General features: G+C 41.3%; 1 protein-coding gene across 7 annotated transcripts; it reads right to left on the reverse strand.

Annotated features, from left to right (window-relative positions):
* Positions 1-1,552: 1,552 nt before the first annotated feature.
* Positions 1,553-106,691, reverse strand: ZNF608 (zinc finger protein 608). Of its 7 annotated transcripts, none has more exons than XM_067031503.1 (11): positions 106,396-106,691; positions 101,912-103,007; positions 61,116-61,371; positions 11,911-11,998; positions 8,937-11,391; positions 6,839-7,256; positions 6,068-6,240; positions 4,535-4,688; positions 2,581-2,662; positions 2,244-2,279; positions 1,553-2,016 (listed from the first exon to the last, which is right to left on the reverse strand). In XM_067031503.1, the coding sequence occupies exons 2-10, from the start codon at positions 102,812-102,814 to the stop codon at positions 2,252-2,254; spliced, it is 4,557 nt and encodes a 1,518-aa protein (XP_066887604.1). In that variant the 5' UTR covers positions 102,815-103,007; positions 106,396-106,691; the 3' UTR covers positions 1,553-2,016; positions 2,244-2,251. The 7 variants fall into 7 exon arrangements, with proteins under 7 accessions (XP_066887604.1, XP_066887606.1, XP_066887603.1 ...); XM_067031505.1 differs by lacking the exon at positions 106,396-106,691 and adding an exon at positions 104,026-104,790 and having other exon boundaries at positions 6,953-7,256; XM_067031502.1 differs by lacking the exon at positions 106,396-106,691 and adding an exon at positions 104,026-104,790.
* Between the last annotated feature and the right edge of the window lie 37,488 nt (positions 106,692-144,179).

Consider the following 144,179-nt stretch of genomic DNA (forward strand, 5'->3'; position numbering starts at 1 on the left):
ACACGTTCGATCAGTCACGGCACCTTCTCCACGAATCGTTTTTTGTGATTCAGTTGCGTTTTTTACCTTTCTTGAAATAATAAAGCATAATATGTCGAAAATGTTGTTTTTCTTCCATCTTCAATATTAAAATGGCTACACAAAAATTCACCAGTTTTGATAAGTTTTTTTTAATGCACACTAATATGACAGCTGTCACAATACAATCTAACAAAACTGTTTAGAATGAAGTTAAAGACAACTAAGTGCTACTTACTAGAGCCATCTTACAGGAAAAAACCGAATGAACCTTTTGGCCAACCCAATAGTTACAAACACCCACACATCCCTCACGTCCACTCCCAGACTTTATTTTTCTCCAGGGCATTTATCAACCATTTAACATACTCCACATAGTACTTACATATTTTATTATGCTTACCCCACCTACTAGAAAATGCAAACTCTATGAGGACAGGAATTTTTGTCTGCTTTGTTCATGGCTATATCCCAGCACATGTACAGTGCCTGGGATAAAGTAGGTACTCAGAAAGTACTTGCTGGGAAGGAGGGAGAAAGGCAGGGGAAAAAGGGAAGCAAGGAAAAGGAAAAAAAGTGAGAAAGCAGTTAATTCTGTACGTTCAGCATAACATATGCTAGTAAAACAATTTAATGACAAGTCAAGTTTTCACACATTTTACCTACTGTCCACGTGTCACAAGCCTGACATCTTTGGAATATCATTCCACACCACAGAAACCTGTATCTATCAATTTGTAGTGATATTATACTCTGTATTTGAGTAAATACCCAATAAAGATACATATATCTGCTGGATTAAATCTACTTATTTGGTTTTAAACCTGGGTGTCATATAAGAAAAGCCCGTATTTCTGTACTGTATCTTATGCAATGGACATTCATAATATTAAGGAACCTTTCTTTGGAAATTAGAAATACTATCAGCCATCTAGAAATAACATGAGACAGACAAGAAGTCATTATATATTAAAAAAAAAAACCTTTTTAATTCTGATTGCCAAATTATTTAAGGCAGGTATAAAAAAGGAAAGCATTCAATATACATTTTACATAAAATAAACTAGATTACAGCATAAAACAAGTAACCAGGCAATGGCGTTAAAGTCTCTCTCTTCTAAAACTGGATAATTGTAAACATTAAAAAAAAAAAAAAAAAAAAAAAAAAAGGACTGCAGGACTATTCAAGTAATAGAACAATCACAGATGTCTCTGGTATGCAGGCTATTGGGTTATTTGCCATTCAAGATTATCAAAAATGACACCGCATTATTCACAGATGCTCATTATTTCCCCGTTTTAATCTTTACATTATATACAACACAGTTTTTGTGGTACTGGCAACCCCATGCCTTCCAAAAGTATTTTTTCCACAATACACAAGTACAAACAGTGACTACAGGAACATTTTACACTGATGCATCTTAACAGGAGCCACCAAACAGACATCTAAATTGTACCCAAGTGTCATCATCACAGCCTTTCTGAAGGGCTTACGGGAAATATATGAAGGATATGCAAGGTTCAGGCACACTGATACATAACGTTATTTATTTACAATTGAAAAGCAAAAGGAAAAGAAAGTAAGCAGCCTTCCGTGGCTAACACTTCTCAATTTGACAAGCACATCTTTTATCTCCTTTACTGAGCAGTTTGCGACCCGGCAGCAGACCCTGTGTGTGCGAGCCTGGTTACTGATACAAAAAGTAAAGAATATATATATACATATATATATATATATATGTATATATATATGTGTGTGTGTGTGTGTATATACATATATGTATACGTATTATATATATATATATAAAACAGAAGTTTAATTACAGCAACATTTGTTACTCTCTGATAAAATCTGTAATTTACAAAAATGAAATGACTGGTTTTTGCCTGCCATTAAGGCATTTCAAATTAACACCATGGAACTGATGTCTGTATAAAGCGCTTCCCCATGTGATCCAGTCACATGACAACGTACATTTCCAATCTTGTTATTCTCTGCAAGAGAAAAGAAAACCTTAGCAGAGGGGTTCCATCCACATTTGACACTGAAAATATGAAAACTGTAAGACCAACAGACATTTTAATTCTATTCAATTCATGGAACTCAATTCCATAGAAAGTGAATGAACACAAGGGTAATGACAGACAACGTGAAAAATAAATTATTTTCCTTTTTAAAACAACTTGAGGGGTAATTGAAAATATCAAAGAACAAACATTACCTTTAGCACTATGGAAATACATTCCTCCATTTGCAACTTCATTTTTAAACATAATAAAACAAAGGGAGTCATGGTGAATTATTTTAACAAAGCAGTGAAGACAACCTAAGAAAGTTTCAACCATTTAAGACACAGGTCAGTTAATTACTAACGTGCATTACAGCTATAAGAATGGAATAGAAGTTGCATGTGAAGCATAGTGGTAAAATAAGCACATTCATTCCAACATCAAACCCTTAGGAGCTAAGTGTTTGGTCTAAAAAGCCTACACTTGCTTCCTCCCACCATTAAGATGTCTCTATCTAGAAAACTGATTCAAAACATAGAGGCTATTTACCTTCTTTGTGCAGGAAACATTCCTGATGCAGATGCCTGGGCAGCCACCTGCTGAGAGGCAACGAGGGCAGCAGAGGTCAAGCCTAATGGGGAAAAAATGCAGGGTTTCTGTGACTTTCAGAAGCGTAAAAGTAGATGCAGGCCCAATGGTGAAAGGCTGCAGACCCCGTGAGTGCCATCTGTCCTTTCTACACACACACACATGAAATGTTTCATGCATCAAGGACAGACTACAAACTGTTCAGTCTAACCAGTACCCATCCCTTCATTGAATACTCTGCGGTTTTCTTAATAGCTATTCAAAGTGAATACAGCATTCCATCTCTCTGGCTCTGCATGGTGCTAAATGGTTTGCACACATTCCTGAATAGGAAGCTCAGGAGAAATGACAGGTACCAGGTAACAACAGGAATCAAAAGTCACAGTGAATTATAGAAGCTATATGCTATTTGCTTAGAATACAATACTTTCATAATAACTTTTATCACTTTAACGTTTTCCCCAGTGATTGAACACCAATGTATCCCATCAGGTACACGGAATCACTGAATTGAACTTAGAAATAATCTTAACTTTTACCCTGTAAGAGAAAGGGAGCAGTAAAAGAATATAATAGCTCCAAATGGCAAGAAGTTGCCTAATAGGAAATTCTTTAAAATTTTTTAAGAAAACCATACTGGAAAAAAATAGAGGAAACAAATGTAAACTTCGGGAAGATGACTCTCTCCTTCTATGTCCTCTATGGTCTCTTTTAACACCACTATTGGACACCAAGTAACATGAGATGAATAAATTAAAATGACCTCTTCACGTGTGGATAGCGCTTCCTACTTTTGGAAGTACCTTCAAACATATTATTGTTTGTTATTATTGTTTTCAGACAGCAGAGTAAGAGGCAACTTGGCAAGCACTACAGAGCCAACTTCCAAAATTCCTATGTGGAAGCCTTAACCCCCCCAATGTGACTGTGTTTGGAGACAGGACCTATAAGGAGGTAATTAAGGTTAAATGAGGTCCTAAAGGTAGGGCCCTGAACCAACACGATTAGCGTCCCTATGAGAAGAGACACGGGAGAGTAACTCTCTTCCCCCCTGCCCACCAGCTCCCCCCATGCACAAAGAGGTCACAGGAGCACACAGCAAGACGGCGTCCGTCCACAGCCGGGAGGAGAGCTCTCACCAGAAACCAACCATGCTGGCATCCTGATCTCAGACTATAAGCCTCCAGAACTATGAACAGAAATACATTTCTGTTGTTTAAAGCCATAAAAACTGTGGTATTTTGTTATGACAGCCAAAGCTAAGACAGCAAGATCCTAGCAAGTGATCTGCTGGTAAAGACGGTGCCACTCCCCCGCCCCTGCCATGAGGTGACAGAGCTAGGACAAATGCTCAACGAAAACATCACAAACTGAAGGTTCCTCACGTCAGTTGCTGTGACTCTTTAAAAATGTTTCTCCTCTTTACTGAAAGAGTCCCAGGAGTGAAGGGCTGGAAGAGTCCCTGGATTAGGTTATAAAAAATGTTGAGCCTGATTACATGACTCCCATTACTTCCATGGGAAAAAGAGCAATTTCAAGGCCTGCAGAGATCAGGGCAAGTCATTTCACCAAAGCCTCCAACCAAAGGCTCCCAACTGTCTTCCACAATTTCCCCGCAGCAGCTATCTGATTTTCTGATTGTTATATTCAGTGCCCCAGACACTGGCCACCACCGATAACATCAACAAGTGACAATTATTAAGTGGTAGCCATTTCACTTCTCAACAGAACACAGAGATGTGGGAATAGCCTTAGTTGTGTCCCAAAGAAATACCAGGAAAGAAGTGTTAAAAACCCTCCCCAGAGTTAATTAACTCAAAGGTCAACCTTTTCATTTGAATACAAGAAAGGCAGTTTGGGCAACTGTTTTCCAAAGCAGGATGAACAGAGGCACAAGTAAAACAGAGCTGCTGACCTTGGAAAGGGTCGTATTGCCCAGGGATGAGTGGGTACCCCATGCCCACGTGGGTGTGGTGGTGTGTATGCAGGTGCCTCTGGCCGAAGGGGGAGTGGCGGTCCCTCTCCCTCTCCGCTTCCCGTTCCCGCTCAGCTGAAGCCTTTTCCACAGGCTGCAACAGAAAAGAGAGAGATTCCCCCCTTAATCCTCTGAACAGCAATTCGGAGGAGCACAGGAAACCACCTTGCTCCCTTTGGCAATAGGTGCTAACGATTAAAAAGTAAATACACAGACACTTAAAGATTCTTTATTAATGGAAGATCATTTCAAAAGACATGCATTAGTTTCAACTGGAATTGAGCCAACACTAAAGTACTACTGCTCCACGCCAAAGCAGCATCAATGTTTTCCTCAAATGACTGAAATAAGAGGACCTCTCTCATCTCACTCATAATTGAAGGTTTAGAATCGACCCAATTTCTTCCTCGAAACAACTTGCACACGGGGATCAGGAGACGAAGGAGTTGTAGAGATTTCTTTAAGGTCAAGTTTTCTGATTACTCTTCTATATTAATTACTCTTCTAATTAATTGTGAGGGGAATATATCTCACAATTTTAAGCCTATCTTTATATTTGCCTCCATCGAGAACATACATCCTAATATTATACGTTAATATCCAGCAAAGCAAATCATTGCCGTACGCCTCCGGAAGTATTCCAAAATCTCTCAATCTTTGAACACTCAGAGAAGTTCCAGTTCTCCCAAATCATACTTTGGTTAAGGATCGTGGGTTTCCGAGACATTTTTACCCACTAGAACTTAACCACCCTTTCGCTAAAGTTCTTTTTCTTACTTGAAAAAAATCTTCACGCTAGAAGGAGTACTCTTAGGAAAAGAGTCATGAATCATCTTTCCCGGTTTCTTTACAGAGTCTCAGGTAGACACACTCAGACGCACATTACAGTGCCCATATTTTAATTTATCCCGAACTTCTCTTTTCTAGGCAAGAACTACCACATCCTTTGTATTTTCTCTCTTCCCAACTGTCTCTAGGACTAGCAATTGCACTTTTCTGGGGGAGGTGGGTGCATGGGAGTAGAGCCGTCTTTCACAAGACACACGTCTGAATCACTTCCGCAGAGTTACAGGGATGTGTGGAGGAGTCAAGGTCAAAGCAGAACAGAGACAGCCACCACTCCTTAGCCAAGTGACTCACTCTGGCACATGAGTGCAACACAAATATTTCGTGCCCAAGGTCGGTTCCTATGAATTTAGATGTCCGGCTAACAAGCATCCTCCTGGGTAAGCAAGGTATAGATTTTCCAACAGAAAAGACTGCTGCTACCTTACACGGTTTAACAATTTTCTCCCCCATGTATGAAAGCATCTTATTTTTGAACATGCCATTCTTTCCATATTAGACTAAAACAGCACCCTGAAATCACAGCTGGGTTCCAAAACCATTTATATTTCAAGACTGTTCTCTAGCTTGTCCGCTTTTCTCCCCCTGAAACATAGTACTTGTAAGTGATGACAAAAGGAGGCATACAGCGGGAGACTTGCTGCGGTACTGGCTGGCGTGCTGGTGGAGCAAATCCAGTGCTTTCGATTCAGTGGTTGTTTTTGTGGTGATGCTAGGGCTGGTATTGACTTTCTCTGCCTCTTCTCTCCCTGACATCTTCCCGTAAACAGGGTAATGAAATCCTGGCGAGAGATAGGCCCCTGCCGATACACAACAAATGCCACATCAAGTTACAGACGACATCTTAAAAAAAAAAAACAAAAAAAAAACCCACAAATACCATTTGGATGACACGAATTTGGGTCAAGAGTCGGAGATCTTAAAGTAGGGAATATTGCATTAAGAATGGGCTACGTCATCGTTAAACTGTATCTAGGTTCTCCGATTCTCTTCTCCCAGTTAATTCATCCTGATGATCAGAGGTTTCTAAAAAGAAATGAGCTTCCAGCCATTTCATATGTTTATGTGTCTGTTTAACTCCAAGGAATAGTAACTGTTATGATTATGACAGTAAGTGCTCAGAATATTTTCCTAGGCCATAAAGTATCTGTCAGTCTAATGGCTGCAGCAGAGCATCAGAGCCTATGGAAAATAGAGCTAAGGACTCTTGACATTTCGTCTAAAAAAAGAAAAATATTCCATGAAATCCGTTTCATCTTTGGGACTTCTTTAAGTAGCACTAAATACAAGCCAAACAAAGGTCACTCTTGAAGCATCTAATTTATCCTGAGTTTTAAAATAGCTAGTATTTGAACACAGCCTCTTCCCTCCAATACAGTGAGAACCCGTGACACGTACCAGGGTAACTGTGCATTAGGACGGGAGAAACAGCCCGGTATGCAGGGTGGCTGGGGTCATACATCTGCGGGTAAGGGTAAGCATGCAAGTACTGTATGTAGGACTGATGCTGACTCATGGGGGAGGAGACGGCCACTCTGGCTCCCCGAGAGTCCTTCCAGTTCACAGGAGTCTTGCGATCATCGTTTTTCAGCTTGCTCTCATCCAAGGATTGAGAATCAGGACGCTTGGCCTCTTTGGGCTCCTCTTTGATGCTCGTTAACGATACAGGAAGGCTGGGCACACCACCCTCTTTGTTGGGGGTTTTCCTGGGACTATCCTCTTTTAGTTTCTTTTCTCTATCAAGTTCTTCTGACTTTTGCGGGTCTAGGTATTTGGGTTGGTATACATAATGATGCCATGTCCTTGAATCTGGATCCTGGTTTTGGGGGAAAAAAAAAAAAAAAAAAAAAAAAGACTTGTTTCAAAATTTCAATTTTCACGAAAAACTCATGACAGCACAATTACTATTACTTCTAAGTTAACATTTATTTATATGCTCACACTGTGCAATGAGCTTTATCGCCTCCTCTTACAGAGGAACAATGTCTGAGGTAGGCATTATTAATAATCCCTTTTACAGAAGACAAAAGCTAAGTTTTTCAAGCTCAAGTAATACCAGGGTCACGCTGCTGCCCAGTTTGTGGAGCTGAGCTTCAAAACTTAGCTCCGCTGGAATTCAGAGCTGGGCTGTTAATGTCAATTCTTCACATTAAGTAACATCCTCAGACATATTTAATCTAACCTCACTTTCCTTTAACATCTCACACAAGTAAAAAGAATTCAGAAAACTCGAGCTGATAACAATGTTTTACTTACTGTTTAAGTAAGTTTTACTACAGTTTAAGTAATTATTGTATCAATTTACATCATTTAGAGGGGAAAACTCTTGGTTTCCTAATAAATTTTCTTCACCTACTGCAGCTGAGGCTTAATATAACTGCATCACGTCTCATTATGTGCTAACATCTTAATCAAAACAAAATTAAAAATTAACAGGACACATTATGGCTTTTCTACCAGGAAACAAAGGCATCCATAAATCTCCCAAAATGTATAGTTCTAATGCAGCCCTGTGAAGTCACAGCTTGATTCGAGCCTCCAGAAATGGGGAAACTGAGGGTCCTTAAATGACCTTTGTGACTCGCCCATGCCATTCATGATATAAACCCACTGGGTATCTAGGGTTAAGGCCCAACTCTGGGACGGAAATGAACATGAAGAAAGGATTCTGTCACTCTGATTCGTTCACCAGAGACCTCTAAGCCCCCCTCCCTCTCAGTGGGGGCTGGGATGCTGGGAAAAACCAGAATTAATACTCATGGGACTGCAGTTGAGTCAGGACGTCTGAACTGTGACAGAAAGTGCTGGCACATGTGTGGTTTCATGGTGACCGATTTTCAGGTGTTGGCACATTTAACCTCAGACTGGCTGACCACGGGGGCTCTGGGATGACTGACTGAGGACCATCCGCCCAGACTCCTTGCTCTCCTCACAAGCGAGAAGCACTGAGCTCTGCTCTGGGGCCCTTAATGTAGAGCGTAAAATGGAACTCTAGGTGCCTCAAGACACCCCGAGATTCATTAAAAAGAGGAGTGGGAAATGTGAATTTAAGATCCCTGCCTTAATATGTCCAGAAGATGCCAAAATGAATTTGAAAATGTAAAAGAACAAATTGTTTGAGTGGTCAGACTCAGAATATCAGAGTTAGAAGAGAACTCAGCCACTATGAGGTAGAAGTCCCTCACTCTGGACTCAGAAAGAAGTTAGGGGACCTCATCAGAGTCAGTTGGTTAATGGCAGGGAACAAGAGTCTGCAAAGCACATGGCCAAGGTTCTTTTCACTACACAGCATGACAAGGAAACGGTGAGCAATGTACATTTCAGAGGTACACAAGAACTCCCGAGAAATCATTTAAAATATTTTTCAGGAGAAGAGGCATCCAGCCTAAGGAACCCTGGGGTGGATTTCCTGTGAAGAACTCTTAACCAGATCAAGCCCAGCCATGTACGAGTCTCAGACTGCTCTCTCTGTGGGGACCACACTCCACAATCTTACTTGTTTAAATCTCGAGGTTGGGTCTACACCTGTCTGCTTCATAGAGTCCATGACAGATTTCATTTCTACAGCCTCCTTAATAAGCTGGTGGTTTTCCATCTGCTTAGCTTTGAAGCTGTCGGCCTGAAGCTGCTGCTGGTGATTGGAGAGAAGCTGTGATTTACCTGTCTCCTCAGATTTATTAGGCACTGACGGCCCTAGTTTTGAATGGTTTTTGTTAGGCTCCGGAGTAGAGGGAGCTTTTGAGATTGTGGCCGATGGCATGGTTTTCTGTTTACTGTCCTCTTTGCCCAGCTCTTTCAAGGGGAGCTCAGTTTTCCTTTCACAGTCTCCCCTCCCAGTTTGGGCCATTTTCTGCTCTGCCAGCCTCTGGTCCTCATAGTACTTCTCATACTGCTGTCTATAGGCAGGGCTGGTGGCCATCAGAGACTTCTGGTCCATATAGAGCCCGTAGGCATACTGGCCATAATACAGAGACTGAGCCAGGGCCGGGTGTCTCTGCGTGATCACTGATTGGTGCTGAGGCTGTAAGGATGCAGAATTATGGTCCACTTTCTTGGCCTCGAGCTGCTCTGCCTTGTCTTTCTTATCTGCATCTTCCTCAGACTCCTTCTTGATCTTCATTCCCTGCGCGCTCCCGCCGTTCCCAGCTACAGGGGCCCCGACCTGCCCGGGGTGCATGTAACTTGGAGAATAATAAGGATCGTAGCCATGGTAATAGGGAGAGTGGGACTCTTTCATCTGAGATGACTGTGCTGTCGTTGAAGAATGCCCTTTTACAACACCGTCCTTACTAGAAAGGATATCTGACGGGGAACTGGCCTTTGACCTCACGCCCTCCGACCTGCTGTCAGAACCGCCGTCATCGGCAGCATCAGAGATGTCCGAGTAGGCAGGGCTGCTCGTCTTGGCTGCGGAACTCTCGGCCCCATTCTGGGTCAGCACGTGCAGCGGGGCCACGGGCGCCTGCCCGTTCACCAAAGCGCTGCACTCCATCCTCGAGGCACTCCCGATGGAAGGGCTGGGAGCATTGTCGGTGAAAGTGTAAACCTTATCAGCCTCGGCTTTGATACTGGCCATCCGACTCTCCTGCGACTCGGACAGTCCGTTCGCCAGCCCTTCATTCTTGTTGAGATGGTCCTTTAAAAAATGCCCGGATGCGTCTCTGCCAGCCCCCTTGGCGTCCTCTAGTTTGCCCGGCTTCGCATCCGTTTTCGGGCTCCCTGTCTCCTTCCCTTCTTTGTCCTTCAGCTTCCGCTTCTCCTTTTTCTTTTTGTCTTTGAGCGAGACGAGAGCTGGGTTCACGGTGACGGGCTCCCCCATAATCGTGGGCTTTGGCTGAATGGGCTTTAACGGAGGACTCTTTGGTGTGGGCTGGACCGCCGTGGTTGTGAGGGAGGGCAGTCCGGGTATGGTCCCCGTGGTGGTGCCCGTAAAGGCTGCAGTGGGAATAGCGATTAGCTGTGGCGGCGTTGGGGCCGGAGCGGGGGCAATGGGCCGGGCACTTTTAAGCTTAGAGAGGTTTTTGTCCATTTTGCAATTGTTGGCTTTTTTGCCCTTTTCTTTCTCTCCCAAACTTTTCTTGTCGATTAACCCTTCTGCTTCCAGTTTGGGCATTTCGGCAGCCAAACTGCCGTCTGCTGCCGAGCAGCCGTCTACGGTGGCCGTCATGTTGGAGATGACGGGAAGGTTGTTGAGGTCACTGTTGAGGCCCTTCTTTTTGCCAGAATTCTTCCCAGGCTTCGATCCGATAATAGAGCCCGGGCCATTGCTCATCAGCTCTCTCTTCCCCTTGGGGGTTCCGGGGGGGTTCCCCGAGCCAGGGGACACCGGCGCCTTCACCTGCTCGTAAGTCGATACACTTGTGCTTGGCTCGCTGCATTCCAGCGCCACGTTGCTCAAGGCCTCCTCGCAGTCCGAGATCTTGCCCTCGCTGTCCGGTTCGAACTCCAGCTTGTTCTCTGGGTCTAAGTGGGCATGAGCCTGGTGGTACCTGAGGCCGTTGATGTGCTTGTACTTTTTGTTGCAGTTTGGGTGCGGACAATCAATCAACACTGGAGAAGAGCAGCCCTGGTCCAAAAATGTCGTCTCTGGTTTCCCTTGAGGGGTGGTGGGAGTGCTTCTCGAATTTGTGCGGACACGCTTCCCGGGTTTGTTGTCCTCGGAGCTGGAGTTCAGGTCTAGCTCCATCGGAGGCTTGTTTTTCCTTTTGTTGGTGGAGGAGGGGCTGGCTTTGATGTCCTCGGCGGCACAATTCGGTGGTGTCCTTCGCCCGCTGGCATTGAGGCTGCCCCGCCTCCCTTTCCCATTGGCCCCCCCTCTGTTCTTGTTCTGCAGCCCTCTGGACTCTGTGAAGCTGGCCTCCGAGCCCGGGGCAGCTGCGGTAGACCTTGCTCTTTTCCCCCGGCCCCGGCCCCCTCTCATCTCCAGGTCGCTGGTCGGTGACTCGCAGAACCTAGGGAAGCAAGTAACAGATGTCAAAACGAGCATCCCCAAAGGAGCCAAGTGAAATCACAAGGCACGCAATGCAGCAAAGAGCAGGCAACACCCCAGCAGCCTGAGGGCTGGGCCCAGATTTTAAAAAGTCACCCAATTCTTCCACTGACAATTTCAACACCTGCAAAAGAACAGGCTACCTAATGGCTTATGTTCTTCCTCAGAAAACCAGCTCGGGTAGCTAAATTGCCGATCCAGTTCAAATTCCCATATTGAGAAAAAGAAAACAAAGGAGAAAGAGAAGGGGCAGGAAGTAGTGATCTCCCTACAAAAAAGCAACCCAGCATCTGCATTTTACTGTATTCAATCCTGAATTGCTCATTGCTCTTTTGAACCTGGTTTCAATTACAAACTGACTTTTATGTATTATTAATCTCTCTCCATAGTCTCCTTGCAAAGAGAGGATGGGGGAAGGAGAAGGTAAGAAGAGGAAGCAGGAGAGAAAAACAGAGCCTGAAATCAAAGGCTCCATGCCTACCTGGGCGGGGCCCAGTCGTGCTTGGTGCAGTCCAATAAGGTCCCTACATAAGTTTTGTTCCTCCACGTGACATTGACCACTAGGACACCTGCAGGAGTGGGGAATGAAGACGGACCAGGGTTAGCATAAATTACTCAATTTCCAGTTCATTTATTATTACTATTCTTTTTACCAGCAAAGCTCTATTCTCATTTGCTTTCAAAAGCTGTGGTTTGCATTCTTCCTCTTTCTGGTTTCAGTGACCTCAAGCAAAAACCCACAGGAAATCGTGTGTGTGTGTTCACGAGCATACGCGCGTGGTACAAAAGGGTAAGGGCTGCGTGTGAGAGTGTAATCAAGATACTGCTGACAGAAGGAAATGGTTTTTGCCATGTCCTGCTGTAAAACAGCCACACTCACCTCTTAATTTTTCTATTATTACACATAATTGCTTTCGTTTGGCAAGCAGCCAACAAAAACTAAGCCCCAGTTACCAGTGCTTAAACCAGAAGGTTACTGAAAGGGATCAGTTTTGCTTCCAATTCAACAATATAAAATAACGGTGATTTTTATTTAGGAAAAAAATGATGTGCATGCACAAAAATAGGTCTGGGGGGGGGGAAGCGGGAGCTTGGAGTTCAGATAGCAGACAATCAGCTATGATTTCTCTTTCCTAATCCTCCCCTCTCTGGCTTTGTGAGACAAGAATCAGCCTTGGTATGGTATCTGTTTCACTGTTTGGTCTTGTTTCATATTAAGGACTCCTAAAATAGCCCTCTTAAGAAAATAAATGTGCACAATAGGTTTGCTCTTGGGGTTATCTTTAGAATCAACTTTAGTAAGCATTTGCCACAGAGGATTAGAAAAAAAAAAAAACACAACAACCTCAAAACCAACACGCTTATTTCCTGCAAGCCTTTCTGCTTTTCCCAACTGCTTTGCAGACAATTTAATTTAGCACTGCATCTGTGAATTACTAAACGTAAGTGCACTTAGTATACCAAATGTCACAGGGAAACAAAATATAACATCCTCTTTATTTCTCTAGAGGACAAGTGCCATATTTTTTAAAACTCACTCCTTTAAAGCATACAGTAAAAGGACCTAGATTTTGAGACACACATAAAATATTAGGGTAAAGAAATGAAGTATTTAAGTGTGTCTTAGTTTCTATAAAGCACCACTCCCCCTTCTTTCTTGGAAACACAATACTCGAAGTCTATTTCTAGCTGGTTTACTCGCTTGCTCACTGCCATTTTGAATTCTGCAGAAAATCTGTACTGAACTCCTTAGTGGTAAGGGACACCTCACAAGGTAAGACTCATTTCCTTGGGAATGTCTTTAACAGCAGGTAAAATATTTGCATCGTTGGGACTCAAATAGTGGGGAAGAAAGGATTTCTTTCAAAAGGCCCAAAAAGAGATTTAAAAATTGTTTCTCATATGGTCTGTGTTACTATTACTTAGGTGACAGCTGAACTTACTCACTGTATCAATGGGGGGTGGTGGGGGTGGGGGGGAGTTAGCACGAAGCAAAGCAAGCATTTCCTCAAATCACAGTTGACTCCATTCTAATTCCTTCAGGGAAAAAAAATTAAAGCCATTGAGTATAAAAATTCTTATTGAGATGAGAATCGATGGTAATTAGGCATTTGGTCAAAATGTGCACAATATGGAACAATTGGAGGAAAGGATTCTTTATGAGCACATCCCTTCAGGAAAAGGGAGGGGGTGGGAGACAAGGCGAAGGGGAAGACGAGCTGGTTTTCTCATCATCTGCTCTCTGGGGCACTGTGTGTGGTGTCAAAGACCTTTGCAGCTGCTTAAAATTCTTTAGCATGTCAGCTATATTTACAGTGCAGGAATCTATCTGTACTGCCAGAAGGGTACTGCATTTTAGCTTTAGACGCAATAGGCTGAAACACCGCGTTCCAGAGTCCCTAATGTAGCACAAATGTATAATTAAAATTGCTTGAAAGGAAACATGAAAGAAACAACAAACCCTCCATTCTTACAGTAATAAAATTAAAAACAGGAAAAGTCTGCACAGACACTTAACATTTGTCTGCAGTGAAAGGCTTTTGTTATTGCTTTTCCCCAAAGGGTTTCGCGTTTCCAGCAAATGACGGCCGCGGATTGGCCGACGCCTGCTGGGAACGCCGGCGTCTGATTGGCTGAGCCGAGGGCGGCCGCCCGGACCAGCAAGGCAGCAGCCCGGGATAAAGGAGCATCGCCAGGGGAAGAGGCGGCCGCGGTGGCTGGCTGGCCACGAGGCGAGGGCGCATTCCCTGAGCCGGGGCTCTCTTGCGGACAGAAGGCTGCCCAGCTCCGTAAATCAACGCGGGCTGATCCGTGTGTTGAAAGGCTACTGTCCGCGTGACCGTGCTGGCTTTTCCAGCACGACCCGCACTGCGCAGCTCCACGCACACACATCACACCAGCCCGCTCACAACCCTCAGCATCAAATTCCTGGTCTCAGAAGAGGACAAAGGGAAACGTGCGGGCCGGAGAGAAGGACGGGACCCCAACACACAGTTAATCATTGGTTAGGTGGGGTTATCGGGTGAAGCTGTCACATGGGAGAAACACAAGTTGCAACTTCCACGCTGCAAAACTATTCCCATCGCCTGACACTATTTCTTGAAGCCACACTCTTATATAAGTACAAGTGACAGTATTATTATCATTCTTAAAAAAACAAAGTATTTTCAACGTCAAAGGGCCTCAATAAGTCAGCCTAATTTTCCTAGAACCCCTCTATATTTTAAAAAACGTTCAAAATAAATGCTCTACTCCCTGGAAGATTTTGAACAGTTTCTTAATTAAATACGTGTGCTTGGTCTATTTTTCTTTATATGCAGAGTCCACAAGGTCATGTAATATTTATGTCTGCCTAGAATTCACGTGCGAATACACGCACGCACATGTTTACGCAGCCAAATCTGCTCTGTAATGGAATGAAGGCTTAAGGAATGCTTCTCATATAAACTACAAAGTGTACTGTTTCTTTGTCAGGAAGTCTATGTTTAGACAACATCCTATTGTGAGGGGCCAAGTACAAAGGTAATGTTTTGTTCTAAAAGATATAAACGGCTTACATTTTGAAGTCACAGCATCTAGAACACTTTGTAACCCATGGCCATATAAAGCAGACTATACTTTTTAAAGGCATAAATGCCCAACATGAACTTGAGTCCTTCGGAAGCCCAAATTTGAATTTTATAAACCTGGGCATGGTTATTTTTCTCATTTATACATAAACTAAAAACAAATGTACATTTATTCCAAAAAGAGTTAATATTTCTCTTACTACGCATTTATTCCTTCAAACATCTGGCCAATTTGCAAGGTGCTGGGGACACTCTGTACATGTCCTTTTCATCTTTATCTTCTCAGGTATCCCACCAGATTTATTATCTTCCCTTCCCACCCACAGACTGGGCATCATCTTTCTCAAAATGCTTATAATGCCTGCCCTGTAACACTTTATATTTGAAAAATATCTTCGGATTATTACCGATAAAGTAAAATTAAAGCTGAAGAGAGCAACGGATGGTTTGGGTGTGCTTCCCACACAGGGTTTTCTTCTTTGTATTAAGGGTATGTCTTAGATACTGGTACACAATCTAAGCTGCTGCCGCCACAAAGCATATTACCTACTGGACACTTAGTAAGAAGGTGGTTTGTGTTCTATAACCTGAGCCCTTTCCTTACCTCTATAAAAGCCTAAAGAGCCCTGAGATCCCATAAGGATTCCACATTCACAGTGTTCTATTATCTCCTCTTGTCAATACTTCGCAGTTAAGTGTTCCCAGAGAGATGGTCAGGCCCATTAAGCATTTATTGTGCATCTACAGGGTATACAACACTAGGAAGCTATTTGGTGCTACAGAGTCAACCATGTTTTTGCCTGTAACTCCATACGAACTCTATACTTTTAAGAGTCTGCAAACTTGTAGCTGAACATAGGGCTACCTGGTATTCCAGAAGTGGAAGTACAGTTTGCATATTACCCATACTAGAGAGTAGGCCCCCTTAATCCATCTCATTAAACTAGACCCAGGATGTGACTTTCATAGTAACCGCCCTGCCCACAGTCCCTGCTCAGAGGGTAGTCTCAGGTGACTAGGCTCCTAGACCACTTATCCTAACCCTGGCCTCCTCAGACTGTTCCAGTGATGGGCAACTGAAGCAGAGATAACTAAACAAGGATGTGCTTTGGGAATCTGAGCTAGTGGTATAGAAGGGAAAGTTGATAATAAGAGTAGAAACCTGTAGGTCACAAGCTACTGAAGGGAGAGAGGACCAGGACGGAGACAAGGATATAATTAATAGCTATGAGACAGAGGCCAATGGGTAGTGCAAGGCCCTCATATTTGTGTGTCCCTTTTCCTGCCTGCTTCACCACTGACGGGGTGGAAGTGGTGGGGGGAGGGCGGTGTCTCACCAGGACCCAGGACTGTCCTGATATATATATATATTTTTTTGGCGGTACGCGGGCCTCTCACTATGGCGGCTTCTCCCGTTGCGGAGCGCAGGCTCCGGACGCGCAGGCTCAGCGGCCATGGCTCACGGGCCCAGCCGCTCTGCGGCATGTGGGATCTTCCCGGACCGGGGCACGAACCCGTGTCCCCTGCATCGGCAGGCTGATTCTCAACCACTGTGCCACCAGGGAAGCCCTGTCCTGATATTTTTCCAGTCATCTTATTAAAAAGTTGTTCCTGGTTCTGAACTACAATCTGTCTTTGAACACCTAGGTCCTGGCTGTGCCTTCTGATCCCCTACAGACAGTCCACTTGACAGCCTTTCGCCCACACAAGGACAATGACGACGTCGATATTCCCTTTGCCTCCAGTTGCCCTCTTTTTTCCCCTCCAGCATAAACAAGTTTCTTCAACCATTCTTGATATCACACTTTTAATTGCCCTGGGGAAAAAAAAACTTTAAAGATGGACTTGACCAAATCCCCAAGGAAAGTTCAGGTTCCTAATGAATTAGAACCAAGCAGAGACCAAGTCTAACGTTCTCTCTTCTATGAATCCTCTCCAGACACACAGACCATGCATACCACCAGAAAACGGCCACTCCCTCCTGAGTCCCCGCTATGCTCCATCCAAGTCCTCTCCCCAGTGGATGCTCCCCAGAATCCATGGTTTCCCTCTGAGTCCACAGCTAGACACTTTCTCAGCCTCCTCCCTACCGGTTAGACGTGCTCCTGTCCCGCAGCTCTATGAAAGGCAAGTGAACTGGTAAGTGCCACTGCCAGGCCTGGCCCAGAAGAATCTCCTGTGCATGTGCCTCAGACCTCTTCACCTTCCTGGCTTGCTGGCATGGAGACTACAGCAACCCAGAAGGCCACAGAAGATGGCAGAGCGTCCTTCAGCTGGGACCCTATGACAAGGAGAACCCCCATCCAACAGGAAGACCGAATTCACTCCATTAGGTGAGCAGCAAATAAACTCTTACTGTTTGAACACTGCGGAGACTGTCTTAAACTACACGGTCCCTTTAAAACCTTACTCCACTCACATACACAAGAGGCCTCTTCCAATCCGACTCCACTCCTTGAAAACATGAGCACTGTCTGCACCTACCGTACCTGTGGGCACAGTGCCCAGCACATGGAGGGAGTTCTTTCGACTCCCAGGGGCTACTAGATGATGACTGAAGAAAATCGAGATGGGAATGCTACCCAGTGTCTTTTCACGATTACCATACTTTACCAATAAGCATCGTCTCCCACTAGCTTCAGGATGATAGGAATTCTCCATGGAGAGATTTTGCTTTGAAGATGTTATAAATATGGTTTATGAATGACTGTTTCTGGGATTTGTGAAGATGTTTCCTCAAGAACTGGGCAAATGCCTGATTTCCCAACGGATCAGCCTAGCTCTGTTTATATAGAGTTTACAGACTCTTTCAGAGTTTTTAAAGTGCCTCATCCCTGCGACAGAAGTCTTTTGCCAAGCACTGCAAATGCTGAATTTGGAATCCGACATCATTTTTTGGCCCTCTTATTCACACTGCCACATCTGGATGGCCTGGGTGTGCACTTGTGCAGTAAACGGAAACCTCGCTCCAATAACACCGAAGTGGAACCCATTTATGCCACAATCCTTTTTTTTTTTTTTTTAAGTGTTCACATTTCTTTCCTTCTTTCCATTTTTTTTTTCTAGTAGAAACATTCGTGACAATAGAAATGCCACAATATGCTGTTTCCTGAGGACGGGAATAAAGTTCATGTATTTAGGATATCACATTACTATTTTTATACAATGTGACTATTGTACAAGGTAGGATTTTATCACCACTCCTCTGTACTGAACTCCCTCCTTCTAAAACTCTGTTGTGTCCAACACTGGTACTTTTTAAAAAGCTGAGTCTTGTCTAGTACACTTGTTCATGTTTCTGGCTTCAGAGCTTCAAACCTTCAGATAGGTCTTTCTTCAAAGGACAAAGGTGAGTTTATAATCATTGGGGGGAATTTTTAATTCACAACTGGGTTGCCAGTGAAGTACCTGACAGCCAAAGAACAGGGGGACCTTCCTATTACCTCTGCCGAGGATGTATGGAGCACCAAGCACCAGGACCAGGAAAATAAGTGTTGTGACATGACCAGAAAATGCAGTATTTTTTTTTTTTTTTTTAAAAGAGCTCTACTGCTGGGCTGAATGTTTGAAGAGTCACTTTAACCACATCCTGTAATCAAACCATCTGGAACACAGTGCTGCGATTAGTCACCCTGAACAGTGGGCTTTATCTGAACAAATAGTGTAGGCAATGGGGTTGGGAGATAGGGCAGTATTAACAAGGGGAAGTGTAATGAACTAAGCTTTATGCCCTAGTGTGCCGCCACCCCAGTCATAAACCCCAGAGACGCACTGCTCTGGTGTTAATGTCCTGCTTTATGAAAGCACAGTGAGCTTAAAGATTAAAGGAATGAAAGGCTAAAAATTGCTGGTTTGGATAGATGTTCTCTGTCGGCGGCTGGAAAATGCTGGCACCACGCTGTCTACGTTAATTATAACCTCTCCAATGACAGTTCAGCACTCCTAGTAGGGTTCGGTGTTATTTTCGGGATATTAGGAACAAGGTCCGTTTATGGGAGGACAGTTATGATTCTTTATTTGCCAGAGGTTAATCTGAACACTGAGACATTTCTTTCTGGTTCGTCTAAAGCCTGTCCATAAATAACAAGAAAAAATGTAAGACCTTAATTCAAATAAATGTGTTAAACCAATACCAAAAAGCAATGGCATAAGGCTATTGTAATCTACACTTTAAAAGATGATGTTCTTTCTTACTTGACTGTTCTTATCTCTTTCAAAAGTACATCTGATCATCGGGATAGAATCTATGGAAATCTTAAAACAAAACAAAAAACCTGAAAGGATCCCCCCCCAATACATCGAAGAAGCCCTAGAAGAGGGGGTGGGGAAACTTGGCTAAAGAAACCTTGTTTCCCCATGGGTCTTATAGTTTAATACACAAAAGAACAGAGAGCCACTTCCATCACTGTCACCTCCCCCCGCAGCCTTTGTTCTGAGGCCTGATGAGCTGTATTGATTTGGGAAAATCATTGAGCTTCTTGGAAAACTAGACTCTCGCTTATTCACTGCCATCTATTTCTTTCCCGTGAAGACAGGTGGTCGATATCCAGTTGACTGGTCAGCGCAAAGAAGCTCTCGCTGCTTTTCTTTTCTTACTTCCCTAGAAACGTTATCCTTCCCCTCTTCTAGAAAATACAATGGCCTGTGAAGAAGTCGTGTGGGTAAAAAGGGGGAGCAGGAATAAGGCTCTTTTTGTAGGGCACCACCGGGAACACAGAAATGCTGTCCCACACACTTGCATGGGAGCCTGCGCCACATATGTGGATGGTGACAGTATTTTCACTGACCGAGAATTACACAAGTTTCAGCCCTCATGAAAACTTTCATAGCCCAAGATATAATTTTTAAAAAATCAAAACAGATCACTAGAGCTCAAATAATATTTACTAAGAGATGCTTTACTTCTTTTAAATAATCAGTACTTATTTTTAGCAAGTTTCATAGTTCACAGGTGTCATTATAGACATTTGGGGGTATAGCCAGGCTGTGTCCAAAGCCCCCCCACCCCCCCCACCCCTGTGGCTCCCAAGAAGATGCTTTTCAGATTGTGATCCATCAGGGCTCAGCCAGAACACAGCAGGTGAAAGATAAAAGATGAAGGAGGGAGAGAGAGAAGAGACAGAACAGAAAAAACACAGTCTCTGAGACAGACATTTGGAGCAATTTAAATGCATTCACTGAACAGGTACCTGTGCAGAGTATATGTACACACGTACACATTTGTACAAAGAGGTTTCATTTCTTGTCTTTGAAAGTCTCAGTAAGGTATCCTTGAGGCTTGATAAGCACAGCACCACTCTGGTTTCCAGGGCAAAGTTCTAAACTTGAATTTTCTCCTGCTCCTTTGCAGGCAGGCATTCGTTTATGTGAAATCAGATGCACTTAGATGAATGATTTCTAGTGCTGGCAGGTTTCTCGGGCCCTCTTCTTTTTGGAGGCACAACTTCCTAATTAGAGCAAGAGAATGATTTCTCATCCCCCCGCCCCCTTCTCTTTCTCCCTGGGAAGATGAGGGTTCAATGCCAACAGTAACAGAATGGACTCCCCTGCCCCAATCCAGTCTCACAAGCTTCAATTATTAGCTCCTTGGGAGATCATTTTTTCTTCCTTTAAATAAAAGCACTCCAAAGTTTGGGAAAGGTATTTGATAAGTATTTATTGAAGTAGGCCTGCAACGAGCCATGATAAGGATGCGGTTATTTTATTACCTCCTAACACATCGTTCCTTTAACAGGGTTATTTTAGGAGACAGCTAGGAGCCCTGGGCAGACAACACACAGCCAGCATGCCCCAGGAGGAGAGGGAAACAGCCTCTATCCACTCCCACTTGCAGCTTTGCAGGCCACTGAAGATAAGCAACTGGAAGAATGCAGGCCTTTCAAATCATCAGGCCCAGTCGTTTCCTGCACTTAATATTAATTACAGGATCTTTTCAGCTAACAACTTCTGCATCCAGGATCTCCACAATGCTGTTTCTGCAACTTGAAAAACAAGTAAATAGAACAGCAAAACCAGGCCACAAATCAACTATGCTGAAGGCAGAACCTTCCCCTCTACACCACTGCCCCTAAAAGAGAGTATTCTTAGGGCTAAAAGGAGGAAGAAAGGTACAGGAAGCCATGAATTTGAAAGGTCATTTAACAGATACCTGCCCTGTCCCTATTTCCTGCTGCAGGCTGCAGTCTGTTTCATGCCCAATGCTCCCCCGTGGCACGAGCAGGGGAGCAAGGAGCAAGAGGGGAGGCAAAGTAATCACTGAGATGAATGAAACTGAAAGATGCAAAGGAAATAAAATCTAAGACTGAAAACCCTCACACACTTGGGGAAGTGGGTAGGCTCGGAGAAGGGTTATGAAGGCACCAGTTCTCCCAATACCCCTTATCACCTGTCTTCCCCACAGACCTCTTGTCGATCAATCTCGGTGGGTGATGAGCAGTTTCAGATTTAAATGCTAGTGAATTGCTTGTCAGAATCTGCGTTAACACAACTAGAGATTTTAGGACTGCATTTTAAAGTAATTTCTTACCATCCCCAGTCCTTGAGACACAAGGAGACAGTGGGAACCAATTGACAATTATGCTCATATCAAAAAGCTGCTACTGATGCATGTATCTCCCTGGGACTGAAGAGCCAGGCTTCATATAAATTATGATGCTTTACTTAAAGCCAGAGCGCTTATTTGCTTTTGTGCCAGCTCTGGGCCCTTTTCATCTGCAGCTCTACTGGGCCCAGGAGAGCACACATTCCTACAGCTCTGCTGGCCACCAGCTGTGTCCCCGTAAATCATAAAACCTCTGAACAAGCCATTCTTTACAAAGGCCAACAGCATTTACTGGAAATGATCACTCTGCTATTATTCCACTTGCTGAAATTTAAAATAGCAATTTACAACAGCAGCTGAAAAACAAGGAACTGCCTCTCTCAATCGTGTGTGTGTACGTCAATGGGAAGGCTCTAATGTATCTGGCACACAAAGGGGTGTGTGTATTTTGTGTGTCCCCTAAGACTCACCATCTTTGCACATCTAAAAAGGAAATGAGGAACACGGACGTCAGAGAAGCCAGTCAGCCTCGCAATGCAAGGCAATGGGATAAGTAAGGTTTCTGTCACTGGGGACCCTCCCTGTTCTCACCTGGAGGTGGCCATGGCCAGCAGGCAGCATGGGAAGTAATTCACACCCTCTGGTAAGTGAAGCCACATAATTATGGCTCAGGTTCAGAATGTAATAGAAAAAATAATAATAAACTGAAGGATTAAGCCTAATCAAGCTCAGCCTGCAGTCAATTTTACTTCAAGGACTGGACAAGGAAAGAAGAAAGACTCAGAGTGACTGGGGATGGAACAGAACAGCCTAAACGCCTAGAGCGATGGCTCTGGAGACAGACCCAGCAGGCTCAAAGCCCACTTCGTAGCTGCTTCATCCTGAACGACACCTCTCGGAGCCTCAGTTTCCCCATCTACAGAGTAGGAATAATATGACTATCAAAGAAGGTGTAATTTGTGGAAAGCAATTAATGGGATACTGACACAAAATAGTCACTCAGCAAATGAACTCTGGCTTCCTCACACCTCTGGACTCTTCCTGTAACTGAGGTCCACCCACTGAAGTATGGAGGGAGATGCCAACTACTAAGGATCCCCCACTGGGGAATACAGCCAGCAGCAAGCAAGGCCTCCTGCGTTGCTTCCAGGGGAAGCAACCTCAGATATGGGCATCTGTACTAATTATCCTGTATTCCTGGTGACCCCGCTTATTGAACATGTGGTGTATCTATCTCTGAGAATCTTAGGGGCTGCAAATTCCAATACTAAGGACTTTTATTATTTGATAAACAACAAGATCCTACTGTATAGCACAAAGAACTATATTCAATATCCTATGATAAATCACAATGGAAAAGAATATTTTAAAAAAGAATGTATAGGGCTTCCCTGGTGGCGCAGTGGTTGAGAGTCCGCCTGCCGATGCAGGGGACGCGGGTTCGTGCCCCGGTCCGGGAAGATCCCACATGCCGCGGAGCGGCTGGGCCCGTGAGCCGTGGCCGCTGAGCCTGCGCGTCTGGAGCCTGTGCTCCGCGACAGGAGAGGCCACAACAGTGAGAGGCCCGCGTAACGCAAAAAAAAAAAAAAAAAAAAATTAAAAGAAGAATGTATACATAGATGTAAACCAAATCACTTTGCTGTACAGCAGAAATTAACACAACATTGTAAATCAACTATACTTCAATGTTTTAAAAAAGAACTTTTATTACTTCTATACCTACCACCAGTTTCAACCAGTAAAAAGTCATCCTTCCTACCACATCCACTGTTTAAAACAAACGTTTCCTCATTTCAGCACTCAATAGTAAAGCCACTGAGAAATGCAGTTCGAAATCCCTGAAGCCTCCTCTCTGAATCGGGGTAAGGAAACCTCACATCAAGATTTCAGGAACAGCGAATTGAACACTAGAGGACGTCTGTCTAAATTACCAAAAAAGCAAATTTCAAGGTCCCCAACACCTCAACAACAGAAACCAGACGGGGTGGGGGTGGGGGGGAGAAGCAGATAGAGCAAATGCAAACTCATCTTTCCGACCCCAGCTGAGCAGAACAGTTTTCATGACAATGGTCAGAGGCTGCCTTCCCACCCTCCCCCATCCCACATTCCAAAGTTCTTATCTTTCAGGGAAGAAAACAGCCCCACAGAGTTACAAGTATTTCAATAACGTGCTTAGAGACCAGCTCTTTTCTGTAAACAAGCCTAATGAAGCGTGACTAACAGTGCTCTCTCCCAGAGCAGAGCACAGGGAAAAGGGCCTTTGTTAGCACTTACTGGAGCAAGTCATCGTTTTGCTGGAGCAGAACAAAACTTAGCTGGTTATTGATTGACCAGCCGCGCTCGGTGTCACTGCTTGGCTGTCTGCTTCTGTATACCGAGTGTATAAATACATGTGTTCACGTGGACACAGAGGTGCTCTATACACACTCCCGCATACACAGTCACATGCAGCCATCTCGGCTAACTTTGGGTGACATTTCTCTGCAAACCAGATGAAGGATTCAAGGCATCTAACTGAAACCTAATTCCTCTCTGATACCTGTATCTCTTCTAGCCCTTGATATTACCTAACGTTTCTCTCCATGCTGTCAGTACCACCGACCTCAATTCCAGAGCCTGTAAACCAACACTCCCCAAGGGGACACTTCATTAGTTTCCAAAGTCATATGATTACATCCTAGGGGTGACTGGCTTTTGCTTTTTAATAAATTCCAAACTGCCAGTGTTTCCTTCCCCAATTCACCTATTGATTCTGAAATTTAGCTCCACATGATAAATGATAAATAAATATCCCATGACGCCTCGAATTCTCTTCTTCAATTAAAGTTTGCCTTAAATGGTATTAATACACTCAACAATGATGTTAGCAGGAATATTTGAAGTTGACCCGGACTTCTTTTTTGGACCAACAAGAATTCGAGTCAAAACCTGCTTTCCTTGCAACTCTGAGCACAAATTTCCGTATAAATTATTGACTGCACTTTGGCCTCATCTGAAACATTAGCCCCGCAGGCTGATAAGTTCTGACCCCAGGTGGCACATCAAGCCTCTGAGAAGAGGCTGGACCGTTGGAGCTTTGCACTGGGGACTAAGGCGTGAGAGCCAATCCATCAAACGCTCTGACAGCTTTTACAGCCTCTGAGCATTAGGCCCAAGTCAACCTCCAAGACTCCCATTGTTCACATGATTCTCTTCTTCTCAGGTCTGATAAAGTTAGGGTTAAGTCCAAGGCTTCAGAAAGAGAGAAAGGCTATTGTTAGTAACTCAGTCTTTATCGACTCTGACCTGCAGTGCAGCCAGCTTGAAGTCTTTTCCAGAAAGTAATGCACTGTTAATTGCACTACTCATCCTCAGGGTGTGTTTTATACACCTCTTTCCAGGGAAAGAAGACCTGACTCAACATTTCAGCATCCTTCCAGCTTGCCTTGTAATTTTCCCAAGAGTGAAAACACACACACACACACACACACACACACACACACACACACACACACACACACGACCAAAATCTGATCTGTACCCACCACAGACCCTGAAATCGCTAATTCTAATACCAACACAAACACGGAATGTTTGGTGGGACAATGCTACCACTCGGCAGTTGGCATATGGAACATTAAATTTTTTTTTTTTTTCATGACAAGTATCTTTGTGGATTAGTACCCAGGGCAGGAAAACGCTTGATGGAGAAATGAGGTAGAAACATATTATTTCCTTCTGATATCCTTTGCTTAAAATAACTAAAGACCTTTTTCAGCTGAAACGGGAAGTTAGATTTTGTGAGCAGCTAGCTAAAGACTGGATGGCCTCAGGGTGAGGGTACAAAATTCCACTCAGGTTTCCTTTGAGGAATGTAGCACTCGACAGGGGTTGCAGAATTAGTGGTCCGAAGGCTTTCTCATTTTCTTTGAAAGAAAAACCAGGCAGACCATGTGTTTCTTATCCAAACGGGCCTCCCAGTGGAGGGGGAGGGGGAGGGGGAGGGGGAGGGGAAGGGGAGGCGGGGGCCTGGGAAAGGGCAAGCACTTACGGGACCGGGATGGTCCCTTAAGTGCTGTGGGTACCCAGACCAAGCATGCCACACAGCAAAGTCCCCCCCAAACGTGCTGAAACTGCTGACCAACAGCCTTGGTGCCAAGGAGAAAATCACATGTTGACGTTGTAGAAATCACATTTCTTGGATACAGAAAAAACAGAAAATCCAAAGGGCTGGGTGTTTCACTTAGCTTTTTTTTTTTTGCGGTACGCGGGCCTCTCACTGTTGTGGCCTCTCCCTTTGCGGAGCACAGGCTCCGGACGCGCAGGCTCAGCGGCCATGGCTCACGGGCCCAGCTGCTCCGCGGCATGTGGGATCTTCCCGGACCGGGGCACGAACCCGCGTCCCCTGCATCGGCAGGCAGACTCTCAACCACTGCGCCACCAGGGAAGCCCTCACTCAGCTTTTGATTTAGAGATTTGGGGTCACAAAATCCTGTAACATTTAGCCACGAGATAGATTACGCTATTTTATTTAGTATATACTGGTATATTAATTAGTACACAGAAATTGTGCATGTTTTTTCAAGCGAGTGAACAGAAAACCATTTTTCATTGTGTGTCTGATAGTATACTGACTCCAAGGTATGTGAATGTTAATACTAGATTTGATAAGCTTTCCCAAGAGGTGACAGTTAAGAGAACAAAATCTCTTGGTGCCACAGGTTACATTTTCTGGTGCCATTCAGTTCAACTCAACTTTAATATTAAAGAAAATTTGAATTTTCTAACTCAACCAAGAATTCAATGGTCAAAGCACATTAAACTCAAGTATCATGGGCTACCAGGGCCCCAATTTTTTTTTTTTGGAAAGTACTCAAGACAAAACTGCACGCGTAGCCTATTCTTACATACAAGGTCTTCCTTGGGTAGTCCTATGTCTCACTACCCAGAAATAAGCTAGGAAAAGATTCAGAGAAAAATCAACTAAAATATTCAAGTAGCTGTTATATATAAAAACAGACTGTAAAGTATAAGTCTTGAGTCAATAAGACTAAAGCTGCAAGGGGGCCAAACTGATTACTGAAATGTTTAAGCCTCTAGACACAAAGAACTCGAGATTTGCTACTGAATCTTGGTATAGTTGAATTTGGAGTCTCTTCTGAAGCTTCAAAGATGGAAATCCAAAACTAATAAAAGCAGCATTATTTTACACAACAGGCAGTTAACATTTGTGTTACTGTCCCCAGGTTGTAAAGACAGAAAATAAATATAAGAACATTGATTGAGTGCTTTACTACATGTAGGTCACAAGAAGAAGTGCTTTTACACAGATTACCTCATTTATTTCTCAATGCTTACATGCCAGGTTCTTTTATTATTACTATTTTACTGGTGAGCAAATTAACAATAAGAAAGTTTAACTGACTGACTTGCCCCCAGTCAGAGATTTCAACACAGGCAGGCTGACACAGGCAGGCATGGCATCTGTACCATGCTCCTAAATGCATTGTACAAGTTTACATAAACATTAAGTTTATTAACAACACAATTTCATGAAGAAACTACGCATGCATGGATGGGAACCCACAAGGTTACAGCCATGTACGTGCTGATCAGTGGTGAGACTGGAGATCTGTGCATGCATCTCGTCCCAGCTCCACGTGAGACACCACATTGGAAGCTTGAAATGAACCATGGTGAGAATATATACTACAGAAAACAGCAAACACTACACATCAGGGTTCCCCTCCCTCCCAGCTCCCAACTTCCACCTCAGAGCCAGTGGTTAACTATCTACCAGCATACCAATGCTTAAAACCCTTAATTTGTTGAGCTACTCTTCTCTCCTATAACGTGCAGTGTCAGAGAAAACAGTGGTCTGGGAAAAGCACAGAATCTGGAAATGCTTCTATATTCAACTTATGTTTAACTGCTTAGAAGGTATTATCCATAGTATAAAACCAAGGGATGATTCTAGAACTCACTACAGACTACAGTTCTAACTTCTTAGGATTTTAGATGTTGTTTCAAAGGTGTCACAGTTCACACCTGCAGACTTCTGCTTCTGTTTAAGCGTTCACATCTCATCAGTCATCAAGACATGCCTATTTTGACTCCTAACTCACTCCCGACTCCATCCCCTCCTCTTCATCCATACCACTGTCCAGTCAAGGCCTTGGTTACCTTTCCACTCACCATTACCTCTCCCCTGCCTCACACCTCAAAGTGCCTTTAAACTTCCCTGGCACACAACAGGTAATTTCATGCTTTGCTCCTATCTTTTGCCTGGAGAACCTGGACCTGCCTTAATCTTTAGAGTCTGAGTTCAGGTGCCTGAACTAGGAGGCCCTGAGGCTGCCTGACTGCATCCATGGCTATTTCTATCACAGAACTTACCGTAACATTCAGGATGCCCGATTTTTACCTGCCAACCTCTCAGACTAAGCACCATCTCTTTCAAAGTGCCTGGCAAAGAGCAGGTACTCAATAAGTGGGTTTTTCTTTTAAGGCAAGTGAAACATTAAAATGAACAAAAGCATAAGAGAACCCTCCTACACTGTTGGTGGGAATGTAAGTTGGTGCAGCCACTATGGAGAACAGTATGGAGGTTCCTCAGAAAATTAAAAATAGAACTACCATATGACCCAGCAATCCCACGCCTGGGCATATATCCAGACAGAATTCTAATTTAAAAAGATACATGCACCCCCTACGTTGATAGCAGCACTATTCACAGTAGCCAAGACATGAAAACAACCTAAATGTCCATTGACGGATGACTGGATAAAGAAGATGTGGTATATATACAATGGAATACTAGAATACTATTTATAAAAAAGAACGAATAACGCCACTTGCAGCAACATGGATGCAACTAGAGATTATTATACTAAGTGAAGTAAGTCAGAAACAGAAAGACAAATAAATACCACATGATATCACTTATATATAGAATCTAAAATATGACACAAATGAACCTATCTACGAAACAGAAACAGACTCACAGACATAGAGAATAGATTTGTGGTTGCCAGGGGGGAGAGGGTTTGGGGAAGGATGGAGTGGGAGGTTGCAGTTAGCAGATATAAGCTATTATATACAGAATGGATAAACAACAAGGTCCTACTGTATAGCACAGGGAAGTATATTCAATATCCTATGATAAACCACAATGAAAAAGAATATTTAAAAAAGAATGTATATATATGTATAACAATCACTTTGCTGTACAGCAGGAATTAACACAACACTGAAAATCACCTATACTTCAATAAAAAAATGAATAAAGGCATAAAGGAACCCCCGTATTATAATTATATACACAAATTAAAATATAAAAGCAAAAACCATGAAGCTGAGCGTCATTCATCACCCGATTCTGATATTTCCTAAGTGAAGGAGCCCATCTCGGTTGATTCTTTTCATTTTCAAAGTAACTCGATGATAATACAGATGTAAACAATTTGGCTTTATTTATCTTCTATTTTTTATTAGAAATTCTTGTGAACTAAGTATAAGTACCCTTATAAGTTAAAGAAACCAGGAACCTTCCTCTGGGATTTCAAGAGCCATCCACTTTTACTGAACTATTACAAAAGCAACTGATGAGGTACATTTGTTGCTCACATGATGCAGACGTACACAGACCGTAACGCACCCAGCCCTGGCAGATCTGGACCACTGGCCTCTCCCCCTGCTCCTTCCAATTTAACGAACAGTCAAGATCCAACAAATCTCCTCCCAATAGCCTGCCACTGGTTCTTCTCCCAGACTCTGGGCCCCAAAGAGAGATTTGTCATTGCTTAAATAAATTTTACAGATGTAACAGACAGAGGTAATAAAGAAAACAGAGCTTTTATAAAACAAAGTTGACAGAGCAGAACACTCTCTCTCTATAATGGGACGTACACTGGTGCATCCAAGGCGGCTTGTGTGTACCAAAGGGAAATAGACAATGAAGCTTAGGAAGCATGAAATGACAGCCTTCTTTGCCTTTCAGGAAACGTAAATATTATTTGCTGCATGTAAATCTTAAAGCCATGGTTTTCAATCTGCATGTGTGATCACCAGAAATTGATTTCAAGGAGAAAATACAATTATTTAACTTACTGCTCAGCAGTGCAAATCCTGGGTTACACATTCATGATCATTACTAGCGAAAGACTCAGGTGATGTTTTGAGTGATGTTTTCCAGGTGTGATCCTTGTTGGCACATATGAGGTCACCTGCCCTTTGGTTAGGGTTATTGGAAGTGGGACAGGCACCACTTGTCCTCAACAAGTGGCCTGTGACTTCTAATACGGACTTTCTTGGTGCCAGGTGAAATGCAGAATGATGATTTTCTTTCCCGGTGTGCTTTTGGTTATCTCATGTTCTCCCAATAATACAAATAGTTTCTTTAAAAATGTCACATCTTGGGACCTCCCTCCTGGCACAATTTAAGACTCTGCACTCCCAATGCAGGGGGCCTGGGTTCGATCCCCAGTCCAGGAACTAGATCCCACATGCATGCCACAACTAAAAGTTCGCATGCCACAACTGAGGAGGCAGCGAGCCCCAACTAAGGAGGCTGCCTGCTGCAACTAAGACCTGATGCAACCGAATAAATAAATATTCAAAAATTTTTTAAAAAGTCACATCAGGGCTTCCCTGGTGGCGCAGTGGTTGAGAATCCGCCTGCCAATGCAGGAGACACGGGTTCGTGCCCTGGTCCGGGAAGATCCCACATGCCGCGGAGCAACTAAGCCCGTGAGCCATGGCCGCTGAGCCTGTGCGTCCGGAGCCTGTGCTCCGCAACGGGAGAGGCCACAACAGTGAGAGGCCCGCATACCACAAAAAAAAAAAAAAAAAAAAAAAAAAAAAAGTCACATCTTTAGGCTATTAGGAATCATGTGCCTGGCTTCTCATACAAGGAAGGAGATGGACACCAACCACTTCCATATTCTTGCCTCACAATAGAGTAAAGGCACTTCCCCCGCCCCCAGAAGATTGGTAACTCATTTTGACTAGTCTCTTCACAACTCAAATGATCAAAACACAAATTGGGTTTGCTGTGTGTGTTTTAATCTGCTCATCAAATTACAGTATTTAATGTTTAATTCTAGTTAAAGTAGTCTAATTTTATGTGAAGGCATATTTTTAAATATAAATCTGGTAAATATATGTAAATCATGGTGTGCAGGCAAATATTCTACAAAATAGAACTAAAAAAAATAAAAATTTATAAAAATTGCTATTCTAAAGTAAAATGGCCATAACAGCAACAATAGAAATGCCAGTAATCGACACATGAGTTAATACAGTCAAGGTAGATGCAGAGGGTATCCTGGGGAGAGAGGATGATAGACATGTAAACTCTCATTTACTTAATGTATTCAATTAGCAATTCAACTGAGAGTAAAAAGTGAATTGCCTGATCCCTGAGTGCATGAGTTATTTAAGATCAATCCTTCAAGATCACTTCTACTTAGGGTGCGTTCATGATCCCAGATGAAAGAAACTAAAAAAAGAAATTTACTGACGTGGGTTTGGGGGCAATAAATATTTACCCATGAAGCACTGTTCCCAATGACACTGCTTCCACACCTCTTCCTGTAGTTTACATTCCACATGACCCACAGACAAGCTGTCTCTGACAAGCAGTCAGGATGGCCTCCTGGGAACGAGTGTTCGTCCACTGCGGATCCCGAGATGCACACATTCCCTGACCACCGCATCTCCCTCCTCTCACGGTCACCCATGTTGGAAGGTCTTGCTGTCGAGACACCTGCTAGCCTGATGCGGCTGTCTGAAAGGACACATTGCCAACATTAACACTGCTCTTGGCAACTGTAAGAGAACCTACAAGTCCAAGGGTCTTCCTGTCTTCTAGGTGGAATCTCACATTTTAGAGAACATGCTGGCAGACGACTGAAGAACACTCCTGTCTTTGCCTAGAACAAATATTACAATGCTGGGGAGTAGACTTTTGTGTGTGTGTTAATTTAACAAGTGCATTTCATACTGAATATGTTTCAGGCACCATTCAAAACGTCTTATGGATATTTACTCATTTAATCCTCCTAACAACCCAATGTGTGTTGGGGGAGGGAGGGCGTAAGGCATACTATATTTATCTCCATTTTACCAATGATGGACTGGGGCATAAAGCAGGCAGTAAGTTACTACCCAAGGTCACACAGGCAGTAGGCTGTGGAACTGGGAATTGGAACCCAGGGGGTCTGGCTCCAGCCTGTGACAATCACCCAGTAACCCCATGGACACTGAGACAGAGGATGAACGTACCCTCCAGGCCCTAGATTCAAGGGGTTTGCCCTTTGCCCTAGTTCGTTTTACACAATAAGCGTCATCATATCATGTCCTGAGTTCCCATAAAATAAATCAAAAAATCATGTAATTTTCAAGCACAAAAGAATCTTGAAGATCAGTTTCCTTACAGAGAAGGAAACTGAGGCCCAGAGATGTTAAATGTCTGGTCGCAGGCCCCAGGGTGAAGGAGGACAGAGCCAAAACCATAACTGGGTCTCCGACTTCCTTCTCTTCCAGTGATCCTCTGTGTCCACACACAAGCACCCAAGGTGAGTGGCAATCAGGATACCAGTCGACGGGCTCTCAGTGCTTCTCCAATGAGCAAGGGGTCCCTTCAGAGCCCATCACACAGCTGAGGGGTCTGACCACCAGCCAGGAGCTGTTGCAGAATTTTGCTCCAGTGAGACTAACACACATCCAAAAGATTAGAAGTTGCTTTGGAGGAGAGGGGTCATCAAGAAAAGGCTTCTTTGAGATCTGGGCAAAGAAAGAGCCAGAGCAGTGAACAATAAAACCAAAGTCCCATGGTACGTTGACAGGGGAACGAAGGACTCCCCTGTTCATTTAATCAAGCCTAAACACACACACACGCACACGCACACACACACACTCGTTACTTGCTGATAGAATGATGTCAAAAATAACATTACAAAATAGAGTTTATCTAAACTTGCACGGAGAACCCTTTGTTCTACTTGCTTCATTTTATCACAAGGCTCAAAAGTAGCCAAGGATGGCTGTAAGGCCAGGGCTGCATCCCCAGGCGTTCTCCATCTTTGCTTTGGGAGATAAGGCATTCTCAGGATGGCCATCAGTCACCACTCCTTCCTGGCCTATGGAGATGGTACATGGGCAAGTCACCTAGCAAGAATGGGTGGACAACACACAATACTTAAACCAAATGGAGTGTTAGTTACAGTAAATTCCATAGGCTTTGCTGAATGTTAAAAATCAAGGTTTCCACCCCAATATTCAGAGCAGCACTACTCACAATAGCCAGGATATAGAAGCAACCCAAGTGCCCATCATTACTCAGCCATAAAAAAGAACAAAATTCTGCCATTTGCAGTAACATGGATGCACCTAGAGAATACTATGCTTAGTGAAATAAGGCAGACGGAGAAAGACAAATGCTGTATGTCACTTATACGTGGAGTCTAAAAAATAATACAAATGAATGTATATGCGAGACAGAAACAGACTCACAGATACAGAAAACTAGTGGTTACTAAAGGGGAGGGGGCAAGCAAGATAGGGGTATGGGATTAAGAGACACCAACTACTACATATAAAAATAGACATGCAACAAGGATGTATTGTATAACACAGGGAATTAGAGCCATTATCTTGTAATAACTTTTAATGGAGTATACCCTGTAAAAATACTGAATCACTATGCTATCCACCTGAAATTAATATATTATTATAAAGCGACTATACGTCAGTTTAAAAAAAAAAGGAATCAAGGTTCCAATTTTGGAGGAAACACAGGGCATGTTTCTGAGCCTGGGTTCCTGGTTGGAATACAGAGAAATATGTCAATCTCTTCACACACGCGCACGCATGCACACCCTAGAAGATGGAATATGGGTTTCAAACCGAGGCTTATCAGGCTCTAATGTTTTCCCAAACTCACAGGATTATACAGATCCACTTGAGTGCTTATTAAAAATACTGATTCTTACCTCTACTAATGCTCCAAGCATGTGAGGTGGTTCTTAGCAGAGAAACTAAGCTAACAGACTTTAAAGAAAAATGTTCATCATACAAAATAAGATATACATAAACCATGTTGAGTTTTACCAAGAAAGAAATGGGGAATAATGATTTTGATTAATTACTTTCTGACATTCTGGAGTAGGAGGTATTATTCCATTCCTTTGGGAAAAGCCACCAAGGAGCCTGGAATGAGGCTGAGAACTTTTTATCTGCCTGAGCCCTTTGACAGGAGTATTAATACAACAGCTTAACTCGATTTAAAGCAAGAATTATTTCTCCATCCACACTAATCTCTTCTGGCAAGAGGCGGAATTCTGCTATGGCCACTCACAAAAGATGATGGAGCCCAGCGATCCTTTCTTCATCTAGGGGAATTCCCTCGATGAATATTGGGGTGCTCTGAATACTGGGGTGCAATCCTTGATTTTTAATGTTTAAAATATTAATATAATCTCACTTATTAAGATAAAATGATGTGCTAAAGCACTGGAAATTCTCACACTGGAGAAGCCATCTATTTTCTTTTACTGGAAAGGATCTATAATTAAGAGTGTCCATTTTCACATCTTAGCCTCGAATATTAACATCTTGATGTGCTATGTAATTGTGTGCTCTTTTACCAGAGATCAAATAAGTAGACAGGTCACTGTGCAGATAAAGTAAATTGTAGCTTAGAGGCAACACCAATAGCACTGTTATAAGTAGGATGCCTCTGCCAGAGATACAGGCTTACCTGAGGGTAGGTGTGGCTGAGGGCAGCTTCTAACTCCACCTACTCACCGTACCTTAGAATTAGAGTTAACCAGTACCCTTTTCACTAAGTTTAGCAAAGCCCTTTTGTTTTAAAAGGATGTGAGAGAGAGAGACAAAGAGGAAGAGAGAGAGAGAGAGAGAGAGAGAGAGAATAGAGTCAAAAAGAAAGGAAGAAAAGAAGCAAACAAGCTTGCCTTTTCTACACTGCTTCACACAAAAACCTCTTGTGAGGTCTTCAAAAATAACAATTCAGCAAAAAGTGACAAGAGCAACCACTGAGGCAACCTTATAGGTCCTTTTCAAAAAGCTGCTTTCAGTGAATCAATTTGCAATGTTGTTTCAGTTGTTCTCAGAGAGAAAACTTTCTCCCCCCTCCTCTTCTCCTTTGGAAATTTGGTAACCATAGTTTCTGTATCCTGCTGAGACTTGATATGTAGAGCTGTATTCTACCTGCTATTAAGCTGCTGATAGCAGTGTTTCTGTTGCAATTTATGAGCAACGTCAGTTGAAGGCAGAGAGTATTGTACACACTATATTTTCCCAGCTGGAGACCTCCGTGAATGGAAAGCAAAAACAGGAATACACATGCACTGTGGGCTTGAGGGAATAAAAAGGCATGGAAAAAAGTCAGCAGGCTAAAATCAGGTGGGTGGTCCTGATTATAAACCAAGTAGATAATAAAATATTCAAAGGAAGCTCCAACTAAATGGTCAGGAAACAAAGATACACAATATAAAAGCAAAGCCCAGAAAAGTCTTTTTTTTTCTGCCTGTATGTCTCCGGCTCAATTCTTAGATTGGTGATGTGCCAAGACTCACCTGACCACCTGGGGTTTTCAAATAACTTGCCATAACCAAAAGGTCATGTGAAACCACAGAAACAAATCCCATTCCACATTAAATGTCTAATGAGGACTCCAGCCCACAGTGAGTACAACACATCCAATTTCCAACTTCTCTTCTATATGCCTCCACTCACACAATACCTCAAGAGTCAAATTTCTCTCTTTGCCCGTAACCAAAAGTATTTTACAAGAAAACAGAAATTGGCTTTTATTTTTGTGATTAAGCAACAGACACACATGCTATCTATCGTCCTCTGCTCCTTTATCATGGAGTGCACAGAAAAGATACCGGAACTCACAAAGGCCCGATTCTACAGAGAAAGAAAGGATCCAATAGTGATTCCAGAAATTACCCAGAAAAATGATTAAAAAACGGAAAGACAATTTCTTCCCCTAAATGCACTACTGAGAAATATGACATAAAATACCAATGATTAGCACCTCGTTAAATAAACTTGATTTAATTCTTCCTCACCTAAATAAAATGTGGAATTGGTTTGTATCAGTGGTTCCCATTAGAATTACAGGGGAAAAGTTTTTAGAATAACCATACCGTGCTCTGACCCCTAAACATCGTGATTTAGTTGATCTGGGTTCCAGGACTAGTAGCACTTTTTAAAAACATGATTCTCTAGTATCCTTTCTTCCAAGAAAGTAATCAATCTCAGAAGAATGAATCAATCTATGCCCTCAGTAACAGCAGTAGGCTAGACTGACTGGGAAAACGGGAAAACTGTTTCCAGTACTAAAGGAAAAATGCATACAAAATGAATAACTACAAAAAGCAAAAGGATCATTCACTTATTTTCACTGGAACATAGTTTAAGATTTTTCCCAAGTTAACAGTAGAGCAGATGCTCAATCTAGGTGTTCAATTGCCTTCCTGATCAGAATTTAATGTTTTTGATTCAGACACTCATCTCCCAGTACCAACAATATAAAATAAAAATACCAAGCCTGTTGAATTTATCAAGCCCAGAGCTAAACCAGGAGAAAAGTAATTACCATTTAAATAGCAACATGAAGTTCTTTGAAGAAATAGCCTTTTGATGTTAGCATCTCAAATGCTAAAAGGCAAAAATCTCAGATCTTAACATTGTTCAGAGGAAACCCAGAGAAAACAAATACGTATCCTAAAAGTTCTTTCATCAGAGAGGAGCCGGAACCCAACTCTTTTATCATAGGCTTGTATTCAGTACATGGTGACAGCAGGAAAGTTCTACTAAATTAAGGTGACTTGCTAAGAAAAAACAAGGAAGGGGAAGTACAATGGACTGGCTTCTAAAATGGCAGAAAAGAATATAACATGAGAGACTGAGCACATGCAGCTAATAAATTTCTGGAGACCCCAATATCCAATGAAGGGGATCTAACTCTAGTTTCTACATGTCGCCACACACCCAATCCCCACCATCAATGTGAGCACAGTTTGTGCATCTTTCAAATGGATTCTGCACAAAGTTGGGAATACTTGTCATTATTAAATTCTGTCTCTTAACTCACATGGGAAAGGATATCCTTCTCCTACAAATGACTGCAAATCTCTTACAGATGATTAGGAACACCAGACAGTATGATGTATTATCTACATCTCCCACTCTTAATTATCGTGCAATTGATTAACCAGTTGGTAGATTAAACAGGCTGCACATTATTCAGACACTACAAAACATTCATATTTATCTTCCAACCACAAGAGGTGGTCTTAAACTTTTCATTTCTAGTCGCTCACACAATGCTAGGCACGGAATAGATTTTGGGCAATTCTACTGAAGGTTCTTGGCTTTTCACCTTTGCTTGGTTATTTGTTTGTTTTTAATATATTGGTGTATTGATTACTTCCACAAGACCAAATTATGTAAATGAAATCGAATGAAACACAAACCAGACAACAGCCCCAAATTTTAAAAAGATTAGGGTGGGGCGGAGGAGAAGGGGGGAGAAGACGGTCACCTACAACAAGACTTTTTCCTGGGTTTTGGCTTTCATTTATCCACGATATCCCAAATCATAATCAACATTTGAGAATTTGCTATATTCATATCATCAAACATTCATCTCTGAATAGGCTTTTTATTTCAGACTTATGCAGCACCTAGTTTCCCATTATTTAACTACAAAAAGAGAGCAATTGTTCAATGAAATTACAACACTGACACCTTTTCCTGCTTATTACATCTTCCTAAATCTTAAAGACTTTTGTCTTCATTATTCATAAGACAGGGAGTGCCTACAAAGCAGGTTTCATTGCTCAGAGGCAAACCAAGTCAATTATAGGAAAATCCACCCACAACTATATCATGGTAATAGGCCATGTTTCCCAAACTTGCCTGATCATAAAACCACCTGTGGAGCTCGGGGTTCCCAACCATTCCTCTGGAGATTCTGGGTGGAGGGGCTCTGCATTTACATATGCATTCCAGGTAAATTTTATCATCAGGCAAAGTTGCACAGATCTCTTTGGGTCTCGTGCTGCATTCAAGGAGCCCACAGTTAAGCACTGAAGTTCCCAAACTGCTGCACATTAGAATCTCCTGAGTTATCTTTTAAAAACCCCGAAACCTGCCCGAATTTAAATTAAAACCTCTGAGCGTGGGCCCCAAGCACGAGCATGTTCGAATTTCCCCAGGTGACCCCAGTGGACAGGCACGTTTGTAAACTAATGATCAACTCTAGTTTACTGGTTCTCAACCCTGAGGGCCCATCAGAAAAAACTGTAAGACGTTACAAAGAAACAAACAAAAAAAACAATGCCTAGACTCCATCTTCAACCAACTGAGTCAGAATCTTTGGACATGCGACCTGAGCCATGGCATTTTCCCAAAGCTCCTAAGATGACTCTAATGTGCAGTCTGGGTTGAGAAAAATGGGTCTAGTAGATTCTAAAGTTAATAAAAAGTATTTAAACAATTTAATAAGCTTGTATCCAAACACCTTTTCTCCGCCAAGCACATGACTATGTTTGACCAGGAGAACAGAAAATTCCAAACAAAACAATGTCTCCTCTGAAAGAGGATGCAACTCAGCTGGTCAGATAAATAATACACTAAGTGAAAGAACAAGAGAATATTGGGACTTCCCTGGAGGTTCAGTGGTTAAGACTTCACGCTCCCAATGAAGGGGGTACAGATTCGATCCCTGGTCAGGGAACTAAGATCCCACATGCCCTGTGGTGAGAACATTAAAAAGAACAAGAGAATATTACAAACTATCAGTAAGGGCAAACTTTATAGAACTCTAAATACCTAACTGTTGAGAGGGAAATAAAAAAGTTCTTAGTAAGTGCCAGGTCATGTCAGCTAGGTGCCCATACCATTTAAAAGCAGACAGATTCTTGATGAAAATTACTAAAGGTGATTTGGAGTCATGGGTTTGAGATAACAAACAAGCCTTCTGGAGCCTTCCAACTTGACTGGTTCTTTTATTTTTAAAGAGTGTTTTCCTATAGAAAAACTCTAAAACATTCTCAATCCAAGTTCCCTTCAACAACCTTAAGGGCTAGTATGCCTGTGGCAGTTTACATAATGTCAACAATACATACAATAATAATACACCTTTTCCATTTTTAAAAAAGGGATTTTATATCTAATAATGTTTTTATACTTACTACATCCATAACCCCATTTTACACATGAGAAAAATAAGTCCTAAGGAGTTTGGTGACTTGCTTAAAAGTCTCTAGTCTCTACTAGTATACACTCCATGAGACTACAGCCATCCTTTACTTAGAAATATCTTTAATTTATCCGTTATTTAAGGAAAATTCATTTACTCAATCATGTTTATGCCCCCCTTCTGAGTGCTGGCTACCACTGCAGGCTTGGAAAACAGCAGTTAGCAAGACAGACTCCATACCTACATACCAAATGGGACAAGACACATAATAACCAAGCAAGGAGCTACAATTTTAGGTACTAAGATGTTGTGTTTTTTTTTTTTTTTTTTTTGCGGTATGCGGGCCTCTCACTGTCGTGGCCTCTCTCATTGCGGAGCACAGGCTCCAGACGCGCAGGTTCAGCGGCCATGGCTCATGGGCCCAGTCACTCCGCGGCATGTGGGATCTTCCCGGACCGGGGCACGAACCCGTGTCCCCTGCATCGGCAGGCGGATTCTCAACCACTGCACCACCAGGGAAGCCCGGTACTAAGTTCTTGAAGAAATAAAGCAGTATAAGGGGTTGAAAAGTAACAGGAGAGAAGTTAGTTTGGGGGTGGGAGTCAAGGAATGTTATTCTGGGGAAGTTATATCTAAGCCAAGACAGACATTGAGAGTGGGCCATGCAGAAGACCTGGGAGAAGAGGGCTTTGTGCAGAGAAAAAAGGGAAGCAAAAGCCCCTGGGCAGCAAGATGAGGCTACAGAAGACATGCAGAGTTCTTCTTAATTCAACCTGGCTACTCTTAGAAGACATACTTGAAGAGTGGTACATATTTATGGAGAACCTAGTGTGTTTCAACTTTATAGAGGTTGAAGAGATGCCATCAAAGGCTTTTAGTGAGTGCCACTAGAGAAACATAACCAGAACACCTAGTGGCAAGTGCAAACAATAAATGCTCCATGAACCCAGGAAGGAGAGGTGAAGATAGCGCCTGTAAATGAAGCAGGTATTTCTTGTTGGTTTTCTTTTCTGTTGGCTCTCGTTTGTCTTTTAGATCTTAAAATTCCATTTGACTCTTCAAGCTGCAGTTTTAACAAACATGAATGAAATGCATTTTGCAGCAACGAGGACTCTTATCTGGACCACTTTTAAGAGCAGAGAAATAAAGCTACTGTTCTTTTATACTGTCGTGTAAATACAGGCCTTTCTTTGAAGTGTGTAATAAATGGTCATTTTATAATCTATAATACCTGAAATATTTTGTGGCATACCCTCTTAGCACAACAAATCTTAAAAAAAAAAAAAACTCAGCAGAGTGTTTAAAGTAGATTGGTTTGTTTAAAAGCTGGCTTAGATACTAGGAGACATATACAAGAATGTTCACATGGAGAACGTTTGAAATAGCAAAGAACTGGTTACAATCCAAAAGTCCATGGGCACAGGAATGGATAAATAATAATGGTATAGGGACCTCCCTGGTAGCGCAGTGGTTAAGAATCCACCTGCCAATGCAAGGGACATGGGTTCAATACCTGGTCCAGAAAGATCCCACATGCCACGGAGCAACTAAGCCCGTGCGCCACAACTACTGAGCCTGCACTCTAGAGCCTGCGAGCCACAACTACTGAACCCACACGCCGCAACTACTGAAGCCTGTGCGCCTAGAGCCCGCGCTCTGCAACAACAGAAGCCACCGCGATGAGAAAGCCTGCGCACCACAACGAAGAGTAGCCACTGCTCACCGCAGCTAGAGAAAGTCCGTGTGCAGCAATGAAGACCCGATGCAGCCAAAAATAAATAAATATAATTTTTTTTTAAAAAAGGAATGATATCTATAAAATAAAAAAGAGAGAGAGAGAGAAGCAGCAGCAGCAGAGTAGGATGAAGGAAGGGCCATTGGGGGGGGGTTTCAAAGGTCCTAAAACTACAATTTTCTATTTCTGCATCTAGGTGGCAGGAAATATATGTTTGCTTTCATGTTGTTCTTTATACCCTACACATAGGTTTAAAATAGTATTTTCCATATATTTAACAAAACAAGTTTTTAAAGCTGACTGAGCAAGAACTCAGATAGATCATCTTTGCCCACATGCGGCTCTGGCTTGTTTCACAATTGTATATAAATGCCTCCTTGGAAGTGTAAGTTTAACATCCTTTCTTCAGTTATTCAGTGTGTTGATGAACATAGGCGGAAGAAAAGGAAAACACCTGAAAATGCAAGGCAAATAGTGAGTGGAAGCAGTTTTCCCTGAAAAGCCATGGGACACGGGCACTGGCCCTTTCCTGACAACATGGGGCCGGTGGTGTCCTGATCTGCCTAACCTGGCACAGGGGCTGTGTGGCCCATCTTGGCAACATTCGCTTCCAAGGGGGCCTTCCGCAGGAAACCAAGGATTAATTTCCCCGAGGCTCAGAGGCAAGAAATTCCAAAAAAGGGAAAAATCAAACTATTACATATCCATGCAAATCAAAATTCACAGACCTGTGGCAGGCAGCCAACGCAAGTATTTCAGGTCTGCTCTCCCATCTGCTTGGCCTGTTAACTGTCGGAAAATACAAGCAAATCGCTTCTTCTGTGACTAATTCTCAATGGGGCTCCTAAAAACCAGACTCCATGATGCAACTTTAATAAGACAGAACAGCTTATTATGATCAATAAAGCACAGCCTTCCCGCAGTTGCAGAGCCAAAAGTGGCTCCAATGCCTCTTCGCTGGACACGGACACGAACACCATTCCCACCCACCCCCAGCATCTCAGAAGGCCTGGGGCCAGGAAAGGCTCCCACACCAGGAAGCAGCTCTGTCCTGGTACCCCTCCACACAAGAATCCAAAGGCCTTCTCATCCTGCAGCTTTTATTAGCCCCAATAAATGGTAATTAATTTACTGCAGGCTCTTAATTCATAAATGGATCAAATAAAGCCCCACATGGCTTCTGGCAGCTAACCCTTACTAAATTATGGTGACTAGAAGTTTGTTCAAATGCAGCCCGTAAGTCCAACACAGCCCCCTCAGCTTGTAAAGTTCAATTAGAGAGTTCTTAAGCTCATTGTGTGTCTTAGAGCTTCAAAGAAGGCATTATTCACGCGTCTTCCATTGCCAAAAAAGGAAAGCTGGCATCGATGAAGCAAATTCCTAGAATGTCGATCCAGGCATTACCAAGAAATGCTAAAACTTCAATCCTCAGTACCCAAATGCCTCCACTTTGGGACAAAATCTCAGTGAACTGTGAAAGACTAAAAGTAATCGAATTAACTATAGAAATCCACATAATAACAAAAGTTCTGACCAAGAGTGTACAAACATACCCACCCACTAGAGTTTCTGTTTCTATGGTCCCCTTGTAAGTACCACTGGTGGGTTCCTGTAAAAGTCTAAACAGGCTGAGGGCTTAACCAGGGGCCAGAAGGGACATCTTGAAAGTGTCACCTCCACGACAATGGGCTGTCATCTCAGTTCCCACTCCCGTATCTCCAACTGGTGGGCAAAGCCTGGGTGTCACCTGGTCAAGTTCGAATCTGACTGCATTTGCTGACGTCGCACATTGGTTACCGGATGTGGGTGTTTTGTACGCTATCTACTTCAGGCAGGCCTGATAACAGCTGTACTCAGGCGAGTGGGAAGAACTTTCACTCTGATGCTTCCCTTCCCAGCAGGTAAGTGACCGGACGCCAGTTGGCCTTCCCATGGGAGGTTCTGTGGTTGCCCTCAGATATGAAAACAGATTAGTGTATTTTCCCAAGAGCACGCCATTAAGTCAGAAAAGTCCCGGGCAACAAATCTCCACGACTGTCTGCAAAAGAAGAATCTCTTGCTGCCAGCTCTGTAAACGTCCAGCCTTCCCTACTGTCGTGCAGGAGACTTAGATGCAGAAGCAGGAAAACAATTCCACCGTGAGCTACTGCTATGGAGGCCAAGGCTCTAAATCTCCTTGAAGCCGAAAACAAATTAGCAGCTTTGCCTGCATCAAACCAACCCTCTGAAAGGAGGCTTCTTTTCACTCCAGTATTACAAACTATGCTCCTTGAAGATAATACTTTTAGGGATACAAAAATGTTTCCTGCAGCTTACTGCCTGTCGCCTCATTGACTAGACGGGCAGAACCATGCAAAAACCCCAGAAGATCCCTGTGAGAGCCAACATGGGTTTGAGCAACGGGGAGGGGGGACAGGCGGAGGGGGGTGGTTCTAAAGTCATGGGCAAAACTCTTCTCAATATTCTGCAATGACCTATATGGGAAAAGAATCTAAAGAAGAGTGGACATATGTAGAACTGATACCCTTTGCTGTACAGCAGAAACTAACACAACCCTGTAAATCAACTACACGCTAACAAAAATTAAAAGTTAATTAATTAAAAAAATAAAGTCATGGGCTAACTTGACCTCCTTTCTCTTCACCATGCATTCACTCAGACAACACTTATTTACTGACTGCTTACCCATGTGCTTGGCACTAGGCATACATGCACAAACCAGACAGACCAAAAAATGCCTCGCAGTAAGATATGGATGTGATATTTATAATCAACTTTTACAGTCTTTATACTCAATAAAGAAGGTAAGTACCCTTCATTATACAAAAGTAGGTGGACTAAAGGAAAAAGCACCTTTCTAGGCTGAGAAGAAAAACTTGGAAATGCAAGTAATTGCATGTGCGTTGGTTAAGCGAGCAGACAGTTTCCAGATACCCCTGGGGCCTGGTTCTACCACAGGACACGGCCAAGGGACCTTGGCTTTCATGAGGTGTCTTCAACACAGATGTTCTTTGTAGAAGGAAGTGCTTATGAGGTCTGTCTCAACTTCAGAGTCTTAGAGGTGCAGATGTTAAAGGGTTAGTCAAAACCAGGGGGATAAGAGTTCTGCTACAAACACTGGAAGGAATTTGTGAAAAACCAGCTTGGTGAACAACTCATGTTGCTAAGTGAAGATAAGAACAGAGTTCAAGCCCAAAATAATGACCTGGCCAGGACCCAGAAGGGAGGCGGGTAGAGCTGGGGTTAGAGAAGAATCTGTCCATTCCAAAAGCTACTGAATTTCTTTTGTTTAGATAAGAATAGCCAAACAAAAAAGGCGGTTTGCTGTTTTCATTTATATGCCACTGTTTTAAGTTCCCAAACTTAAGAGTCTGTCTGAAAACCAAGCGTAACTAAAGCCACATGGGGGGGCGGGGGGGGGGGAATAGGCCAAGTAAGCCATGACAGTAATAAATTAAATGACGATCTCTGTATAGAAGTGATCGTTATGATGGCGCATTCCAAATCACCTCAAGTTATCTCAATTTCAGGCCGTGAAATAAAATGGTAGCTATCAAGAAAACTCAACAAAGGAACTTAAGGCTCTTTAAGAGTTTTCTCATCTGTATAATGGAGATAATATCATACTTACTAAAAAAACAGGAAGATGAGATTTTTTATACAATGGAGAGTGAAACCTTCACCCAGTTTCCCCTGAAATAGGTGCCCCAAAAGTTGGTAGGCCAGGAAATCGGAGAAGGCTTTTCTGGGGAAACTGATCAAAGCAAGAGAAAAGGCAGCTGGGAGACCCCTAGTGAAACAATCCACCCAGACCTCCCTACATCATCAAAAAGGTCCACCCAAGCATGTGAAACCTCAAACTAGCTTCTTAGTATATCATTCACTGTCAGCGAAGGAACATCAGGCATCTGAGGAAAATCGCCAACACCGAAGACACGGGCCAAAACAAACACAAACAAAACGAGGAACTTAGAGAAATTAGAAACTAGGAGAATAAAAAGAGGGGGAGAAGGGAAGGAAAAAGAGAAACTAGAATAGGAGGCTTTTAAGGAAACAATTCCAGTAACAATAAGAGCTTTTAGAAATGAAAATTCTATGAGAACAGATCTCCTTTTCAATGTAAAAACTGAAATATAAAGGTGAGAAAATCTCCCCAAATCAGAAAACATAAAAAAACCTATTAAGCCAGAGATCTGAAAAAGGAGGGAAAAGATTAGAAAAGTAGAAGATTGATACAGGAGGTTCAACTTCTACATAAAAGGAGCTCCAGAAACAGAGAACATAGAAACAGATTTTACATCATTTCCAAAGAAATACATCTACAAAAATTCCAACCCTTTAGGGCCTGAGTTTCCAGTAACAGGACCTAGTACAGTACAACAAATTAAAGAAGGATGTCACTGAGAAATGTCAGAATGCTGGGGACAAGGAAAAGATGAAGGCTTGGGAGTTGGGCGAACAAACAGGTATCAAACAGGATCTCAAATCAGGACGGTGTTGGACTTGTCCAAGACAACACTGGGCGGCTCAAAGTTATGGAGCCTTGAGAGAAAATGATTTTAGCCAATTCTTCATGGAGCCACTATTATCAATCAGGTGAGAGGGTAGAAGGAAAACATGTTCAAATGTCAAGATTTCAAAATTTGTACTTCCCATGAACTCCTTCTTAGGAAGCTACTGGGAGACGTGATTCACCAAAATGAAGGGACAAAAGCAAGAGAGAAGAGTACATAGACCCAGGAAATAGGGTATCCAACCAAAAGGGCAAATGGAATGAATCTTCAGCATGTACGAGAGAAAGCTCTGATTTTCATACCTCTGCATAAGGCCTGAGCTATCAGTTCAGGTCGGAGCAGATCAGCAGACTCTAGAGAGACTGCCCCGAAAAATACAATGTCTAGAAATGCTTGATGTACTGCAACAAATTGAGAGGCAGTTTATAATTCTCGCATGATAGTTTGTGGTGAGTTAGTGATGGGCACATAAAACATTAAGCAAACAAAAAACATTAAGCAAACAAAAAATTATTACCTCCAGGGAGAAAGTTGGATGAGGAAAGAAGGGTAATCATAGTACATGGCTGTGTTGTGAATAATATATGCATAGTCATGATAACGTTAACACTGGATATTGACCTAACCCAAAATTTCTTGTGGAGGACAGCCTCTATGCTGGCCTCTAAAGACCCTGCTTCTTCCTATTCACATCCTTGTGTGATGCCCTCCCCCAGATTGAGTTTGAGCTGGACCTCCTCACTTCTTATGACTAGAATAAATGGCAGAAGCGAACAGTTGTCATTTCTACCATTTATACAAGGACTGCAGCCCATCTTGGGCTAGCTGTCTCCTGGGTCTTGCTGGGGAAATAAGCTGCCATGCTACGGGCAGCCCTACGGAGAAGCTCATGGGGCACTGCAGGGAATTAAGGTCAGTTCAACAGCCCCTGAAGAATTAAAAGCCCACCAACAACCAAGTAAGTGAGATGAGAGGTGGGTCCTGCAGCCCCAGTCCGGCCTTCAGTTTACTGTGGCCCCAGTCCCATAGACTGATTGGCAGCCTGGGCCAGCGAAGCTGCTCCCAGACTGTTGGCTCATGGAAACTATGAGATAATAAATGTTCGCTGTTTTAACTTACTATGTTTTGGAGTAATTTGTTACACAGCAATAGATAACTCATAACTATACTGGGAGGATGGGAGGCAGGAGAAGACATTTTACTGTCTTTTGTTTTGGGAGGGAGGGGAGTAAGAGAGCTGAATCATCTTCTATAATAAGAAGTTAATTTAAAAATAAACCTTAAACTGAAAAATAAGAAATAGCCATGTAAACAACTGCTTTCAAAATGTAGAGAAAAATATCAATGAAAAGAGTTGAAAGTTAGTTGCCTCAGGCAAGGAGGAGCTTGGTGAGGGAAAGGTGGAACAAGAAACTGCTGGGTTTGTTATGGGCCTCAGAGAACTATGTTGCTTTTTAAACTATATACATGTATAATCAGATTAAAAGTTAAAAAGATTTTCTTAGGTCAGTCTCCCAAGGGAAAAGAAATAAAAGCAAAATTAAACAAATGGGAGGGAATCAACTTATAAGCTTTTGCACAGAAAAGGAAACTAAACAAAACGAAAAAAGACAACCTACAGAAACGGAGAAACTATTTGCAAATGATACAACCGACAAGAGATTAATTTCCAAAATATACAAAAAGCTCATACAACTCAATGACAAAAAAACAAACGGCAATCAAACAATGGGCAGAAGACCTAAAGAGACATTTCTCCAAGGAAGACATAGGCACATGAAAAGATGCTCAACATCATTAATTACTAGAGAAATGCAAATCAAAACTACAGTGAGGCACCACCTCACACCAGTCAGAATGGCCATCACCAAAAAGTCTACAAAAAACAAATGCTGGAGAGGATGTAGAGAAAAGGGAAGCCGCCTACACTGTTGGTGGGAATGTGAGCTACTGTTCTCACTATGGAGAACAGTACAGAGATTCCTTAAAAAACTAAAAATAGAGTTGCCATATGATCCAGTAATCCTACTCCTGGACATATATCCAGAGAAAACTCTAATTCAAAAAGATACATGCACCCCTATGTTCATAGCAGCGCTATTTACAAAAGCCAAGACATGGAAGCAATCTAAATGTCCATCAACAGATGAATGGATAAAGAAGAAGTAGTGTACACATGGAAAGCACATCCACACAATGGAATACTACTCAGCCATAAAAAAGAATGAAATACTGCAATGCCATTTTCAGCAACATGGATGGACCTGGAGATTATCATACTAAGTGAAGTCAGTCAGAAGGAGAATGACAAATATCACATGATATCACTTGTATGTGGAATCTAAAATATTACACAAATGAACTTATTTACAAAACAGAAACAGACTCGCAGACACATTAAACAAACTTATGGTTAACAAAGGGGAAAGGGGGTGGGGGAGGGATAAATCAGGAGTGTGCGATTAGCAGGTACAAACTACTATACATAAAACAGATAAACAACAAGGTCCTACTGTACAGCACAGGGGACTATATTCAATACCCTATGATAAACCATAATGAAAAAGAATATATATATACATGTATATATATGGTATATATACATTATATATATACCATATATATATATATAAACTGAATCACTTTGCTATACGCTAGAAACTAACAACATTGTAAATCAACTATACTTCAATAATTTTTTAAAAGGTGAAAAATTAAACTCAACTACATGTATGTGTTTACTCTCATGCATCCAATCAATTCTCTATTATCACAGGGGTCATCTGGGCATTTTAGGGAGTCTTAACCAGCTGTAGATAGAGCAGAGCTAGAAGTTGTTGGACCTTGAGCAGGCAAATGACCAAGGGCTTGAAACCTGCTAATGAAATTGTGAGGATTCTACCTTTTAGGAATCTTATCAGATAACATCTTCAAGTACTCATTCCTCCTTGGAGTGTAGCAGAGCATAAAATAAATGTCAGCCAAACTCAGACCAGACTCCACTTTATCTGCACAACTGCTAAAAGTTCAATAAATGATTTGAGTAAATAGATTCATTTCTGGAGACTCAGGCCATCCCTACCTGTTCAACAGAACCTGGCACTAACCCAGAGGGTGATTTAAGGGTAATACCGTCAAGGCTGTGTCCTAAGAATTCTGTTCCGGATCCTTTAAGTCCGAAATAATTCTGGCAAGAACACTCTAAGATATTCACGTTCCTTTGCTCCCCAAACTTCAGGTATCTTCAAGAGAGGATGTACTCTAAACCCCACCCCCCATTTTCACACAGGAAGAAAGTGAGACAACACCCTGGTTCTCTTGATACCTGGTCTAGTGCTATTTTCTAGGGTTCTGGTTTTCCCTGGTACCTTGTCAAGCTTCCCTACAAGTCCAAAGGCATTTCTGAACTACATCATATTGTTTAGCTTATGTAAAATACATTAGCTTTCACAGTGAACAAGAGCTATTTTAGGAAAAGCTGAAGAAGAAACAAACACTCTCAAAGAACTTCATTAGTTCACTATATACAGGTACACCTTTATAACAAATGGGGACAGTGGGAAGTGGAAGTTACCATTATTAGTTAGTCACATAGTTTTCCTTTTCCTTTGAACTAGTCTCCCTTTGCTCTTAAAACCAATACCTTCTAGCGTCCCCAATGTAATAGCAATCACACCTTTTGTTTTAATCTGGTTTTTCTCGTGGTTGAGTCACACGTCTTTTCTCAAAAACCATTTGTCTAGTGGCTGACGCAAACTGCAACACCAAGAACTCTTGAGGGTTCTGCAACAATACATTTTAAAAAATCTGCTAAACGAACAGGTATCAGAACCACTGCAGCCAAGAGGATAAAGGAGAAATTTTAATAAAAATATTACAGGTATTTCTTGACGTATGCAATTGTGTCCTTCCAGAAAATCTTGATACACACAGTATTTTGTATGAAGTATAAAAATGTTCCTTTTGTTTAGTTATCATGGGGGACTATAAAGGCACATAGCCTCTGAACATATTTTTTTTAGTCAGGTACTATCACTCTAAATACTTTTCACTATTCAAGTAACCGAAAAAAAAAAAAAAAAGAAGCAGCAGCTCATCTGCAATAGAAGAAAGGCTTTGGCTGCCTTCTTTGAAAACTGACCCTCTTTGGGGTTCTAATCAATCACGTTATGCTTACCAACAGGCCTGGCGCTCCTGCTATCCCTTGTCACTTTTCATTCATAATCACAATGAAACAAACAGGGCAATGACACCAAACACTGAATCATAACAAGTTGAAGCTGCCAGAATTTGCAGAGTGAATGAACAACACAAATTTCGGCTCCGTGACAATTCTCTAATATTCCTTTTTAAACACCAGACTTCTCTTTTCTATTTCCCAAAATATGCAAAGGTTTACCCTGAGTAAATGTACCCAAGTGAAGGGTGGCTACCCCTCTGGCAGAGATCTGCATCTCCCTTGGGTGAAATGTAGTGTAAAGCTTGACACTACTGATCATGAGTGATCAGGGTGGGAGTCAAACGTGAAGAAAAAAGGGCTTATCAACAAGCCAGCACCCAGACCCCAGAGAATTTGCGTTAGCTGAATGATTCCTCAGAGGAGGAGCTCAGTACGGTCCAGCCCATATCCTTCTGAAACCTTGAGGTGAGGGTATGTGGGCAAGACTAGATTCCTCCCACGCCATCACTGAAGCTACTGGAACTCTGTGGCACTTGATTCTCCTTTAGACCCTGCCTTGATTTCCACCCCAGTCATAAATTCCCCAGACTCCATTTTCCTCGCTTTGAGAAAATGAGGACGGTGATGCTAACCACAGCCTCAAATACTTAACGGTCACATTCAACATATGTCATGCTTTGTTGAAATTCCATACTTGGAAATGTGCTACTGCAAGAAAATGCAAGGTGGGCTGGTACGATTGATGATATTTACTTTTAGAAGGTATTTAATTCAAAAGCCAGATATAAAGTGAGATGTCCTAGAGGGAATACACTTCAGAGATTCTCTAGTAACTGGCTGAGGGTTTGAGGCTAACAGTCTCCTTCTGAATCACTGAAGATAAATGTGCAGTCAATATAATTTTAAGTAGCTCACTGCATTCTGCTTCTTTGAAAACTGACACCACCACCCCCCCCCCCGTTGTCCTAATAGGGTCATCTGTTCCACTACCCACTTAGCACTTAACATTTTTTAAAAACTCCTTGTGAATGTATAATGCCTTTTAGTCCCCGTACCAAGCAGAGGTCTTAAGAAGAGACAACGTGGCACTAGTGCTTTTGCACAGCAGCCTGTCCCAGTTCCAGTCTACGGCCTCCTAACTTGTCTGCCCTTGACTATTCGAAGACGTCTGGAACTCAAAGTTCCTCTCACACGCTTGCTTACTGCATTCACCCCGGTTCCAGGTTCAGAGAGCCCCCAGCCAATGCCCTTTGACCCCAGTGATGGTTCTTCTGCTGTTGCAGCATCCACCCTCTACAGGTTTGTTTCAACTAGAAAGAATTCCGTATGTACATATTCAAGGTGCTGCTAAGAAGCAGTTCTGCAAGCACTGGCTGGAACTGGGCGGCTTTTCATATTCTGAAGAGCTAATGGGTCTTCTCCTTCTAAAGCTGCAGAAAGTGGTGGAAAGCAGTCTTCGTTGGCTCTCTTTAAACAAGTCGGTCTCTGCTGCTACTCAGGCGAAATAAGACACATTAAATGTTCTCCGTAGTCAGCTCTTTCAACTTGACTTCTTTCAAAAGTTGTCTGTCACCGTGGATACCAAGAAGACATCGACATGGCAACATACCAACGGTGCAGATGTATACGTGTGAGGCCCTGAAGGGCTGGCGGGAACAGGCTGCCCACTGAGCCAGAAGAACATGTGGTACCGCCTCTGACGCATGGGAAGTGCTGGGCCATTTTTTTTTTTTTCTTGTTAGGAAATATGGAGTCAAAAATGACATTTGGGGTATTTTTGTAAAAATATTTGGTGAATATTAAATTTTTAAAAAACAGTTCCCTCTATAAGCCGAATTGAGTTCCCACATTTCAGTCAAAACCTCAAACTGACAAGCAAATGTTTATTTGCCTTTTAGCATATTTTTAAAATAATTGGTTATATTCATCCACACATACATCAACAAACACAGACTTAAAACCAGGCAAGGCTGATCATTTTAGGTAGAATCTAGAAATCCGGAAAGGGTACACACTTTATTTAGATTGTCTGGACCCCAGTTTCTCTAGAAGAATAATAGGGCTAATTACAGGAGTTTTCCACATAAATGAGATGTTAATTACATGGTGTTGGCAGAGCAATGTAAAGTTCCCGGGGCAAAACTGTTTAGTTGTTCAGGCCTGCCAAATGTGTCATGTGCCGTGTAAAGGAAACAGCCATACTTCTAACACCTGAGGACTGCAATACTACGAAAGTGTCTCAAATATATATTTGAGTCAGAAGGCATCATTAGGAAATGAATACATATATGGGTGTGGTGAGTACATAATTGCTCGGTTTACTATTCAGTTAAAAGCAATTTTCAGTTAAAAGCAATTATCGAGTGAGCAGTAAGGGTCTTGCCTACCTCATATCACTTTTTAGCCACCCCCCTCTTGGGTCTCCGGGCTGTTCCATCAGATTTCGCTGGTTACTCTGCAATTGTGCCCATGAGCCTAATTCCCCCAACTTTGCTGAGAACAGCTTTTTTGCAATTTATGCTATTCCTTCTCCCTACAGCTTAGTTTGCTTTTGCCTGGGAAATGTTAGCCAAACTCCTCTGAAAACAGAAGGCCTGGGTACATATGGGAATGCTTTGGTAGGTATTACTTTTTAAAAACTACCTGGATAGTTCTTCCTCCTGCTGTGTCTATACACACAGGCTGCCAAGGGAAGGGGCTATGAGAGGAAATGGAATGCTGGGGGCAGGGCAGGGCCGGGGTGTGCCACTGAGAAATCTGAAAACTGCTGGCATATGGCAAGTGACAAACTATATGTTATCAACAAATCATGCGGCGCAAAGGTTTTCCTATAAAGATCCTGTCCTTCGCCTGTCCTTATTCTGAAGAAGAACCCAAAAGAAAGATGTTTGCAGAGACAGAAACACGAGTGACTTAGATTCCTCCCAGTTCAGAATGGATGCTTGACAGGCTAATTTTCTCCCCTGGGTGTTTGAACTCCTCAGATCTAAAACTCTCTTTAACTTCTTTCACTGGGGGAAAAAAAGCTGTAAAATGTCATTCTAGACACAAGCAGGAGTGAAATCTGAAGCTCCCTCCATCCAGAGCAAAGCCCTCCACCAGGCAAAGCCCCCTGCCTCATGCTCTCTTGGGAACATCACTTCACTTGCAACACCTGCCTTCTCAGGCTGGTCCATTTTGATATTTACTACAAGGGCAAAGTCCCATTCCCATTCTGTCTAGGACAGGACCCCGGATATGGGCACTGCAAGCTATGCATTTGACTTACAACCTCATGCCTTTTGTCATCAAAATGTCACTGAGGCCACAGTTGGGAAAGGTAACCGAGGAGGGCACTCCACCAGGCAGTGGGAACCGGTTCAACCTTTTGGGAAAGCGGTTAATGTCTTCCAGTGCATTAAAAACGCCTGTGTCCTGGACTCAGCAATTTTGCTTCTTGAAAACTGATGCTAGCATAATAATCGCAAGTCCAGAAAACAATCCAAAAACTTCACGCACAACGACACAGTGCCGACAGCTATCTAAGGAGTTGAAGGCAATGTAAATAGCTGCCATGAGAGGAATTTAAATTTTTTGCGTCCATTTTATGTAATATTTTATATCAATGTAATATGTGTCTTAGAAAGTATTTTAATAACATCAGAAATGCTTACCTTTTAATGTTAAGATTAAAAGAAGAGAAAAGAATATTCAAAAGTGTACTACCGAATGATCTCCATTACATATTTTTAAATAGGTATTTTAAAAGTTAAGAAAGATGGGCTTCCCTGGTGGCGCAGTGATTGGGAGTCCGCCTGCCGATGCAGGAGACACGGGTTTGTGGCCCCGTCCGGGAGGATCCCACATGCCGCAGAGCGGCTGGGCCCGTGAGCCATGGCCGCTGAGCCTGCGCGTCCGGAGCCTGTGCTCCGCAACGGGAGAGGCCACAACAGTGAGAGTTCGCGTACCACAAAAAAAATAAATAAATAAATAAATAAAAAAAGTTAATTAAGAAATCAACAAATTGAAGTACTTGCCTGAATAGTGAGATCATAGAAGATTTTTTTCTTCTTTTTTCTTTCTTTCCCCCAAATGTCTTAAACTGGCCATGTATTTCTTTTATAATCAAAAAATTAAAACCAGATTGAGGATGTAAATGATTGAAGGGAAGAAGCACGCCAAATATTTTGTTTCTCCTTTTTTTGTGGAAATAAGTCTAATAACAGCAAGGATGGAAGTTGAAATACAATAAAAACATTGTCAGATTTTATAATGGCTTTGAAAAAAATCAGTGACAAAGTAGATTTCTGGAACTCTATTTTCCAGATTGTGTAGGCCAAACTTAATTTAAAAGTAGCATATTCCTGAGTAGAAAGCGACACTATTCAAACTTAAACAGGTATCAAGACCATATCACTTTGTTCTGCGAATTTACCCAACATTCAACAAATATGTAAGGCGTACTTACTCTGTGCCAGGCGCCGAAGATCCAACAGTGAACAAAACAGATGGGATTTGTGCACTAAGGAAGCTTACAGCATAGTGGGGCTGAAAGGGATGGTTTGTATACAGCAACCCAGCTGAAGCTGATTCAATGACTCCTGCCAAAATCAGACGCTAGACCTATAAAGAATTTCCTATCATTCCACACTTAAAAATAAAAACTCCAGCTATTACATCACTTTTTACTCCCTCTCTCCAAAGAGCAATTTGAGAGATATACAGGGTCTTTCGAGCAGTGACAGAAATCCAGAACACCCAGGAGGACGTGTGAAGAGCAAGGGCTCTAGAAGTCCAACCACTATAGGTTCAAATTCCCTCACCAGGTGTGCTGCCTTGCACAGGTGAATCCCTTTCTAAGTCTCCTCTTTTAAAACATGATAACACAACATTGTAAATCAACGGTACTCCAATAAATTTTTTTTAAAATAAAATATAATAAGAGTGAGCTCACCTTGGATTTTGTCCTGAGGACTGAATGAAATTACCTGGCAAGCATGCCCAGCACAATGCCTGGCACAGAGTAAGTGCTCAACAAGCCTTTCTTTTATCCATAAAACACGCATATTTACACATAAAAACAACAAGGAATCAGGTAAGGTCAAAGATGTAAAAGTCTACAAAATGGGGAACTGGGGTAAGTGGTAGTGACTGCTAATGAATACAGGGTTTCTTGGGAGTGTAAAGAAAACGTTCTAGAATGAATTGTGGTAATGGTTACACAACTCTGAATACACTAAAAAGCCATCAAGTTTTACACTTTAAACGGATGGATTGTATGTTATGGAAATTATAGCTCAAGAAGCTGCTATAAAAAATTGTATTTAAAAAAGTCAATGGAATATTTTAATTCATATTTTAATCCAGATGGGCCAACAGCTATTCTTTGCAACCCATGAGACTGTGTGAATTTTGTAATTAGAAAATAGTATCTTCAGTTCCGAGTCACTATAATATTAAGACTCAGATTTTTTTTACGAACTCCTTTACAGGGAAAGGATAAACAAGCACACAGGACAATACCACACACCCACAAATCTTGTAAGACAACTTCTTAAATCTTTTACTATATATACCTTAGTCCAAAGAAAAGTTTAGTTTAAAATGTTTTACATTCTGTATTCACATACAGGACTATATTTAGCTACAATATCAACCAACCAAAAGGGGAAACAAAATGCCTTTAATACAGTGAGTTTGAAACTTACCACTTCATTACTTAACACCTAATGTCACCACCAAAATACATATACAAATAACACAAAAGAACAAATATTTGATCCAAAAACATTCAGCTGAATCCTACCTGATAGCAGGTTATTTTTCACAATAACAAGAGGTGAAGTGACTGTCTGTGTTATGGCTTTCCAGCAACGCACAATCACTCATCATATCCAGATTTTGGCCACATTACCTCATCAGAAAAGCATAAAACAGGTCCCAGAAAGCATAAAGCAAAACTCAGGAAAATGGCCCAGACACAATGCTTCCCTCCCTCCCTTCCTTACTCTCTCCTTCAGTCAACACATCTTTATCGAGTGTCTACTATGTGAAGACCTCGCCTCCATTTTTACCTTCTGCATTTTTCTATGAAGCTGCTAACATTAGTTTCAGTACTCTTTAAAAAAAAAAATTGTGATATGAGCTTTGTAGTTGTTTATAATGTACATCATCAGACCAATTTTAGTTTATTAAAAAAATTTTCACCATTGTACACAGAATAATCAGAGGTAATTAGCCTGGCATATGGTCCAGCAAACATATGGATCTGATTTTCTATTTGGGCTGCCTCTTGCAGGTGAAAATGAGTAGCACTTGTACACTGTGGAAGGGGCATCCTTTGAGCTGCTCTACCACCAACGGTGATGAATTTCAAGAAACAATCCATACTTTCATCAGCAACCACCACTGCAAGATGGCCCAGGAAGGTGACGGGGGGGGGGGGGGGGGGGGCGCTAGCAAGCATGCCCAGCACGATACACAGAGTGCTAGTAACTAGTAGTTCTTTCAGCCCCTTAAAACCTCTGTGGAGTTTATGCTGACAATCAAGGCTGGACCCTTTTTCTCATGAGCACAGTGATTAAACAACTATGCTCACCTGCCAAACTCACATCCTAGGGGCTGGTTTATCTCCACTGAGCACAGTACTGATACGGAGCCTGCCCATCAGCCATCTTGAAGTTCCCCATCACTGCACAGTTGTAACCAGCGCTGGTATGGCAGGTAATGAAATGCAGAAGTGAAAGTGGGCATCTTATTCCCCTTGTGAGTCAAAGCTGAACTTATAAGATCACTGGGAACTATCTCAACAAACAGTAGTGTTTCAATCATTAAAGTACTGCACCAACTCCATGCTCAGTTACTAAAACTACAAAGTAAGCTTAGATTAATACTTAATCTCTTGAATCAAGATTTAAAAAGATGTTCTCTTTTCAGAAAGATTGGTAAGTACTGCAGAATAGAAATAACAATACCAAAAATTAGATTGGTCGTCAATTATGTAGGATCATTTGCTTTTTAATGAATTAGCTTGAAACCCTCTCTACTGCACAGTTAAACACTACCCTCTTTATGACTTTGGAGATGCAGAAAAAGCAGAAGAATTTAAGAACATCTCTGACGGTTTAAAAGAGAATCATTTACTTCTCTAATCCAAACATGAACTCTCAAGATCACTTTTCTTTTCTCAGAAAACACACAGAACATCAGGTGAAGGACCTGACATAAACAAGCATTCCTCCTCTCACATTAGGTGTTTTCTCATAAGTCATCATTTGCACTCCCATCAACCCTCTGAAAACTCTCAATGTTTTCTGAGTACAATCTTTTATTTGCTACTTTTATCAACTTTCCTTAATACCCTGGGTTTCTGAACTATTTCAAAAATAACTCAGCAGACCACACAGAGATGAAGTCACAGTGTCTGGCTCACTGGAAAAACAAACTAAGGTCCACCCCACCGTACTAATAAATTAGGACGAACGGTACACCAGTTAGCTGTGCATTAAGCCCCTCAAAACCTATGTGGAGTGCATGTTCAGGATCAAAGCCGAACCCTCTTCCTCATTAGCACAGTCATTAAACAGCTATGCTCACTTGTCACACCACAGCATCTTGACAGACATTATCTACCCTGTAAGGTAAACATAGCAGGTGTCTCTGTCCATGTCATACCTGAGAAAATGAGACAATGATACATGTATCTTCCTTAAAGGGAAAAAGTTGAGCAGCTTGCAAAGGGCCAGGACATCCCCTCTTTCCCCTGAGACAATGGTTCTCATCCTTGTTTGCACATTAGAAGCCCCTGGGGACATATGAAAAAACACCAATGGCAGGTCGCCAGGCCAGACCATGGAGATACCTGGGAATGGTGCTGGGCATCAGCATGGTTTAAAAGCTCTTCAGGTGATTCACAGGCACAAAGTTGAGAACCACTTATCTCTAACCTACAGATGTTTAAAAGGACATCACTATCACTGGCAAATACCGATTTTCTTTCTCTCACTTCCTTTTCTTCAGTGGCTTTGCCTAAGGACAGAATGGCAGAGCTGTGGTAAACAACAGTCCTAACAATGAATAATAGACCCAACCAAGACAAGTATGTTCTCGGGGAGGGCCAAAAACAAAAACAAAAACAAAAACTAGTAAGAAACAGGATTCAATAAGAATCAAAAGGAAAACACATTCTCGAAAGCTAAAAAGCCAAGTTCAACACATAGGTATTTACATACATTGCTGTATACACCATGTTTTCTTTCTGTTTTTCCCTCCCCAAAAGAGCAAATTTTCAAACAAATAACTATACACTGGCATGTGTGTCCCAAATGTCAGGAATGAAATGCTAAGCAAATTCCTTCTAACATCTGTGAGTAATTTTGTACAATACGTCATTGCTCCTATGCATTCACCTTAAAGAAGAAAGATCAGAGTGGAATAACTATACATCCAAATGCAGTAATAGTTTTGCTCTACTATTAAGCATGATCTGAAACCCACTAATTATTTCCAGAGGGAACTTCTCTTCTAACACTTTATTCCGAAGTATAGTTTGGTTCTTAGGCAACCAGGACTTCATGGACTGGCAGTGATACAAGCAGGAAAGTCTGTGATTAAAAGAACACACTCCTCGAATGAGGAATTCCAAGCATAAGAAACAATTAGGTACCTAGTGGGGATTTCATATTCCAGTTCTGCTGTTCCTACCACCTTCCAACGAAATCACAAGTACACTCAATATTCCCCCAAAGACTGTAGATAGGAGCTTTTAAGACTTCTAGGATCTCAAGACACACACACACACACACACACACACACACACACACACACACACACTTCACATATGCGTGAATGCACATAAATTGGGTCTGTGAAAAAACACTACCAGTTATACAATATCTTCAAAACGAAAATACCAAGGAAGAGATTTTATTCAACTCAATCTATAGGACGTTAGTCAAAGGCAACTGACAGTTTTACAAATGCTCTTTGTTAGGGAAAACTTATACTAGAAACAGCCACAGCTTACTTTCCCTTCACTTCCCCCCCAATCCATCTTTTTTTTAGCTCTGCCAAGTAAGTGGCTCCAAATGTGTTTGTTCTGTTCCTCTCTTTGTTTTTCCCAAAAGGGAAAAATTAATGGTCAAGTGGGTTTAATTTTTCAATCGGTACAAGAGCTTTCAACACACTGTACCAAAAAAAAAATGCAAACGGAATGCTCTTGAAAATGGTTACACATTAAACACACATATAATGACCCAGGCCTCTACTGAGGCGAGTTCTTAAATTCTATGGAGGTCAGAAGTTTAGTTTATTCAGCAAGAATAACTCTATTAACAGCTCCATCTCCTTCTTGTCTCCACAGTAAATATCCACACACTCCAAATCCTAGAAAATGTGAGGCAATTCAAAGGAGGCTGGAGCTGCTGAGGGCTCCACTGCTGTGCCTAAAAAGCTTCTAAAGCAACTGGTCTGCCATATGAATGAAGGGAAGCCACCCACAGGGATGCATGGATCACACTGGATCAGAGCAGTTACATCAGACTTAGGAGACAGATTTTCAGAGAACAGGAAGAAAATGGGGAGGGCTTATGTACATCACTCCTAAATAATAATGATGATGAAAGCTCTCTAAGCACATGCCCAGAGTATCAGAATTCCTGATCAACTCATATACTGCTATAGTTTTTAAACACAGATTTTTTTTTTTCCCCCTAAATAATCCCATTTTTTATTAGAGGCCAAGGTTAAAAGGCAAAACCCAGCAGACTCTTAAGCACAGTGAAAAATAACCCAAGCCTAAGAGCTGTTCCAGAAGGACACACTTTCTGGATTTTTAATTTTTAATTTAATTTTACAACCTCTACCAGGCAGGAAGGTCACACTGCGGGAACCTGTCCTTATCACATGCTGGAACAAATAAAATGATGACAAGCCTTCTACAGATGGGCACCAAGTCATATCTAGGAAAGGGAAGAGAGTGCTCCACCCTAAGGAGTCAATTATCCAAGTTACAAGAAAATCTGATTTTCAAGTTGATGGGAATTAACCCTTACTCTTTTTCCAAATCTTTCTGTTCCTGAAAGTCAGCACCTCCACTAATTAACCTTATTAAGGTCTTGATTCCTTTTCTATACTTTTCCCTCCAAGATGCCAGTCTGAAGCTCTTATCCACCACTTCTGCTCTACGGAAAATCAAAGGGAAGATGCACTGTGCACAACCCACGGGCAATGAGGGAGAAGCCGTCTCCCCGCATGGGCCCCTTGCACTGAACAGGGTCTAAACAGGCAAGCAAGACGGGAGAGGTTTAATTCCCGCTCCTCTGACATCAATTCCTCCCAATGTGGTTGCGTAGTTCTGTTTTAAATGGCTTTCCAGTTAAAAGCACAAAGAGGGAGGAGCCCCAAAACCCCCCAAATTTCTAAAACCAAGAGTAAATTTTCACTGTTGCTCAGTTCTATTTGAGCAAATAAGAGAGCTCCCCATATCTACCACTTTCATTCCCTTTCTCTGGTAGCTCCTTACATAATTCAATCTTGCTTTTTCCTTACTGATGCTATCCACAAAAATTTTTAATCTAATTATCAAATCCATCCTACAAGAAGAGTACATTCAATGTAATATGTAGAATTCAAATATTTTCCCCTTAAGTTTTTTTTTCCTATCTTGAAACGGCTTGGGCTGTTTTCTGCCTTCTGACCACTATGCTTACACCTGTCGCCTGATTTTCAGTCTTCATTTTTACTCTCACTCCCTAGGTTTGTCACTGTTCTTAACTATTTTCTCCCAACTATTTCTTTCCCAACAATTATCCCCAATATAGTCTCCTTTCCCATCAACTCAGCCTCTTTAGCATATAGTTTAGTTCCTCTCCTTTGAGTTTCAGCCCTCAATTTTTCCCCTTGATACAGAGGAACCTAAACAATGATTTTGTATCTCAGATCCTTCTTGTTACCCTTTATCCTTGCTCTGAACTCCTCTCCCGAAAGACCATGCTATTGACAACAGTATCTCCTTATCCTTGACCAATCCAGCTCAGAGGAAAAAATGTTTCCCCTGTGTATTTTTATTTTCCTTTGGTCCCCTGGTGTACCCGGGGGCATGCTTCTTTCTTACGTGCTCTCCTCTATTCACTCCCCCGAGGAGCAATACAGCTCTCTCCTTGATATTCAGTTTGTAATTATCTGTTGGCCTCTGTCAAGGACACTGGCCATCTGAAACACGCTCTATTTGACCATCATATGAGATGTGAGATGTGGCCACCTATAGTCTGGATCCACTGTCAATACGACATACGCCTGATGTGTATTTCCAAGAGCAATGAGTCATTCACCCTGATCCATTTCTCTTGCACCTTGGGTTCTCTTGTGACTAATGAATAGCACTTGCCAGAAGGCTTGCTGGGTTAAGGGGCCAGGAAGGTGCTGTTTCCAGCCACAGAAAATAACTCACTGGCTCAAATGGGGCTCAAGCCTTTGACCTTGGCTTCATTAGCTCTCAGCATCAACCATCCACAGTCACATGACAGCAATGGCCCCTGCTAAATGCAGGAACCCTGTGTCAATTCAGAAGGGAAATATAAGCCTCAACGACACAACGACACCCACATGGAGACAGATCTGTTAGCAAACCAAGAAGCAAACGAACTTGAGATCTATGTCCCATTCTGACAGCTCCTAGGAGAAAGGGTAACCCTCACCCTGCTTCTCACAGGCCTTCCAAGTTAGCGCTTAAAGTCGAAAACCACTTTGAGGGACACCAGATTGATCGTGAATGTAAAAGCTGCCATGAACAAAAAGAGAAACATAGCTCTTATTTCCACAAAAATTGAGAGAGCATAGAAACCACTTTTCTGTCCTCTCTGAATACCACACAGCAAATTCCCCTTACAGGTGGACACACATACATGAGGAAGAGGGTATGGGAAAATAGATAAAAATAAATGGTATTTACCTTCTTCTGTTTCATGCCACACGATCCCTTCCAAATTCACACTGGTCCCGGGTTCACAGGGCCCAAGACACTCTGGCTCTGTCACTACTCCAACTTCACACGTATTGACACCCACGGAACGAGTCCGAACCAAAAGCTGTTCAACCGGTGCTGCAATATTGGATGAAGATGGGGAAAAGTAGGAGGGCAGAATCTGAGGCGTGAGACTGCTGGAAATCGGCGGCGGTGGTGCTGGCACTGTAAACAGGGGGTCAACCTGAAAGACAGACAGGCTTACTGCAGTGGTGCTGCATGCTCGGAGCTCTTTTCAATGCAATCTGTTTACATCACTTCCAGAATACATCACCATTCCAAATTCCATTTGCAATTATAATACGCTTTGAGTGTTTTAATGGTGCCAAAATACAAAGAGGAATAGAAATAAGCATTTTCGTTTTTCATGACACACAAGGTAAACATTGGAGCTCTAGCTTCCTGTGCTATAGACAGGCCTTCAAGGTCCTTCTAAATTCACCAATTAACAACCTTCAGCCTCCAGAGACGTGAAGGAAATATGCTTTGCCAAACAAAGACTATTTCCCGCTTGTCGTGAAATCATATTTTCAACATTAAAGTATATTCCAAAGGAGAAACTCTAATAAATACCCATATAGGTATCACTGGCCATTCAAGTACAGGAGATGGACTAAAATTGTTTTCAAAGTATTTTATAAACCATAATGAATTAAATCACTACTAAAATAGATTAACTACTCTGCCAAATATATAAAATACATAAATTTGATTACACACACTGAAACACAGAAACTGGATATTATTAGCATGTATTAAGCATCAACTTTTGACTAAGTGTTCTACTGCAAAGTTTGGCAGAATTCATATAAATGGAGAAATAAATACGTGTGCTCAACAGAATCTGAGTTTCTCCAATGCACAAATCCTTTAGTGGTTCAACAAAGATTCCTGATGAGTTGGACCAAGACTCAGCAGCCCTCTCTATGTCCGAAAAGAGAAATGACAGCCAAAACAAGATCTTGTGGTACAATAACTCCTTTGCACCCCGATCCTGAGGAGAGCAAGCAAAGGAATCCTTCACCACAAAAAGTTTAGGAGTCAGGCCATAATGAAACCGAAGACTATGCATGTACTAAGTAGGTAGACGGTCAACAGACTCATTCATTCCTTTCACCCACTTTAACCATTGTTGTGACTGCTACGGAATAGCTTTGGCCCTGCTGACAGGTTATCAAATGTGAAAGAGCCAAACACACAGCACGTCTGCACCAGGATTCCAGACTACCTATGTCTTCAGGCTGCACAGAGACACCACCTACACACAAGAGATGATAACATATGTGTTTTATCAGTTGGGCTAACAAATTAGATGTGTAAAAAGGACACAGAGAAGGTTGTTCTGGTAAAATGCCATCTTAGTCTGTTTATATATTCTCAGTTAACGTTTGTAAGAAATCAATGTTTGGCTACAGACATAATATTATATAGTCTTTGTTCGTCAAAAAAAAAAAAAAAAAAACCCACACACAAAAAGAGTGTATTTCAAGAGAAGTCATATGAGGAAGTGTGCTCCTAGATAAACAGCTGAAGCAGTCATCTGTGTGGGCTCCTTGTTCATACGACTGTAGGAACTATTTCTACAGTTTGCATTTCACTAAAATGATACAGCAACGTTCACATGCCTGAGTGATCCAAGATGCAATAGAACAGCCCTTCATCCAACTGCACACTAAAGAAACTTAATTTCCTGCTCTCAAAGCTGCCATAAAACTCCTTTTGCTCCATGCTTTTTATTGTTCTTCCTTCTTGATCACAGAGCCCAAGAAAGGAAAGCATTTAACAGCCCCAAACCCCAGATCTGGTGATTTATGCTTTTGTGAAAATGCAGCTTAACATGGATCAAAGTTCACACTGATAGTTCCTATTTTAAAACTGAGCTGACAAATGAAGAAAGGGGTTCTGAGGAAGAAAATTTAAGGAGGGTAGGGGGAGCCAATGCAACCCTGTCGTCTTTATTACAACTAAAAGATTGCGTGAGGTTGAAATCACCCTCTAGAATTAAAAAAAAAAAAAAAGACCAAGGAGAATTATAAACCAGCTATACTGCACATTTTTTTGCACATGATTCCCAACAACCTCTTAATCTGTATAGTTAGTTGTAAACTGTAACTTGGTGCTACACATGTAAACTGAAAAGACGAAATGGAACAATATTCTCAAAATATCCTTTATATCCTTGATCGACAGCGTACATTAATTCCAAGAGAACAAATATAGCTTCACTTAGATAAACAAGAAAATGGAATAAAATAAAAGAGGTGAGGAGTCTCAGAGAGTACCAGCTCTCTAATTTTGAATTTCAGGACACCCTGGGGCAACATGTACAACAGAAGTTATAGGGACAGGGTGTGCTAACACCAGGACTTTGGCTCCACCTCCCACACTAATTAAGCTTGTGACTTGGGAGAGTCATTTAACCTCACCGAGGCCCATGTTCCTCAACTGGAAAATGTATTCTTCAGCCTTCTAATAGTGATGATGAATCCTCTCACAAAAGAATTTCTAGACCAAACCCCTATTTCAGTATAACTCTGCTTATGAATATATTTGTATAGAGATACACACACACTCACATACTTATTTGGGATATTTATGTAATTTCAAAGATGAAGCTTCTAAAGAATCTAGAAGCTTGATGGGAGAGGCCATGGTATCCTGGACCTACCAGTAAGTTAACTGTGCTTATTTCCATTAACACAATTCAAATGCAATGAAAACAGTTCAGTTGATGACATTTAAAGAAGGGATCTTGGAGCCCTGTGCAGGCTTGTTTTAAAATGAGAAAACTAAGATTCAGAGAAGTCTGGCTATAAATATGAACTTAACCATAAACAGCACCCCAATGTGATAATAGTCTAAAACTCTTAAACTTGATAGGAAAACTCATTAGGTAATATAGTTGTAAAGGTTCAACTCTTTGACTTGCACAAGTGAATTTCTCTTAGTTTTTCCACTGTACTCACTTCCTCCATGTAGCTCAAAACTCCCATTCCCACAGGTACCAATCATCATTATCAGAGAGAGTAGAAAAGGGAACTTTGCTCCCTTGAGATTTCAGGATTTGGAGTGGAGAACAAAGACCTCCCATGTGGTCTACTGGGGGTCCCTCTTCACCAGAGTTCACCAACTGGAAAAGGGGTGGGGAATGATAGCTACTCCCAGAGGCAGGTTTTTATTTGGCAGGTATGCTACTTTTAAAAACCTTTTCATTTGTTGACCAACACGAAAAATTAGGGAAGAGTCTGAATTTCCACTATCTCATAACATAATAATTGGCTCACGTGCTATGCTGGGCCCACCTTCCTCGTGGCATCAACTGACAGGGCTGAGCTTCCCTCAGCCTGCAGGGACCTACCCAGGCACAAGCAGTGAGTCGGCATTTCCAGCTTTTCCGAGACGACCACAGAACGTTGGCGGTAGAAGGTCATCTAACCTAACTTACTCATTGTAGACAAAACCGTGCCCCATATCTGTTTGTGTGCAAGGGCAATTAAGCATCTCTAGGGGCAGCCCAGGTGAGCATAAAAGAGCAGCATCCTCCAAGCAGGACCTTCACAGAATGGGTTCAACATACACTAACACTAGAGACAAAAGAGGGGTGAAAGAGAAATAATTCAGAGTGTGGCCATTTCTTTCTACCAGCTAACACCTCTAGTGGGAGAAGTTCCCCTCAAAAAGGTTTTGGTTCTCTTGTGTATCTCATGGTAGCTAATACAGTCACGTGACACGCAGGATTTTGAAAGATCTTCAACAGTTACCGTTGCCTTATACAAAAGGTCAACTCCGCTGCACCCTGTGTTCTCAGTCACTCACTGATCATACACTGAAACGTAATTTCTTCACCCAATGAGGCTCCCTAAGACAGAGTAGCAACAGTTCCCGTGAGGAAGTCTGGGGAGGAAGCAACATACACTTGGACTTGGGTAGTGATAAACCTCGGGTTGTGCTGGATTCAAATCCTGACCCTCGTGGTACTTGCTTGCGTGGGACCCTGAGCATATGACCTGGCTACTCTAAGGCTCAGTGTCTGGACCTAAGAAATGGGAATAAGAATAACAATAACCTGCACAGGGTCGTGGTGAAGACGCAGTGAGATAATTCATGCCCAGTGAAAGCTCTGCATAGTGCTTAGCTCAGTAAACAATGACTTTGAAAAAGAAAAAAGAAAGTCCCTGGTCTGATATTACACTTCTCTAACCCTGCATCCACTCTTACAAAGCTCCTTTTTATATCCTACTATGTTTAACATAAATCTATAATCCTCTCCAAATGCACGGCTAAGGGCGGTTAAAGTGTGTTAAAAGTATAAGAAAAAGGGCTTAACCCTGAGAAGCTCAGCCTGAGGAAATACTGCTCCTTTCATACACTGGCATCTGGCAGCCGTCCACCGGCTTAATCCAACCCCACTTTATAGCAGGCCCTGATGAGTCCTACACTTCTAGAAAATCTCCTTCTACTCGTCTCTAGCTGTACCTCTTTTTTTGCGCACTGCTCCCCGCAAAGTCTCCTTTTATTCACCTCAACTCGATCACATGTCCACCCACTAACACACCTGCTGTGTGCCAGGCGCCACTAGCAAAACAAGAGTGGGCAAGACTGTAGCAGTAATCAACATACAAATCCAGTAAAATTACAAGTGTCGCTGCAGAACCTCATGCAAGGGGCTGTCCATGGTGGCCTGACCTCAAAAAACAGCATGTAAAAGACAGTGCGGGACAGGGATCAGTCTCTGGAGTTGGAATCCATCTCAACCTTTAAGAACCCTTGGCAAGTTGCTTGATCTGTCTGGGACTCAGTGGCTTCAACTGTAAAATGTAAATAACACTTGGCTGCTAAGGTGACTACTACCTGAGATCATTCAAACAACATTAGCCCAGGGCCTAGTATGGAATAGCCCTCAATAAATAAAAGCTATTACCATTGTCAATATGATTATTATTATCACAAATATACTTGAGACCTTGAACTGAAAAGAAAACAATAGGTGGTTTGGCCCTTTAAAGCCAAATGCTAGGATTTGCTACCGTTCAAAGGCAAGTAAAGAGAGGCAGTTATAAATACCTTTCTGGAGGGAAGTACCCTAAAATAGTAATCATCAGATATTCCATTTAAACACTGGTGGGGAATTATTAGTCAAATAATACCAACAAATGGAATAAAAGAGCAGAAGAGAGAACTGGCCGGTTTTAGAGATGGTTCCTTTGTCAAGGCTCTTTTCTGTTATCTTGACGGGACACTGATGTAACCTGCTAGAGCCCAAAAGAGGAAAGCAGCCATCTCCAGTGGGAAAAAAAAAAAAAAAAAGAAAAAAAAAGAAAGGCCCATAAGTCTAACAGCTGGTGGTGGCAGCCTGTCAAACTGAGGAAAGTTAATGTCAAGAACAGACGCACAGCAGTCTCTCACTGTTATTTTTGCATGATTATTCCCAGGTGTTGGTGCACGCTGAGCAGTAGCCCGGCTATTTATCACTCGAGAGAGCCTAAGAGTATGGGAGGAGGGGAGGGGAAAGGGAGGCGGGGAAGAAAAGGTTATTTACACAGATAGCGCCACTTAGGGTGTGTAATCAGAGGACTGGGGGAAAAAAATCCGCAGAGAGATACTGGCAATATTTTCTCTGTTCACCTTATTTCAAGAGCTTCCTGAGTGCCGATGAGCAAGTAAGGCTGCAAAGCTGGAGTGTGAGTGGTAGCAGCTTTGCATCACGCGAGCACAGACTGTGGCAGCCGGTGATGGGTTTCCAGGACCCACAAACTGACAGCAAGTGAGGAGGGGTCGGCAGGGCAGGTCTGGGGGTGCTCCAGGCACTGCGGGCTCCGCTCAGACCCAACAAAGGGACAGTCAGGTGGCTCTGCTGCGGGGAGGGCTAGCGCTGCCAGGCAGAGGGGAAGGAAGTTCACAGCCTGGAGGGGGACAAGCCTCAAGGAAAGGTTCCCTCCCACACCCCGGGGCAGGTCTGAACCCCCATTGGGGAGCCTGCCCGGGTTTCTGCCATCTGTTGCCACAAATCTCCAAGCTCATCTTGCTCTTAACTCCTCAATCCTGGGATTCTCAGGTCGCCAACAACCAGAGCGGGAGTGGTGTTTTATTATTTTGCTCAGAGTCAATATTTTTACCTTCTATGAGCGCGTCAGGGCACAATTACTTAATGCTCACATTTTCTCCATGTCCTGGTATTTGGCTGTTTTATGAGATTGCCCACAGTCACCTCTTTAATTTAAAAAGCATTAGACAGAGACTGCACTTCGTGTAGGGGAAATCACAGCTCTTTAAAGGTGACCACTGGTGCAGTCTATCACTTCGCATTTTAACTATCCTTTCTGCATGACATCACTGCTTCATGAGTAGAGCAAGGGAGCTTAAAAAATGGTTTCCTTAAGCACCAATCTTTTCCCCAAAATGATTCGTCAAGGGTAAATTTCCATCCCTGTCGGACACAACTGCAACAATTGTATTTCTGTCATTCCTAAGTCTATCTTTCCTACATGTAGTGAAGACTTTTCCTTCTAGAACTGTGATCAGGGCAACGCATGCTCTACAACTTGCTGCCACACAACAGGGGCAAACTCTTACTAAGGGCCAACTGTGCACCAGGCCCCCATATGTTTTCTATCTCCTTTGACACTCATTATGTCCCCATTTTATAGAAGCAGAAATTGAAGATCTCGGAGGATGAGCAACTTACCCAAAGAGCTGAAATTCAAGGCCAAAGTCCGTGGGCTTTCTTGCAAAACCACTAATGACATCAGTAGCTACTGTTTAACACATATAACACAGGAGGGATTATACTGTGCATTCTCCCATTCAGTCCTCACAGACGATGACTGAAAGTACTTTACAGATGAGGAATAAGAAACTTAAACTTAAAAGGTCACTTAGGGTCAGTGGCTGAGACAGAATTTGAACCCACATTGGTCAAACGGCAAAAGAAACTCTTCTCAGTGTAACAGAGAACACAAGATGTTTGAAACCTACCTCCCCAGGTAATTTCTGACCCTATTCTGCATGTTAGAAGGCACGCATCTGATCACTTTTCTCAACACTCAGCTCAGAATGGTGCATCTCATTGTGTCCAAGCAGATACTGCCATCCCTCCAGAAACCTCGACTAAAAACCTCGCGGAAACCAAAGCTCAGGTTTGGTTTGGTTTTGCTTTTAAACATCTTTATTGGAGTATAATTGCTTTAGAATGGTGTGTTAGTTTCTGCTGTATAACAAAATGCATCAGCTATACATATACATATATCCCCATAACCCCTCCCTCTTATGTCTCCCTCCCACCCTCCCTATCCCACCCCTCTAGGTGCTCACAAAGCACCCAGCTGATCTCCCTGTGCTATACGGCAGCTTCAGGTTTTGTTTTGCTGTCGTTATTGTTTCGAATCGTCCGACTCCAAAAGCAACAGCTATGTACAATGACTGGGAATCATACCATTATTTGCATTTTCTCATCCCCAGGTATAAAGACCAGAGACCGCCCCAAATAAAAAGCCAAAGTACTTTTTAGCTGTTCAAGTGCTTTTAAAAGCTTCTCCGGTGAACGGGTAGGGCTCAGCCTGGGGCTGAAACAGGGCTCTGGCCCTAAGGCCAGTTGGGGCCAAGACGTATGCTTTCTTTTCCAACCAGGACCCCAGCCACACTGAAATCGCAGAATGCCAACCCAGGGTCTCTGTGGTGCTGCTTGCGGGGGGGGAGTGGGGGGGGTCATGGAAAGGTCGCTGAGTGTTAGTGTGTCACTCCAGAAGTGACTCCATACGTGCAGGTCACAAGGCAGAGGCACACACGGGCCAGCCACAGATGTAAAATATATTTTAAACCACAGTGACGATCCTTAACTTCATTCTCTACCCATGGCAATTTTTCAAAGCAAAATAGAAGGTACTGAGTATGGAAAGACAGAGTGTAATTCGACTACTCCAGACTCAGTGTCTTAAGTTCTTTGATGCTGTTTTGAAGCCAAACCAAATTCTCCCCTAGAAGGCCCTCCATCAGCTGTGCTGAGTTCCACAGGAAAGTGCTGCCAGTGGAGGGGACATGGGGACTCAGCCTCAGGCACTTTCCACAGCAGTTGTCACATACTTAGCCTCATTTGTGTTCTTTGCAAAAAAACACATCTGTGCTATTGCTGAGCGACAGATTCTTCACCTGTTTTAAAAGTGTCGGTGACATCTTCCACTGCTTAGCAAGCTGGGCATGCTTTAAACAGCAGGAAATGATCAGTGTTTTCCTATCTTGTTCATAAGGGCTCTCTGATTTCCTCACATCCTGCCTATTTCCAAAGACACTTAAACACACACACACACACACACACACACACACACACACACACACACACACACACACAGAAAGGAGGCAGTGGTAAAGCTATTTTAAAAAGTCTGTCTTCTTGGATTAATCCTTTTCACAAGTCTCTTTACTTTGTATAAAGTTAAACTCCTGAAGAGTTCCACACAAATCCCATTTCTTTCAATCAGATTTGGCCCCCAATCCTAACAGTGAAACTTTTGCTTCCCTGGTGGCGCAGTGGTTGAGAGTCCGCCTGCCGATGCAGGGGACACGGGTTCGTGCTCCGGTCCGGGAAGATCCCACATGCCACGGAGCGGCTGGGCCCGTGAGCCATGGCCGCTGAGCCTGCACGTCCAGAGCATGTGCTCCACAACGGGAGAGGCCACAATAGTGAGAGGCCCGCGTACGGCAAAAAAAAAAAAAAAAAAAAAAAAAAAAAAAAAAGGCAGCCCAGAGGTAAAACTCGGAATTTTTAACTCAGCATTTTGCTTCACGTGGGTGCACCTGTATCAGCAAACAAATCAATTTCAAAATCCCTGACTACTGGGTATCTTCGTGGATACTGGCCATCAATGCACTGCCTGTCTTTGCATGACCCCAATTTCCCCTTGAAATTAGGGAAAGGTTGGAGGCCTATCATCCTCAACCATCTCTGGACACAGATATGATTTAAAGAAGGGAAAAAGGAAGGGAAAAGAAGGAAAGAAAAGGCTGTTTGGGGAAAAAAAGAAAAATTACCTTATTCCTAATCCTCTCAACTAACAGCACTTCTTTTCTTTACAGTAGAGAATCTCACCTGCAACCACCTAAAAGGAGTATTTTCAACGAATATTTTACACATTTAAATTATAGACACAATACATGCTGGTCATAACAAGTTCAAACAAGGAAGTGTCTGAGTCACACCTTATGGGAACTAAGATGACACTTTGGAAAGGGTCAAAGCCCCGCTTTCCACAGCACGGTGGGCCAACCACAGAAGGAGGCAGTTGTGACATCCTGCCCAGGATACTATCTTGGTACCATTCCCTCCCTGCAAAACCTAAACACTGCTCACACAAATTCAGGTCTAAGATGCTCAGTCAGCATCAAGGTCTTATCCCTCATCCTTCCATAACTTCCAAACACTGATTCAAAACAGCCATCACTCTCTTAATGCAAGCTTTGAAATTTTAATTTCATATCAAATCAAACAACTAAGTAAAGCTCTCCATAGTTCATCACAGAGATGGACGATTACACAACGAAAGAAAATCACGAAGCTCCCCCAGCCTCCTCCATACCTGTCTTCAAGGACACCCTGGAGACACTCACATTCATTCTTTTTTTTTTTTTTTTTTTTAACCTTTTTGGGGTTTTTTTCGTTTTTTTTACGTTCATTCTTATTTCAGCTCTACCGAAAGGCAAGAGTGGGCTTTCTCATCTGATTTTATAAACTAAGGAAACTAAAGTCTTACGAGGTAAGTTACCTTGCAAGGTCAGGAGCAAAGCAAGAGACCACGGGCTATCCCAGTGAGAGCTGCCATGCCCTCTACCAAACTTTGTACCATTACTTAAACTTTTAAAGTTCTCTTCTCACAGAACCCTCCTAAACCCTGACAAAAAAGCTGCCCACAGGCCCAGAGTTCTGTTTTCCCTCCTGAGAACAGAGGGAAAAGTCAGACTTTAAAAGTCAACAGGTCACTCTCCAGGGAGATCTTCTCTTCTCACAATTTCTTACGCATCCTTCTAGAAATTTAATCCGTATAAAAAAATGCAGGGCGGGCTTTCCTGGTGGCGCAGTGATTGAGAATCCACCTGCCGATGCAGGGGACACGGGCTCGTGCCCCGGTCCGGGAAGATTCCACGTGCCGCGGAGCGGCTGGGCCCGTGAGCCATGGCCGCTGAGCCTGAGCGTCCGGAGCCTGTGCTCCGCAGCGGGAGAGGCCACAACAGTGAGAGGCCCATATACCGGAAAAAAAAAAATTCAGGGCAATGGGGAGGGATCGATTTTCATTTTATAGCCTTCTGTGCTTGCATGAATTTTAACATGAATATGTACTACTTTCATAATTCTTTTAAAAACTAGTTTTTAATAAAAAAGATGCTAAGCCATTCCACTTTAGAATAAAAGGAAACAAATGCTAATGCAGAAGGGAGAAGGCATGTGATTAAGACTATTTCAACTCCTTGTGCAGAGGTCCTGAAATCAACAAGCCAATGTGTTACTGTGGGGGACCTAGTGTATGTGATGGGAGATGGTGTATTGACCCTGTGTCCTCCTCTTTACAAGGCCTGCTGATTAAAGCCCCCTCACCATTGGGGAACTCGTTCCCTCATCTTGGTAGCCAAGTGCCACCACGTACCAAGCATTGCTCTGTGAGCCCTAGAGGGCCCCGAGGATGCTGGGGAGACCAACAGTGGCCACAGAGCAGTGCAGGATCAGGGCTGCGGTGGTCAGTCAGGCCCAGGGCACTGTGGGAGTACCAAGGGGTGGGGCAGGGAGTGTTCAAGGTGGATCTGAAGGAATTGCAGGACTGAGCCTGGGGAAGGGTAGGAGGTGTGGGCAGAGCTGAGCCATGCTGGACGGCACAGTCAGTTAAGGGGCTTAGGGGGTCAGGAAAAAGATGGAACATTAAGGACAGAGAAACAGACAGCTCGTGAAGAGCCCGGGTCAGGATAAGAATTTGGGGGGTGACTGCCAAGTTAGCAGAGGGCGGTGAGCATATGAAAGCGGGGGCATGGGAGGATGTATAGTTTCTGTGGTAAAAAGGAAGCTGTGTGAGGGGGTTGAAACTGCAGGAAAGAAGAACAGTTAGGAAGCTACTAGAGTCACCCACAGAAGAGGGTGCAGCCGTGGTGAGGGTCAGGGGAGAGGCCATGTTCTGCAAGGTGGGGAAGTGGGGAGGCTGGAGGACCAGTTCCAGGTTTCTGTTTCAGGGGCTCAGGGCGTCATTCCCTGGGATGGGGAGGATGGGTGGAGGGTGGAGGGGCGATGTCTATCACGCGGATGGACAGAACGGTGTGGAGCTCAAGAGAATTATCTAGACTAGAGAGGAGTCACTGGCAAGAGAGAAAGTGGTGAAGCCAGCCGAGAGGACGAGATAGCTCAGGGGAAATGTGAAAAGTACGAAGAGAAGGGCCAGAACCCTGCAGGCCCCAACACTGATGGGGCAGAAAGAGAGCAGGTGGCCTGTCTGTTGAGGTCACAGCAAACCAGGGGAGAGCTGAGTGACCAAAACCAAAGAAGAGAGGGTCCAAGGTCACCATGGTCTTGGAGGTCTGGTGGCCGACACCACAGAGCAGTCAAGGGGAGACAGTGCCCACCCTTGGGGAGCTGGCTTGGCCCCCCCACCATCTACCAGAAAAGCAAGACTGCTAGCTTTTTAATAGCGAGCCCTTAAATTCACCCTAACAGCCGCTGGCAGCCCCACAGCGTGGGCCCTATACCTCTCTGGAACCTTCTGTTTCAATCCAGGTGAAGAAATAATGACTCATCACCGTGACTGCAGCCACGATGACTGCAGATCAGATGACTTAATCTGCGAGAACCCAGACTTCATCCCCAAATGCCAGCTCTTGCCGCCATCTTTTTGTGTCACTGGCAGCCAAGACGATGATGAGACCTTCACTTCAGGAAACTGTATCACAAAACCGATGGACGTTCTGAATATGCTTTTTCAGACTGCCCACACCTGATCCTGCCCTTCCTAAAACGATGTCCTGAAGTGTCCAAGGCACCTCCTGTTGAGAATAAGTGCCAGACCCTAAATAGAGATAAACTCGCTCACCTTCCCTTCTATCTTCCTACTCTGGTACCTTTATTTTTTTGTTTGTTTTGTTTTTTGTTTGTTTGTTTTTTGTGGTACATGGGCCTCTCACTGTTGTGGCCTCTCCCGTTGCGGAGCACAGGTTCCGGACGCGCAGGCTCAGCGGCCATGGCTCAGGGGCCCAGCTGCCCCACGGCATGTGGGATCTTCCTGGACCAGGGCACGAACCCGTGTCCCCTGCATCGGTAGGCGGACTCTCAACCACTGCGCCACCAGGGAAGCCCTCTGGTACCTTTAAAAACACATCCCTGCCATGGCCGCTGATCCTGCATGTCCGAAGCCTGCACTCCGCAACGGGAGAGGCCACAACAGTGAGAGGCCCACGTACCGCAAAAAAAAAAAAAAAAAAAAAAAAAACCACGTCCCCTCGTTCCCTACATTCCTGCTCCCAGCCTGCAAGTCCCAGATCCCCCAATGTGAACACCCTGCCTTTCCAGTCTCCAGGCAACGATCTTTACAGAGGAAGAATAATATCAGGAGCAGTGTACCCTGCTTAGGATGTCTTTAGTCCACAGTCTAGTTCAAGGGGCAGCAAACAAAGGCCACTGGGCCAAATCCGGCCCACTGCCAATTTTTTGTACAGCCCTCAAGCTAAGCATGATTTTTTACAAATGAAATGTTACAATCCATGTAATGATCAACAACCACTAACTTTGAACCCATATGAACTGAAATGTTATCACCCGCCCATAAAAAGAGAATTCCATTCTTCTCATTAATAGACCTGTATTACAAACAAACTGTACTCAATTACTATCATTTGATTTTAATTTTCATCAATTAAAAAAAATCTGTAGAGATTGTTTCCTTCCCTCATCATGTAAGGACCTACATATTATCCATGATTTTGCATCTGGGCCCACATGGTTAAAACAGGTACTATGTGCCCTTTACAGAAAAAGTTTGCTGGCCCCTGCTCTAGGTTAATGGGAAATGTTGGTCCTTTCAATAGCTCACTTAGGTTCACCGGTGGACTCCAGGGAGAGGGAAAAGAGATGAAATGGGGGGTGCTGGAAAAGAGCAGGAAGGAAGGGAAAAAGGGAAGCAGAAAGAAGTATAGGAATAAGGAGTAAGCACATAGATTCATTTCTGAATGAGGGAAAAAGAAAAAAAAAATTTTAATATACTACTATGCTTAGCTTTCCCATCAAAACTCAGGAGTCATAACCCACAAAAGAGACACAGGAGGTATACTTCAAATCTAACTTAAGCAGTCATGACTTTAAAAACTCAATAAATATTTATTGAACATCTCTTTATTATGACAGCTTGGCACTAACATAACGATAACCAAGACAGCCAAGATCCCTCCCTGCACAGAGCTTACGCACAAGTCAAGTTTTTTGAAATAACAACACTGTTGATAAATTATACCTCTCTATTCCAGTAGAGGAATCTTAAGCATCCTGTGTAACTGCAATGTGTCTTTGGTCACATTGTTAATCTTGAAAACCAGGATATTTTATCTTAATTTTCTCTTAAGCCAGTGAATGAGATGAAATTATGATTCTCAAACACATTGGGTTGGGAGCTAGAAATGAATCAAGTGATCCCCAAAACGTGGGTTCTTTCATCCAGAAGTCTAGTCATAAATGCGACAACTAGGATCATCAGTTCCAGAAGCCACTTCTCACAGAGTATCATGACAGACAGGTCAACGTCTCGTGCCAAGTGTCCCATTAACACTTCTAAACTGAGTAAGAGTGTGTGTGTCAGAAATAAGTCTCCGTGTTTGACTCTCAGATCATTTATGTACTAGCTGCATCATCTTACAATTTCACTTAACTCTGCTAAGCCTCAGTTTCCCCACCTATAAAGTGGGGATCGCAGTGTATAATCTTACCACCTTGTAATTAATGTTAATGTACACATGAAATGAGATCACCCAAATCAAGCCCTTACCATCTCTATCCTGTAGTAAGCGCTCAGACAACATGAGTGGCCCCTGTCATCCACACACAGTTTCCACCAAAACCACAAAAGCAATGTTTTCAGAACTTATTCAATGTGTCACATGGCTAAACCAACACATTAAAAACCTGCTCCTATGGTCTCTGGAAACCAGAGGAAGGTTTTTCAAATGAAATGAAAAACTTCAAAATATCTGGAGATAAATCTATAGTCAAACATTTACAGTTACTTAAAATCAGGTATATGATTTGATTTGATTTGGGAGGAACAATGATTTTTCCTCTTCCAGAAACTGGTATCCTGGGAGGAATCTTAAGTCTAATAATGAAATCAGGATTAGCGTCCACAAAATGGCATTAAGAATGCTTGCCTTAGCTATTTCATAGGGGTACTTCAAGAATCAAACTAAACTGAAAACGGTCTCAAAAGAAAGCACAAATATAAATTTTTAAAAGTATACTATCACACTCACTAATCCAGTTTAGTTACTCTCTGGTGTCGAAAAGGAATGAAGGCTAGCAGGGTGTGGGAGACAGGGTCACACTATCTTAGCATCTGTATTTCCAGAATATTTAATTTTACCATGTGTCTTATTTCAGGGTACATTTTAGATGGCTACAACAAATTACTAAGACTAATTTTTAGGGGCAATTCACTCAATCTCATACCTACCAAAGAATACCTACTCTAAATCCTGTTCACATAGAACCATAAGAGATCGGCTCCAATATAAACAAGTAGCCACACTTTTTAGTGGATATGTAACCAATGAATAAGAAATTATTGTATGATGTATCCCCCCAAACAAAGCAAATGATGGAGGACATATTCTATACACGAATACCAAACTATAAGCACCCTGTGGGCGATGGAACTTTCCATATTTATATTAAAATGTATATTTCTAGTACTCTATCCTTTAATAGTACAGTAAATTCCAGTCAGTTGCTAAACACCTGCAAAGAGAGTTACCATTAGACTAAGCTAAATTTAAATCTAGTTGATTTGAATTATGATTTAAATCATCAGTCAAGAAGAACTGGTATCTTTTTAAAATTAAAAAGCACATACTTATTTTCGCCATAATGGTAATAAACTTCATAAAACTCACAGATAATATACATATACTGCTTTAAAAAAATATTTAAATATGGTATAAAAAATCTTTAAAATATTTCAATTATTTTTAATATTAACATATGCATACATATTTTATATGCTCAAAGACTCAATACCTAATAGATTTTTTGTATTTTATAGCTACATTAGAAACTCTAATACTATTCCTTTATATATCAAAATTAAATGAAGCATCCCTTTACATCACTGAAAGACTATCTTCTCTAAGTTAATCATAAATTTTTCCCACAGAGCATTAAAATCTAATAGTCATAACCAAAATAATTTAAATTGTTTTGTTTAATTTTTTTAAAAGGCATTTCCATAAAATAGATAATCAACAAGGACCTACTGTATAGCACAGGAAATGCTACTCAATACTCTGTAATAACCTATAAGGGAAAAGAATCTGAAAAAGAATAGATATATGTATATGTATAACCAAATCACTTTGTTGTACACCTGAAACACAACATTGTAAATCAACTATACTCCAGTATAAAATAAAAATTAAAATAATAGAAATAAAAAGGGCATTTTCTTCAACGGCAAATCATTTTAAGATAAGCAGCTTATTAATCATCTTTATTCTTCAATGCTAACACTTATCAAAAGTGAGGACTCAGGTAAGAAACTAAACTGGAGAAAACAGTTTTATGTATGTAAAATATCAAATAGTATATAAAAAGCACATCTATCAAGCAGTTGTTTTAACCAACAACTTTAAATATCTTTAACAATAACTGAAGCACTTTGATATGTTATGTGACTTCTGTTTTGTTTTGTTTTAGTGGGGTGGGCTGGGGGAATTTGTTTAGGGTAGATTTGGTATTAAGTGTGTTCTTCAGGCCTTCTTATAGTCTAGAACTCTGGTAACTCTTTAAACTCTAACAATTTATTAACAAAACCTCTGCTCCTGGGACTTCCCTGGTGGTGCAGTGGTTAAGAATCCGCCTGCCAATGCGGGAGACACGGGTTCGAGCCCTGGTCCGGGTAGATCCCACATGCCGCAGAGCAACTAAGCCCGTGCACTACAAGTACTGAGCCTGCACTCTAGAGCCCGCGAGCCACAACTACTGAAGCCCACGCGCCTAGAGCCCACGCTCCGCAACAAGAGAAGCGACCGCGATGAGAAGCCCGCGCACCACAAGAGTAGTCCCCACTTGCAGCAACTAGAGAAAGCCCACACGCAGCAACAAAGAACAATGCAGCCAAAAATTAATTAATTAAAAAAAACTCTCCTCCCGATCTTTGCCACATAATTTTATTCTGAATAAAAATTGTAGTTTGATAAAATATTTAACCTCTGACACACCTTAAACCGACATAACTGTCTCTTAAAAGCAATGTGGTTTTAAAAACCAGTTTTTAAAAAGCCAGTTCTTAAAATCACAAATAATTATAAATACTCCTTTGAAATCTAATATTTGATCTTAAAATTTAAGTGAAGATTAACTAATGTTAACAAAAAGATTTTAAGGGGCTCTGGAATAACACAGCCCCCAAGGATATGTAAAACTACGGTAGAAATTAGTCTTTTTTTTTTTTTTTTTTTTTAAGTTTTATAGCTGAGGAAAGTTAGCTCAAGGACACAGGAGTTTATAGCAGAACAAAGGCCCAAGACTCAGCAGAGGTTCCCAATCTAAGCCCCTTGTGCGCATGCCAACGTGCAACTTGGTTTCACCTCTGCAGAGCCCAGGGTTCTGGGCAGAGAGGGGACTCTAGGTGTGTGTTGGGCCAGTGAAGTGTTGCCATATGGGCAGTGAAGGAGGACAACAGATGTGATTTCTGCGGCTGTTACCTATTCCTCTAGTAAAAGCTTCTTGCTTTCTCCTGCCCTTGTACAGAGCGCAATCATACCACGAGGCATGGGGTCAACACACACTGTGACTGCACAGTGACAGTGCAATCTCACCGCTCTAGATGGCCGACCCCCGCCATGTCACAATCTGAGCAGAGGCACACATTCTGAGGACTTCCTCCCCAGTGGCCTCTTCCCTTCCTCTTCCAGAGTGCCACGGCTCCAACAGGCATGGTCCCACTCCATTCCCCTAGGCGTGAGTACCTAAGGCAAAAACACAACCTGGGACCCCAACCTGTACATCTTTCCACTGACAGCAGGTTATCTTTCTCTGCCTGTCATTCTCCAAGGGCCTGGTTAGAGGAACAAACACATTCTCTTTCTCATGCGTTAGAAAGTCTAATATTTTGTCAAACAGAAATGAAAAATAAACCTAATCTAAGCTGTCATAGAATCATGAGATGCCTCTGGCAGTTCTATCAAAGTATGAAGACACGTCGGGATGCTTTGAAGAAATGAAACTGCAGTTTATCAAGTGTGATTTATAAGCAACACTGATGTAGCTGGTAGATAACACTGCTGTCTAATCATTAGTAGTCAGACAACAGCCATGTGAACACATCAATTATGGGCCACTGCCAAAAGCCCTTGAGATCCTGGAGATTAACAGCCAATCCTCTGTTTTACAAGCTCACATCAAAAAGAATATTAATAAGAGGAGGGGCAATGTGAGAGCTTGTCAGAGTAATTCAGCCACTAAAACAAGGCACTTTTTTCCCTTCTCCTCTCTGTTGAATTGGCCCAAGGAAGTAGCTGGCATCAGCTACAAAGTGCAAAGCTGCCAATTTCTTGGGAAATGTTTTTCACTAACATATGGGAACTTGTAAGGGTCTGTAAAACAGCTATTTCGTGAAGAAAGACAGGCATGCCTTCATGTCCCTTTTTTAAGTACTGGAATGAAACAAATGGGGTCACCGGAATCAGTGAATTATTTTTAAATTATTAACAGTATGCATGGAGAAGTATCCATTGACTTTGTCTCTACCCAATCAGAAATTTTGTAAAACCTCACATTATTCTACTTCCACCAGCCAAAAAAATTTAATTAACTAAGAGAAACAACTAGTACTACCCTGCACATTAATGAACTTCTTCAAATCAACATGGTTGAGACCAAAGTAGGACAAAAATCAAAATGTGTGGTCTCTAAGTACTTAAATTCCTTCTTTCCAGCTATCTCAGGAAGGGAGCTATAAACCCCACTGATATTTCTGCAGTTAGAATTAAGCCAGCTCTCACAACCCACACAAAGAAAGCATTTGCAAAAATATATATCACAGGCACAGCACTGATTTCATTTATATTGCTTTTAACATACACACCAGTGAGGACTGCTACATCTTTGTAAATGATCAGGTTAAACCAAATAGATGGCAACTAAGGGTTTAGTGGGGTTCCAGCAGGCTCCCTAATATATGAACATAAGCCGCACTACAAAATGCATGGCCTGGGTTTCCCCTGCCACTGAGAGATCTGTTTGCATTTTTATTTGTAAAACACTCTATATTTACAGAGTGTTTTCCTAATATTTCATTTGCTGCTTATCATTTCAAAATCAGCATGGGGTGGTAGGAAAAATCATTAGGGGAGAAAAAAGAAGTATGGTGTCCCTGTCACTTCTTAGGAGTCAAGCTATTTGGCCCCTAAGTAAGTTACTTAACTCAAGGGCTTGCTGACAAGCAATTGTTAAACCAAAGATTCTTTACCTGGGGTTCAAAGACTTTGTGGAGTCTGAGAAACCCTGTAATTACAGAAGCAAAGGTTTATGTTTGCACATAGGCACACTCTCTTCTTTTTTTTTTCCCAGAGAGAGTCGATAGACGCTCAATAAAATCATGACCTAGAATAGTCTTAAGAAGCACGGACCTAGTGTAAAGTCAAGGGCAAGAGCCATCCTTCTATTTCGTTATAGTGCATCCTCAATACATGTTTGCTCAAGTAAAGGCACTGCACTAGTTTCTTCACCTATAAAACTAGAACAGTAACATGTTCTCTGATGACCTTCGAAGGCTGTCATAAAAACCTACAGGATATGGCTTTAGAAGTACTTAAACATATTTGGAGGTATTAATAAATTCAACAAACATTCCTTTGGGCAGCCAGATGCTACACGCTGTACAAAGACTAATAATTATTGATTGCATTTTTGATATTAGAAAGGAAATAGCCTTCTGAGTAAATAATGCACCTGGGAAACTTACTTGAGGGGGTAGGGGGGTGTCCTCAGAAAAACTATCCCCCGGCTTTATTGATGCTGCATTAGAAGCTCACTCCAAAAGATATCAGTTTTCAGTTATGGGCATCATCATCTTTTTTTTTCACCTGTGATTATGAGATTTCTTTTCTCTAGCAGTTTTCCAGCCAAAGCTCTCTTATTGTCAGAAACTCTAGAATTCATAGTAACTAACCACAACCGTGCCCTGGCCACCTAACACAGCAACAATGGAAGAGAAGAAAAAGTCTTTCACAAGAAACACATAGAGTTTCTTGTGTTCAAGTGCATTTGAAAAATATATCTTAACAACATGTTGAGTTTAATAGGAACTTCAAGGTAAAAATCAAACCACTGTTCTATTTAACAACAGTTATGACTATGAATGACATACGATTGTAATCAATGAATATACACCAAAGCTGTCAGAACAGGCTGTGCTCCAACTTCTTAGACAAATTTCACCAAAGATAAAGGGGCCAAATTCATCCCTGAGTTCCTAAGTTCTTATTACACTCCAAACTCCGGAAGTGGCTTTTTTTTTTCCCCAAAGTTAGATTGCTAACTCAGTTTAAACAATTTTCCTAAGGCCACGCCTAAGCTGTAAGCTACAATAGTCACTTCTCTCTCACTTGAATAATGACTTTTTTTTTAGGAGTGGCCTTCCATTTCTGCCCCGAGGGTTTTGCAGGTGACAAAGAAATCATGACACAAAAATCTGCCAACAAACAGGATGCTACAGCAATCTGTTATTCTGACACAGCATAACTCTTCCGGGTAAAGCATCTTTATCTTTATTCTTTAAAATTCAACAGACACGCTCTAGCAGACTCAGGCAGGCCAGTGCAATATAACCGATTATATACAGATGATGGTGCTTTAGAGAATTAAAAATGCCGCATAAATGCAAGATATACCAAAATCCAGATAATTCCTAGCAACGTTTTTGCCTATGATCTCTGCATGGAAGAAAGATAGAAGACGTGGACCCTGTGGAACCTGGCTCAAGGCCCTCCTCTCTCTACAACCCTACTAAGAGAGAAGCCAGGTCAGCAAGTAGTTACCAAGCGTTTCCTAGAATCAGGCACAGTGCCAGATGCTGAGGAGATCAAAGTAAGTAAGGTGGAACCCGTGCCCTCCAAGGTCTCAGGCTGGCAGGGGAAACAGGAGAGGTAGAAGTCAAATACACATGTCTCCAGTATAGCAACTAGGAGTGGGGAGAATTACAACTCCTTTTGGAACTAAAAGGGCACTCAGAAAACACAGTCCAAGAAGAAACTAAGACACAGTAGTCCAAGAAGAAAATAGGCCCAAGGTCATGAAAGAAGACAGCGCCAAAGCTTCAAGTGGGACCCAGTCTCTCAATCCCCAGTTCCTGAGCTTCTCCCTTGGATCATGACCCAGGCAGGAATCAGAGTAAAGGACTTGCTACAGGGAACAGTCTACCTGAAGGCGCACGGGGCCAACATCAGTAGGGCTCATTGGCTACGCTCTGCTGACTAAGAGGGAACGACAGCAACCTGGCAATTTTCTGAAGCCCAGCTGACCAGAAGAGATGACCTACTCAAAGTGCATGCTTCATACACTCTCAAAACGTGTGAGGCAGTTTACTCCTGCCCAAACCAAATGGTTAACTAAGCAAAGCCATGGCCATCTTTACTACGTAAGTAGTTCATTGTGCAGGCATGCCTTTGCTCTAGGAGTCTAAGAAACACTAACAAGGGTGTTTACCAGGCTCTAAATATTCCTAGGGCTGGAACTGCAAATCATGAGTCCTTCCTGCTCTACCAAAAAGACTTCTTCAAATGAGCGATCTGAAGCTTTTTCTAAATGTACCCAAAGAAGCCCCCTCCCCCCACTAAATGGGTAGGGGACCTGGGACAGGGTATTTGGGGAAAGGAAAAAAATTGAGCACTCTTCAGGTGATCCAGACATACAGCTCTGATTAAGAAACAATGTTTTTGATTCAAGGGTTCAAGGATTTTGAATACTGGATCAAATATTATTTACATTGAAATATAAACCCCAAGAGCCAGTAAGATGGAAATCATGTTCACCTTCTAGTTGAAAACTATAAAGATTGCCAATTACCATCAAAACAGTACAAGAAAAATTTTTAATAATCTTGCAGAAAGATCTTTCTCCACCAGTACAAAAACCAGAAGCCATAAAAGGAAATGAATTATAAACCTAACCACACAATTTAAGATATTTACACAGGGGAAAAAAAAAAAACTAGCATAAACAGAATCAAAAGACAAATGAAGAGATGGGGAAAAAAATGGTAAGCACATGAAAAAGTATTTGTAAAACATGAAAAAATTATATTTAACTAATATACACTCAACTACTTTTAAAATCAATAAGCAATGACCAACAACTCATTAGAAAATTACTCAGAGGTTATAAACTCTCAATATGTAGGAGATACAATGGCTTGTAAACATAAAAAGTACAAATTTTTAAAAAGGACTACTATCTATCACAGGTTAAAGCCAAAAAAATCAGAATTCACAGCATTCAACTGTACAAATACACGCTTTTCATGTTGCATTGTTAGTGGGAATACACCTGATGAAATCAAGTTGGGGGACAATCTTGCAATGCATTCAAAATGAGATTGACCAGAGCCTTCCGTAACTAGAAAAAAAGACTAGAAAACCCCTAAATGCTATTAGCAGAGGATCAGATAAATAAATTATGGAATCAAAGATAGAAAGGGAACATATAATATCAAAGACACAGAGTTATGTGAAAAGAGCAAGGTGCAGATCTGTTTCTTTACTAGGCTCTGATCTGTATAAGGAGACAAGATATATAAATATACCTGCTTGAACACATGGAAACTATTTCAAGAAAGACGTACAAAACTGTTCAAAGTAGTTGACCCTGGGAGTAGGTCTAAAGGGGAAGTAAAATCTACTTTCCATTATATAATATTTGCATACAGCTTAACAATTTATGTATGCTTTTTAAACTTCAGGTCAAATTTAAAGTATTTTAATAAATACAACTAGTTTCTTAGGGCCCTAGATCAGTCTCCAAAGTAGGAGGCATGTTAAACCCCCAGGGAGCATACAAGAACTCCAATGGGATGCAAGAAAACAATTAGAATTTCTATTTATACTATGACTTCATCATTTTAAATTTCTGTTGTTAGTAATTTTAGTAATTATCAACTATTTCATACAATAGTGTGTGTGCGTGTGTGTGTGTATACACACAACTAGGGACATCTGGTAAACATTCGCTCTGGGGAAAGTAACAGTCTCTTTTTAATGTCTTCTGAGGAAGGTGCCATTTTGTCCAGTCTCTGGGGAAAAAAATTTTACACTTATGATCTTGCACCTGAAATCAGTTGGTAAAATCACACGAGACAACCACCCCCATCTCCCTTAACCACTTAGAAACTAGAATGAAATCAAAAGACTCGAGGAATAGGGACGGAAGTTAAGCTTAGGGTAGATCCCCCACACACTGAGATCTTTGTGTGGCCTAAGCCACAGCCTGGCCCATCCCTGCTCGAAACTCCCAATCCCTCCCCATCTCTGAGTCTTACTTAGCTCTTCATGGATCCCTGGAGCCTGGCCTGACGCTGCCACTTGAACTTCACTTCCTTGCCCTCTCCCCAACCCCTCCCTCTGCTCCTGCAACCCTGGTGTCTCCTGCAACACACAAAACACACTCCCTGCTCCAGGCTCCATCACAGGCTGTCCCCTTGGTCTAGAAAGTTCTCTCCCCAGGGAGTCACATGGCTCCTCCTCACTGGCTATCACATCCCTACTCAAATGTAAACAAATACTCAACTCTCCTTTTCCACATCCCTCTCTACCTCCTCCTGCTTGATTTTCCCTTACAGCACTTAACACCAAACAAAATATCCTTATTTGTCCCAAATAAACTAGAATATAAGGGTCGTGAGAGCAGAGACTTTGTTGCTGACTGTATCTCCAGGACCCAGGCTGTGCTTGCCATTCAATCTGTGTTCAAAAAATATGCGCTGCGTGAAGGAATGAATAAAGGAATGAATGAAAGAATAAACTGAGACCTGCATGGACACCTCCCCTTTCTCATATTTCTACTGTCAGAACACAAAGCTCTCTCCACCCCTCACCCAGGACCACTTGTGTTAAGGTCGATCACCAACAACAGTCATCCTTCCAAAGTCAGGAGTCAATTCTGAGTCTCATCTTACTTAACCTGACTTCTTGGCATCATTTAACACATCTTTTTGCATCATGATTACACTGCTCGCTAGAATTTCTGCACTTGCTTTCCAGAAACACCAGACTGGCTTGGTTATCTTCCTCCTCAGTGAATGCAGTGCTGGCTCCTCCAATGCTCCATGGCTCAGCCATGAGCCCCCATCTTCTCCAGCTATACTTTCTAGGTGACCTCTTCCGACCCCATGACTTTGAAGTCCACCTGCATTCCCACTTCTTCCAATCAATGCCTCTAGCACTGGCCATCCAATTTGAGCATCATTACCTGGCAGTTATGAGGTATATATAAAGTGTGTCCAAATTCTTGACTGCACCCTCCCCCAAATCCTGGATGTTATCCTTAATTCTCATCCTCTCACCACTCCCTAGCCAAGTCCTGTCCTTATTGCTAGACTAGGAAGTGTGTCCAGAAAAAAAAAAGTATAAATATCCAACCAATCGTGAGAACAGGCTTTGATATCCCTCAAGTCAGCCCAATTCTTTCTCTCCCATCTCAAGTTCATACTTGACACAGCTCTCTACCCTGCAACTGGGCTTCAAAACCATACCTACATCAGAGCCTGCTTCACACTCATCTCTCACACCCAATTCCTCGCCATCAGAGGTCTTAAAGAAATGTCAAGAGAAGAGGTTCTCAACAAGTAGGCAATCGTCTACTCCGTTTTTTCCAATGAATCTCTTCTCCACTGTGTCCTAAGATGTGCCAGGGTTTCCAACAGAAAAAAATACACAGCCGTGGGCTTTGTCAGCCCTAAAACCCTCTTCTTTCCCTAAGACAAGGCCTCAGAGAAATTAGAGGCACCACTGCTTGCACAAACTGTGGGGAACTCCAGTGAGTTGACAGGTACACTGGTGAGTTTATTACCCATTATCTTTCTGACCTGTGTCCTTAGAATTCTAGTAGCCTTGACCTTGTACAGCTGCCCTCATAGCTCTTCTTCAGTTACGCACATTATTTCTATTATTTTTATTTCTCAAATCAAATTCATCAGGTATAGTAGAAAAGTGCAAAGAAAACACAAATTATATAAATTACATATATATAAAAATATATTAACACATATGGGAAATAGAAATTTGTGACACTTATACTACTATCAAGTCTGACTCTCCCCATACTTAATGGCAATACCAATCCTCAGGATTTCCTGTGCCTATCAGGTCCCAATTTGAACCTCATTGCCTACAAAAGTCCCTTACAATATCCACTATGAAATCAGGACAGAGGGAAAAAAAAAAGCCACATCAGACTGTGCTTCAACCTCATCACTTACACCTTGTCAGCTTCAAATGTTAAAAAACATCTACAGAAGAAGTTCTCTCCAAAATTCAGCTTTACAAAAAAATAAGCTTTGGGGGCAGAAAAGATGACCGCCTCAAAGGTATGATGAAGACACCAGGGAAGCTACCGGCCTCTCCTCCTACCAGAAAGTCCTGACATTTGAGCTTCACTCTTGGGCCTTTAAAAAGTCTACACACAGTAGACTTTTAAGATGGCACCATCTTAAAATCACCTTAATCACTTATTAAATGGATTGCTGTAGTACAAAGCTCTTGATAAATGGAGAAAAATTAGGCTCTAAGCAGATGGGGAGATACCAGAAGGTAAAAGAAAGATATTTTTTAAAGTAACGTAAGGGCTTCCCTGGTGGCGCAGTGGTTGAGAGTCCGCCTGCCGATGCAGGGGACTCGGGTTCGTGCCTCGGTCTGGGAAGATCCCACATGCCTGCGGAGCAACCGGGCCCGTGAGCCGTGGCCGCTGAGCCTGCGCATCCGGAGCCTGTGCTCCACAACGGGAGAGGCCACAACAGTGAGAGGCCCGCGCGTACCACAAAAAAAATAAAAGTGACATAAGCAAGGGGAGCAAAGCAAAGATCACCTCTGCTTTGGGGTGGCTGGCCTTCCGTTTATCTTGCTCCCATGCTCCCGATAATAACCTCGAAGATCTACACTTACTTCTCCTCAGGAAGCGTCTTCTTTTGGCCTGTATTACACGGGTTTTCCATAATCTGAAAATCACTAGCCCCACACAGCTGGCCTTTTGCTTATCTTCCTTACCGTGAAAGACAACCTCACGCTTGTTCCTTGTGCCATTTTTAAATGCTGAGGGCTCCATAATCAAATGTTAAAGCACTGGATACACAGTAAATAAAAACATACAAATTTAACTCATCTCTCTATATTTCCTGAATATTATGAAATCTCTGTGTGTGTGTACACACACACACACACACACACATATATATGCATGCATGCATTATGTATTTGGGCATGTTTCCATTTGTTTGCCTCGTAAATCACTGTTCCATGAATCCCAGCCATTCTACTTGAACCAAGTAGATATTATCAATAGTCCCATGGTCTAACCTTCTCCTGCCCCTTGATAACTTTCTCTCTTTCCCCTATCTCTCCTTTTAATTCCAGGTAGTACAAAGCAAGTCCACTCTAGAGCCCTATTAGTTTACCAACTTCAAAGCTCATTTATTGGCCCAAGATTTTAGGTCAGTGGTATCCCAACTACAATAAGAGAAGGGGACAATTTCTATCCTTTAAGCTCTGATCTGCTTAGGAAGCAGCCAGAAGAAGGTCTTGAGCAACTTTAAAAGCAGCCGCTCAGACGACTGTACTCATGCTGGCACAAGAGCTGTTTAGAATAAATGATGCTGAAAAGGAGGCTGGTCCCTCCATAGCACTAATCATCACCTAACTGATCATCAGCCCCTTTCTGCAAGCTTACTCCCTCTTTGAGCTTCACAGCTGCAGAACAGGCTGGCACAAGCCTCAGAGAGCACCACAGTGAGGGGGCACAGGCCAAGGCCTGGGCAAGAGTGGTATTTCCCGAACACTCGATGAGGTAATTGCCAACACTCTTTAACCAAGAATAGAGGGTGACAGGAAAGTGGTACCTTCTTAACACTCTTGAGAGGAAACCTATTTTGAGCCCAGGAAAGGCCAAACACAAAAATAGTAGGAAACACTTGAAAAAGAACATACTAAATCATTAAACATTAAAAATCACTTCTCGGGCTTCCCTGGTGGCGCGGTGATTGAGAGTCCACCTGCCGATGCAGGGGACACAGGTTCGTGCTCCGGTCCGGGAAGATCCCACACGCCGCGGAGCGGCTGGGCCCGTGAGCCGTGGCCGCTGAGCCTGCGCGTCCGGAGTCTCTGCTACGCAACAGGAGAGGCCACAACAGTGAGAGGCCCGCGTACCACAAAAAAAAAATAAAATAAAAATCACTTCTCTTCTTGATCCTAGCTGTTCTTGCTGAGTGCTATAAAAACTTCTTCAAGCTTTTCCTTGACTGTATATACAGATATATATATATATATATATATATATATATATGTGGGTGTGGGTGTGTTTTATAATGTGTAATATACAAATATACTATATTTAGTGACTTACTTCTCCTTCTCTTTTGTTGTCTAGTTGTTGTTTCCCGCACTCCCCCAAAGGGTACTTTGAAATCTTTCCAGTTTTTACAATTAAACCTAACCATCTGGACTAAAATCTTCACATTCACTAAATTAGTCACAGATTTTGTGGGTAAGCTGAGAAAGTAAATGCTATGCTCAGTGCTAGGATTTAAACCACATCTACCACAGCAAAACACTCTCTCTCCAATAATCTCTCCAATTATGCACGCACATCCAGGCTCAAATAACATGGAGGCAACCAGACCACATCGCACAGAATATTTGTACAGTGAGTATTACTCTTCGGAGCCCTGAGTGACTTACAAACAAGCCAAAATGAAATTCTTCAAAAACCCTGCAGAATTTATTTTACAGACAAAAGATAAATAGTTATAGGTTTCCTCCACCATTAAACTTCCTACTACTACTAGTGTGTGCTGACAAGCTGCTCACCAAATTCAGAGGTAATTTAACGAGAACTGTATCTACATGTTGAACACCAGTTAAAAATGTGATTTGAATACACTGGGCATTTTCTAGATTTTTTCAAGTACGAAAGTCTACAAATCTCTTCAGATTTCACTATGTGTCAGAAAAGGAAAATTCAATGTGTTTAAGTTTTCAGCTGAAATCCAACAAGGGCAAGTGATTGTGTGTCATCAGCCAGTCAGAGGTAAAGAGTTGTAGATGGTACAGAACTTCCATCAACCTAAAACTGGACAGGAATATCTGCGGGAAGTAACTCCACAGCTGTACTAATAACTCCAGGTAAGTAGAAAACACTGGTTTTTACAAGGAAATAAGGTACATGAATTTATAGCAGGCTTATAGATTCGTATGTTAGCCTTTCAAAGGAGACTTTTAAGCCTTTAATGTGAGCTAAAATAGAAAGTACCTGACTTTGGTGTAAGCAGGTTTATAAAAGTAATTTTCAGAGCATCTTAAAAAAGTTAGCATGTCTCCTTTCACATTTTATATGGACAACAAAAACCAACCAATTAAAATAGTATCCAGAACAGGTCAGAGACGAGGAATCAGACAAAAGAAAACCCTTGTTAATAAGGCAGGAAGCTCAGTACCGCTTCCCCATTCTCTATGTACATGTGAACACAGACCAAACGCACTGAAATACAGGGTATGTTTAGGTGCTTTTTAAAACCTTCAGAAGCATTCACGCTGTGGAGGCACTAACAATCTGGGGCGGTGGGGGGTTGGGGAACCTTTCTTTCCAGGGGAGATTAAAACTGCAAAGAGATTTCAATCTTGCAAAGCCTCTAGGCTGTCATAAATATTAACATGAGCTATGTTTTTTTATCTTTGCATTTTTGTTTTGGTTTCCTAAGTAAACCTAGGTTGAGCACGTATCATCAGTCAAACTACACCCAAAGAAATCAAAGTTAGGTGGGCCTTTGCAGGGATTTACCTCTTTGGTAAAACATGATTTTTTAAAAATGTATTTACACAAATTCAGTCTTAGTGACTATGACAGTGCTGAATTTTACGAGATTTAAAAGTTTGAAGTTTTATAGCACAGGGAACTATATTCAACATCCTGTGATAAACCATAATGGAAAAGAACGAGAAAGAATGTGTGTGTGTGTGTATCTGAGTCACTTTGCTATACAGTGGAAATTAACACAACATTGTAAATCAACTATACTTCAATAAAATAATTTTTTTTAAAGTTTGAAAAATTATGTTGGATGCTCACAGGAATAAAATCCAGTCTCTTCACTAACACAGAAAATGTTAATAGAAAAGCATCTAGAATGAACAACAGCACATTAAAAAGTCACTAGTTTGACAAGGCTGAAAACATTTACACCTAAATCTTTACACCCTCTCTGCACCCCCATTCCTTTAATCCTCCTGTTACCACCTGCCAAAAGAAAGATTTGTAAAGTGAAGCTATCAGCCATGATTTAGACTCGAAAATCAAGCCATTTCAAAAGGATCATACCAAACTAAAAGTACCAGAACTTAGTTAAGGAGAAAAACAAAACAAGATCATGTTAAGCCAATTTAACATATTTGAAAGTTCAATTTATCAAATGTGCATCAAGTAGCAAACAAGTAATTTTAATGTTACAGAAGGAATGGGCTTTTTCAAGGCCAAACAGCATACAAAGACATCTCCTAGAAACAATACTTGTAAGTAACCAGAGTTATCATTAGGGTGACAGTTTATATACAAAAGAGCACTTTGAGATAAAGGGTTTCACTCCCAAGAAGATTAATGCGAAATTAAAAAACAGTGAATTGGGAAGTGTTCAAAATGACACTTCTAGAAAATAGCACTTTACTAGTGATCTAGTGATGTCCTTAAACCCTTTGTTCAAAAACGGATTAAAAGGACAACTAGAGTGGGACCAAATGCCAGGATTTCTGCTCTTCTATTGGAAGGAGGGAGGGAGGGAAGGAAAAAAAGACAACCTGAAATTCTGGCTGCCAGGCAACAGCTCTCCCCACCCCCCAAAAAAATTATATACCACTTCCCTGCCATGGCTGGAGAGTTTCTCTCTATTCAGTACCATGGCCACTAACTAATGAAATAGTGGGGAATTTCTGTAAAAGGGTCCCAATTATTCAAGAGAATGTATTGTCTAGGGCCATTTTAACAAAGGCTCTCCACCAGCCACCCCCTTTCCCACACACCTTCTTCCCACTTTTTACTCCCTACCTCTACCGCCACCATCACCAGTCCCCCTCATTTGAACAGGAAAATTCAGCGACAGCCAGTGTCCCCCTCTCAGGTGGAGGAACTTTAAGTCTTTAGCTTCCTGACCAGGCAGCAAAGAAATGACAACCTGCCTCTGCCATCCTCCCCTCTCTCTTTAGAGCTTAAAAACTACACTTGGCCCAGCAGTTCTCCCCATTCAACAATTCATTCTTCTTTTGTGAAAAACAAGGGTAAAAACAGCTAAGCATGATCACAAAACATAACACCGGGCACTCAACTCCTATACCTTAAGGCCTCATTCTTTTACCTCCTGGTCCATAGGATTTGGTGACTGAATAAATCTTAATCTGTAAACAAATGGTTTGCTCTACAATTAAACCATTCATTCTTTTTTTTTTTTTTTTTTTTTTTTTTAACTGCTTGGCGGCTACCCAACCCAGAGACTTCTAGGTTCTTCCACTATTTAGTGCTCCCAATGGTTAAAAGGCAATAAGCTCATTTGGAGTTTATAAAACTATGCACCATCAACAAAAGCATGTAATGTTTCCAAGACCCACGGTGGCTTCTACACACACAATGGGGAGCTGTGTGTAGTCTCCCCCAAAACAAAAATGCCCAGCCCCAATTAAGCACCCTGGGGGCCTTCAAAGCAGTTATGCTAAGTTGCAAATACAGCAAGATCCACTTGAACTCCAACTGTCTGTGTGCTTTTCCTCCCAAGGTAGGGGAAAAGCTGGGGCAGACCGACCTCATTAAAGGGCAATTAGTGAACCCCAGGACTTGAGGGGCTAGCACAATCGTGCCCATTGTGAGCATTTCACTATGGGGCCACTCTTTTCTTTTTTTCTTTTTTTTTTTTTTTTTTTAAACCCAAACCCAGGAGGTCTCTACAGTCTGAAAGGCCCACATTTTAAATTTTTAAGGATTTCAATCTCGCTATTTTTTCCTACTACCAGTCATAGAGTAAAAAGAAAGGAAGCAAAACAAAGAGCGTTCCTACTTCTTTTGTGGAATTCCAGCATAGCTGAAAGTTTTTTGATAAAATAATTTGAATAATTTATATTCTACATGTAATAAATAATTTAAAATAAGTTTTATTTTTAAACATAGTGAAATAAACGCTCCACCTCCTGGTTATAGAGATTGAAAACAGCACATTTAAAAAGGACATTATAAATCAATCAATATAGGGCTTTTATGATTATATGTGACAAGGTCGTAGAAAAAAATTGATCTATTTACATTTGAAGGTGTTATTTAGAAACTAATACAGAGTAACATGATCAACATAACCACTTTACCATCAATAAAATTCTTCACACCTTTTTAGAGTCCATTATTACTGTTGATATCAATCTGCCAAGATGCTGAAGACTGAACACTACAATAAAATACACCAGTAAATGTGGCTGTTTACATTCTTTAAGGGCACCACCTTCCTACAAATACTAAAGCCGAGACCCCACTGCCTTGGTACTAAAATTCGCAGTACAGGAGAAAGTAGTAGTCTTTTAGGCAAGTAATAAAGCTAAATTTGACCACCTCAGCAGCCAAGATGTAAACAACTCTAATATATTTACATATAATCAGATGGATCAGTATCTTTGTTTAAAAAACAAACACTAAAAAGCAGGAAAGAAAGTTGGAGTAGTTGACCTCCCTCAAAGTAGAACCACCCCAAAACCCAGAGTCCAAAACATTCTCCTTAACACTGGATTATGTAGGATAAGGGGTACTAAAGTCACAGGAAGCCATCGACTATGCCTGCTGCAGCCCACAACTTCCAACAGCTGCCAGGTGTGCTCAGGATCTAGGCACAAACTTGTAGGATAACGTGAGTGCCCATGGTGACATCTTTCATGCAGCCCTTGTATCTGTTCAGCTAAATAATCGCTCGATTCGTTTAGTTTATGAATATCAAATGAAAGAATTGAAAAGTGTGTAACAAGTCTTTTGTGCCTCGACCAAATGTACCTCAGCTATCTTAGAAGCAAATCTGTGTGTATTTGTGTTCTATTAAAACATGCACCAGGAGGACCCCTCCATTAAACTCGGGCAAACATCCTTGTGTTATTTTAGAAATACTACAAAATTGATTTGCGTAACTTGGACACATTTTGAGAAATCTTGAAAAAGCTGGAAAAGGCTTATTAAGAGATGGGGGGGACCCCACGGCGGCTATTGTGCTCTCTCTTTAAAAGCAATATACTGAGTAGAGAAGGCTTCGAGAGAAGAAAATGCAAACCCTGGAAGTCATTCCCAACAGTTGGAAACTCTTCCTCTTCAAGGAAATCCAAGGGCTCAAAAAATAAATATTCAAGAGCATTAATTTGTTTCTAGATGTATGCGTGCAAGTAAAACAGCAGTCATAATGTGGAAATTTCAGTCACATTTTGCAACTAATTGGAAGCAGATTAGAATTCCGCCTCAGGGGAACGTTGTCAAACTAGAAGCCGGAGCAAATGAAGAAAGAGGTGAAGGCGTAGTGAAGAGCTGACAGATTTACTGCGCTCGGGGCTATAAACGGGTCCTGGGAGGGAAGGAGGGCGAGGCCCCGGCGGCGCGCCCCCGCCACGGCCCCCAGCATCGGGAGCGCGCGGCCCGGCCACTCTCCCCGGAGCCCAGGGCCCTCCATCTGCTCCCCCGCGGAACAATAAACCGGGCCTTGCCGAGAAATCCGTGGTCCTGATAAGATAGAAAATCCGCAGGCTGATAAACCCGAGCGGGCAAACGTCAGAGGGAGAGAAGGTTTCTTTCTTTTTTTTCCAGTGGGGGAGGGGAGCGAAAAAGCAAGCAGATTGTGGAGGATAATACAGCCTTGGAGTAATGGAAACAGCTGCTCGCTTTATACTTCAGTGTCTGGCATCTGCTGCGGCATCATGGGAAAGGCTGGTGAAGGATTTGGGCAAGGAATGTAAATGGAGACAATTGGCCAAATGGAGTTTGATGCGGAAAAGCTCAATTGCTCTGTCTTCAAATCATTTAGTTCCCTTCGGGGAGCTGAAGCCAACAATATTACTGAACTAACATTCCACCTTCAAAGCAGCTGAAAGATTTGGGAATGGGAACCGCTCTTCAGTCAGTTACTTCAGATGTGAAACAATATAAAGGGATAAAGCCTTGCTGTTGGAACAGCCTCCATTTGTCAAAGTGTGAGGCTCATCTTCCACTGATCTTCACGGAAAAGTTAAATCGGAGTCCTTTTTTTCCTATGGATTTCACTTCCTTTGAGAAAAATGTTTCTTAAATCACCACTGCTTACTTCTGAACTGGCTCAAGGGACAATTTCTACTTGTTGTGCCTATTTTCTCCTTGGCTGCAAAGATTCGGTTCTAATTTCATTTCCATCACAAAAGAATTGGCAAAGAAGGGAAACGCAGAAACACATAACTAAGTGCTGCTGTGCTAGTCATAAGCCTATAATAAAGCACAGATTTGATAGCATTATCCATGTACTGTGGTGAACCACACACAAATAAACAGTTCTCCATGAAGAATGAAAACCCGAGGCGTCAGCCCTTCCAATTCAAACATTATTGTTGCTTTTAACATGAGCCATCCATAAATCAGCCAAGGAGGTGACAGGAAATCCAAACGTAATCTGGTCTGGCTATGTGCACTTTGTTAAAAAAAAAAAAAGAGAGAGAGATGCTTTCCAACTCATCCTGATCATGTTCTAAGTGAAGAGTGGGTAAAACTGTAAAATCCAGTCATTGAAACAAATGGTATTTTTATGCCAGGTGAACTCAAACACGTGGTAGGCGTAGCAACCAAAAAAAGTACAGCCCTCCAGTATGGGGAAAGCGTGCTAACCTACCAAGAACAACTCAAAAAGGACCTTTGAACCTGCAGGAACTAATGCAAAAGACAAAAAAGGTGGATCTAAAGCAGCCAGAAGACCAGATGTGCTTCCCTAAGAAACCAAATCAGGAGTTTTCTTAAATCAAAAGGACGAACAGTGACTTCTAGGAGATCCTGAAAGTGTGACCAATTGGAACTTTGTCGTCTGTTGCTAATTGAAGCATATAAAAGAGTCCATTTCTTAAAACATACTACAACCCCCTTTTTTTTTTCTTAATTCACTGCCACATGACAAAAACCAGAATCAAGTTGACTGGTAGAAGATCAGTGCAACCAAAGACCAAGCTATTATTTCAAACTGTCAGGGGGAAGGCAGTAAAATTGCTACCAGGTCTCCTTAAGTTACCCTTCAATAAAAAGAAGCCATCAGGGAAATAAGAGGAAAAGAAAACACATCAAAACCTTAAAAGTCCCTTTAAGTAAAATTATACGTCTGTGGCACCATGCCATCGGCTCTCTGGTTAAGATAATAAGCCAATTCCACAACCTAAATATCTGCTTTCTAAAATCATTATGTACAACACAAAATACAATCAATATATTTTTAAACTGTAAAAGCCGCCTTCATATGGCATTATTGGAATGTGCCTAAATGTCCCCCGTAGGCGCGTTTTTCTTAAGGTGCTAGCTGAGAATGAGGATTACCAGGAGTTGCAAAAAGCTCAGTGGTTGAGCGAGAATAGTCACAGTGAATAATAATCAAACTGGGCTGGGAGGTGGGGATGAGAAAGAAGAAAAGAGGAGCTTTGAAAAACCAGCAGCAGTATTTATTCATCACTTCCAACACATTTGTTTGAACCGAAGCACCCTTCTCTTTGAGTTCTCTATTACAACCAAAATATATATTTCTAAATTTTCATTTAGCTTCATGGGGAAGGGGGGAAGCCTTCTGAGTACCAGATGAGATCCAGGTGGTTCAAGGGCCACTGACCTATCAAAATATAAGAAAAGTATTCGCTTTGTAATCTCTTCAGTTCTTCAGGCAAAACCTATAATCTATTTTAGTACTTTCTCAAAGGCATTTCTAACCAAAATTTAGCAGATATGCAGAACTCAGCTCTAGGAGCAAGGTGCCAGTCTCCCCTCTTGAATATCCTTTCTGCACTCAAAATAACATTACAAACAGCCCAACTGATGGTCAATCTACTATGAATTATTTAACAACCTTTCATTCAGTTGCAAAGGCTTCGTTCCCACTGCCAAAACCTTTAGCTTAAATTAAAGAGAACTTGCTACGGAGAGCAAGAAGTCACTAAAGAAACTTCAGCTGGGAGAGAGAACTGGATGGATATGAAGAGACCAATTACTTGGCAGCAGAGTGGAACAGAAAATCAACGGTGACTTTTTTTAAAAGAATAAAGCCCACACTAACTAAACACTCCCAAATCCACTCCCAACCCAACAGCTATATATGCCATTATAACATTTCTACATACATACCTATGAAATAAATACCAGACACAGCGTACCAGTCTGATCCCTGTATGAGCCTGTAATGACGACTGAAGTCATTCCTGGGTCAGAGATTTCACCTGTTCTCTTTCCCTATAACCTTAAATGTACAGATTAAAAGGGTATTATTATTTATCGACAACAGTGCTAGTGAAGAGAGGTTATTTCCACTCCGCTGTTGCTAAGGAGCACCCAGTATTTCTTTAGTTCTGGTTTCCATGTTCTACAAGAATGTGATACAAGTAATTTAGGAATAAACTGTTTAGTATTCAAGCAAAACCCTTGATGTTCAGATCACCGGCAAGTTCAGAGTGCTGGCAATCAAAACTATGTTGTGCTACAGTAATTACTATGAAAAACTTCCAGTGCTTAATATTAAAGAATAGAATAACATGATCCTTCCACCTCTTCTACACCTCTAGACTGTGTTCAACATGGCAATTATCTCTGTTCAAGAAGCAAAGAGTTTAAACTGCACTGAAACTCAATTATACCCATGACTTTTTAAACATACACTTCAAAAGGCAGGTTTCATTACATTCAAATCACTGAGCAAAATCTTTTGCCCAACTTAGAAAAAAACAGATTTTATCCCTCTCCATGAGACATCTTCAAGTATAAAAATGATTTCTTTTTACTTTTTGGACCCACTTCTTCGTTTACTAAAGTAGAGGCCTGGCGAAAGACAAAGAGAGAGCCCATCTGATAAAAGCAGTGGGATGTGCAGCCCTCCCAAACGTCAATACGGCACCGCCTAGAACTGCCACCATTTTTAAAAACCAGATCACACACTTGTTAACAAAAAACACATTACTTTGCTACTTTTAAGAATGCAAAGGAACTAGAAGTGGTAGATTTATGATTTAAGTGCTTGTGGCTAAAATAGCTTTCCAATTATCAAGGGCCTCTTAGGAAGAGCAAGAATGCATTATGTGTTAATGACCACAACCAGGGGTCCCTTCTCCACTCTTTTGTCAGAACCCGGGCAGATCCTCCCCGCAGCTTCACCATTAACATGTCTGTTTCCTGTCAGCCCACTCAGAGATAATGTCATTTATCTGAGGGAGGCACAAGCCCAGTCATTAGCTTCTATAAAAGACCTCAAACAAAGGCCGGATAATGTTTTACCCAGGGCTCTTACTAAAACCAGAAGCCAGAAGCTTACCATCTAAAAGTCAAGGACTCCAAAGTTATCAGTGTTAAAAGAATATTTCCCTCATGATCAACAATCCTAGACTAACAGCTCTGAACCAGAGCAAGGTCTATGTAGAACAAACATCGGTCCAGGTGTTGCTACCACATACAATTAGATTAACCGATAAACGCTGACCAGAGTTAGCCCCGGAGAGCCTTTGCCCCCCCCCCTTGCCTCCAGGGGGAAAATTGACAGAATAATTCAGATACTGACTAAATAGTTAGATCTTTGAAGAACTGACCCCTCATTGTGATTGCCTGCAGGAACTGAATAACCATTATAAAGTGTTCAATGGCTGGGCTTCTGGAAATCTTTTAAATAAAAGTGGAACTGGTTAAAATAAATGTAGGAACACGTGTTTTCACAGTGTTGCTCATATTACTGCAATTTCGAGTTTCTATGAAGTACCAGGTGAACTTTTTAAAATTTTAAAAAAACACACACACAGTCAAAATTGGAGCAAATCTCAGCCGTTCAATCCTTGTTTTTCATGCTGAAAACTAAGAACAGATGGTTCTTTCCATGTTGTTTGAATCTGATTATTGAACACCTCTGTGGTTAGGGAGATTTCTGCTTAGCACTTTCGGCATAGATTTCATTTACTAACTATAAAATGCTGCTTAGGAAAAATAAGTCTTTATAACACCCTAATTAAAACCATCTTGCAGCCAAGCAATTTCACTTGAAGAGCATTCTTAACCTCATGACATTTGGACCATCAATCCCTCCCCGCCTCTTTTTTTTTTTTTTTAACAGACTATTTGCAAAGTTATTAAAAGTTGCTAAACATTATTTATCTCTTTTAGCACAACCTTGATCAGTTGCTGAGTAATTTTTAAAATTTCTCCAGCAAGCCCAGCAGATTACAAATACTGTGCTCAGAACTAACTCAGTGATGTGCCTGGTTATGCAAATATTCCAAGCTTCCATGGGGTCTCACAGAAACCTTCCTTGGGGAAAGGGCAGCCCCTCTGCACCCACTGCAAAAGCCCTGTCATCCTCCGAGGAAGCCTATAGAAAAGAAAGGAGCTGAATCAATGCTGATTGGGAGCCACCCTTAGTTACCAACGTTTTCAACAGCTAAATCCCTTATGTAGCTTTCAAAACAGTTTGCTGTCCAACAACAATGGACTTTGTTCTTTAATTATAGCAAGTGACCTTTCTGCCCTTTTATTTCACAGTAGATAAACTGCACTCTCTAAGCAGAATTTGTAGGGGGCACTATATTTGGGGGAAAGCATATCATCCACAAAACTTATTAATCAAAATATGTTCTTCAACTACTCACACTCGCTTAGAAAATGTGCCAGAATTCCCTAGTGAAGTGTAAAAAGGCTTCTACAAGAGAATAAAATAAAATGACTGATATCCTTTATAGACAGGTCCATTTGTAGAGCCCACACTTAGGCTGTTAAGGACCAGCTTAATGAAAGCAGCATGATATTACTCAAATCATTCTCTTTTCTAAATGCATACTGAATAGTCAGAACCCTAAGACCCAACCATAAGATCTCCTATGCTCTTCACTGTATTTGAAGTCTCAGCTGTTTTTAAGAATTCTTGTATGTATTTTGGAATATCCCAGCGATCAAATAAACCCATGTACTGTATTGAACTATTAGCCCAGCCGAATGCCTGCGTCTGATAGGTCAAAACTGTAAGACAGTTAAGGAGGATACATGCAGAAGAGCCTCAATACAGGCTATTATGCTTCAAAAGAAAAGGAGGGGGCAGGTGGGGAAGCAGGTTTTAACAACCAAAAGCCAACCCTCAAATCTACTTATTCAGACGCGTCACTGGTGGCTTAACCACAAAATGGGCTATAGAAATACAGCTCAAGTATCTTAGAATTATGGCATGTTTTGATTTTGTTCACATATTAAGAGAGTGGCGACTTTTACAACATACTTGTGGTTTCCACATAAAGGACTAGAACGCTCATTGATTTAATTTCATAATTGGACCTTTCATATGGTCCAATTTATGTTTTACATGACTTTGTGTAGTGAAGAAACAGAATAAACAGACCAAAAATAGACACTGAAGCATGCTGTGAAAATTCACCGGTGACAGCAAGTCTTATGAATCTCCTGGAACCATCCAACCAGGAAAAAGATAAAGAAAAAAGCACACACACCACATTACACCCCCCTTTGGTTTTCACATTTGACCCCTTCATGGGCCACATCCGATTGCTGAAAATTAACCACCTTCACTCTCAAGACACTTACTCTTCACAAACCCAGATAATCAAACAAGGCTGAAATTAAAACATTGTACAAAAACATCAAAAAACCTTTCTCAAAGGATGCCTCAGTGTTGAATTATTTTGCCAGGTAAAGCTTGTCCTACTAAATCTTTCCCGCCTCAAGAGGTCTCCTCCTGTCATTAGGAAGTACTTTCTAAATTGCAATCGAATTTTACACAACCAAGAGTTAGTGGAATTGGAGTGACTTCCCTGGGTGGCATTTGTACAAAGGAGTGCCATCTCTGTGTGCCAAGGAGGAAAGTGTTCTTAAGAGAAGTCCTTCTGGGGTGCAGTGGGCGTGGGGAGGAAAGCTGAAGGAACAGGCTTCCAGATCCTGAGCCAGCACCATAGCATGACAGAGAATAGCCCACGCTGCAGTATTCAAGCCCCTCAGAGCCATCCCTGAAGGGGCCCTGTGCCCGCACCAGCAGCTACGGTTGGCAGTGGTATGAATCTAAATGCACTGTGCTTGCTCCCCTCCTCCACCCCAGACCCATCATGACTTGTTTTCTCTTTATTTAGGTAATTCATATTATCACACTTATACTCCTCTGACTGAAGATGAGTTGCGTGTATATGAATAACTTAATTCTTCCATTTTTCATCCAGTTTCCTGTGTGACTGGAAAGTGAAAAGAACACAAAAACTGGAGAACCGACACCACGCTCTCATCTCAGTTGCCATGACAGCAGCCTTTGAGATACTGAAATGTTCCGATTGCCAGCTAAACAAAATTGTTGACTGTGAACATTTGGCTGGAAGATTAAAAGGCTAAGGGCAGTACCTCCCACATTCCAGGCAGCAGTGAATCCAATCAAATGGCTCTGACTCCTTAACCACAGCCATTGTGAGCACTGGATTAGGGCAATTCATCTAGATAGTTAGGGCAGATTAGAACTGCAATTTGAAGACTACTGGCAACAAAAGTAAATGCTCTACTGTACTAATAAGAAGACTTCAGAACGCCTTTTAGCAGAAATTATGTGAAACTCCACATTTCAGCGTAAGAATCGAAACCTGGATTTAATGCATTTAAATTCATCAGTGTAAAATGCTGTCTGACCAAAGGGATATAGATAGAAGAAGCAGGCGTTCAGAGGCTTTTTGAGATTTTGGCATCATCTACACCTTAATGTACCTTCATCGACTTCTAAAATCATAAAACCGAAACTTTATTCCTGCAAAAAGAAAAAGGTTTAAATAGACAACAGTGAGAAATTGTACACAGAAATAATCACCCAAAGACATTTCACAATTTTGATCAAGTGAGAAATAGCAAAAAATCAAATTATTTAATAAGCATATATCCAAACAACCATGCCACGAACCACATGATACGCATTTGCTTCTGCAAGGCACAATCTGTAGAATTAAAGGTTAATTTTATAGAGACAGCACTCACTCCCCCCAGTTCGCTCCCAACCTGCTCTGTGGACAGAGCACCTTCAGCTCTGGGACATCACTTAATGCAACTGCCAGACCAGTAAGTCCTAGGCCTCCAGCACAAAGCAGCACAACACGAGGGGCAATTTTTCGAAGGCAGTGTCTCACTAGACTTTCCGACAATGACAAAGATGGGAAACAGGGTCCGAATGACCTAAATCAACGCTCCCCACCGCTCAAATGCAACACGTATTTCGGGTATCTTTTGGCTCCGTTTTCACCTTTCAGCACACCAATCCACCAAGTCCATTTCACTTTTCTTACCAACCTTTCAGCTCCCTGGACAAGCAAGAAATCCAAGTGATAACACTCTTAAATCTCCAGCTAAGAACCGGGCAAGGGAACAAGGAAAGAGTCCTGGAGGCCACCAAAACCATTCCATTCTTGCTACACGGTTATGAAACAAATGACCCTAGGAGACCAAGGTTTCATTCGGGACCAATGACAGTACAATATCCTTTGACAAGACTATTTTGGAGAATATCATGAAAAAATAAATGGGTGAAGGGTGGAGTGTAAATTCGAATCCTCGACATACCTCTCAGGGGAGGCAACGTGAACTCTGCACCTAAGGACACATTACCAGAAATACTAGGACGTGTACATTAAAACAGAAGACAGTTCTCCTTAGGGGAGAAATCAGGACAAGAGGTAAGTGGGTACAGGAGCAGGTTTTCTGTTAAAAGCACACCGCAACGGGCTGACTGGCCAAGAGCCCTTCTGCAGGGCAAAAGGTACTTGGAACACCCAGACCTTCCCACCTGGGGACCCAAACACTAGCACCACAGTAGCAGCAGCAGAAAGAAGCAAGAGCTAAACACTGCACGCCAAGTAAGCTGCCCCATACCAGAAGTTCACAGAAAGAGTGCCGGAAGAGAAATCTCACAAAGAACCAGAAAGCACGAAATGTAAGGCACACAGAGGCACGTCCCCACCCACCACGCACCCACACAAATGCACACAAAGAGGAAAGTAGGAGATCTAGGAAGGCGTCTTTATCCTACCTTCTCAGTTTTCAGTTTCTTGATTCGCCTGTGGCTCTCCTCCTCCTCCTCTTCCTTCTTTACCAACATAGAGTTTCCCATGAGCCCTGAATCCGGGGCACTTTTGCTAACTTCCCCAGCAGCCGCGACGCTGCCACTCCCAGCGCCCCCGCAGTGGAAGGGGCTCGCGCCACCTCCATTGCTCTTGGCCCCAAAGCCATAGAGGCCCCCGGAAGGGGCCTGGCTGCCACTGCCATTCTGGTGGCCCTGAAGCAGGTCGTGCTTGTCCTTCCTGGATTTCCCTGCATCCTTATCCCGCTTGGCGCCTCGGCTGCTCTGGCTTTTACCTGGCTTCTCCTCTTTGCTTTTCCCGCAGGAGGCCGTCCCCGCGGTGGCAGCGGAGGTGCCGGTGCTGGTACTATTGCTGTTCGGGTTGCCGCCGCCGCCGCCGCTCACACTTTGACCCAGCGCTGAATTCATGCCAGTTGCCTCTCCAGGGCGCCCTTGGACTTCCTGCCTCTTGCCAGTGCCGCTGATCTCGGGAATCCCATACAAGGCAGCAGAAGGCAGAGATTTATTAGCATCCTTAGAAGTTTTACTCCTTTTCACTTTTGATTTGCTGGTCTCTTTGTGTGAATTCCCCTGGGGACCAGAGGGCTGAACAGAAGCAAATTTTAGGCCATCCGCTAAGGCTGCGGTAGCACCGGCCCCACTGGAGGCCAGACCTCCACAATCCTTAGAGTTGCTGCTGCTAGTGGTGTTGGTGGAATTATTCATTTCAAATTTCTGTCTGTCCTTCTCCAAATCAGCGTCCAAATCAATTATTAAATTTCCAACCCCGATTTCCCAATCATCGCCACTGTCATAAGTATCAACCGTATTTGGATCCACACCCTTTCCTGCCGTAGAAATGTTCACTGACATCCTGAAGATGAGCTCTCTAGAATAAAAATCCGATGAACTTTCCTTTGGAGATGAGGGGACATTCGTTTAGCTCCGCTGGGCTTTCTCTTAAAAAAAAAAAAAAAAAAAAAAATCTTCTAATCTTCCTCTTCTTTTTCCTGCCCCAGGAATGGGTCCAGGGGTTTTACACCCTTCAGTCCAGGTCCACCTTTTCCTGTGAAGGGGGGAAAAGTCGAATATTTCTTGTCTGGGTGTTACCAGAATAAAAAAACGATTAATACTGGGGAGTCAGTGAGGGGTACAGGGAAGGATGGTGAGGAAGGTGGCTCATGTATTGTCTCCACAGTCCAATATCAGGTTTAAAGAAAAATAACCAAACCCGAAAAACGTACCCATGACAGTAAGCATCTTACAGTAGCTAAAAAAGAAAAGCCCTTTATCAACAACACAAGGATAATCACTTTTTAAAAAGCATTAAAATATCTTAAGGATCTGAGTCAAGTCCAGAAAGGTTTAAGGGGAAAAAAAAAAAAGAGTTTAGGATTTTTTTTTTTCTAGCACATACACATGGTAACAACCCCAGAAACACAGCCTGAACACTCGGACAAGAGGAAGGAACACGCTTTAAACATCCCTAAACATGTCCTAGATCTTGCAATTTTTAAAAGACCAGACCCTGGAAGTTCTCTAAGGCTAGTTTCAGAATGATGTTGCTAAATTTTCCTCATTTCTAATTTTATTACTTCTTTTTACAAATTGTCTGGGCAATCTGGTTTTTGTTCCCAGTAAGGAACAGAAAAAAACAACCAATAACGCCCCCATACACATATCCCCCCATCCTCTCTTCCCCAACAGTTTATACAATTTTATTTTTGAAATATACACACACGTCTTTAAGAGCATTTCTCTATTTTAGAAAAGACAGTGTCAAATAAAAGGCTAAATATATGCCTTTTGAGAAAAAGAAATTACATCTAAACAATTCTACCGTATTCCTAGGTCACAGACTGGCTCAATCTGTTAAATATGGTGCTACTGACTGTAAGGGAAACTGATTAAGACATACACTTTAAGTGATCTGCGCCAAGGTGGCCTCAATGACCGCAAATGAGTGTGTGTTTGACAAAGATCAGTTAAAACGGTTTTTAAAGGGATCAGCCCCTTTTTAACAGTTGATTGTCAAGGAAAAAAAAATAAATATACATACACACACACACACAGACATTGCTTACCTTTACTCCTTTATCATTTTTTAATTAGGCCAGCAAATCAAAATGCCTTTCCCACTCCACTCGGCAAACAAGCCTGTGCCTCATTTTACTTAAACACCAAATGATCAAGAAGGAAGGAACCAAATAACACATCTCAGCCAGAATAATCACTCGATAACATTATTCCACTTCCCCACCCCCCTTTTGGCAAACGGATCAGTCCTTTTCTCCTTAAAAAAATGTGTCACTGTACAGCTGGAAGATAATGTTTCACATTCACAACAGAAGCACCAAAGGGTTTTTTTCCTCTTAACAAGCATCGAGAATAATAGTTTTTAAAAAAGAGAGAGCTTAGAGAAAAAAGTTTTCCCAACTTCTCATTCCGCCTTCAGTTCCAGACTTCAGAGTCACCGTGATCAGTAAGTAATGATCCCATGTAGCAAACCTACAGGCGTCCGCTAGTAACAAGACAGAATGTGCTAACATCGGGATAAATTAGTGAAAGGGAAGAAAGAATAAGAAGAAAGGACTGAAAATCTGGGCTGGATTCCGCCTGTTAGTCGGGAAGTGGCATTTTTCCGCCCGTCCTGACAGATTTGATTTCTTGAACTAACTTAAGAGGAAAGGAGGGGGAAGGGGATGGGGGAGGGAGGGGGGAGGGAGAGGGAGGGAGGGAGGAGGAGGAGGAAGAGGAGGAGGAGAGGGAGGAGGAGGTGGAGGAAAGGGTGGGATGAGAAGTCTAGCAAAAGGAGAAAAAGAAAGGTGTGGAGGGGGAGGGGAGCAGATGATTCAGTGAGCTGATAAACCAGTTATACCAGCATTCAGGGTGGGGGCCGGGGGGCGGCGGGGTAGGGAAAATAACGGCGTTTAAAATTGGTTCAGTCTTCGAAACCTAAAGGATGTGATGTTTTCCTGTTTTATGTTGTTTTAAGAAAAAGGAACCGAGTTCCTAGTATAGTCCCCGAGGGGGGGAAAAATCCGCTGTCGTTCAAGCCGATCAGTCATGTGGTAATTCGATAATTAGAGTCAAAAAAAGATTTTTTTTAAGGCGACCTTTTTCAGGACATTTCCCGTTTATAGCCGCAGCAAACGGTGCGTCTCCTTTTTATTTATTTTTCTCCCCTCCTCCCTCACCCACCCCCCTCCTGTGTTTAGTCAGATGGCCCCGGAGCTTGGCTTAGTATTTTTAATTAGCTGGCGTTTGGAAGCTAAAAGCAGTAATGAATTGTTGATAGATTGGAAGTGGAGAGTCGCTTTGCTGGAAATGTCGGGGCTGGGGGAGGGGGATGGGCGAGTTAGCAACAACCAACCATCTAAAAGGAGCGATTTTGTTACAGTGCAAGCCTTTCACATCACGTGAGGATCAAGGGCTCAATTGGTTGTCGTGAGAACAAAAATGGTGACAAGCGTATCAAGAAAATACTGATCTGGTCTTTAAAAAAAAGCTGAAGGTCTCTCCCCTCCCCCTGCACACACTCTCCCCCCCCCCCGCCGCCTCCCCCCACCCCCGCCCTTGCAGTGGGAGCAGCTACAAGTTATGAATGTGAAACATTTCTCGAAGATCTAGGCTCTCGGAAGTTCGGAAGGAGTGAAATGTAATGAGTACAAGAGCAAAGCAGATGTTTTAAAGAAACACCTTATAAACCTTTCCTCAGCTTATCTCGAATTTGTCGTCTTTGCCAAGGGGCCAGGGATAGGGACGACTAGGCGAGGGGGGCAGGGCACCTCCACGCTACTTGGATTTTAGGGACCCCCCCTCATGTCTTAAACAAAGAAAAACATTTTGCTAGCTCCCAATCCAGGTCCTGTAATAAACACCATTGTTACTATTTGCGGGTTTGTTTGGGTTGGGTGGGGCATTTTTTTCCCTTAATGGTGTTTTTGCTGCTTGCTTTTTTAAGGAGGTGGAAAATGGTAATTATAACCATTACAGGTAATGGGTGACAATTCCCTTAATATTAAATTATTGGGCACTAGATGTGACAAGGGACAGAAATCGTCTTGTTCTGCCCTTGCCCCCATTTTCCTGGTTCAGTTTGGAAGAGGGTCCTGCCCAGCTAGGATAGGAGAGGGAGGGGTGAGATGCGCTAGAGAATGGACACTGCAGATCAAGATTTGTAACTGTCACTTTTTATTCTCCTTGGGTTAGAGCCCCAAAGGTAGTTTACTCTAAGTTACCCCGAGTGCCCAGTCAAGCTTAATTTGTGTGAAGAAGTTACAAATGCTTCACCCTCCACTGAATAAAAATTCACCCTTCTGGGATTGTTGTTCTCAATGCAAAAGCCAAACCCTGTAACTAGTTCCTCATTTCAATGCATAAAACTCGCACATTCCCCTGCATGAAGTCCCCGCTAAGTGCTATATAGAGACACACCACGCAACCGTACTTACGGTCTGTATTGGATCGAGTTGACCTTTTCCTTCTAACTGCATTGAATGTGTTTGGTTGCAGCCGCTTTATTTTGGAAATTATAATCTCTTCAACAAATTTATTATTAAAGAAGATGGACCATCAAATGTCACAGACCGGCCTGTGTATTTTTTATAAAAACAAAAATTCAAATTAAAAAAAAAGAAAAGAAAAATTCCCCTGGTGCACACACACAACAAGCTTGTTCTGCAACACTGAAATCAGGACTGAAACACAACACACACACAGGGGGAGTGGAGCAAAAGGAGCTCTCAGCCTCTATACCTGAAAGGGACTTTTCTTTGTTCCCATTGCCCTTTCTCATCGGGCCAATCAGAGAGCAGCTTTTATGAAACTGGGCTCTCTCATTGGCTAGCTGCTTTCTCTTGGCTACTGTAGGGGGTTGAGATATACACACGTATAAAACACACACTGAGAGCGGGTGGGGGTCCGGTGGGGGGCGGTTGTGGAGACAAAGCGTTTTATTTTCCAACCAGATTGGGGTTGAGGAACCTCCTGTAGTAAGATGGAAAAAAAAAAATGGTGCGCCCGCTTCAATTACTACATCATTCACATAAAACACTTATTTATTAAAACAAATCTCAAACAGGCTGCGAGGAGAGGATGTCGGTAAATATAAGTTTGATTGTGTTATCTTGGGAGAAATAATGTATGTGATCGCTCGGTGGCAGAGGGAAGCCAAATGAGCCACTAGCGCGTAGCGAGGAGAAAAGGGAGGTTGACTGTGTGGAAATGACTGCGAGCGTTTTGCCGGCTTCCATTCCGTGTTGCAAGGACTCGGCAGCGCGAACTCCCGGGACTGATTTTCTGTATTGCACCTACTGGCTTTCAACCCTCCCCCCGCCACTTTGCCCTTCTTTCAATGGGTTTTTTTTTTTTTTTCCTTGTGTCTCTCATTTTACTCGCTGATTAAATAAGAAAAATCGATCTGGGGGTGAAGGCGGTGGTGGGGAAACAAGTAACCCTTTTGTTCCCAGGCTTCTGGTCCACAAGCAATGAAGTGTGAAAGCTGGCAACCATTTAACCACCACTATGTGAAAGGTTCTTCCCTGGAATTAGTAACAAAGCTTTTCCACCTGGTCCTAGGCAGCTCCAAAAATTTTTTTTTAATTAAAAAAATGAGGTCCCGGCTAACCATGTTAACACTTCGGGCTAGTCCCATTTTTAAAAAAATCGATTTGTGGGAGATAAATATACTAGGAAGATTAACCCGTTAAACAGTCCCAGTACCATTTTTAAGCCGAGGGATTGTCAGAGTTCCCCTTCCCCAAATATTTAACCCTCTCTTGGGGAGAGCCGGTGTCAAAGTCCTCTGCAGGCAACACCATGCAATCCACCAAGAATACAAAAATATTTTAGACTGTATTGTAGGACAAATGCCAGCAACCAAGTTAATGGGACTCTGAGGTCACAGGACAAGAGAGGTTAATATGAAATAACAAGTTTAACAATAACAAGTATTGTACTGTAACCGCTAATATACTTAAGCTAATGTATTTATATATACTAAGCCTTTAAAGCACTTTTAGTTTTAATTTTTCATTCTTATTTTCCATCACTTTTAGGAGCTGGAATATGGAAATTTTAAAATCAAAGGGTGCACTGAATTTAATTGAAAGCGTCATGATCCCAAGTGTTAAAGATGCAGCACTACCGGGTTTGTAATTTCCACACGACAATCGCAATTTAAGAATGTGTCTTAACTGAGTCAAATGGACATATAAAGTGAATTAGAGCTAGCAGAAGATTGCTTATGATACAAATATTCAGTGATGACTTTGTGGATCAATAAAAATATTTATGTCACATGTTTTAAGTAATGTCTATTGACTCGTGTTTGAGCTTTCGATGTATTTAGTTCATTTTTTAAAAATGCCAATTAGTTGTTTCACTACCCAAGATGAACTTGATTTGATGCTAAAATAGTAATAAACAGCAGTTTCCATCCTTTGCTGGGGTACAAGGAATGCAATCTATAATAGTCCTTAAATCTACCTAAATAGATTTATTTTCAAAGCAAAGCCGTACATTAACAAATAGGGCAGAGAAGATAATCTGATACCCACTTATCGTCTATTTTAACTTTCATATTTGTTTTACACTTTTGAACGTACAGATTTTAGAATTTGTGTGTGTCCCACTGCTAATAGAACATGCACGTTGATTTTTAACTTTTCTTATTTTAGAAGAGTGGTTCCTCAAAGGACCAGATCATTCAGACACTTCCTATGTCCCTGGAGTATTTCCATTTTTGGAAGCCCATGGTTACCCTGTATAATCAGCTTGGAAAAATCAATAATTAGCTTTTAAAACAACTGGACTTAAAAAGTCATAGAAAATAAGACCTGCTGAAGTTCATAAAGGGTAGAAGCAACTCCTCCAACACACTCCCTTGGTAAAAGCAAATCATAGGCTCTGCAGCATAGACTTAGTGTAACTAAAACCAAAGTTTAGGCTTCCTAATACTCAAATAATCTGATCTAACCCTAACTCAATACCTAACCCTAATTCTTCAACCTTTTTAATAAACCCCACCTGGTTAAAGATAAAGGCTTATGCCAAATTCAATCACATATTTAACCCAAACCATTTTTGATAAATTCAAGCATTTTCCTTCCATTCCAACATCTCCACACTCCGTTCGCACCCCGCCCCCACCTCCTGCCCTCCAAGCTCTGCCTAGAGACTTGAATCAACCACAGTTGTTCTGCTGGCTTTGTGCGTGTTTGTTTTCTTTTGTTTGACAAAGGGGCCAATCAAGAGACATCAGAGGGCTATCAGCTAATTGATGAATGAAACTAAGATCATTAACTACCGGCTTAGAAAATCAGAGCTACTCCCCTCACAAAATTGGGAAGTTCTACCATATTTTAGAGAAGGAAATTGTATCTGCCTCTCTTATCAAGATGATAGGGAACATACTAGTGTGCGTACTGATATCTACACGCATATAGTTGATAATACCAGTACACTATTGTATAACATGTATACTTTGTAATTTTACATCTTTGTGCGCGTCTAGTCAGAGATGCGGTAGAGGGGAGGAGCTGTCTGGAAAGGAGTCTAGGAGGAAAGAAGAGGTGGGAGGAGCAGAAGAATAGTCTAAAAGTAGCAGTTAATGAGCGCTGTCTCTGGCTTCCCTGGTGGCGCAGTGGTTGAGAGTCCGCCTGCCGATGTGGGGGACGCGGGTACGTGCTGCGGAGCAGCTGGGCCCGTGAGCCACAACTACTAGCCTGCGCGCAACGGGAGAGGCCACAATGGTGAGAGGCCTGCCTACCGCACCAAAAAAAAAAAAGATGCAAGAGTGCTGTCCCATCTCCAGTAACCACCACCACCACCAGCTGAGGTCCTGCTCGTACTGCTTCCATTACTAGGTGATCAGAAGATCCTGGCACAAGACTTTTTCCCCCTTTTTAAGGGCAAAGACCTCAATGCTGAGGCCAGGGGCTTCAGGTAGTAACACAGGAAAACACAGTGGTCTTTCTTTGGTGCCCATTTCCTCTGATTTGTGCTGTATCATAAAAGGATCAGAAATAATTTCTTGGATTTTTGTTTATTTGGAAGGCAGTCTATACGTGGGTCTAACTTTTCTAAATCTATGCCAACTTTGACACTAGAGAGTTATTCAAGACCAAGGGGAAAAAGTGGAAAGCAAAGTTATTAAAAAAAAAAAAAAAAAACCTACCTGGGAATGGACTTATGAGGAAATAAACTTAATTTAGACATAATGAGAAACTTTCTGGCTGCCCAGGAAGACTGTGGAGAAAGGGTCATATCTGTCTGGGCTTGGTTATGTACAGACCTGCCTCAAGGCTGTGGGCAAGTGACCTGGTTTCTAGGGAATATGGAATTGGTGATTTATTAAGACACTGGCACAAACACTAGATGTTCTTCACTTTACCTAGGGATAACATCCTAACTTGCTACCAAGGAAAGGTCTTTTAGAGAAAACTCTCTGTCTTTTCACACATGCTTCCTAAATCCAATTCAAGTTTCTGTATCGTTAACAATATCCGTCTCTAAACAACTGTCCCCAAAAAGAGATAAGCAGTATTCTCAAACATTTGACGTTTTTGCAATATCCTGAAATATCACTGGACCAAAAAAGACTGCCAAGAAGCAGATGTCTAGTGGAGAGAGAGGACCTGGCACAGAAACATTTTATTTCATCCCCATGGGAATGGGGGAAGTACTTAGGGAAGCAAGACACGGATGGTGTTCACCCTGCAATGGAAGATGCCTCATGAGAGACTCATGGACATTGTGATATACATTTTGTGAATACAGACATTCACACACACTGTAAAACACAGCTGTGTTAACTTTTCAGGTCATTTCTATGCTCTATTAGTTCACCTTCAATTTAAACTCCTCAGCGTAAAACAAAGGGACTCTACATCCAAGGGAGGGAGAATGATGTCTATCTTCCAAAACCTTTATAACATGGTTTTGCTTAAACAAATTGAAATGATATAAAGCAAATTTTCCATGCTCTGAGACTCAAGACTACAATGAATTTTAATAGTAAAGAACTGTAAAGTTAAAGGAGTTTCTCTCTATATGTGTCGGTATTTCCCTATTCCTTCTCCCAAACCTCAACCTGAAAATAATCCAAAAGTTAAAGCAGCAAATCTTGTCCCTTTTATGCCATACAGTCCTAGGGAACCCAGCAAAATATTGCAAAACAGCACATTCTTCTAAAGGAAAACATCTGTATACTGCTCACACTGAGAGAACTGTGATGTAGGTCAGTGTTAAGTATCTGAAATCTTACCTCTGCTTGCCTGGTCTTTCTGGTGTGGTGTGCGCTACTATATCTGAATGGGTGCCCAAGCAATGTCTGCAGATCAGTTAGCAAAGGAAGGCAATTTACATCTCATGTAATGAAACCATTTCTGGAAAAGGATTTTTCTTTTATGCCAGTGGAGACCGGGTGCATAAAGAAGATCAAAACACAAGTTACATTTTTTTAAAACTACTTATTGGAGATTGCTGTTGCTGGTTTTATTACAATATGTATTTTACAGATTTAGCTAATAGCCCTGATTTTTCAAATCGACCTCTGTTTAGACACGTTTCACTTTGGGCTGTTTCTTGTCTGCAAAATTACAGTCATTTGCACGTTATTACAGTGGGTAGGAGACAGATTGTATTTAGCATTGGGTGGGGGAAGGGTTATTATGGGAAGTGATCTGCTACGGTCAGCACATAATTTCAGCCTGAAGAAAATTGCTTCTGAATGGCTGGTCTGTTAGCTAGCCAAGGAATGGTCACTGGGAGAAACTGAAAAATACTTCTGCTTAATCTGCATTATAGAATTATTCTCATTTCCAGAAAGATGGTTTGTGGAAAAAATGATTGTAAAACCAAGTTTAAAAATGTGGAGGTGAAACGTTGTCAATGCTCTATTTGAATCTAAAACAACTACAACAAAATACAAACCACCAAGCATGAGAGGGCCAAAAGGCAGCAGGATACAGCCGTGTTCCACTCCGTCTTTCCTTCTTGCCTCCCTTTTTCTGCTCCCCCTTTGGTTGTTTTCAAAAATCTCTATGACTTAATGACAGTGGATTCTTATGTATGTGTAAACATTTGTGAGAGTAACACCAAATACATTGATAAATGTATCTCTTGCTTTCATACGTATATGACTACATGAAAAAGATTTCCTAATATAGCTTCTTTTTGGAGGGTAGCAGAATCCCCTTAATTGTGAGAGTATTTCATACACTTTTGGCACTAGAATTTAAGGACTTTCCCACACTTTACAAACTACATTGTATTTGTGCGTACTTCACAAAGCTGACAGATTAATAAAGCAAGGATGAAAGCGTATCAGAAATTATAGCCCCTGTCTAATTTATAATTTAAATCAAACCCTTATGAATCGCCTAGGAAGTCTTAACATACTTGGTTAGAAAAAATCAGGAGACAGGTTTATTTTAAAGAAAAATAAAAGAGTACGATTATACTCAGCTCCTTGGCTGCTGAGTATCACTTTCGTTGTGAACAACTGTGCCTCTTTTGTTTTCAAAACAAGCTTTCCTAAAGGATGAATCACTACAATCATTTGGAGAATATGCAATAAACAACAGAAAGCCAGAAAGTTGTTTTGCTATTTTCTCAACAGAGCATTTCCGTCCCATCCTCAGCTCAGCTGAGCCTCCAGTCCACCAACCAATCATCATTATGGAAATATGGTTCTCAGCCTCCTGATTGGCTGATTCCTGGGCCAGTATGTTAGGGTTTCTTCAGCTCAATGAACACTGCATACCAGCCTGCTCTGGGGACCCTCTTCTTCCAAAAATATTTTAATCACCTTTCTTTTCTTTCCTTCCATCTTTTTTCAAGATTCTTAAAATCATCCAGGGAAGAACATTGTATTCTTTTTAAACACTTTTAAAACGTAATGATCATATTGGGGATCTGCTAAGAATGGAATTTAATGTCCAGGGACATTTCTTCTAACCATATTTTAATGTTTTCTATTTATTTGAGTTCTCATGGTGTTTCCTTGGATTTTAGAGGAATTCCCACACAAGTTAAATGAACAAACTGTTCTAACACATGCTTTAATTTTTTTTTCTTAAACATTACCTGTCCCAACTAGAATTTTTTTCTCTGAGATTTTTAAAATTTAAAACATGAAATTAAAACACTTAATACTGAAAAGTAATCGCATCAAACAATTTTTAGGAGCAAAGGAGACAATGTATTTTCCCTCATAATTAAGGCATCTTATCTATATTTTTTTAATTGTTCAATATTTTACATTGTTATCCCCCCAAACCCACAAATGTCTTAAGGATGCACAACTTTTTCAAACTTAAAAGAGGTTTGTAATTTAAGATAGTGAATAATAATGGGAAATATATGTGCGACTTACCATGTTCCAGAAATTCTTCTTAATTCTTCGTATTGATTCATTTAATCTTCATAACAGCCCCATGAGACATCATCATCAGACGAAGAGACTGAGACAGAGAAAAGATAAGGACCATTTTCAAGTAACAAAGCGAAATCTTGGTGGAGCCAAGATTTAATGTAGGAAGGCTGGCCCGAGCCTCGTTGCTTAACCACTGCACTTGACTGCCACCCACACATGGTTCCAGACAACAGTTCCACCCATTTGGTTGAGCATAGAAACATTAGCAGGTGACTGGTGACTTCTCTTCCTGAAAGAATAATGAATTCAACTGTTTTTCAATCAAATAAAAGCCACTGTGTCTTCTTTCCACCAGAGATTAATACTATGCCAAGCAGAAGATGTGGCATTTAAGACTCAGTATTAAAAAAAAGAAAATCAGTTTCTTGTTATTATGCAACTGAAATGTTTTAAACATTAAAAAAAATTACAACGATGGGTAGCACAGTGAGGTTGAACATGACATAAGACTGGTCTTTTTTTTTTTTTTTGTCGGTACGCGGGCCTCTCACTGCCGTGGCCTCTCCCGTTGCGGAGCACAGGCTCCGGACGCGCAGGCTCAGTGTCCATGGCTTATGGGCCCAGCCGCTACACGGCATGTGGGATCTTCCCGGACTGGGGCACGAACCCGCGTCCCCTGCATCGGCAGGCGGACTCTCAACCACTGCGCCATCACGGAAGCCCGAGACTGGTCATTTTTGAGACTGGTGATGTATACATTGGAATCATAATATTATTCTTTATGTAATACATATATACTTGGAAATTTCTATATTAAAAGTATAAGAAGAAAAGCTACTAGGTCTTTGAGAAGGAAGAGCTATTCAGAAACACAATTTATTCCTTGGCTTTGGAACATTTTTGGCATTAACCTAATAGGGTAAAATTCTCTCAAATGACAATGCTGCGTATACAAACAAGCAGGAACAGATTATACTTGCTTACTACCATTTGTTTACTCAGGTTTTTGTTTGTTTATTTGTTTTAGGTCAAATTCACTCACTGGGCTATATATGGTAAAAATCTGTAATGCTCTAATTATATTTTCAACATGCACTATTTGAACACTTCGTAACTTTCTATATAAACTATTTCGATCAAAAAGGAAAAAAATCAATCCCACATAGAAATATATTCAATAGAAATTAAGAAATGAAGATTCAACATTTCATCACAGGTATATTATACACTAGGAGAAAGAAAAAATTATTTGGTAATTTAGATTTCTTCAGGGCATGTTTTCTGTCTTATTCAAAGAAACAGAGTTGTAGAAATGAAACCAACAGTTCAGATACAGAATTAAATTCTTTAAAATAGTAACATACAGTGAAAGACACTATATAATATAAGCAACACTGAATAGAATTAGACTAAATGAAGAGAAAAATGTTTAATCTTTACACAAAGAAGGCTGTGACACTGAGATTAAAAAGAGCATTGAAGAAGATGAAATCATGGTAACAGTTACTATTCTTAACAAATAGGATATAATTTTGTGAAATAATGAGATTATAACACAAGGAGTCACTGATAAAACTGTTATAGCAGAAAATGGATAAATCATTAAATATAATGAGATTTAACTATCATTGTGAGAGAAATGATACATAATTAGAAAAAGGAATAGAATATAAAAAGAAAGCGTTTCTGCGGTTCTACATTACTAAAAGTCTAGTGATAAAAGAGGAAAGTATTTCTGAGTCTATAAATAAATTAGGGACACAATTATCATTAATTATAATAACAAGAGTCCTCTCAAATCCAAACTGAGGACCTGGCAACCTTTCATCTTACTTAACAAACACCTGTATAGCACTTACTCTGTCAAAGGCACTAAGCTAAGCATTTTATAAATATTAACCCATTTCCTGAGATTAAGTGTGAGATATTCATTCAACCTCTATTGTGTTATACAGGTTCACAGGAAATACAAAAAGGAATGACATCACATCATCTCTGATCTAGAGATGCTTCAAATTTCATAGCTGATGTAAGACACTTGCCAAACTCCAGAGAGGATTTAATTTATGATAGTCAGTAAAAATATATTACTTTGGGGAAGAAGAAGAGCTAACATTATCTAAAGAGTCAGCACAGACTCTAGGAAAGAAGTAGGTGAAATTGTTATCCCACATTAGGATGCAGCTGGAGGAAGGTCATGCCAAGAAGAGGAAACACAGCGAACATAGGTATAGAGGCAAAAAAGAAGAGAACAGGGCTTCCCTGGTGGCGCAGTGGTTGAGAGTCCGCCTGCCGATGCAGGGGACGCGGGTTCGTGCCCTGGTCCGGGAAGATCCCACATGCCGCAGAGCAGCTGGGCCCGTGAGCCATGGCCGCTGAGCCTGGGCTTCCGGAGCCTATGCTCCACAACTGGAGAGGCCACAACAGTGAGAGGCCTGCGTAACGAAAAAAAAAAGAAAAAAAGAAGAAGAAAACATCAATGTTAGTTCAGCTTACCTAGATCACAGGGACCCTGAAGGGGAGGAATGGTGGTCAGATGTAGGTTGAAGTCTTATTGTAATAGGGCCATTATGAATCTGCAGAGAGGTGTTTTTGGTGAGGGAACTATGGAAGCTGACATCCAGCTCATGCTCTGTTCACCAAGCTATGTGCTCTGGCTCTGTGCTGTGTCAGCCTAAGAAAGGGCAGCCTTTTAAAATGTAGAAAAGGGTGCTCTCAGCCAGACTGGACTGGAGGATGGTCTTTACCCCCTGTGATGAGAAGTCTGAGTTTATCACAAGGCAATGAATGGCCTACCTTTAGTAGGCCTATGGAAAACTCTTGAATATCTTATAAGTTAATTTACAGTCATATATATATATATATATATATGTGTATATATATATGTATATATATATATATATATATATATATATATATATATATATATATATATATATATAAAGAGAAGGTAGTCAGAAAGGTCCAGAAGGTAGTAAATGAATCATATCATCCATGATGCCTGGCAGAGTTCTTGGAAATTGTAATGTTCAAAATATGTCTGTTAAATTAATGAACTTATATTGAACTTCTAAATGTGAGAAGAGTAGAAAGGATTCCCCAAAAAACATAGGGGATCATAATGGTTAACAAGCAGGTCAAAGTGTATTGAGATAATATTCAAGCCAGCAAGTAAATTCAGTGGACAAATGATAACAATAAACATGTAATAAACCAACTCTGAACTTAGAAACTCTCAACTTAGAAAGTACAATTTCTACAAGAATACTCCACAACCAAATTAAATAAACTAACCAGAACAGGGAGAGGTCTTTATGAATGTAAACCTGTTGAAAGACAGGTCTTTATGAGTGAAAACATGTTGATTGAAGCAAAAAATGTCAACAAACAGAACTTAGGGTCAAAAATGGTCTCCCTGGGGAACACCAACATCTCAATTTGGGGCAGAAAATACAATTGCTTTAATGATGAATGAGTGAGCAGAGAGAATTAAAAAAGAAAAGCAAAAAACCAACAGGGAAGGTATACTTCTGTGAAGGAGAGAGTGATCAACAATTCAAAATGCATCAGGAAAATCAAGTAAGTGTAAGACTGAAAAGCCTCCATTGGTTGTTTTTTTTAAAATTAATTAATTAATTTATTTATTTTTGGCTGTGTTGGATCTTCGTTTCTGTGCAAGGGCTTTCTCTAGTTGTGGCGAGCGGGGGCCACTCTACATTGCGGTGCGCAGGCCTCTCACTGTCGTGGCCTCTCTTGTTGCGGAGCACAGGTTCCAGACGCGCAGGCTCAGTAGTTGTGGCTCATGGGCCCAGTTGCTCCACGGCATGTGGGATCCTCCCAGACCAGGGCTCAAACCCGTGTCCACTGCATTGGCAGGCAGATTCGCAACCACTGCGCCACCAGGGAAGCCCCCTCCATTGGTTTTTACTTGGGAGAAAGACGTAATGATCATAGAAAGAGCAACATAATCAAAGTGGTAGCAAAAACCAATGGGTTCAGGACTGAAACAGAGGGGAGCAAATCAAGAGATCAAATGAAGCCTACTCTTTTTAGAAGCATGCTGTTGAAAGGGAATAGAGAGGGTAGTTTGAAGAGGGTCTGGGAGGAGACTTTTATTGTTGTTTTTAATATGAAACAGCCTTCAACATCCATTTTGAGAGAAAGGAATCGGTAGAGAGAGGAGTTGAAGCTTTAGAGGTTAATTGATGAACACAGATCTGAGCTGAGAAAGGAGGGTCAGGGAAGGAGAGACAATTCAGCTGTGTCTGCCGCAGGACCATTCCGTCATGAACAGGTATTTCTAACACAGAAAACCCAAAGTGGAGGGAGTTAAGTGGAGACTCAGGGAGCTGCTTGAACAAGGAGACTGCCCCTCATGTAGCAGGATTATAAGGACCTCAGTGGAACCCAGAACAGTCTTAGCAGGCAATGAAGTAAAATAGCTAATATGGGGCTCCCTGGTGGCGCAGTGGTTGAGAGTCCGCCTGCTGATGCAGGGGACACGGGTTCGTGCCCCAGTCCGGGAAGATCCCACGTGCGGCCCGTGAGCCATGGCCGCTGGGCCTGCGCGTCCGGAGCCTGTGCTCCGCAACGGGAGAGGCCACAACAGAGAGAGGCCCGCGTACCGCAAAAAAAAATAATAGCTAATATGAATAGAGACCCAGACGATCAAAATTTTTTATACAGATACCTAGAGTTCTTAATAATTTAGTATATCCTGTAACTTTCCGGGAAGCTGATGAGTTAAGGAAAAAGAAACTTGAGATATTAGAACAGATTTATCTTGCCAAAGTATAAAAATTTTAATGAGTCTATTGTTTTAAATTAGTCTCTCCCTTTCTTAACAGGGTTTAGACAATAAAAATAAGAAGGAACTTTCCATTCCAACTTTACATCCCACTGGGTCATATGTGTCTAAGGTAAAAGGCTTCTGTATTTACAGCTATTTGTAAACCCAAAGTGAAGGTTTGTCATTGACCCACATTTGAGGCACCCCCCCTGCCTCAATATAAAATATAGCTGACCCCATTAAAATCTCACTAGTTTATTTTACAGTTATTTTATTCCTTTACTTAAATATCATTTATCAAACACCAAACTATATTCCAGACACTGTGCTAGACTTAATACAAAAAAGAACTTTATTGGTTCATTCTTGAAAAGGACCCATTTTTTATATTTTACTTTCACGTTTTTTTTTAAAGTTGGATGGTCACTTAGGGATGAACGCAATTCTACAAAGTCATTAACCTTTGCACTCTAGAAACAAGAAACTAATTAATGAACTCCCTGCATCCCTTAGCTGAGGCATAGGTCAGTATCAGAAAACAGGGCTCAGGATGTCCAGTTCCAGCAGCAAGGTTGTGAAAACCATAGGTAACACCAGGTCACAAACAAAACTTCCAAGATGAGACTGTTTCAAGAAGAAAAGAAAACAAAAATAATCTGCAACCTCAGCAGCCATCTCAGAAAATTTATTTAAATTCAATAGAATAAATAGTGAGTAAGAAAGAGGAAAGTTCCTAGGATGATAAATATCATTTTGCTGCCAATAGAATCAAACTGTATACTAAAGATGATTATACAAAATATTCTAAAAATATTTCCCAAAACATTCAAAGATGTTCTAATGGAAAAAATAATTAGAAGTGGTATATCATTCACAAGAGGAGTCAGAAAAGATTTATGGAAGTCATGAAATATTGGAGCTCTGGAAAAAATATTATAAAAAGGAAAAAATGTAGGCACTGGATATGCATGTAATATCTGATAAGTCTTAAAACTATTAAATGAATTAACAGTGGAAAAACAGGTTACCTAGCACTTCTCAGACCTTTAAATATATATTGTCTATTTTTCCATTTGAAAAGTTTAGCATATAATTAGTGTCTGACATTTAAAAAAAAAACAATTTTATTGAGATATAATTTATGTACCATAAGATTTACCCATTTTAAGTGTACAATTCAATGAATTTTAGTACACTTAACAGAAATTTGCAACCATCACCACATCTAATTTTAGAATATCCCCATCTCCCTAAAACCTTGTGCCTATTTACTGACACTAATGGGGTTTTTAATAATAATTTTGGAAACAACATTTAATGTTTTGGTACTCTACAAAATGGTATTCACATAAAAGTTATGATTGGAAAATGAGTTTGATATTTCAATATGACCATCACCATCTAAAATATGCACATTTTGAAAACATCTGGATAATCCTTTACAGAAGTTGGTATGAGAGGTTCACGACATGATAAAGCAAAATCTTGATGTATATTTCATAAAAATTATCACAGTTATCTTTTATGAGTTACTCAGCTCTGAATTCATCCTTTTTGCCCACTTGGTAAAAGTGGATCTGAGCCTTTTAAATAGTTTTCCTTGCCAGATAGCACAATATTAAACTTTGTTAGTAGAGGGCACTAGAGAGACATTGCAGAAGGGAAGCGTTCTGCATCCTGGTTCTAGCATATTCACTTACCAGGCTCCTGCAGCATAATACTTCTCCTGCAGTATATGGTGAACAGCAACCTCCCTTGGCACCCCAGTGGCCAGCACCATTGCTAAACGCCTCTTGTGTGATACTTCCCTATGTACAGATTTTGCCAGCACTCTAGGGGGCAGATTTCCTGAAAGTTCTGCTGGCATGGCCCCACAAAGACTTCTCTGCCATCCAATGAACTAAGGCCATGGGTCTCCAAAATGTCTGGATCTCAGTTCTGGGTGTGAGGGAACAGAGAACTCTTCCTTGGGTGCTTTATCTCAGCACTAAGGATAGTGGTTGTATTATATTGTATTATTTCTGATATTATATCTTTTATTCTTACATTTTTTTAAGTTGTCTTAACTTCTTACTAGCCAGTCCCTCATTACTACAATCCCCTGCTATAGTTAATAATTATTTATATTAAACTTTCCCTGCTCAAATTACTATTTGGTTCCTCTCCCTGATTAGATGAAGACTGATATAAAAACATACTGTCAGCCAGAAATATCTGCTTTTTAAAAAAATCTTTATAATCATTCCTTTATCAAAAGACAGTTTTACTGGGGCTTCCCTGGTGGCGCAGTGGTTGAGAATCTGCCTGCCAATGCAGTGGACACAGGTTCGAGCCCTGGCCTGGGAGGATCCCACATGCCACGGAGCAACTGGGCCCGTGAGCCACAGCTACTTGAGCCTGTGTGTCTGGAGCCTGTGCTCCGCAACAAGAGAGGCTGAGATAGTGAGAGGCCCGCGCACTGCAATGAAGAGTGGCCCCCACTTGCCACAACTAGAGAAAGCCCTCGCACAGAAACGAAGACCCAACACAGCCATAAATAAATAAATAAATTAGTTAATTTTTTTTTTAAAAAGACAGTTTTACTTTAACATCCACTTACTATAGACCAATAAGTGTATCTAATATCTAGAAAGCTATGGCTAAATTTAGGAAGAGAATCTATAGTAATTTTGAAAGGAAAAAGAAAATCATGTGACTTCCCTGGTGGCACAGTGGTTAAGAATCTGCCTGCCAATGCAGGGGACATGGGTTCAAGCCCTGGTCCGGGAAGATCTCACATGCCACAGAGCAACTAAGCCCGTGCACCACAACTACTGAGCCCATGTGCCACAACTACTGAAGCCCACGCACCTAGATCCTGTGCTCCACAACAAGAGAAGCCACTGTAGAGAGAAGCCCGTGCACCCCAATGAAGAGACTCCCTTGCTCGCTGCAAACTAGAGAAAGCTGGTGCACAGCAACAAAGACCCAGTGCAGCCAAAAAAATTTAAAAATTACTTCCTTAATTAATTTTTTAAAAAATCACAATGTTGAGTTGTGGTAGACCAAGCACTGGACCAGAACTGAAGTGACCTGAGAATCTACTGTTAATTTCAGCTACTGTTCTAATTACAGCTATGTAGCAAACAACCCCCAAATTTAGTGGCTTAAAATGACGACCAGTTTTATATATTTCATGATTTTGAGGGTCAGTAATAAGGGCAGGTCTTGCTGATGAATCTTTGTCTTCTGTGTGGTGTTGACAGAGGCCACTTGGTGGTACTCAGTCAGAGCATGGGCTATTCTAGAGAGTCCAAGACAGCTTCACTCACATTTCTGGCACCTTGGAGAGGTGCCTAAAGGTCTGAGCTCAGCTGGGACTGTCAATCAAAATACCTACACATGGGCATTCCAACCTGGTAGGCTCACAATTGTCAAACTCTTTACACGGCTCCTCAGGGCTCCAAGAGTGAGACCTAGTGAATGAGGTGATAGCTGCCTGGCCTTTTAGGCTCCAACCTTGGAAGGCATTTAGGTCACTTCTCTGGTTCTGAGGAGTTTCCTCGGAGCTTTGCAGTGCCAAAACCAGGACTGTCTTGGGAAACCCTAGTGCCATACTGTATCAGTTCCAATGGTCACAGGCCCACCCAGATTCAAGGGGAAGGAACAGAGACTCCACCCCTACAGGGGTCTGTGAAAGAGTGTTGAAGAATTGAAACTGTATTTTTATAAACACCCAGCCAGTTAATCTCTCTGAGACTCAATTTCCTTATTTAAAAGAAATAAGAGATCTATAGAAGCAGTTTCTAAGCCTTGATCCAGCTCTAAACCTTGATTCTATCAACAGGAGACAGAAAAGACATCAAGAACTATTGTTAGGCTATAACAAACTCACTGTTTGTGCATTTTGCTTGGAAATAGATTACTATATTCAAAGAGACCCTCACATCACTTTTTATTTATTTATTTTGGCTGTGTTGGGTCTTCGTTTCTGTGCGAGGGCTTTCTCCAGTTGTGGCAAGCGGGGGCCACTCTTTATCACGGTGCGCGGGCCTCTCACTATCGCGGCCTCTCTTGTTGCGGAGCACAGGCTACAGACGCACAGGCTCAGTAGTTGCGGCTCATGGGCCCAGTTGCTCCGCGGCATGTGGGATCCTCCGAGCCCAGGGCTCGAACCCGCGTCCCCTGCATTGGCAGGCAGATTCTCAACCACTGCGCCACCAGGAAAGCCCACATCACTTTTTTTTAGATTTATTTATTAAATTTCACAATTGTGTGTGTCTTTCAAAAATGAATCTTGCTCAGCAAACCTGAAACTCCTTTAACTAGTAGACTTTTATTTGTTTTCAGTTCTAAGAATTTTTCTTGATTATATTCTTTCTTCCATTATCTGTCTTCTACCTATCTGGAAGTCTGAGTGAATACTTAACAAAACTTCTGGGTATATCTTCTGTGTTTCTTAACTATTTTCTCATACTTGCCATGTTTGTGTCTGTATTAGCTTACTAGGACTGCCATAATCAAATACCACAGACAGGATGACTTAAACTACAGAAATTTATTTTCTCACAATTCTGGAGATTAGAAGTTCAAGATCAAGGTCTCTCTCCTTAGCATGCAGATGGCTGCCTTCTTGCTGTGTCCTCACATGGCCTTTCCTCTGTCAGCATGCATCCCTGGTATGTCCTTTTGTGTGTCCAAATTTCTTCTTGTTAGAAGGACACCAGTCAGGCTAGGGCTCACCCATATAACCTAATATAACCTTAATTACCTCTTTAAAGGCCCTATCTCCAAACATAGCTACATTCTGAGGTACTAGGGGTTAGGATTTCAACATATGAGTTTGGAGGAAACACAATTCCGCCCATCACATTGTCATTCTGACCTGCATTCTGGTAAAGACAGTGGGCTCAGTTTCCCTGTGCATTGACTGGATCATAGCAAATCCATTCTGCTACTTCTCCTATCAAGGATTTTTATTTCAATAATTATAATATTTTATCGACATATAGTTGATTTACAATATTGTATTTATTTCAGGTGTACAGCATAGTGATTCAGTATTTTTGCAGATTATACTCCATTATAGGTTATTATAAGATAATGGCTATAATTCCCTGTGCTATACAGTATATTGTTGTTGCTTATCTATTTTATACATAGTAGTTTGTATCCGTTAATCCCATGTCCCTAATTTGTCCTTCCCCTCTTTAATAATCATACTTTTTATTTCTGAAAATTTTAATGTTTCTGTTTCACATCAGCCTATTCTTTCATGAATATTTCACCATAATAATTTTTTTTCTAGCTTAAATACACGATTCTATTATTTGAGACTTTTCCTCAGGACTTAATTCTCTGCTTTCTGAATTTTAAGCCTATTTTTCAAAATGGTTTCCTTCAAATATCTGGTGCTATCTCACCATCTGGGGAGGAAGAGTATACTCCTGGCTTATAGTCTGGGTTGGGAGCTCCTCTGGGCATCTGTAAGCTACCCGAGGTGCCACCTCCAGTGCACACCTGTAAGGACTCCCACTTCAGAGATCCTTATTCAAGATTTTATTCTAGTAGCAAACGCTACATAAAAGGAAAGGACAGCAGTCGAATCCAGCATATATTTCCCCTCCTCAGTAGACTGTGTTACATGGAGTTCCTCTCCAATTTGAACTCACATGCTAGAGGCCTTCACTTCAGTTTCTTACCTTGTTTCAAAAGCAATTAGGGTAATAATCTGAAAGTAGAAAACCTTTGTTTCCTGCTGTTCAGTTGATGTGGCAAAGGAGTGAGGAGTTGGACCCTATAGTACAGCTTTTTCAAATGAGGCTTCTCAGGTACCCTGAGAATTATACTGAGACCCCTATTGAACTTTATACATGGTAGGTCATTATTGGGATTACTGATACCACCTTTGTAGTAGCTTTCTTCTATCCACTGGTTTCTATCTTCCAGGAATTTCTCAAAATATATGGACCTCTCATGGTAACCCATGTTGTTTTGCAGCCCTCTTAAAAGATGATTTTCTATCATTTCAGTGGAGTTTAGGGTGTAAGGGGAATTACATAGTATGTTTAGACCACTATATTGATAGAACCCCTGCTGAGTTTTAAATTGAAGAAATAAAAGTAATCATGCTCATCTTAAAAAGCTTAAAAAAAAAAAAGGATACAATACATATTATATGAAGTAAAAAGGCATAAGCTTCCTGTCACTCTCCTCCTAACCACATTCCCTTCTCTGGTAGAAACTTCTTCCAGTAGTTTAGTAGGTGCCTTTCCATAACTTTCTCCCATGCATTTACAAGTATGTACATGATATGTAGAGTTTTTGTCCTGCTAAACCTGGAATTGCACTATTACAACTTTTCTGCAATTACTTTTTCACTTAAAAATAAATGATAAATATCTTCTCAGCTCAGTACCTATAAATGATCTCATTCTTTTTATGGCTGCATAATATCTTTAGGATGGAAATACTGTCATTTATTATGTCAGTTCTCCAACTGATGCATTGCATGGACTGAATATTTATGTCCTCCCCCATCCAAATTCATATGTTGAAATCCTAATGCCCAATGTGATGGTATTTGGAGATGGGATTTTTGGGAGGTGCTTAGGTCAAGAGGGAGAAGCCCTCATGAATGGGAATAGTGCCCTTATAAGAGACCCCCAAAGAGCCAGCTTGCCCCTTCTGCCATGTGAGGCTACATTAAGAAGATGGCCATCATCAAGGAAGTGCTTCATTGAGGAAGTGGGCTCTCACCACTGGTGACACCTTGATCTTGGATTATTAGTCTCCAGAACTGCAGAATATGAATTTCTCTTGTTTATAAGCCACCCAGTCTATGATATTTTGTTATAGAAGCCTGAACAGACTGAATGGATATTTAGGTTGTTTTCAAAAAAGCTTATGTTTTGATATCAACACCTCAAAGTGTTATTAAGTTATTATACAAGTCAGGAGTGTCAAGTAACATTTTATATCCCTACAGAAACTATTCTTAAACCACTAGTAAATATGGAAAATGGAGGCTATTCCAGAAAAAGTCATTTAGTTGTCTCTTTTATGCTTAGGATTCAAATTATGAGACAGAAAAAACTAAGTAACAGTGGCCATGGCTGAGCATGAAAGCAAACGTCTCATCAAATATTTGCTTTACATGGGTCATTTGAAGTTCTATCAACTCTGAGCACATTGCCTTAAACTGCTGAAAATTCAAAAATAGTTGTGCTACTGCTCTCCTTATTGTTCTTTATTCATTCCATATCAGCTTACTTCTATGAGATGTTTTATCCTAATATTTATTTAAGTGCTCTCTGTGTGCCAGGCATTGTACTAAACCTTTAACCAGAGTATTTCATTTAACACATAACCAACCCAGAGAAGTAACTTTATTAGCTGTGTGATCTTGTGCAAGTAATATAACTTCTTTGAGCTTTGGCTTCCTTGTAAATAGAAAAAGGACCATACTCTAGTATTAAATAAGTTAACACACATCAATTGAGCTTCTACTATGTGCCAGGCATCCTAACTCAGGCAGAGTTACTTGCAGGATTAAATGAAATAATGAGTGTAACATAATACTTGGTATAAAACAGGCATTCAAATGGTAACTCCTATTATTGTAGCTAGAAAGACACCAAGCTTAAATTTGAACCCAACTCTCTATATGAGTCCAAAACCAACTGCCCCCCCTTTTTCTTGTGAGTCCATACTATCTTTCTAAAACCAACATCATATGACTGTACCTGTAATCCACTGTTCTTTTCATCGGTTTCTGTAATCCAAGCCATACAATTATTCCAAGTTTAAAAAGTTAAGTCTAAACCCACCATGGTTTCTAGTCCAAATAATTTTTTACTTCTGTGATTTTATTTCTTTGCACTGTGTACTACATAATCTAGTTTTCCATAGTTCATCATATATTTTTTCTATAGTTCCTTCTTAAATGTGCCTTGTGTTTCAAGACTTCAAGTGGACAGATGGTACTTTCTACTTCTTTTATGTTTCTTTTATAGGGTTTAAGCTGTGACTAGACATGTAGTTGATTGCACAATATACAAATGAAATCTGATTTTACAAAATATGCAAATCAAAAGAAATGGAAGGACAACTACTATGATACATGGATTCACTAGTGAAAGAGGTGAGAGAAGGAAGAGTGAAGAAGGGGCAAAATTTTAAAACATCTAGACTTTCTGAAGTTGAAAGAGATTAACATCAATGGCCTTGATGCTACAGTAGTAAAACTGTGAAGGTGAGTGAAAGTCAGCAAGAGTAAACAGCTAACCTAACAGTTCCTTCAGGGTTGTAAACAGATGAACTTCACAGTTCAAATGGTAAGCATTTTTCTCTGCTTCCCATAAGCAGCAATGCTACCCATTCTTCACAAGAATCCTAGAGCTTGTTTATTATTTTTATCTTATTAATAGATAATTTCCACACTAAGATCCATACCAGAAGAAGTAATAGGGCAATTAAGCCAAGCAGAGCCAAGCCAAGGTTTTTATTCTCTCCAGCAACACCTAACATCTAAAACCTGAAAACTGGAAATACCTATACTATCAGCTTTTCACATTACATATGTATATGTGTGTGTGTGTACGTATTTTTTTCTATTTTTATATAATAATTCCTTGACAATTCTGCCCAAATAAAGCAATATGGTTACTGGGTAGGAGAGATCTCTTACAGCAGCAGAGGATTTGGTGATTTGCACTTGGGAGGATGAGCAAGCTGGCTGTGAATGGGGGCAGGCACCATGGAAAGAACCCTGAATTCAGAGTTAGAATCCCAGGTTCTTGTCCTAGATGTCACCAATCAACTGTGGTACCTAGGGCAAGCCACTTACATTTTCTGCTGTGCCCCAGTTTTTCTTGTTACAAACTGGGACAATAAGGCTTGCTCTACTTACCTCATTAGTTTGTGAGGGTCATAAGAGATAATGTGTATGAATGTACTTTGAAAATATAAAGCCATCTGTAAATGCAATGCATTTTCATTTTATATGTGGACTAGTGAAGCTATCAAATAAGCCTGTAGATGGATGATACTCCATCTTGACTGCTGTGGGTCATACAAACAGGTAGAATAAATTTACTAATATTATATACTGAAATTACATTTCCAGGATGAATTGATAAAGGAGTCAAATCAGTTCTATACATATGAGCTTAAGAGTACGTTAGAGACTGATATTATAAACTGATAGCTATGGGGGATGTTGGGATAAAGACAAAATAGCAAATGTGCAATCTAAATCAGTTAGTTTGATGTTTGATAAAATAATAGTGAGGTTGAATACTTTGCTATAGTAGAAATTCTTTGAAAATCCAACCTGACCAGGTATGGAAGTAAAGAAAATATTACATAATTAGAATCAAATGTTTTTAGCTGGAAAAGACCTTAAAGAATATTCTACTCTGACTCCCTTAATTTTGTAGCTGAAAACATGAAAGCTCAGCTTGCATGTATTTTGCCCAAGACCACACGTTTGAGATGGTAGCAAGATTATTCTAATATTCTAGCTACTCAGAGCCATCTTTGAAACCATTTTTAAAGTCCAGAGTGAGAGACTGGCTCACGGTGGTGGCTGAATTAAGAATCTGGAATTCCAGAGATGGGCAAGATGGATAATGCTGGTGGTGCTGGGTTAGGGGACTAAATGAAGTTCATGGACAGCCATGAATAAAGGCAGGTCTGTTGATTGATCCATTCCAATGAAAGAGCAAAGGTAGGTCAAACAAATTCTAAAGGCTAATGAAGGGAGACCTTGAACTGGAGACAATGTAGACATAAGGAAAAGATTCCATAAGTTAAGACTGGCTAACCACACTGGGCTTGGGAATAATAGGAAGAGAATAATGATACTTCTGCTTCTTAGCGCTCAGAGCTAACTTTTATTCAGTGCTATGTGCCAGGCATGGTGCTAGGTGTTTTACATAATTCTCTTTTTAACATCTCTCACTATCAGAAAATTGAGATGGGAATGATTATCCCATTTTGGGGAGAAGGAAATGGAGACATAGTAGGAGAGTTGGAGCTTGGCCTGCACAAGTTGGAAGTCCACATGCTCAACCACTGTGTTCCATGACCTCCAAAGAAGGCAGGAACAGTAAGAGGACTGGACTTAGCAACACCAGTCCTTGATTCATCCACTAGTTTGTAGGGGTGCAGTGTATGACTTCCACAAACTATCAATGAACTTGAATACAACAAACTACCCAAAACCTACATCTAAGCTTTGTTTCAAAATTATAACTTCACATTAGCATCTTGCACTGATTCTGTGTCATTCATTTGCATATGGTTTTTCATTTTAGTGTAGATATGATAAAGTAGACGTAGAGAGTCACTAGACATTGGCTTGTAATTAATTCTAGTGGATTGATGTTTATACCAAATGAAAATCAAAATAATCAGGTCATTTCTATACTAGTTAAATATTTATAGAACTATAGAGTCAGAAATCTATCAAATGTTGATATATCTGGTTAGAAGGAGCTATTTCTAGACATTCACCATATTATCAATATCCATTCATTCATTCAGTCAACAAATATTTCTTGAGCATCCATTGTGCACCAAGCTCTGTTATAGGTACCAGGTATATATATCTATTATAAATATCAAAGTCCCTGCTGTCATGGAGTTTACATTCCAGTGAAACTGAGAAATAAGTAAACAGGTAAATAAAAATGATAATTTCGGATAGTAAGAAACACTATGAAGAAAATAGAAGAGGATGATATGAGGGAAAATGATGGGGGCAGGAGGAACTTTAACACTCTTACTGCCCCCACTACTTCATTAAAAAATCAATGAAGATCTCCTTTCCTAAATGTAGAATATTCCTCTGGATTGGGTTTAAAATAAGCAGCAAAAATATGCTTGCCTTAAAGGGAATATTAACTAAGAATTTCCCATCTAAAATAGGGCCAGCCCCGGAAAAATCCTGTCCTGGTTCTGTGTGATCATGGGATGCAAAGGAGGAGGGCTTACTGGGCATCTTCCACTCCATCCCTGGCCGTTTGCTGCAGCCTCTTTCAGGGTAACACAAAGCTGGGATTCCAATCAGCTGTTTAAGGCTGATGAAATAACTGACTTCTGTGGTCTCTCTAGTTCACAAATAAAAGCACGGGACATTGCTTTCCTTTGTTTTATCACAGCCATTGATAAAATTAGGCTAGGTTGATAATACAGACTGACATTCAAAAGTTATCAGGAAACTCACGACATTGGCGAAATCATTGTATAATGTTGCCATTTCACTGTCATAAGCAAAAAGGCTCCAACTGGAAAATAATGCCTGCATTTGTAAATGCAAACCATCGCTGAAGTTCAGAAGCATAAAGCTAGGGAAGTGTGGAGCTCTAACCAGATAGATCCATGTGTCTCTATCGTTAATACGGAAATGATGAACGCAAACTTTATGACTTTGAGATAAGCTGCAATGAAAATTTGGCTCAAGATATGGTTTTCATGAAAAAAAATTCTTTTAAAAAATCCACAGTTTGGGGGAATAAGATTGGGAGGGGGAAAGAGACTGTGAGGTAGAAAGAAGGGAGAATTGTGAAGAGGAAGGAGAAAGTCTGCAAAAAAAGTGGATTGTTAGGAAGAGACAATGATGTTCAACCTGGGCCTTGACCATGTACACATACATCTCTTACAATAAGAAGCCTCTGTATCAACTTGTGGTTGCCAAGGGGGAGGGTGGTGGGGGAGGGGGGATCGGAGTTTGGGATTAGCAGATGCAAACTATTATATATAGGATGGATAAACAACCAGGTCCTTCTATATAGCATAGGGAACTATATTCAATATCCTATGATAAATCATAATGGAAAAGAATACCAAAAAAAGAATATATATATACATATATGTATAACTGACTCACTTTGCTGTACAGCAGAAATTAACACAACACTGAAAATCAACTCTACTTCAACAAAATAAATTTAAAAAAAAAAAAAAAAAAAAGAAGAAGAAGTCTCTGTATCAGATTTACATGGAAGTCCTGACAGGTACAACGGTCTTCAATGGAAGCTGCTCCTTCTAATCACAAAAACAGAACCAGCAAAAAGAGTCCACTTTGAAAGATTTCATTTGGTTTGAGGCAAAATCACATAGGCTCAGTCAGGGGAGCTGTCCCCAGTGTTTTCCCTCAGAACCAGCACAAGGAATGTATTCCTTTCAGTTGGTCCTGAGTCCCTGTGGGATACAGGCACCATCAAATGCAGATTGACATCTATTTGTAGCACAACTAAAAAAGGCAGTTTCATTCTGAATTATTTAACATGGCAACATTTTGCACATATAAATCATGCCCAGCTTTATTAGATTAGGCCAACCGAAGAAATATATACACCTGCCTGTCATGTAAAGCCCTTCATCTTGGGGAGCAGACTCCCCAGGGGGACATCCCAGGAGGTAAATTGAATACTGAGTGGTTTATCTTGTGGTGGGGCCTGAATTGGAAATTGAAATTCCTGCATGGACATCGAATTTCACGTCAGAAATGAGAACCTGGCTCATCTCTCTTGGTTACCAAGGTACTAATCACTCTAGAAACTTAGATTTACATGACTATAGCTGTTCCATGCCCTTTATGTTGGAGCTGGGCCCTTTGTGATAATGTTCCTCAGGCCCTTTGAGGTCCTCAGATGAAAGCATTCTACAAACACAAACTATCACTTGCCTAAATCAGCCAAGTAGCTTGATATTATTTCTCTCCATCTTCGGGTTTGTCAGAATGGGACGGGAGAAAGCAAATGGGACACAGGGAGATGAAAGGATGGAGATTAATAGGCAACTGCTTTTTAATCAGATAAGGCATGAGGATGAACAGTTGATAGGCCTGATTTCTATTATGAGAAAAAAAATACACCCGGGGTTGTTCTCATTGTACGCAAAATCTCAGAGGAAAATCACTTTCATAAAAACAGGCTGTATCTCAAATGCTTTTCCTAATTCAAGTTCAGGAAAAAAAAAAAAAAAAAAATCACTTCATGCCACGTAGGAGACCGGCACTAAGAAAATGGGATTGGATTCCTTCTTCCTCCATCCCCGCCCCCTCTTTTTAACCTTGTTAAAGGAAGAAACTATGCATCTGAAAAGAAAAACACGAAGAGGAGACCCAGTGCCATTACTTTGGAGAGCTGAGAGGTGGAGAATGAAAAAGCCATTGGTCTCAGTTTTACTGCCACAATGGCCTTTTATGAGAGGGATTAGACACGCCAGGAGCTGGCGAAGCATTCACTGGTGCCCTACGACAATCTGGAAGAAGGACGATAAAAATCAGTTTGTCGTAAGGTTAAATCACCAAAGACTTCCTAGATTGGCTTTTCAGATTGTTTTCCCTTTGGAAAGAAGATGAAAACAAGAAAGAAATATGGGCGAAAAGCTGATTTTTTTTTTCTTTCCCTTTTTTTCCCCCTCAGTGCAAGATGTAGCATTCAGAAAACATGTTGAGCGAGCTGAAGCATTAAAAAGATCAGTCTTTGGCTGGTGAATGAAAGGCTGTTGTGTGTGTGACTCACATACTAAATGGAAACCTGCCTTCAAAGCCTATTTTACTGCCTAATTATATATACACAAAATGTAGCTGTCTGTTTCAATCAAATCATAGGAAAAGGAATAAAACTCCTCTAAAGATGCAATTTTCATGGTTTGTCATAACCTTAGAAACACTGCTAATGCAAAAGAAGGAAGTACAGCTGCATGGTCCAGATAAGGCTCCAGTAATTGTTTTTCTTTTAATTGTTACTTTATAAAGACATTATACCTCCTACTCCAAAGAAGGAAAATTAGTGTCCTCTGTCTCCTCTTTTTTTCCCCTTCTGCCCACTTTCACACCAAGCTTGTTGATACACATTTCAGCTGTGGCTAGAAGCCAACGTAGCTATGGAAATAATATTTAGGTAACCACCATAACTACAGGCTCTCAAAGGGCTCCAGGGAGGATGCCTTTTCCAAATTTATGTTTTGAATTGAGTAGAGCCTTCCAAAGCACAAAACTGAGTGCCAGGGATCAAGATAACACACTTAGACCCAAACAACTGTGCGTACTTGGCTTTCATGGAAATAATTTCTATTCATAACAGCGAATATATTTATTTTTTAAAATTAGTAATTGCATGAGCATTTCCATTGTTGTCATCCTTGCTGAAGGATGATGTAATAAAATACACAAAAGGCGTTTTGCTCTCTAACATTTTATATGTACAGATCTTTTTTGTACGATAACCCAAAACTGTAAAGTTTAATAAGCCATTACTAATTTACATATTTTCATAGATTCAAATCATTAGAATGCAATGATATTTTAATGGCTTAATATATATCTAATTGAGGATTAAAACTTTTTAACACTGGAGACGGTGCTGAACATACTACCAAGGCGTTCCAAGTACCTAATTCAGAAAGCACTGGTAGCTACTAACATTTCTGAGGGAAACATAAAGTTTATCACTGGATGAGTAAATTGATTATCTTGTAATGTGCTTGTTTTTAAAAAGTCATCAATTTAACTACACCTACCACTCTTCTCCTTAATCTCTTCCAGCCTACTCCCAGTTCTGTCTCTAGCCCTATTAAATTTGAAACCTGCTGTATTAATCCATAGAATAAACAACTTGATGAAGAATTCTATGATAATTAACTGGAATGATCATTAAGCTACTCTCAATGACTCTGAAAAATCCTGGGGCATGAGAAATATGGAGAAAATCAGAAACAGGCAAGAACTAAATAAGGCTTACGTCTAGAAATCACTGCCTACATTCCAAATTCCAAAATGGGATTTGCGACCTATTGAAAACAAATGTGCATAAGTGTTCATAGCAGCACTATTCGCAATAGCCAAAAAGTGGAAACAACCCAAATGTTCATCAACAGATAAATGGGTAAACAAATACACACACATACACTCACACACAAGAATATTATTCAGCTATAATAAAGAACAAAGTACTGATATGTGTTACAATGTGGATGAACCTTGAAAACATGCTAAGTGGAAGAAGCTAGACATAAAACGTCACATAATTTATGCCTCCATTTATATGAAATATCCAGAAGAGGTAAATGCACAGACTCAGAAAGCAAACTGGTGGTTTTAAGAGGTTGAGGGTTGGAGAGAATGGATAATCATACTGTCATATCTCTAGTTTTCTTTTCCATTGTCACTTCTCTCTTCTGCCTCCTTCTTCCACTTTTAAGGACCCTTGTAATCATACTGGGTCCACCCAAATAATCCAGGATAGTCTTCCCATCTCTAGGTCCTTAATCTTAACTACATCTGTAGAGTTCCTTTTTCCATGTAAGGTAACATATGCTCAGGTTCTAGGAATTAGTATGTGGACATCTTTGGAAGGGCCATAATTCTTTCCACCACAGGGATAATTGGGAAAGGACTAGGTTTAAGCTAATAAATAAGGATTTAACTTTGAGATGATCGAGAGACATCCAATGTGGATGATGGATCTTTACTTGTATATATGTCTAAAGTTCAGGGGAGAGGTCTTGGCTAGTAGGTATAAATGTGGAAGTCATGGTATTTAAAACCATGGTATAAGGTTTTACCATGGTATTTTCTAGGGCAAGAATGAGATAGAGAAGAAGGTCTAAAACCAAGCCCTGAAGCACTCCAGCATTTAGAATTTGGATAGAATATGGTGAGTCAGCAAAAGAGAAGAGGCAGTCAGGGAATTAGGAGGCAAAGCAGAAAAGAACATGGTATCTTCAAACTAAGAGGAGAAAAGCATTTTAAGAAAGACATTCTTAATGTGGTGAAGAGAGAGAATAAGAGTAGGTCAGAGAAATGACCTTTGAATTTGGCAACAAGAAAACCAATTGGTATGGGCTTCCCTGGTGGCGTAGTGGTTGAGAACCCGCCTGCCGATGCAGGGGACATGGGTTCGTGCCCCGGTCCGGGAAGATCCCACATGCCGCAGAGCAGCTGGGCCTGTGAGCCAGGGCCGCTGAGCCAGCGCGTCCGGAGCCTGCGCTCCCCAACGGGAGGACCACAACAGTGAGAAGCCCGTGTATCGCAAAAAAAACAAAACAAAACAAAAAAACAACCAATTGGTAAATTTGCTAAAAGATGTTTCTGTGGTATCCGAGTGAACAGGAGGAGAGAACGTGCAGACTGTGAGAGTAGACAGTGTTGTGAGGAAGTCTGGGTATGAAAGGGAAGAAGGAACAGGAGCACCATTTTTGAAGGTATTAATAAAATCAGGAAAAAGTTTTGTTTTGTTTTTAATGAGATGGGATATACCAGGTTGGTGGTTCTCAAAATGTGGTCCCCAGAACAGCAGCATCAGCATTAGCTGGGAACTTGTTAGAAATGTAAATGATTGCTCACATGTCAGACCTGTTGAATGAGAAATTCTAGGGGTGAGATGTAGCAATCTGTGTTTTAACAAGCCCTTTGGGTGATTCTGACACAAAATCAGACTTGAGAACAAATACTGCAGTGGTAACGGCTATGATCCAATGAAGAAGGAAGATTGCCACTACAGAAGAGAAGGGATGCTTGAAGTCTGTGAGAAGATATGAGGAAATAATAGGAGAAGTCCTAGGAGAAGGACAGAACATCAAGTGAATTAGGGATGTTTTCCCCTGGAAACATCCTCTTTTTAAGAAGGAAGGTAGGGCTTCCCTGGTGGCGCAGTGGTTGAGAATCCGCCTGCCGATGCAGGAGACACGGGTTCGTGCCCTGGTCCGGGAAGATCCCACATGCCGCGGAGCAACTAAGCCCGTGAGCCATGGCCGCTGAGCCTGCGCGTCTGGAGCCTGTGCTCCGCAACGGGAGAGGCCACAACAGTGAGAGGCCCGCATACCGCAAAAAAAAAAAAAAAAAAAAAAAAAAGAAGGAAGGTAAAGAAAATGGATCCAGTGGCAGGTAAGGCTGCATGTAGATCAGTCAACAAGAAGGTAAAAACAAGCCATGACCAAATCATTTCTATTTTTAAAAATGGGATTGGTTAAGTAGGTTGGTATAAAAGCGAATGCTACAAACATTTGATACCTTCATTTCAGCAAGACATATGCCAAATTGCTAATGACATGCTCGGAAAGGATAGAGAAATGAAAACTGGAGGATAGGAGAGTTGAGTGGGTGTGTGCTGGTTAAACCTAGAGGAAGATGTCCAGGGGTACAGTAGTGACAGGTCACCATATGAGGGCTTCCCTGTCTAACATTTTACCATCTACTTTGCTGAAGACAGAGGAAGTGTGCTTATCAAATTTGAATTTGGTACAAAACTGAGAAGGCAAGCAGATGTATTTGATGATATAATGTAGATTCAGGACAATCTTGACAAATTAGAATGATGAGCCAGAAACTGAAGATAAAACTGAACAGGGGCAACACTTATGTATTAATGATATTTTAATTATTTTTAGTGACCATTTTGGGATGAGAGAACACTAGGATTTGGACTAATAGTTTGTAAGAGAACACCCTAGGAATTTTAGTTACCTAAAAGTTCCACATGAGCCAAGAAATTCAATCTTAACAAAAGTGAAGTAACCAGATCAAGAGATACTTTTATCCCTTCTCTAATTGTCATTGAATATACAAGGGGGATTGTTTACAGTACCAGAGGACATTGAGGACTAGAGGACATCCTGCATCTTGATATGGGTGAGTACAGTGCAAAAAGTTTGTAAGTCATGTTATAGGAGGAATTTTGAAGTGACTTGGACTACATTTAATTAAACAGCAAGCATTTCTTGAGCCAGACAAAGCTCTTCATGCTGGGGACAGAATAGAAAACTGGACAAAAATCCTTATTGTGTCTCATGGTACTTATAATCTCATGGATAGATGAAAATAGATGATAAACAAGAAAACAAACACATGAAGCAGATAATTTTAAACAGTGGTCATTCCTTAAACAAATTCAGATCATGTCATTCGACTTGTGCATGATGTATCAGTAAGTCTCCACTGCTGGCTGAGATAAATATCAACCAATACCTCAATCAAGCATTTAGAACCCTCCATAATGAGGGTTGAATTTACCTTATCCTACACTTTTTCCATTTCTATGCCCTAGTGATCTAATTAACAAAGCAGAGGGAATAAGTTTAGTTTTCGCAACAGTGTTATATTCCGTATGTTATTGTCTCCATTTCATAGAGAAAAAAGGGAGTTTGTTTGCACGGTGGCTACAATAATTCCTCCCATTCCCATACTCATGCTTTTCTGCAAAGTGACTTTGCCTTTCCTCCCAAAATGAGGTAGAGTTTATTTCTCCACTCTTTGAATCTGGGCTTGGCCATGAGACTTTCTTTGGCCAATGGGACATGACAAATGTGAGCAGAGGTTTGAAAGTGTTGCACATGGATTTGCTTTCTTTGGGTTGTGGTTACAACCCTGAGACCACTGTGTGAACAAGCCTAAGCTAGCCTGCTGGAACGGTGATGGGGCGGAGAACAGCAGTGCCCCAGACAAACATGTAAATGAGACCATCTTAGACCAGGCAGCCCCATTTGAGCCACTGTCTGACTTAGCTAAATGGGTGATCCCACTGAGACAAGAAGAACTGCCCAGTGGAACCAAGTCCAAATTGCTGACCCACACAATAATAACCAAAAAAAAGTTATTGTTTTTAGCCTACCAAGTTTTGGACTGCTTTGTTACACAGCAATAAATAAATGATAGCTAGAGAGAGGTTCAGAGAATTGCTCATAACCTCACAGGAAGTACTGTTGGAGCTGGGAGTCCAACTACTAACTGCACTATCTATTCACTTGCCAGTGTGTACACTAATTCCCCCAAAGTGTCCCAGGAGAGCCACTGGCAAGGTTAAACTATACGTGAGTGAAGAATGCACGATCGCACACTTAGTGATGATCCAAACTTAGGGAGACAGTTCTCTCAGAGGAACCAGATATGTAGCAATGCAGTTTGCTTGTTAAATAGAGCAATGTCTTATAAATTCCTTAGCCAAAAAATAGGTTTGTCCTAGATTTGGAAAAAACCTCTGACCCACTTTTTTCAGCCTCTAGAATATGAAATACATTTTTTCAGAAGCTTTTTTCCATCCTTTTAAAGACATCTCCAGACAATCATGTAGATCTGAGCTGAAGAGTGGCCCTGGTCCTTTTGCTCTCGGGTGGCTGGGCAGGGTTCCTCTGGGGTAGCTGGAATGGTAGCACAGGGGGGCAAGAAGAATGGTGAGCTCTGTAATCATGAAAAGTGTATCCTAAAGAATCATAGGTAATTGTGCATTTGTTTATTTTTGATAGGGATTAAAATAAGAAGAGGGAACTTGAAGGGACTGTATAAGGCAGAAGATGCAGAGGCTAACTCCATCTTGGCCTTAAATTTTCATCTGGACCTATAGCTTGTTGAAGAATGGTCATGGAGTCATCAGCACTAATGTCTGATGGAGCCTAGATCCTCTCTGAGAAGCCAAGGATACCACGTGTTCAGTGCAAGTGTACTGAGGGGTTAGCATGTGCAAAGAACAGTAGACATTCAGACAAACAGCAAGCTGAGTATGTGTGTACTGGGTGTGTAGTGAACCCTGCGTTGGACACAGAAGGCTTGAGTCCTTGGATGAGACTATCTACTTCTCAGTAGGTTTCTGGAGGGTAACTTCATGCCAAAGATTTCAGTAAACCCCACTAGTGTGAACTAGTTTTTCTATCAGCACAAATAAAACCTAACTAGAAAGATAAATCTATTATCCTGGAAATGTTAAAGATATTAAAAAACTAGAAATAGGCTTATAGTTAGACCATTCTCTGATTTGAATTCCATGGAACATTGGAGAAATGGGAAAAGCATGGTCTCCAGGTCAGAGTGAACTGAGATCATATCCTGGCTACAATATCACGTGATGTTGCGACTGTGGGTCTTTGGAAGTAACACAACTGTTATGATTGTGAGCACTGGATAATGTAATGTCTGTTATATGCTTAGTACACTGCCTGGTTCCTTCTGGGTCCAAAATATGTGTCAGTTCTTGAGTATGGTCTAATTTTTTTAAAGATTAACCCAATATTTACATATTATTTTTTGAATAGCAGAAATTAAACACTCTTGGGGGAAAGGAAGAGGAACATATTTGAAAGCAAATCTTTATGCTACAACATGGATGAACCTTGAAAATATTATGTTAAGTGAAATAAGACACAAAAGTACAACTATTGCATGATTCTACTTATACGAAGTACCTAAAATGTCAAACTCATAGAAACAAAGTAGAATAGAGGTTACAGGGGCTGCAGGGAGGAGGGAGAGTTATTGTTTAATGGGTACAGAGTTTCTTTAGGGGATGATGGAAAATTTCTGAAAATAGATAGTGGTGATGGTTGCACAACACTGTGAATGTACTTAATGTCACTAAATTCTACAGTTAAAAATGGTTATTAAAATGGTAAATTATGTATATTTTACCACAATAAAAACAAATAAAAAAATTTAAGCAAATCTTTGTTAAGCTTTGCATAAATGCTAAGCACTTTCCTATGTGTCACTGAGGATATAATAAACAAAAAGCCTCCAAATCTAGGAAGATAGTGTCAAGTCAGCTTGGAAGGTTAGCTTTGAATGTGCAATACTCCTTTTTTTTAAAATATTCATTCTCTGTTATCATCTCCATATCAGGTTGAATGAGAATTGATGGATTGGAAAGCAGTTGGCTCCATCTCTGAGCTTAGAGGTCAAGCTCTTAAAGAGGTTGAACTTTATCCATCCTCTCACTGACTGCACTGGGATCCACATTACCCTAAACTGGAATACACATGTGGAAGAACATGGCCACTAGATTGTCTGAATAGGCATAAAAGTTACATATTATACCAGAGGTAACAGTACTGGTGACTATGTCAAGATTCTTGTAACTGTGACGAGAAAACCCACTCAATCTGGTTTATGCAAGAAACAAAAATGAAAACAAAAACCACAACAACAAACAACAAACAACAAGGGCACGTATGGGCTTATGCAACTGACTTAGTCCTGGCCTTTTAAGAGGCTTGATCCACTGCTCCCATGACGTCACTAAGGACCCGCGTACGCCCTCCCCCTATCCTGCCCACCATATCGCTGCCTTCTTCAGGCTCCACAGGATGGAACTCAGTAACTCCAGGCTCATAGCTCCCACTGGCAAAACACCTGAAGCAATTCCCTATATCTCACACTACATCATCCAGCAGAAAAGAGCCTCCTTTTGGGAGCTCTCAGGAAGAGAAAGGGAACTTTTTTTTTTTTGCGGTACGCGGGCCTCTCACTGCTGTGGCCTCTCCCCCCGTTGCGGAGCACAGGCTCCGGACGCGCAGGCTCAGCGGCCATGGCTCACGGGCCCAGTGGCTCCGCGGCATGTGGGATCTTCCCGGACCGGGGCACGAACCCGTGTCCCCTGCATCGGCAGGCGGATTCTCAACCACTGCGCCACCAGGGAAGCCCGGGAACTTATTTTTACTAGACGTTCCAGCAAACACCTTTTCACATCTCACTGGCTCTGACTGGGTCACATGCCTATCTCTGAGCTAATCACTGTGACCAGGGAGATGCAGGTGCCCACTGGCTTAAGCTGGGGTTGGGATCACTCAGGGCTACACTACAGCGTATAAAGGATGGCTCCCTCTGGAATCGTACAGAGCCCAGCCGGTATAGCCAATCACAACAGCAATCTGAGAATCTATCTCACCTTTTTGCCAAGAGTATTAATTTCTTGAATGCAAGGACTGTAGTAGCATCCTACATCTACTAGTAGAGTCTGGAACATAATGGCTGCTCAGTAAGTTCTTACTAAATGAATGAATGAATGATTATATATATGAACAGAAAACTAGTTAGAAGGCATAAACCTCCCCAAAATGGTGTTCCTGAATTCTACACGTAGTACTGATTTTTCCAATGATTTCTTGATACTGGATGATAACAAATTCTTAAATTTTCAATATTAATAAAGGTGAGGTCAAGCGTAGATGAATACGATTTCAACCCTTTCCTCTATTAGAAGGCAACATTTTTGTATTTCATATTTGCTGTATATATGTTGTTAGGAAAATTTAGTCCTTGAAATACAAAACTCCAGGAGCAAAAACTAAGCTCTTACCTAGGCCTTCTCTCCTTATTCAACACGGGCAAGACAGACACCGACTCTAACGCTTTTTCATGAGAGTAGTAGTTAGACTATAAACACTAACTTGGTGTGAATTTTTACGATTTAATTTCTCCTTTTTATGGGAATATAAAACGTATTTTTAAAAATAAATAAATCTTTAATGGAAGTGTATGATGGTGACATGGGAAGTATGTAAATCTGTCACATACAATGTAAGAACATATTTAAATATGCATATTATGAACATTTAAAGCTGCAGTGGTTCAAAATAATGTAAGCCTCTCATATGAAACATTTCTTTCCAAATATGAGCCCACTAGCATCTTAAATACAGATTGCATTATATATATATATATATATATATATATATATATATATGTGCAACCAGTGGTAAAATATTTTTAATCAAATATTTGTTCTTAAATTTTCTCTCTTAGACATTATTATTCTGTGTACCAAGTTTACTATTTATTTAGATAGAGAAAAACATAAAAATTCCTCAAGCCTCTAATTTTTTTTCTCAACGTGAAAACTATCACACAACTGAGAAATATTTTCTCCCCCAGAAACTCTTCCCTAGACTGTCTTTCCTTCTTTTTCTACCCTTTCCCCTTAAACATTCTCATCTTCCCTGACGACTTAACCTGGTATAAGTTAATGGTCCCCAAATCAGTGTATCCAGTCCCAACATCATTCATTAGTGCCATGTAGTATGTCCAACATCCTAATAGAAATCACCATTTGAATGTTCCCACGACCTCGGATGCTTTGGTTAGTGGCATTACCATCTGCATATTCAACCCAGCTAGATCCCTTGGCACCATCTTGGATTCTTTTTTCTCCTTCATCTATCCTTGGCTCCCTTCAGGAACTCAGGTGAATATTCTTATCACATCTGGTTCAGGAACTCAGGTGAATATTCTTATCACATCTGGTTCCATAATATATGTCTCTCTCCATTCTACGGCCAAACATAAGGTGTAATCACTTTCATGGATGACTAAAGTCTCCTCCTTTTTGAAGACAATGATTCTAGTTTCTTACCAATGAAACTGCCATCCAACTTGCCCTCACCCCAAGTTGTATTCAGTTTCTAACTTAATCTGGTTCTTTAAATTTTCCTACTTAAAATTCTTCAAAGACTTCACATTGCTTTTAGGATAAAGTACATGTTCAGAGATTTGCAGTCTGGCTCTAACTTACTGTACAATCTCGTCTTCTGCTGTTGCCTTCAGCTCTTGCACAAAAGCCTTCAGCTCCAGTCCCATCAAATCACTAATTAGTTTGGGAACACTCCCTAGGTCTCCACCTGGACTGCTTTGCTCACCTTTCTACCCCTGTAAAGTGAATGTCAGTAAAGTCTTTTCTGACTTCCCATCACAATGAATCATTCCTTCCTCTGTACTCCCACAAAACTCTTCTCAGATTGTGCACATCTGGTACCCGTCTCCCTGGGTGGATCATGCAGTTCTTGGAGGGAGCGGGAAAGGGAGGACCATGTCTGTTTCATCTTTGCGTGGACAGTTCCTAACCTGTACCTGGTGGTTACCATGTACTAAAAAATTGTTTAGTGAATGAATCTTCATTTTTAATGCTCAGAAAGCCCTTAACTTTGACCTATAAACTTCCGGAGATAGGAAGGATGCCTACAGATTCACAGAGACAGTATTGACCCCATGTAGTAAAAGCAAGCACACTGTAAAGTCAAACTGCCGCAGAGTTAGCCCATTTCGCCACAGTCATTTCTCTGTCTTTTAAGAAATGTCTAATTTGAGATCCCTTTCACGTGCTTCCCTTCTAAGGTTTAATGTACATAATTAATCTTGACTTGCCTTAATACTGCTAGGAATGTGGCAATGACCTCAGCTGAACACTGGCAAAGTGACTAATGTTACATGAACTGGACCTTTTTTATAAAAAACTCTAGATTCTGAATAAACACATTCATGCAAGAGTGTTGCAGACCTTTGCTCGATAGAAAATGTACCATGATTTCAAGGAGTAATGTTTCAGATGCAATAAACAACGTTAACGGAAACATGGCTCTTGTGAAAGAAAATGCTGTTTCAGGCTAAAGTCCCAGTGATCATAAAAGATATATGATGCAATAAACAAAATGAACCACAGGCAGACAGGTCCATTCGATGACTAACCACTGATTGAATTTTCCAACACTCCTGCACTTTCTGAGAGATAAACTATTCACAAAAGGTCCATGTTAAATATAAGGCTGTCATTTCTTTTTCATGTTTCTGGTGAGGTCCAAGAACAGTAGAGGATCCCCACCCCCACTTCTTTCCTTTTCTTTTTTTTTTCCCTCTTGGTTGTTTGTGTTTTTGAATTTTTTATGATGTGGGAAGACTGGCAAACAGTTGCTGTGATTGTCAAATGCCTTAAATCAAGAAGAGAAGATGCAATAAAACACAGTTTCCATGGTAACACATTGTAACCTAGTACCTCTGGATTATGAGCCAGCTCACATCTCTGATCACTACTTGTTGACAGGCATAAATTGACCCTAAAAGCATTAATTTTAGAGATAAAACTGGAATGTGGAGCTAAGTTATAATAATGTTTAAACATTTCCAAGGTAGTGGCAGCAAAGCAACACTGGTTATGTCACAATTTAAATAATGTTAATAATCTAAGCATAAACACTTGAAAAATCTACAAGCTTTTCTCTAAAGATGGTTTAACAAATTTGAATATACTCTTGAGGCTGCAAATGGTAGGTGATGTGTTTTTGGTGGGGTTAAAAGAAATTAAATGGAATGATCCATGGATGTTTTAATGAAGGTATGGCTCCATTATGAAAATGACTCTTAAAAATCTTGATAATAGAGAAGCTCCTAAAACTATTTTAGGACATAAATATACAATGTTTCTGAATATTTCCCAATAGATATAATTTCTTCTTTATTTTAATTAGAAGAGACTTAAATAAAATATGAATTATCATATTAGGATGCTTTCAAACATGATTTTTTTACACAATCACTTCCATGTTCTCATTAGAAGCACTCACACTTCTGTCACATTTTAAGGTTTAAAAAAAAAAAAGATTGATTGTCTTGTGTATATGGCTGCCTCTAGCTGGCTTCAGTTATCCATTAACCAATACAATCAACCATCAAAAGACAATTTTTTTCAAGGCTGTTTGTCACACTTCTAAATATATCTTTATGACAATCAAGAACATCTGATATGATTTAATATGATATGACATAAAGAATTGGTCGATTTTCTCAACATCTAGACTTGATGTAAAAGTCCACTTTATTTCCCTGGTAACTTCTGAGTTCAACTTCCCTGCTAATAATTTTAAAGTGAGAGTGGAAGAAGCAAGGGAAAGACAGGTGGTCTTTCCTCAAGGCTTGACTTTAATTACCTTGAGCCTCAGGGAGGCAGAGAGTGACCAACATACCTTAGTTTCCAATTCTGAACTGCGGGGATTAGACCCACCCTCCTAAAACTGTTATAAGCATTTACTCAGATGGACGTACATAGGGAGCTTAGAACAGTATTTGGTGCATAGTAAGCCCCTCCCCCATAAAGTAACCTTACCATCATCATCATCATCATCATCATCATAGTATCTGCCCCCCTCCCAGTGCTTAGCACTGTGCTTCACACCTAGGGGTGCCTAGCAGATGTTTGTTAAATTGAATGAGCCTACTTGTTCAACTGGGTGTTTCTTTTTATGTTGTTGTTGTTGTTTTGTTTGGTTGGTTTTTGGCTGCGCTGCACGGCATGAGGGAACTTAGTTTCCCAAACAGGGATCAAACCTGTATCCCTGCAGTGGAAGCGTGCAGTCTTAACCACTGGACCACCAGGGAAATCCCCTCAACTGGGTGTTATAAGAGAATTTACTCTAACTATTTTTGCTAGAATATGGAACATTTCCAGGAAATTTGACTAGATTCCTTTTATTCATTTGCACCAAACCTCTCAGAGATTCACAAAACACCCGTGAAGAGAGCTCACAGAGTTAGGCAAGAATCCTGT

This window comes from Kogia breviceps, chromosome 4 (genome assembly GCF_026419965.1).
Source record: "Kogia breviceps isolate mKogBre1 chromosome 4, mKogBre1 haplotype 1, whole genome shotgun sequence".
Taxonomy (NCBI): domain Eukaryota; kingdom Metazoa; phylum Chordata; class Mammalia; order Artiodactyla; family Physeteridae; genus Kogia; species Kogia breviceps.

Excerpts from the sequence above, each read along its gene's own strand:
- ZNF608 (XM_067031503.1), bottom strand. The coding sequence starts at position 102,814 with ATGTCAGTGAACATTTCTACGGCAGGAAAGGGTGTGGATCCAAATACG. Across the intron at positions 7,257-8,936 it reads CAACCTCGAGATTTAAACAA|GATCCAGATTCAAGGACATG; the intron begins GTAAGATTGTGG and ends CCCCAAAACCAG. Across the intron at positions 6,241-6,838 it reads CCTAATGCACAGTTACCCTG|GGGCCTATCTCTCGCCAGGA; the intron begins GTACGTGTCACG and ends GTGTATCGGCAG.